The following is a 144,179-nucleotide window of genomic DNA, read 5'->3' as shown; positions in this document are numbered from 1 at the left end:
CTTTTTTTGAAATAGAAGCCTTTCTCCGCATCTCCTCTGATAGTAGCAAAGACACCACATTATCCATTTTGAAGGTGACAAATGTGCTTCCGAGAGCCATCACAAGATGGTCCCATGAATCCGGTAAAGAACACAAAAGTGTGTAGCAGCGATCCTCCTCCTCTAACTTGACACCAGCAAATGTCAACTGTGTAGCCAGCAAATTAAATGCATTTAAATGATCTGTTAAGGATCCACCTTCCTCCATTCGCAAAGAATGCAACTTCTTCCTCAGGAAAAACTTCTTCACCAGAGATTTGGCCTGATACATCGCCCCAAGTCTCTCCCACAAACTATATGCAGTTTTCTCATCTAGAACATTCAGAAGGACTGCATCAGTTAAACAGAGTCTTATGAGACCCTTAGCTTTACGATCTTTGATATCCCAATCTGCTTGAGTTATAGTTGTTGGTCTTGTAGCACTTGTAGTCATTTCCCATAGGTCACAATCTTCCAACATGTCTTCCATCTTGAGTTTCCACAACTCAAAATTAGTGCCATTAAATTTCTCCACCTCCATTCTTCCATATGATGAACTTGCCATCTCAATCTACAAATAAGATTTAGGATGCTCTGCAAGACTCCCACTCAACTTGAGATTAGCTCAAAAAACCCTACCCAACAACTAGGATCAAAAGTTGATCAAGCTCTGATACCACTTGTAAGGAAAGTCAGGTGCAGAAACAACTTCCTCCACTAATCTCATAAGGAAAGTATGGTGCAAATCCTTTTAAAATCTTCTACACTTACAGATTCAATATCATGTAAACAACATTATTGTATCCAACCATGCATACAAAAATTAGATAGAGAAAGAACACATAACACAAAGATTTTCCGGTGGGGAAAAACCTTTCGGTAAAACAACCCCACCCCTCCAAAACTTGCACAATGTATTATCTTCAACACAAGATTACAATACACTTGCAATGCAAGTTCAACATCAACAATAGAAGACTCCAACAACACCTCAGTACCTGCAAACTTTCCTCTATCACACTATTGCATTACAACATGCAATACCCATTTTTCAAACATCTTAAGACCCAACAAAATGCCCATAATGGAGTTGGACATTTTTCATGGCTCAACCACCAAGAAACATGCACAATGCCACATGTACATCTAATACCAAGAAAAGGGCATCTATCCCTTGAATAGGCAATGACAGCTTGTCATAGAATCTGCCAAAAATAGCGGTCACAAGAGAAGTGTAAGGGAATCCGTCATACGAACCTATTTTTGGAATATTCTCTTACACACACCAACCACTCATTCTTGGGCGCCCAAATAGGCCTCATGTCATAAGATACTCTTACACTTGTCATAGCTTATTCCTTAAATAGCTCTTACGCATCATAGGAATCCATCATAACCATTTCAGCCATGATCTCCTTCACACACTTCAAGATGCCGACACATGTAAGTGATCAACATGCCAACTAGACATGTACACTCACATTTACATATTATTTGCAAAAATACATTTTACAAAACAAATAATAATAAGAATAGGAATTATACAAGGTTGAGACACCTTATTCCTAACATTGGAAATCATAACATACCTTTTATACATCAAAGAAGTCTTCATCATCTCTATAGAGGTCTTTGAAACTCTCTATGTTGATGCTTTGGAGTTGTTTCTCTTGGACTATCAACATCCTCCTGCTTAGTGCATCTACCACTTTGTTCAACTATCCTTTCTTGTGCTTGATAGTAAATGTGAAAGCTTGTAGATATTCCATCCACTTCAAATGCCTATTATTCATTTTTTCTTGTGTGTTGATATAGCTAAGAGCTTGATTATTTGTCAGCACCACAAATTACATGGATAGGAGATGATGTCTCCAATTCCTAAGTGAGTGCACTAGCGCATATAACTCCAAGTCGTAAGAAACATACTTTTTCTTGGCTTCATTGAGCTTCTCACTAAAGAAAGCTATATGTTTTCCTTCTTGGCTTAGTACTCATCCTACTACAATCCCACTTGCATCACACTCCACTATGAACAATCTATCAAAACTAGATAACAAGAGGATTGGTTGGTTAGCCACTTCTTGTTTTAGTTTCTCAAAAGCTCTCCCTAATTCAAGTGTCCATTTGAACCTATTCTTTAATACACCCTTGATGGTATCTAACATTGGTATACAAATTCCACTAAATTTCCTTATAAACTTTCTATAGAACTAAGATAACCCATGGAAACTCCTTACCTCTATCCTTGTTGTTGGTCTTGGCCCGTTCAAGATAACCTCCACCTTACTTGGGTCCATCTTCAATGAACCTTGTGACACTACAAATACTAGATACACAAGTTCTTTCTTGAGGAATTCACACTTTTCTAGGTTCATAGAAAATTTCTCTTCCTATAATCTTTTGAGCACAATCTCCAAGTGTTTCATATGTTCCTCCTTGGTTTTGCTAAAGATGAGTATGTCATCTAGGTATACTACCACAAACCTACCAGTGTAATCCTTGAGCACTTCATTCATTAGCCTCATGATTGTGCTAGTTTCATTTGTGAGCCCTAATGGCATAACTCTCCACTTATACAACCCTTAAGTGGTCTTGAATGTTGTTTTCTAGTCATCTCCTTCTTGGATCCTAATCTGATGGTAGGAACTCTTTAGTCCCAACTTAATGAAATACCTAGATCCTCCTATACAATCCATCAAATCCTCAATCCTAGGTATAGGAAACCTGTATTTGATTGTAATCATATTTATTGCCCTATAATTAGTACAAATCTTCCACTTACAACCTTTCTTGGATGCCAATACTACTGGTACTACACAAGGGCTAGTACTCTTCTTGATCAAAACTTAGTTGAGCAACTCCTTCACTTGTCTAGCCACTTCTTGATTATGCTCTGGGGTGAGCTTGTAGGATTCCTTTTTTGGTAAAGAAGCCCCTAGGATAAAGTCTATCGGATGACTAATAGCCCTTTTAGGAGGTAATGTTGTAAATTTCCCATCACTAATTATATCCTTGAACTTTCCAAGTAAGTCCTGTACTTCTTTAGGTATAGGTGTCAACATAGTCTTTTTTCCTTCTTTAGGTTGCACCATTATGGCATATTGTTCACCTCCTTGTTGAAGATTATTAACAAACTCCTTGCCACTACTTAATAGGACACTAGGAGTCTTTGACTATGTTTCGTTTTCCTCTATCAATGACTATATTTTGAAGGTCCTTCCATCCTTCTTGAAAGAAATGGTATTCTCCTTTCCATCATAGATGGCTCTTCTATCATATTGTAATGGTTTGCCCAATAGGAGATGACATGCATCCATAGGAAACACATAAAAAAACAACTTGTCTTTGTACCCTCGAATGGATAACTCTACCAATGTCTTCTCATTCACAAGTATAGTTTGCCCCTTATTCAACCATTTCACCTTGTATGGATTAGTATGTGGTATCTTCTCCAACTTAAGCTTCTTTACTACTTCCTCTAAGATTATGTTATTTGTGGAACCCGAATCCACAATAACCTTACATACCTTACCAAGTATTTTACATCTTATCCTGAATAAGGCTCCCCTATGTTTTGGCTCCTCTTTGACTAGTTCCTTGATTAGAACCCTTCTAAACATTAAGTTATCTCCCATCTATGTCTCAATATGCCTAATCTCTAGTGATATAACACTTGATGTATCCTCTTGAACATATGTTAATCTCTTCTCAATGTTTGAACAAGATGCTTTCTTAGGGCACCTATATGTAGGGTGGCCCAACTATCCACAACTATAACACTTCATGCTAGCAAAGTATGAGTTACTTTTGCCTGCACCTCGTCCTTTGTTAGAACCCCCTTGATTTCCTCTACCTCTTCCATGACCTCCCCTAGAAGCAATTTCATTCCCATGCTCTACAGATTTAGGCTCTCCTTGATTTCTTTATTCATTCCCTCTACCTTGGTATCCACCTCTATGACGTCTTTGGTCTCTTCCCTTGGAAGTTTGATCATGTTTCCTTCTACTCTTATGTTCAACTTTGATAGCCAATTGATAGAATTAGTGTATTGTCTTGGGACTGAGAAGAGTCATCTTTCAACCCATTTAGGTATCTAGCCACATTTCAGCCATATTTGATCTCATGCATAGCTTTTGGAATTCTTCAGTATAAAAATCCCTAGAGTAAAGGGGCTAGAAAGGAGGGTTTTGTAAAAACCATTGTAAAGTTGATCATGAGACCAAAAAAAAAAAGAATCATTGCATTTGAGTCATCTCTTAAGATTGTTTTGGGTCATCGGAGTTCCAAAAGTCAAGGGATTGTGAGTTGCTTTGTAAATGGCCTTAAACTAGGCCTAGTTGGCAGACTGAAATAGCCAGTTTTGAGTCTTTATAATAGTTGGTATGTACTAGGTGCATGGTGCATGGTAATCTAGCCTTCTGGTGTTGTCAGTTTTGATTGTTCTAGAAAATTAGTTTCAATTTGGTATTGGAAATAGTTTGGAGTTGGAGGAAAAATGATGGGGAGGATCTTGAATAAGGTTCTAGCCTCAACTACTAGAACTCACTCTAGGCTTTCTCCTAGCCTCTTAGGGTATTTCTCCTATACCCTATTCCAAGGGAATCTTCTCTCTATTCCCTTATTACACTAATCCTCACCAATCAACTCAAAACTCTATTTCACCATGGGGTCTCCCTAGTGCTCTCATTGCACCGTTCTTCACAATTGGCTTCCAAGAGTGCATTCTTGGCTATATTGAATTCCAAGGCTTGTATTAGATCTCATTCAATAGTTTTTAGGATCACTAAGTGGATTGGAGTATTGGGTTTCCAATCGATTTGCAGATTGCATAGTTAAGAGGGCTACTAGGAGTAATAACAAATTAGGCCTCCAAAACTAATTTTTAGCTTATATCTTCTCAAACCATTAAGAAGAACTCAAAAAAATTTATATTTGGGTACCCTTTTGGCTCCCCTTGAAGATTTTTCAAGTTTACAACACCCAAGTCATTCGTACAAGGGATTCCCAAAAATATTCCTATTTGCAAGGGTTTCTTGTTTGTATGAACAAGAATATAGAGGGTTTTTCCTTCCACCACTCAAATGGACTCTAAATGAATAATCTTCTAGAATTAATTTCCTTCACTCACCACTCTTGCCTTCCATGAATTTGTATTGCACCCAACTGATAGGGAGAGAAGGGATGAATCAATCACTTATTCATATTTCCAATCTACCTTTGAGACTTAGAGTGTCCTCCAAGATCACTACATGGATTTATATGATCTTTTCAAGCAAATATCCCCCAATCCTAAACCATTCTCCACTATCTTGAGAAGTTTTCACTTCTTGCTACATGTCAGGCTGCCATTCTCAATGAAGATCATTCAAAACCTTCAATCAAACTAGGTCTTCTTGACCAATCTTACCAACCACTTGTAGTATCATGGAAGGAGTCTCAAAACCTTGCAATGTACTCCTTTACCATGTCAAAATAGGTTGCTGAAGCCTTCTTCTTTACTGATTTCACCAAATTGCTCCAAAATAGAGCTACAAGGAATCAAAGGACAACCTGTTGTCCTATCTTGTTTGTTGGCCAAATGGATTGGTGGAGCACTGTCCTTTCACCCAAAGAATATCCTTTAACTCCTCTTCCAACCTCCTTTAGCAACCTGCAACAAAATCCACAATCTTGCAATGTAAAATGCTTATTTATGCAACTCTTCCCTAATCGGGCTTGCTTTGGCTTGCCTAGGGCAAGAGATTAAAAATGCTTGCCAGAATTTTGAAGGGCCCTGCTTTTTCCTGCATATAGTACATTGAGTGTACTCACTATCCCAAAAATATCATACAATTCCTCCAGTGGGATAGTGAGTTATCTCATTTTCTTTACAAAGTGTTGTAAACTGGACAACAAACTACCTAAAAACAAAAGATTTTTATAACTACCAAACGAAATGCTTTCAAGCCAAACTTCCTAAATAAAAATTGTTCTAAATCATTCCATATAACATTATATCAGGTACAACACACAAAAAAAATGAAGGAAAACCTCAAAACTGAAAAAAACCAGTATTTTTGCTCTCAAAATGCTTGCTACAACACTTGGTTTTTTCAAAATGACAACTTCTTCCTCACTTTAGGGTTTGGGAAGTCATTTATACTTCCTCCTAGGTCTTTTCCTCCCCTCCTAATGTTTTTCATCAGCCTCTTTATGTTTTAAAGAAAAAAACTCCAATTTCTAGCAAAGGACAACATTTTTTTCAAAAATTGCAAAATTGCAATAGAGCAACTTTTGCAATTTTTCTTGCTTACATGCCTTTTTACACTTCAAACTTGTCAAATAGGTCACCCCTTAGCAATTTCATGCTAGAGACCTTTTCCAAAGTTAGTTGCTCATCACTTAAGCTACCCATTACCCCATGGTAAGGTATACCTTGCCTTTTAGGCCATTTTGCACTCTACCTAGGACATTTTGACTTCCTACACCCCAACTACCACACTTAGGTCCAATGACCCTTATTATTATTTACAAGAGCTCTCTTAGAGCACAAGAAAACAAAAAGATAAGGTGAGGGACCTATTTTTCAAGGTGCCCCTACACCACCAACACCCCATTCTATGCTCCTTTCAAACACTTATTTGCCGATTTCATTGCCTAGTCAGGTATGCAAACTCGCCTAGGGCATCTTGGAAAAAAAAAAAAAACCTCTGAAAAACAAGACCAAAATACATATTTACATTTTTTATATATTCTATTACTTGATTCCAAAAGGCCATCATGGTTCCACCATTGGAATTCAAGTTATAGAGGTTTCTTTGCTGATTGCTTTGTACAGACTAGCGAACTGACAACTTTTAAAAAAAAATTCAAACTAGTAAAGAAACTGATAAAAAAAAATTCTAATCTTTACCAAAGCATCTACATTCCATACATTATCAAACCACATGAAAACAACAACCCTATCAATCCATTAAAGGTGTCGATGAAGGGTGAAATCAGAAAACTGTCATCAAAATGCTTAGTTTGCTCTTCATTCCAATGCCAAAATTTGTACAAAAGCATGTGCAAACTCTCAAACTGACTTGGATTGGTCTTAAATACCTCTTACCCATGTTAATCAACAGATCTCATAGGGTTTAAACTGATTCTTGAAGCCCTTATAAAGTTTTAGCACTTTTTGTTAATGTTGTCAAGCAACTTTGCAAACTTGCAAAGTTGCCAAGTGCAACTTTTGCACTATTGTGCATTTAATGGCTCCATGACCTCAAACATGGTTAAATGAACCTATTTCCATTTAATTACAACTTTTGAAATTTTTTCCATCTTTACCATCCTCCTAGGGTCTTGGTCAATGTTTGACCATTCTAGGCTCTAACAAGCAATTTAAGCAATTTTGCCAACATAGAAGCAACTTGGGAACTCAAACACAACAAAAACCTATTTACAAACACAACTCATAAACTTGGGGCTTTATCACATAGCCCTTATTCATGTGGTCTGGCCAAGACCACTACAAGCCAAAAATGATTTAGGAAACTTGGCATATTTCCTAGGTGCTCTTGCACCAACAAAGCTCAAAGCCAATGGGTAGATGTCAATAGTAGGAAGAAGAAGTTCTCAAATACTAGCCCATTTTAAAACATGGTTACTAAGAGAAAGTACAAGCCTAATGTGGAAGGTAAGAATTATTGTTTGGGTAGGAAGAATAATAAAGAAATAAGAGAATTGGCAAGTAAAGTTGATATAGTAAATGGGAGACAGTTCACCATCTAGGAGAGTTGTAACAAAAGTTATAAAGGAATATCATATCATAGAATATTAGAGGATTTAATGCTCCTCATAAGAAGGATATTTTGCGGAATGTTGTTTGGTAGCATAAATAAGACGTGATTTTGGTGCAAGAAACTAAGATGACTAGAGATAAAGGGGAAATGCTTTCTTTCTTCAAAATGGAAATTGTTGGTTTGTAGGTGATATTTTCCTTTATAATATATCATGTATGTTTAGGGAAAGGTGAAGTAACCTTTTTTTGAATTTGGAAGTGGTTGGAGAAGGCACTTTGAGAAAGCCTTAGTTTTAAGGGCATAAGACTGAGGGTTTGGTAGTTAGCCTATTGAATGGCCATGGCTAGGTAGATGGGTGTGAAAATATGTTGTTTTAGATCATGATAGAATATTACCATAGCCTGTATAGGGCCTTGGGTTAGAAATATTGAGAGTTTCTTTGTAAGTGAAGGGTAATTAGGCCTATTTTGTTGAATCCATAGTGTTGGATCAAATAGTTGGTCCAAAGGAACTACAAATGAGATTGCTATATTTTTTCATACTCCAATAGTAGTATTTGTAACTATAATTTACTTGTATGGGGTTTGGGAGAAATTGGTGAAAATAAGGAATTACCTGATTCATAGCGATACTAAGATCAAGCCTAGATAATGTCCAAGTAAGGGGTTTTGAATAAACCTATTAAAGATATGCATTTAGACTATTGGAACAACCTAATTGAGATATTTGAAGACCTTAGAAAGAGTTGGGACAAGCCAATAAATTTGGTAACCCAATTTGAACATTTGGAGGGACCCTTGTGGAGAAGGGTAGGTATTTAGTTTAATGTTTTGAATCTATTCTTGAAACAAGTCATTTTTTGAATGTTTATTACTTCTTGGGGATCTTGTTTGACTCCTCAAATCATTGGTATCAAATCTAGTAGATCTATTGAGGGGTGCAAAATTAGTTACTTGTGTTGTAGATTGTATATTGAGAAGATGCCTCCAAAAAAAATATATAGAAGGAGATACAAGAGCTGATATAAGATACTAAAATAATGGATAGAGAGTTGAGGAAACAAAGAGACTAAGATTCAATAAGGTAAAGAGAACTGAGACAAGTAAGAAAGTAAAATGCAACCATCTTGGAAATCTTGGAAGCTTTGGAAAGGATTCCTATGAGGGATGTGCATGAAGAACAAGAAAGTGATGCTTAAGCACTTGAGAATCCTCATGGAGAGGATGGAGGGTACATAGATCTTGAAGAAAGAAGGATGATAAGGTTGTTGAAGATATTTCAATGTGGTAGAAGAAAGACAATAATTGATTTCCATATCTATCATGGCAAGATAGATAGTGAAGAGGTTTTGCGATTGATAGATTCCCAAGAGAACTATTATAATTATGGAGATATAAGTGAAATAAAATAAGGTAAAGCTATACAAAACATAGCTAAGAGGGAAAACATTGACATGGTGGAGTAGTGTAATGGAAAAGAGGTTTTGTAAGGGTGGAACAAACATGACCAAATGGTGAAGGATGTGCCTCTTCCATCAAATAATACAATCCAAAAATAGAGGATAAGGAATAACTTGAAAGAAAAGGAGATGGGGTTGATGACCTAAATAGAGGAATTTCAAAAGTTGAGCATAAGAGGTGGATTAGAGCATAAAGATGAAAATGTTGCAAGGTATCTTAATGGGCTCATATAAAACTTGCAAAATGGGATTACCTTGATTTTTCCTAAGACGCTTAGAGATAGTTTCCAATTGGCTATAAGTGCATAAGATATGGTCAACAGGAAGAAAGAGAGACAAGAAGGTGGTAGAGGAAATGAAAACAGAGGAAGGGGAAGAAAAACCAATAATATGGGAATAGGACAAGGAAGAAATGACAAGGGTAATGAACCTTTTTTTCTTATCAAAGAGGAGGCTATAGAGTTGGACGAAGATTTTGTTTAGGTAGAGGAACATGGATGTTTACACGAAGGGTAGGGAACACATAAACTAAGTGTCAATTAAATGATCAAGGTGAAAGGAAGATTAAGAAGAGGGTCCAGAAGTTAGAGCACATAGAGGTTCAGATCCTTATGTTTAACTAATTTTAGAGACTAAAGGATAAATGTTGATTTTTATAAGGTGAAAACAAAAAAAGTGAAACCAAAGCTATTAATTTTTAGAGCACAATATAAGAGTCAAGATAAGTTGTGAATGACAAGAATTCATCTAGGTTCCAATGATAGTTTAGTTTCATATGAAATGGTGAACAATTTATATTTGGAATGGTCACCACACAATAGGCCGTATAGAGCATCACATGTAAGTAGTGATGATTTTCTTAAAAGATAGATGACTATGAGGTTACTGTCTTGAATTAAATGACATCTATAGGAATTGATTGGAGTCCATTTCTATATGATTGTGCTCTACTTTAAACAAATGGAAGTTCTGAGCATTGTAAATCTGTTTCAAGTCATTAGAATGTGACTTCCCAGAAGTATGTACTTATAACTATTTTAAACTATGTCAAACTCTTCATGAAAGCTATGACCCAAATGCACCACCATTGTGTTGAATCTTCTAATATACATCTCCATTAAAATATGTTTGTTGTGTAAACCTGTGAGGAATAGGTGGTCCCAGTTCAGTTGTGTGTCAATATTAGGAATGTGACCAATTAATGCTACAAACCTTAGTATTGACATAATTTAACCATATTGCGGGTTGAATTCAATTGGGTTTGGAAATAAGTTATTATTAACATGTGTATGAACTGCCAGAGCAATTCTAAATATAGTAGATAATAGCCTTCCATGTTTGATATTGAGGGATAATGTATGCACATGCTATAAAAAAACTAGAGGATCATATTATATGTAGATTGAAATTTCTATTTGTCATTCAAAGCATAGTAAAAAAATTATTCTAGGAAGTCTATGCTAAAAACTATAGTGTACAAAAAACCATTACTTCATAAATCACTTCAACTCAATCATTACGTTGTACAAACAACCTCATCATATGTCACTTGAACAAACTGATCCTGTTACAATAGTATTAACCTCATGGAACACACATGGGATGAATATACATAATCAACTATTAACCCTTTCCAACATGCCAACTTTATGATAATAATGAGTCAAATTCCAACAAATTGGAATCCTTAGAGAGAACTATATCTGTCATTGCCCCATTATCATCAGATCGAGACTTATTTTCCTTCTTACTTTTTGATGATTGTGATCCTCTGCAATTCAAGGCATAAGATGATTAGCATACAATGGTACTTGAACAAAGAACACTAATAAATATTGAGGATGTGAATTGATAATACCATTTCCTAGATGATTTTGGCATCTAACCATTTATCACTTGTGCGTCAACTTTATTAGCCCTCTACTTTGGTGACCTACAAATGAAGAATTAGCACAGTAAAAAATCTAAGATAAGATTAAAAAAATGGGTCGTATTAAAGAATCTAATATAAATTCAAATAATGTACATCTAGATTCTAAACAAATAAAAACTAAATCTCATCACTTACACATCATAACAATATGGTCCACCTTAGTCATGTGATAGTCTTGGGGAAGAGGTTGTAACATTGTATTTGGATCTAATTGATCACTTTTTATCTCTCTCCCTCTCTCCCTATTCAATCTAATGAGCCAACTGGATCTGCTCAACATTTTAATGTCTCAAGTATTGCCTCATGGTCTAACTTGCAAACTTTCCAAAGAATCTTATTATGTGGTTTTCCACCATATTTTATCAAGTGGACTTTTGATGCGACAACAAGGTTTGAATAATGAAGAATCTTCCTCTTTCTTTGCCAATCCTCAAATAACCACAAGTTAGGATTCTTCATAGGATATCGTCTAAGCCATGTGCCTGTTACAACCACCACACTGACCTGGTACTCTAAACTTTCACCATCTATAACTGAGTGATCCAATTTTTTTTGGCTTCAACACAATGACACAAATAATAATTTGTCCCTTCTTCATTGTCTTTAGGTGCAATAACAAAAAAAACATGGCCTGCAGTGACAAATGTACAAAATGCGGTCATTAATTCAAAAAATAATTAGGTAAAAGTTATAAAGTTACATATTGAAATTACAAAGATATATAAATAAATAAATAAATAAAAATATATATATATATATATATTACCAAGTTGCACTAGATCTGACAAGCGGTCAAAGTCAATAGACGAATCTATCTCTACCATTTCCAGTGCTTGTGGGGGATGATAGGTGTCAATTGGGTCCAATAACCGTATATCCCATTTGTCCACCCATTTAGTTGACTCACAGTCATCCCAATTTTCCTCTGCACATGATGGACAATAGCATACCATTTTTCATGTGTGGATACTCCATGAACCTGCATCAGAGCTTCTAAAAGAGTGTAACTCACTAGATCCTATTAGTGTGCAACAATCCTGATATAGTGCAATGTTAGTATTATCTATCAACCAAAAAAATCTATGAACTGTAGACTCACCTTCCTTACTTGGACCCATTGTAGCATTACACCATTGGACGAAAGATTTTGCATCTATCAATATTGCTCCATCTTTGTACTTAAGTTCTTCACGAGCCAAGGCTCCTCTAATGCATGTGTCTGCACCATCATGCTCTCCCTTACCATGACCAGCCTCTGTGAAATTCCACATATATTGAATTCTACACAACCTATGCATCCTGCTCAACCAATAGAATATCCATGCATTCTTGAATTGAGATGCACAATTGTCTAACCAAATAATGTGTTGATGATATGATATGCCCTTGTTAGCCAAATCTCCATAAAATAGATGAAAACAACCATGTACGAACTCCATAGAATGTGATCGATCATTGCTGATGTAAAAATGGTACTCCCTCAAAATCTTCCTATCATCCTCTGTACTTGTAGGTGAATGCATGAATGTTATGTGAACAAATATGGAAACCTGTTGAGATGTTTAATACTTTGCTTGCACCTCATTTTGTGGTTATAGTGTGTAGTTTTCTACAAAATCTACAACTAAAATAATGGTATCCAATAGAAACGTATCCTTGCACAACTTGAATTGCAAATCCAACCATCAAGCTCTATGGGTATGCCTTGCATACTCATAAATAATCTTTTCACGAAAAATCTTCATGAACTTATACACTGGAATCTTTTCAATGACTAGATCACATCTTTTATCATGTTTCCCATCTTTTAGAGCATATGTCATTGTCTTGAATTTTCCGTAATTTACTATTTCATTTCCAATTGCATGCGTACTATCCATATGTTGACAAGTTGATAAAAGTTTCAAAGAACCACAAAATAAGCACGTACCATCCAAGCAAGATGTCTTGTAAAATTTTTGGTCGTCCCCTATTTCACATAAAATGTTGGATATGAATTCCCTTGAAGATCTTGGTGGCTCTTTTATGTCACACTCTTGCAAAACAAACTGAGAATGCAAAACTATGCATATATGCTTTAAAACATCAAAATAGTTAGAAAATTCAATATGTATCCTACAACAACAAGTTGTGCATGTGTGATTTATCTTCACATAAAAAGGTTTAGCCATCTCAAAAAAATCTTTGAATTATTCGAATTTGAGGATACATACCAATAAATTTTGCAAAAAATTGTGTCTGAGTTGAGTCCAAAAAATGTTTCACATGTGGCTCGTGATTTCGGCTACCAATTCTCCTTCTTACAACATCTCTTTGATTAGGAGAAACGCGTGTATTATTTTTTCAAAAATCTTCGATCAATGATTTCAAGGCTTCAGTAATTTTTTTATCCTTTCATAGTAGTCTACCGCTAAATGTCCATAACTCATTTTTTGTTGGATCTTCTAATCTCTCACGCCTTAGCATGGCTCTCCTTAGGGTACCTCTACCAATTTTTAATATTTTTCTTGTCTTTCTCATGAGTTGAGCTTTCTTCATTTGACTACTTACTATTGTTGATGTGAGTACTCATCTTGTGATATTACTATCTTTGGTGCGTGATTTAGAACCCACTTTGTCATAACCACTCATTAGATTCTTTACAAGATTTCTTTCATTTGAATCATCCATCATCCTTAGCCCAAGAATCTTCATGATAGGCCTAAATTTCAAATTTCTTATCATTTCAACAAATAATTGGCATTGACCTGTAATATTTAATTCTTCAAAAAATAATCTTCACATACTATTAACTTTTTTTTGACAAGTACGCTTGCTAATCTTGTCAGGCATTGATTTCAAAATGTTAGTATCAATATCAATCAAATATTTTGGTCTTCTAAAAAAAATTCTAGAAGGTATTCTAATCTCTTCAATTCTCTCAACATTTTGAACATCAATATAAGGTTGAGTGTATTGCGTACCTTAAACCAAAAATGATGTGCCTTGGCAGTAAGATGTAAAAGATGGAATATCACCTACTTGATGTGTTGATGTTGTGCTTTCAACATGACATGATGGAGTGTGTATATCGTCGGATCTACAAATCAGTGTCTCTTCTACATGAGAGGATGATATGCCTTCAACATTGGAAGATGGTACTCCAACATTCGAAGATGGTGTAGTGGACGATATGACTCCAACATTGGAGGATGGTGTAGCTTCACAATTCAATTGTCTTCTTGAGCGTAACAAACTCATTCATTCTCTTTGTCTTTCTAATTCTTCTTCTTTGTTTCTTTGTACTAGTGGTTCTTGATCCTCTTTGAAAGTCAATTCTTCATTATTGCTTTGTAATTTTCTTTGTTCACGTAGTAATTTCATTTTATCTTGTTTGATTGCCAAATCTCTCTCCTTATCTTCATTTGTTTTAATCTTTGGTTTCTTCCTTGGCATGATGATGATTTCTACATGTCAAATTATTCAAACATTCGAATTACTTAAAATGTGTAAATTAAAAATTATTCAATTACATATAAAAATTATAATTATTTGAATGAATACACAATATATATCAAACGACTTGTCAAATTTTTAACCATTCCGAAATAACATTTCATTCAAACATACAATTTTCAATGAATTCACTATATATTAAATAACATGTCAAATTATAATCAAATTTGTATCTATATATTGACAAACAATATTTAAAATGGATTGCACTATCCTTTTCTATACAAGGAATATTCAAAAAGTCTTCAAATCATGTATCCAATGATTGAATTTGGTGTTTGCTTACTTCCAAAAGTGTTGAAATAGTGTTTACTATGTTGAAACCCGTGATTTCTGTCGGAATAATAGAGTGCATAATAGACCAAAATCAAGAAATGGATGAAATGGGCCCCAAGGTTGGGTTTTTACTATTTTTAGGTGATTTGAGATAGTGCATACACACTATAGCGTGTACACACTATAGTGCGTACGCACTATGTGAAATCACATCACTCCCCATCCTCCCTACTCCCCATCCTCCCTACTCTCTATCCTTCCTACTCTCTCTCCCATCCCCTCCCTCACTCTCTTCCTACTCTCTCTCCCCTCTCCCACCCTTTACTCTCTCTCACTCTCCCTCTCCCACCACCTACTCTCTCTACCTCTCTCACCCTCTATCCTCTCCCATCCCCGACTCTTTAGATCTCTCACACACACTCTTATCCTCCCTATCTCTCTCCCTCTCCCTCTCCTACTGCCTACTTTCTCTCCCCCATCCCCTACTCTCTCTCTTCTCTCCCATCACCTACTTTGTCTCTCTTACACACATTCCCATTCCCCCTATCTCTCTCCCTCTCCCTCTCCCTCTCCTACTGCCTACTATCTCTCTCTCTCTCTCAAGTTCTCTCTCTCTCCCTCTCTAGTCTCTCTCTCTTCCATCTTGTATGAGCTCTCTACCACCACCTATTCACTCTCACACTCTCTCCCATTCCCTACTCTATCTCTCTTACACACACACTCCCATTCCCCCTCTCTCTCTCCCTCTCCCACTCCCTCTCCCACTGCCTACTTTCTCTCCCCCATCCCCTGCAATCTCTTTCTCCTCTCCCATCCTCTACTCTCTCACACTCACACTCTCTTCCATCCCCTACTCTGTCTCTCTCACACACACACTCCCATCCCCCCTCTCTCTCCCTCTCCCACTGCCTACTTTCTCTCCCCCATCCCCTACTCTCTCTCTCTCTCCTCTCCCATCCCCTACTCTCTCACACTCACACTCTCTTCCATCCCCTACTCTATCTCTCTCTCTCACACACTCCCATCCCCCTCCTCTCCCATCCCCTACTTTCTCACACTCACACTCTCTTCCATCCCCTACTCTGTCTCTCTCACACACACACTCCCATCCCCCCTCTCTCTCTCCCTCTCCCATTGCCTACTTTCTCTCCCCCATCCCCTGATCTCTCTCTCTCTCCTCTCCCATCCCCTACTCTCTCACACTCACACTCTCTCCCATCCCCTACTTCGTCTCTCTCACACACACACTCCCATCCCCTCTCTCTCTTTCCCTCTCCCACTGCCTACTTTCTCTCCCCCATAATTGTACTTTCTCTCTGCCACCCCCGACTCTCACACTCTCACACTCTCTCCCATCCCCTACTCTCTCTCTTCATAGATACACACACTCTTATCCCCCTACTCTCTCCCTCTCCCTCTTCCGCTCCCTCTCCTCCTACCTACTATCTCTCTCTCTCTCTCAAGTTCTCTTTCTTCCTTTCTACTCTCTCTCTCTCCCATCCCATACTATGTCTCTCTAACACACACACTCCCATCCCCCTTCTCTCTTTCCCTCTCCCACTACCTACTTTCTCTCCCCCATTGCTGTATTCTCTCTCTACCACCCCCTACTCTCACACTCTCACACTCTCTCCCATCCCCTACTCTCTCTCTTTCATAGATACACACACTCTTATCCTCTCACTCTTCTTCTCTCCCATCCCCTACTCTCTACATCTATCACACACACTCCCATTCCCCCCCCCCCCCTCTCCCTCTCCCTCTCCCTCTCCCACTCCCTCTCCCACCACCTACTTTCTCTCCCCCATCCCCTACTCTCTCTCTCTCTCTCTCTCCTCTCCCATCCTCTACTCTCTCACACTCTCACACTCTCTCCCATCCCCTACTCTGTCTCTCTTACACACACACACACACTCCCATCCCCCCTCTCTCTTTCCCTCTCCCATAACCTACTTTCTCTCCTCCATCGTCGTACTCTCTCTCTGCCACCCCCTACTCTCACACTCACACTCTCTCCCATCCCCTACTCTCTCTCTTCCAGAGATACACACACTCTTATCCCCCCACTCTTCTTCTCTCCCATCCCCTACTCTCTACATTTGTCACACACACTCCCATCCCCCCTATCTCTCTCCCTCTCCCTCTCCCACTCCCTCTCCTACCGCTTACTATCTCTCTCTCTCAAGTTCTCTTTCTTCCTCTCTACTCTCTCTCTCTCTCTCTCTCCCATCCCTTACTATCACTCTCTCTCTCCCATCCCCTACTCTCTCTGACGCTCTCCCATCCTGTAACCTCACTCTCTCTCTCTCTCTCTCTCTCTCTCTCTCTCTCTCTCTCCCATCTTGTACAAGCTCTCTTTGCCACCACCTACTCTCTCTCACACTCTCACACCCTCTCCCATCCCCTACTCTGTCTCTCTTACACGCACACTCCCATCCTCCCTCTCTCTCTCCTCTCCCACTCCCTACTCTCTAGATTTGTCACACACTCCCATCCCCCCTCCCTCTCCCTCTCCCTCTCCCACTCCCTCTTGCACTGCCTACTATCTCTCTCTCAAGTACTCTCTCTCCCTCTCTACTTTCTCTCTCCCATCCCCTACTCTCACTCTCTCTCTTCCATCCCCTACTCTCTCTCACACTGTGTCCTATCCCCTACTCTCTCTCTCTCTTGCCCTCATCCCGTACGAGCTCTCTCTACCACCTCCTAATTTCTCTCAAACTCTCACACTCCCTCCCATCTCTTACTCTATCTCTCTTATAAATAAATACACATTCCCAATCCCCCCCTCTCTCTCTCGCAGTCCCTATCCCACTACCTACTCTCTCCCGTCCCCTACTCTATCTCTCTTGCATGCTTCCATTCCACCTCTCTCTCCCTCCCACTCCCTCTCCCACTGCCTACTATCTCTCACTCTCTCCCTCTCTCTCCCATCCCTCTTTTATTTCCTACTCTCTCTATCTCTCTCTCCCTTCTCTCATTCTCTACTCTCTCTCTCTTTCACACACACACACACCCATCCCCCCTCTCTCCTCTTCCATCGCCTACTTTTTCTCTCACTCACTCTCCCTCTCCCACTGCCTACTCTCTCTCTCTCCCCCCCCCTCTCTACCCTCTCTTACATTTTCACGCTCTCCTTCTCTCTCTCTCTCTCTCTCTCTCTCTCTCTCTCTCTCTCTCTCTCTCTCTCTCTTTCTCTCTTACACACATTTCTATCCCCCCTTTCTCTCCATCTCCCACTCCCTCTCCCATCGCCTACTCCCTCTTCCATCCCCTACTCTCTCTCGAGCTACTTTGTCTTCCCCCTCTCCCATTCCATACTCTCTCTCTTTCACACACATGCACTCTCATCCTCCTCTCTCTCACTCTTCCTCTACCACTCAGTCTCCCATTTCCTACTCTCTCTCTCCCTCATCCCCTACTCTTAATCTCTCTCTCTCTCTCACTTCCTCTCTCTCCCATCTCCTACTTTCAATATCTTTCCCCCATCCTGAACTCTCTCTTTTCCACCCCTATTCTCTCTCACACTTCTTCTCTCTCGCATCTTGTACTCTCTCTGCCACCCCTACTCTCTCTCCCATCTCCTACTTTCAATATCTTTCCCCCATCCTGAACTCTCTCTTTTCCACCCCTATTCTCTCTCACACTTCCTCTCTCTCGCATCTTGTACTCTCTCTGCCACCCCTACTCTCTCTCCCATCCTATACTCTCTTTTCCACCCCTACTCTTTCTCACTTTCTCTCTCCCCTCTCCCATCCCCTACTTTCTCTCTATCTCTCTCTCACACACACATGTCCATTACCTTAGCCCCCCCCCCCCAACTAGTTCTCTTATGCAATTTAGGTCTTAATAGTGCGTGCACACTATAGCATGCACGTGCTACTGAGAAATCATGTTTTAGATAGTGTGTGCGCACTATAGGGTGCACGCGCTATTGAAAGCTTATTGAAACCCAAGCCTAAGGCTTGGTTTTTCCTTGGAGATCCAACCCAAAGGTTTGGAGTTTATGAACAGGTCTGAGATGTGTTTTCCAAAAAACATACCAAAAATGATTATTTTTTCTTGTGTGCTCCCCTTCAAGATTCCTCGTGGTTGGGTATTGATAAGATCAGGTTACATAGAATTATAGGTCTCTGTGTTAGCTATCTAACCAGATAATTTATTTTTAATTTGAACTATTTCAAACCTTTCATCTATAATTTCTTTTGAATGTATGTTCATTTTTTTGTCAAAAACCACCATGTACTAATTGGGCTATAGATTTTAGCTCGTTCATCAAATTTTGCAACAACTTAGTTTTTTAGAAACTAGACTCCATTCTACACACTTTGAAAAAAAAAAAGTTTTTTATTTTAGATTAGTTTTCAATTATTTCTAGGTGGAGCACACAGATATTTCACATTTTTGGGATGTATCTAGTTAAAAAATTCATTAAAAAAAAAGTACACATTATAAAATTACCCAAAAAATTTGGGATAAACTACATAGTGTTAAGTAACTTTTGACCAGAGCAATTAAAGAATTTCAAAAAAAAAGTTAAAATTTTAGGGGGGGCCACACTTTGTACTATGTTATGTTTTTTTCGAATAAACAGTACCACTTTTTGTGGCCCCCTTTTTTGAGGACCTAAAACTAAACCATTTTGAAAAAAAATTAGTAGTTTAGAAACTAGATTCAAAGGACTACGACTTTTGTTTTTTTCATATCTTAAAATTTTGAGCATAACTATCTTCAAATTCTTGTTGAAGTTCAAAATTTGTAGATTTCAGGAAAAAGGTGTCCACTTATACCCCCCTTTTGGCACCACAACTTTGTGCACTTACCCCATGGCAAGGACATCATCAGAAATCATACCCAAAAAGGGCTTTCGCAAAGCTAATGTATTGCATTTCAAGCGAATTGGCATATCCATGACTAAGATTCAAGAAACTTTGCAAACTAAATTAATATTCAAGAATTTGACAAATGATAATGAAAGAGGAATTGAAGAGGCTATTTAATGACAATTGCATCAAATTGTTTGGCATTGCAATCTTTCATATCTTATTTTTTTGTATTCCTATTAATTTTCAAGTGTGCGAAATGTACTCACATTAATGTCGGACAGTCAAAAGTGCTTGCCAAGGTGGTTGTAAATGGAATGTAATAATTGTAATTTTTAGTACCACATTTATGATTTTAATCTTGATGTGATGTTCACTATATTGAGTACATTCTAGTTAATGGTTTCCATGCAAAACTTTCCACGTGTCTCCATTCTAGATAATTTCATGCAACTCTAGGTCTTTTCAAGTGATTGGCCCCGAAATGCATCTTTTGTCATTGATCTCTACTTAATCAACGGTCGATAAAAATATTGTATTAACAATATGAAAGTGATGATAGTTGACTTGGTAATAGTGACACTGACGTAATGATGTTATGACATTAATAATAATAGACCTAAGACAGTATAGAAGTTGAAACTTGAAGTGACTACTCAGTAGTCAATATAGTTACTAGCCAATACATGTGCAAATTCACTTTTAGATTAAACAATTTTTTAGTTTACCACTAAAGATTAGCCAAGACCATTATTATCCCTTTTCCTATAAAACAAGTAATTCACCTCTAACATTATTAATTCATTTTTGGAAAGGGAAAAAATAGCCATTATTTATTTATCTGTTAGCAAGGTAAAACATTAATTCGCCACATTTAAAATGATTTTTGCTAGGGCAAGAAAAAAATTGCCAACATATAATATTTTATTTTCCTATATGGAACAAAAAAATTGCCCTCGACATTAAAATTTTCCTACCCACAAAATGTTGGATTCACCAACATTTTAGGCATTTTTTTCAGGAGGGGTTTCTTAAAGTTATCACTACCAAAAAGAAGGAAATACAAAGAGATACCTGTTTAGAAGGAAAAGAAACAAACATTTACATAGCTCCCTTGAAGAAAATTGTAGAGCTAGGGCACGATAATGAAATCACAGAGCAAGGGCAGGACATGACAACGAGATCACAGAACAAGGGAATAGAGATCATAAGGGCATGAAATGGCAACAAAATCATAGAGCAAGGTCATGACAATGAAATTGCAGAGCAAGGGCACAACAATGAAATTCAAAGATCACAAAGGCACACCAACCAAATCGCAGAGCGAGGGCATGACAACAAAATGTAGAGATACACAATAACGAAATCGTAGTGCAAGGGCATAAAAATGAAATATAGAGATCATAGCAATTAAATACACCAATGACAATGGCATGACAAGTTTTATAGCTCTCCACCCTCGTTTGGAGCTCTCCACTCTCTTTCACCCACAACTCTCCACCACAATCAAAATAAATGGGGAATGATTTATGTCATCTTTTTTTTTGTTATACTCATGTGGCTGTCACAATCATGATGCCAACATTGGTACTGCAATGACATTGGGGACAATTACCAAAAAAAACTCATGAAAATCACCACAAATTACATCGTTGTCACAAATTGTCATCACAATTTGATCCCAAATATTGTAGTGACAAAATTAGGGCTAGAATAAGTCATCCAATAGAAAAATAACAATTGACACCTTTACATTAGTCAATTCATTTTTGGCTTTGAGGGTGTTCCCTCCAAAAACCCCCATGGGGGCATTGCCCCTTGACCCTACCTTGTATTGTGACAGAGAGTGCACTTAAGGTGCTACCCCAGGATCCTGCAAGGGGCACTACCCCTTGATCCCATTTGGGGGTTGTTGTCCCCAAACCCTCATAGTAATAATCTGGGGGAAAACTATGCCAAATAAAGTGAGAGAAATTAACCTCCAAGTCTATTTAGGCACTACATCATAACATGGAGAGCATGTTGGGAGGTTATGATATGGTGGTGTCTTGTTGATTTGTCTCTACCTAGAATGAATGAAGGGTTACTGTGAATGGGATAAGCTTTTAGGTTAATGAATAGGTGATTATAAAGGCTATATGATTTTCTATTGAAGGACACAGATGCAAAAAACTTAGTAGAACTTTGGACTAGGAAAACTTCAGGCATTTTTTTGGGATCCCCCAAGGAGAATCTTGTGAAGAGGCATGGTGGTTAAAACTATGAAGACCTTCCTAATATTTTGCCCCACATCTACCATATCATCACGAAACATTTCACCTTGGAAGGTAAGCTCATTGTCTTCTACTTTTATCACCTTCCTTTCCTAAACCACCTTTGGAATAAGAATTTTATTTCTTTTTTCTTTTTTCCTTTGCACTCCATGGAAAGTAATGTGGAATCCGTTAAAGAGACTAAATCCATAGGAAAGGAGTTTGTTATGTTGCACTAGAGTCTTATTTATATATTGTATAAGATTCACTTGACCCTTTATCCCTTGGTTAATGCGTTATTTAAAGTTGTGTCACATAATGAGGCCTCCCCATCTAGTTTGACATAGCACATTACTCTCCCCTCCAGTTGGTACTAGTAGGAATAGTTGTCGTAAAATCCCTTCAAAAAAGAGGGCATTTCTCCTACTTTTGATCCCAAGGATTTCACAATGAAAGGAATTGAGAGCCCCCCCATGGAAGCCCAACCGTTGAAAAAAGGCAAGGAAGTAATTTTTAACATTGAATCATATGATAGTATTGAAACTCCCAGAGCCCATAGGTTGAACCAAATGGAAAAGGAAAAAGGAAAAAATGCTCTTAAAGCTAGTCAGTCCACCGTATTAGAAGCATATGATGAACATTGTATAGATGAGTCTTCCTAACACTATTAGTTTTGAGAAATAACTCTCCCCCCCTTGCAATCAAGGAAACAACTTCTGGGTACTCCATTACCCCTCCCCTTTCCCTTCTCCATGGTACTAGTGATAATCCTCCCCAAATTGTGGTCCTAAGCCCCACCTCTAACCCACCCCCCACCCTCTGCTCCTATAGTTTTTCGCTGAGGAGGAGATGAATCTTGAATCCATCACTTGCAAATTTTGTGATATGGGGGGCAAAATCAAACACCATCTTTTAAAATTGGAAGAGGTTGTGAAAGACATGAAGATGGAGGATGTGAAACTCAACAACAGAATGCAAGACACTAACAAGTTTTTCATTAAGTGATGCATGCTTGATCTATCACCATTTTTTTGATTCAAGAAAGGATCATGGGTGTGAAGCCAAAATTTGATGAAGATTATAATGATCTCTTCCAATTCCTTAAGGAGGAATGAGCCTCAATCGTCCTCTTTAAGGGGCTGGGATATAATGGTAATATTTAGTTGGTTATGAAAATCTCTCTTTTTCATTATCTTATCTATCTAAGCCCTAGGGGATTTGCTAATTTTACACAAAATATTGTTTTTATTAGACCTATGTGGCTCATATTTTATCTAAATAAAATTGTTTAACTATGCTACTACTATTAGTTTTAATTTTGTTTTAACTTTTCTTCATTATATGTTTTTTATAGAGGTAAAAAGTGGATGCTCTGATATGCTATTAATGCTCTAGTCCCATGTTGTCCCATAGTCTAGTTCACCCTCTTGCTACTTTAAATAAAAACCAATATCAACCATGATGAATTTTTAGCTCCCTATTTTGTAAACAACCTTGTAGCTTCTCCAATTCTTGATACACCATATGTGATAATTGTAACCTTTCCTTCTAATATGCATATAATCAAGTAATCATCAACACATTTTTATTGAATAAATGTAAGGTTACTAAATGTTAAAGTAATGACATAGATTTCCATAATCAATAAGAAACATGATTAAAGATATGGAACACAAAACATGAAAGATTGCATAAATCACATGCCTATAAAAAATGGTATCAAATTTTGACAATCTAGGAAATTTTTTGTTTATTGTTTCTAAGCTTAATTGTTTATCTCAACACCTTACTTTAGTTTCATGAAGATGAAAGAGTTCAAAGAATTATATTCATAATTTATGATCATGACAAAAGAGTGTTTCAAGAAAACTATTTGTCAAAATCATATACAATTTAATTTAGAAATAACAAATGAATATGGTAGGAGATATTTTTCCACAAGTCAAACTGTGATATTATTATTAGGAGATATGGATTCATGTGGAGCACTACTTGTGAAACATGAGTTAATGAATTTGACTCAAAATATTACACAATTGAATTGTGATAGCAATATCACAATTTCACTTATTTTGGAAAAATATCTCCTACTTATCAATTGACTAGCTGAAGGGGATTTCTAATGATTACTTCACAAGGAACACCACTTGCTAAAGGTTTTGCAAATGGGGTTACAAGAATGGTGGGTTAACCATGAAGGAAACTTTGTACATAAGTGCTCTTGAAATGGAGTAGTACTGGGATGGGTTACCTACCAAAAGTCCTTGTGCTCAACCTCTATGAACATCACCTAGTTGCAATGATTGTTAAGTGTTGTAACCATTATCGTGAAATATGGGTTTGTGGAACCACTAGTCATGAAATATAGGTTAGTAGGGTTGACACAAAATACTACAAATTTGAATCTTGATAGAAATATCACAAACAAATAGACATAGGAGTGTTTTGAATATTAACATAAATATTTGAAAGAATTTGATAAAATCAGCTATCCAAAAAGAAATATATTCTTCTTAGATTAGCTACTATCATTGCCATGATGTTCTTTGATTGCTATGCCTTTGTAAAATTCCTGGGCACAAAAGATTTAGAGGTTGAAATATGACATGCACTAAAAGAAAACATCTCTTTACAGTACATTGTAGATGTAATTTCATCTATTTTTTTAAATTTTTACATTTGTTCTGCACATCACATGTTTTGTTATGAAGTTCACACATGTATGCTTGGATACTGATACAAATAAAGTAGATCCTTTTGTATCCCTGGCATGGGGTGGATAACATTGTATCAAAATAATTATTGTTATTATAAGCAAGGAAACATATATGTTAAATGTAAGGCATGTGCATGTGATGCAAGTGTGAACATACACATTTAAATGATTTGATGAGGTGAAGACAACAAAAATCAATAATTATAGAGACTCGACAGTTATATACTTTGTGTTGATTTTAATTTCATCTTTTTGTGAGTGTTGCTTTTTCTATTGGAAGTGAGTCTTATTATATTTCTAGGGCATAACCATCTTGGTAGTGAAAGCTACCAACAATTATTTATTTATTTATTTTTTTCATATTGTAGTGACGGTTTCAGGTAATTAGCCTTATTGTGCAAAATCGCCTTACTTGATTTTTTTAATTTCTTGAGAATTATCTTCTCCACAATTTTTCCTGTTTTCCTTTTCTCCATATGAATTCTAGTGTTGATGTTGTTCATGTTTTTGTTCTTCTATGCTTATCTTTAAATTCGTGATTTGCTATGTTATAACTGACATATCTTAAGTGGTGGTTGTTGTTTGTTAAGTATTAGTTGGAAGATCAAAATTTTTTAAAAGTGAGCAGGAATAACAGATTCAACCCCCTCTGAATTATTCGACATGATCAACAGAAAACACTATTTGAAAGACAAATTACTACAAATAACATATAGATAACATTAATAATGATAAATTATTAGTTAATAAGAGATCATTTATGCATGAGAGGTTGACTATTAAATGCATCTAATAATGATCCTTAGTTAGGCATATTCATAATAACTAATAAATGATTATCCTCCATTTTCATAGATCTTTAGGAAATAGACTAAAAGTCTAAACCACCATCATGGATCAAACTAGTGCTTTGCATGTTATGATGAACAAATTCAAAATTAACACTAACACCCCTTATAAGGATAACTAGGGAGAATTCATAAACTAATGAAATGAGAGAGGAATGAGGGTAAATCTAATGGGAGCAGAACCCCATGTCAAAATGAACCAAAAAATGTAACATAAATAATTTTGTGACAAGAAAGTTGAGGATATCTATCAAATGGTAACTACCATAGTTCTAGATGAAGGAACTCGTCTTAAACCAAAATGAAGATTAGGATCAATTTGTATGAGTGCCCCCAATGGCACTACTTGAGAATACTAAGAAGGTGACAAACAAAAGAAAAACATCTTTAAACTAAAGATGTAGAAGACAATAATCTACATAAGCCCTCTTAAACAATGAATAGATGGAAAATAAAATCAAAACATCTATTAGTCAAGGATGCAAATACACATGAATATGTACTCAACTATACAAGAACAAATTTCTAGTTGAAAATACAAGCGCCAATTGCATATAAAACAGATCAACTGTAAAACCAAGGAAGCATCAACATGAACAATAGAAACAACTCCATAATGTTGAAGAAAAGGGCATGACATGCCTATTGACATGGTGTCACTAAAAATGAAATAAAAGCAAGGTATTTGTGAAGAGAGCATGACCTTGGCATGTATATGATGCAAAATTTGATTCAACCTCTACTGTCATGATTGGTCCATACAAGCTTCTATTTATGGCTTGAAGAAAAATCTTTGGCTTCCATTTGTATGGAATGAGAATGATAGAACCTGAAAATTTGATTCTTTTGACAGATTTGATCTTCAATACTTGAAAAAAAAAAATTCATTTATTTTCCTAGCACTTTCTTTGATATTGTGTAAAATTTTGCAATTATAACTACACAAGAGGTCTAGCTAGGAAATGCCAAAAAAAAAACAAAAAAAAACACATATCTTCAAAAAATAAAATAGAATAGTTTGATGGAAAAATAAGCTCATTCGATTAAAATATGCATAATAATGCACAACTTATACAATGCTAGAAACCACCACTTACAAGAAAAATTATAGTGAATTTAACACACAGCTGACACTGATACCGGTAAAATTATCAGTTCACAAGAGATCCTTTACTCATGAGCAGTTGACTATGAAATACATCTAACAATGATACTTGGTTAGGCATATGCAAAAGAATTAACAAAAATTATCCTCCATTTCCATAGAAACTGAGGAAATAAACATAAAGCATAACCACAAATCATGGATCATAATAAAGCTTTGCATATTATGATGAACAGACTAAAAATTAACAGTAACATTGCCCATCTCTAAAATGCACATTTGGATTGAGGCCATGAATGCCCAATAGTGGTATGTCTAGCAGATGAGTTGTTCCCCTCTTCTTAGGTGATTTGAATTCATTGAACAAGATATTATCGCTTTTAGCAATGATATCATGGAAAACTTACACAACTTACTTCACTGATACAGCCCGAAACCATGGTTTACTACTGTATTTCCTCCATCAACCACAAGGTTATGCCCACTTACAAACTTGGATTCCTCACTGGCCAGATACAAAGCAGCCTCTGCAATATCTTGTGCCCTGAGTGTATGATTCTTCAAATTGGCCATCTTGTTACATAATTCCTCCCAATTGGTTGTTTTCTCTTCCAGACTCATAGAAGAATCTCCGAGTAATTTTAATACAGAATCAGTGGCTAGGCCAGCAGGGGAAACACAATTCACTCTGATACCATATTTTCCCATGTCGGCGGCACCTTGTTTAGTGAGTCCAATGACTGCATGCTTAGAAGCCGTGTATGCATATGGACCCAATCCACCTTGTATTCCCATAATACTGGCTGTAGAAATTATGCACCCAGTTTTGTTTGGAACCATAATACGGCTTGCATGTTTGATTCCATGCATTACTCCTTTTATGTTTACATTCATCACGTGTTGAAACTCTTCCATGTCGCACTCTATCGCCCTTCTACTTTTCCTTTCAGTGGTTGCTGCATTATTATACATAATGTCCAATCTGCCATGTTTTTCCATGGCCAAATCCACAGCTGCACTCACATCTTCTTCTTTGCTCACATCACAATGGGCGTATGTGACATCTGAGGAAAATGTCTGACCAACCCTTTTAATAATGTCAGCCACAATAACTTTGGCACCATGTTTTGTAAAGAGCCCAACTGCAGCTTCTCCTATTCCTGATGCCCCACCTGTGATTATTGCAACCTTTCCTTCTAATCTGCATATAATCAATTAACCATCAACACAACTGAAAAATAACAATGATATGGACTGTGTTAACTAAAATATGGATGAAAAACTACAAAGTTAAATTCTGATAGCAATATCACAATGAAATTTAAGGTATGAAACATGAAAGATGTAGATTCTGAAACAGAGGAAACAAGATAAACATCAGAATATAAAAATAACACAATTTTTACACACTAAAAAATGAGTCTTTTATTCATTTCTTTCAATAGTCTTTTATTCATTTCTTTGAATACATATTGCCTCTGTTATGAGGGCTTACACAATGGCCAGTGGCTAACTAGCTGACTGGATTACTTATATTCAATTTTTTAAATTTCATAAAAGAGGGGAAAAGCATGGTAATGTAGTTTTTAAATTAATTATAAAATTATTAAAAGGTGAATCCCATCGACTGGGTAGATGCTGCCTACACAATGCAGGCTGTTACACTTCTATTCTGCAGCTTGGAATCAATAACCTGACATCTCTATACAGAGATGATGTCTCCTAAAAATAGTTGATTCTAATTGTTTCCACTTTTATGCATTCAACATGCATAGTTTAATGCATCTCCTAATCTCGCAAACAATAATTAAAATTTATAAATTATGCATAGCATAACAAATAAATGCCTAGGACTTAATAAGTATTATCTCTCCAAAGCATTGTATGAAAACTATGCATGGCACTGCATGTGCAACAACATGTGCATGGAAATCAATTTAGTTCATGTAGCAGTGATCTAGCAGATTAACTCGACGGTAGAACCGGGAGTGGAGCAGCAGTCCTTACAAAAGGTTCATAAATCTGAGATATAAAATATAAAAGGTTCATAGATAATTGTGTTCTATTTATTCTCACGAGAAATAGGTTTGTGTGGATCACGTGGCTCAATAAGTTTGACTCAAAATGCCACACAATTGAATTCTTATAGTAGTATCACAATTTAACTTGTTAAAAATATGTCAGACTTATCAATTAATGGACTTCACAGGGACTTTCTCATGAATAAATCATAAGATATGAACTGCCCTAACCAATACAAAACATGAAATCTAAAGTATGCAATATGAAAGGTAAGTAGATAGTTGTGTTTTATTTATTCTTCTAAGAGATGAGTTTGTGTGGATCACTGGTCATGAAACATTGGTCAATAAGTTTGACTCAAAATACTACATAGTTGAATCTTAATAGTAATATTACAATTTAAGTTGTTCAAAAATATCTCCTACTTATCAATTGATGAGCTTAACCAACTTTCTAATGAATAATTCATAAGGTAGAATACTTGTTGAAGGTTTTGCAAATGGAATCACATGCAGAGAGTTTAACCATGGAAGAAATTCCAGAGTTTAGGGTTGGAAACATAGTACTAGGATGAGTGACCTCCTAATAAGTTCCCCAATTGTTCTATTCATTCTAATGAAAGATAAATCCACTGAACTACTACTCATGAAACACGAACCAGAAAAATTAATTCTAAATACAACAAAATTGAATCTTAATAACAATACTAAGAATGAACATAAAATGTTTCCAAAACTGATATAAATCTTTTAAAATATAAGTGGAAATCAGCTATCTAACGAAGAAGGAAAAAAAACCTTCTGCTTAGATTAGTTGCTATCGTTTTTGCCATGGTGATTTGTGGTTGCTATCCCTTACGAAATTGCTGGACACAGAAGATTCAGAGGCTGAAATGTGACGTACAACAAGAGAAAACCTCTGTTAATACTTATAGTAAATTGCGAAGAGTCTTCCGACGTGCTTGAAAATCGACAATCCAAATTTTGTCTTGAATAGTAAGAGATTCCAAGCTTAGTGCGACTTTCCATGTCTTCCATGTGGGCAGTTTGCTTACTTCCAAAAGTGTTGAAATAGTGTTTACTATGTTGAAACCCGTGATTTTTGTCGGAATAACAGAGTGCATAATAGAGCAAAATCAAAAAATGGATGAAATGGGCCCCAAGGTTGGGTTTTTACTATTTTTAGGTGATTTGAGATAGTGCATACGCACTATAGCGTGTACACACTATAGTGCGTACGCACTATGTGAAATCACATCACTCCCCATCCTCCCTACTCCCAATCCTCCCTACTCCCCATCCTCCCCACTCTCTATCCTTCCTACTCTCTCTCCCATCCCCTCGCTCTCTCTCTCTTCCTACTCTCTCTCCCCTCTCCCATCCTTTACTCTCTCTCACTCTCCCTCTCCCACCACCTACTCTCTCTACCTCTCTCACCCTCTCTCCTCTTCCATCCCTGACTCTTTAGATCTCTCACACACACTCTTATCCCCCCTATCTCTCTCCCTCTCCCTCTCCTACTGCCTACTTTCTCTCCCCCATCCCCTACTCTCTCTCTTCTCTCCCATCCCCTACTTTGTCTCTCTTACACACATTCCCATTCCCCCTATCTCTCTCCCTCTCCCTCTCCCTCTCCTACTGCCTACTATCTCTCTCTCTCTCAAGTTATCTCTCTCCCTCTCTACTCTCTCTCTCTTCCATCTTGTATGAGCTCTCTACCACCACCTGCTCACTCTCACACTCTCTCCCATTCCCTACTCTATCTCTCTTACACACACACTCCCATTCCCCCCCTCTCTCTCCCTCTCCCACTCCCTCTCCCACTGCTTACTTTCTCTCCCCCATCCCTTGCTCTCTCTCTCCTCTCCCATCCTCTACTCTCTCACACTCACACTCTCTTCCATCCCCTACTCTATCTCTCTCTCACACACACTCCCATCCCCCCTCTCTCCTCTCCCATCCCCTACTCTCTCACACTCACACTCTCTTCCATCCCCTACTCTATCTCTCTCACACACACACTCCCATCCCCCTCTTCTACCATCCCCTACTTTCTCACACTCACACTCTCTTCCATCCCCTACTCCGTCTCTCTCTCACACACACTCCCATCCCCCCTCTCTCTCTCCCTCTCCCACTGCCTACTTTCTCTCCCCCATCCCCTACTCTCTCTCTCTCTCCTCTCCCATCCCCTACTCTCTCACACTCACACTCTCTCCCATCCCCTACTCTGTCTCTCTCTCACACACACACACTCTCATCCCCCCTCTCTCTTTCCCTCTCCCACTGCCTACTTTCTCTCCCCCATCATTTTACTTTCTCTCTGCCACCCTCGACTCTCACACTCTCACACTCTCTCCCATCCCCTACTCTCTCTCTTCACAGATACACACACTCTTATCCCCCCACTCTCTCCCTCTCCCTCTTCCGTTCCCTCTCCTCCTACCTACTATCTCTCTCTCTCTCTCTCTCTCTCAAGTTCTCTTTCCTCCTTTCTACTCTCTCTCTCCCATCCCCTACTATGTCTCTCTTACACACACACTCCCATCCCCCCTCTCTCTTTCCCTCTCCCACTGCCTACTTTCTCTCCCCCATTGTCGTACTCTCTCTCTACCACCCCCTACTCTCACACTCTCTCCCATCCCATACTCTCTCTCTTTCACAGATGCACACACTCTTATCCTCTCACTCTTCTTCTCTCCCATCCCCTACTCTCTACATCTATCACACACACTCCCATTCCCCCCTCTCTCTCTCTCCCTCTCCCTCTCCCACTCCCTCTCCCACCACCTACTTTCTCTCCGCCATCCCCTACTCTCTCTCTCTCTCCTCTCCCATCCTCTACTCTCTCACACTCTCACACTCTCTCCCATCCCCTACTCTGTCTCTCTTACACACACACACACTCCCATCCCCCCTCTCTCTTTCCCTCTCCCATAGCCTACTTTCTCTCCTTCATCGTCGTACTCTCTCTGCCACCCCCTACTCTCACACTCTCACACTCTCTCCCATCCCCTACTCTCTCTCTTTCAGAGATACACACACTCTTATACCCCCACTCTTCTTCTCTCCCATCCCCTACTCTCTACATTTGTCACACGCACTCCCATCCCCCCTATCTCTCTCCCTCTCCCTCTCCCACTCCCTCTCCTACCGCCTACTATCTCTCTCTCTCAAGTTCTCTTTCTTCCTCTCTACTCTCTCTCTCTCTCTCATCCCTTACTATCACTCTCTCTCTCCCATCCCCTACTCTCTCTGACGCTCTCCCATCCTGTAACCTCTCTCTCTCTCTCTCTCTCTCTCTCTCTCTCTCTCCCCCATCTTGTACAAGCTCTCTTTGCCACCACCTACTCTCTCTCACACTCTCACACCCTCTCCCATCCCCTACTTTGTCTCTCTTACACGCACACTCCCATCCTCCCTCTCTCTCTCCTCTCCCATTCCCTACTCTCTAGATTTGTCACACACTCCCATCCCCCCTCCCTCTCCCTCTCCCACTCCCTCTTGCACTGCCTACTATCTCTCTCTCAAGTACTCTCTCTCTCTACTTTCTCTCTCCCATCCCCTACTCTCACTCTCTCTCTTCCATCCCCTACTCTCTCTCACATTGTGTCCTATCCCCTACTCTCTCTCTCTTGCCCTCATCCCCTACAAGCTCTCTCTACCACCTCCTACTTTCTCTCAAACTCTCACACTCCCTCCCATCTCTTACTCTATCTCTCTTATAAATAAATACACATTCCCATTCCCCCCCTCTCTCTCTCTCTCTCTCGTAGTCCCTGTCCCACTACCTATTCTCTCCCGTCCCCTACTCTATCTCTCTTGCATGCTTCCATTCCACCTCTCTCTCCCTCCCACTCCCTCTCCCACTGCCTACTATCTCTCTCTCTCTCACTCTCTCCCTCTCTCTCCCATCCCTCTTCCATTGCCTACTCTCTCTATCTCTCTCTCTCCCTTCTCTCATTCTCTACTCTCTCTCTCTTTCACACACACACACACACCCATCCCCCCTCTCTCCTCTTCCATCGCCTACTTTTTCTCTCACTCACTCTCCCTCTCCCACTGCCTTCTCTCTCTCTCTCTCTCTCTCTCTCTCTCTCTCTCTCTCTCTCTCTCTCTCTCTCTCTCTCTCTCTCTCTCTCTCTCTCCCCCCCCCCCCCCTCTACCCTCTCTTACATTTTCACACTCTCCTAATCTCTCTCTCTCTCTCTTTCTCTCTTACACACATTTCTATCCCCCCTTTCTCTCCTTCTCCCACTCCCTCTCCCATCGCCTACTCCCTCTTCCATCCCCTACTCTCTCTCGAGCTACTTTGTCTTCTCCCTCTCCCATTCCATACTCTCTCTCTTTCACACACATGCACTCCCATCCTCCTCTCTCTCACTCTTCCTCTCCCACTCAGTCTCCCATCGCCTACTCTCTCTCTCCCTCATCCCCTACTCTTAATCTCTCTCTCACACTTCCTCTCTCTCCCATCTCCTACTTTCAATATCTTTCCCCCATCTTGAACTCTCTCTTTTCCACCCCTATTCTCTCTCACACTTCCTCTCTCTCGCATCTTGTACTCTCTCTACCACCCCTACTCTCTCTCCCATCTCCTACTTTCAATATCTTTCCCCCATCCTGAACTCTCTCTTTTCCACCCCTATTCTCTCTCACACTTCCTCTCTCTGTCACCCCTACTCTCTCTCCCATCCTATACTCTCTTTGCCACCCCTACTCTTTCTCACTTTCTCTCTCCCCTCTCCCATCCCCTACTTTCTCTCTATCTCTCTCTCACACACACATGGCCATTACCTTATCCCCCCCCCCCACCTAGTTCTCTTATGCAATTTAGGTCTTAATAGTGCGTGCACACTATAGCACGCACGTGCTACTAAGAAATCATGTTTTAGATAGTGTGTGCGCACTATAGGGTGCACGCGCTATTGAAAGCTTATTGAAACCCAAGCCTAAGGCTTGGTTTTTCCTTGGAGATCCAACCCAAAGGTTTGGAGTTTATGAACAGGTCTGAGATGTGTTTTCCAACAAACATGCCAAAAATGATTATTTTTTCTTGTGTGCTCCCCTTCAAGATTCCTCATGGTTGGGTATTGATAAGATCAGGTTACATAGAATTATAGGTCTCTGTGTTAGCTATCTAACCAGATAATTTATTTTTAATTTGAACTATTTCAAACCTTTCATCTATAATTTCTTTTGAATGTATGTTCATTTTTTGTCAAAAACACCATGTACTAATTGGGCTATAGATTTTAGCCCGTTCATCAAATTTTGCAACAAATTAGTTTTTTAGAAACTAGACTCCATTCTACACACTTTGAAAAAAAAAAGTTTTGATTTTAGATTAGTTTTCAATTATTTCTAGGGGGAGCACACAGATATTTCATGTTTTTGGGATGTGTCTAGTTAAAAAATTCATTAAAAAAAAGTACACATTATAAAATTACCCAAAAAATTTGGGATAAACTACATAGTGTTAAGTAACTTTTGACCAGAGCAATTAAAGAATTTCAAAAAAAAAGTTAAAATTTTAGGGGGGGCCACACTTTGTACTATGTTATATTTTTTTCGAATAAACAGTACCACTTTTTGTGGCCCCCTTTTTTGAGGACCTAAAACTAAACCATTTTGAAATTTTTTTAGTAGTTTAGAAACTAGATTCAAAGGACTACGACTTTTGTTTTTTTCATATCTTAAAATTTTGAGCATAACTATCATCAAATTCTTGTTGAAGTTCAAAATTTGTAGATTTCAGAAAAAAGGTGTCCACTTATACCACCCTTTTGGCACCACAACTTTGTGCACTTACCCCATGGCAAGGACATCATCAGAAATCATACCCAAAAAAGGCTTTTGCAAAGCTAATGTATTGCATTTCAAGCGAATTGGCATATCCATGACTAAGATTCAAGAAACTTTGCAAACTGAATTAATATTCAAGAATTTGACAAATGATAATGAAAGAGGAATTGAAGAGGCTATTTAATGACAATTGCATCAAATTGTTTGGCATTGCAATCTTTCATATCTTATTTTTTTGAATTCCTATTAATTTTCAAGTGTGCGAAATGTACTCACATTAATGTCGGACAGTCGAAAGTGCTTGCCAAGGTGGTTGTAGATGGAATGTAGTAATTGTAATTGTTAGTACCACATTTATGATTTTAATCTTGATGTGATGTTCACTATATTGAGTACATTTTAGTTAATGGTTTCCATGCAAAACTTTCCACGTGTCTCCATTCCAGATAATTTCATGCAACTCTAGGTCTTTTCAAGTGATTGGCCCCAAAATGCATCTTTTGTCATTGATCTCTACTTAATGAACGGTCGATAAAAATATTGTATTAACAATATGAAAGTGACAATAGTTGACTTGGTAATAGTGACAATGACGTAATGATGTTATGACATTAATAATAATAGACCTAAGACAGTATAGAAGTTGAAACTTGAAGTGACTACTCAGTAGTCAATATAGTTACTAGCCAATACATGTGCAAATTCACTTTTAGATTAAACAATTTTTTAGTTTACCACTAAAGATTAGCCAAGACCATTATTATTCCTTTTCCTACAAAACAAGTAATTCACCTCTAACATTATTAATTCATTTTTGGAAAGGGAAAAAATAGCCATCATTTATTTATCTGTTAGCAAGGTAAAACATTAATTCGCCACATTTAAAATGATTTTTGCTAGGGCAAGAAAAAAATTGCCAACATATAATATTTTATTTTCCTATATGGAACAAAAAAATTGCCCTCGACATTAAAATTTTCCTACCCACAAAATGTTGGATTCACCAACATTTTAGGCATTTTTTTCAGGAGGGGTTTCTTAAAGTTATCACTACCAAAAAGAAGGAAATACAAAGAGATACCTGTTTAGAAGGAAAAGAAACAAACATTTACATAGCTCCCTTGAAGAAAATTTTAGAGCTAGGGCACGATAATGAAATCATAGAGCAAGGGCAGGACATGACAACAAGATCACAGAACAAGGGAATAGAGATCATAAGGGCATGAAATGGCAACAAAATCATAGAGCAAGGTCATGACAATGAAATTGCAAAGCAAGGGCACAACAATGAAATTCAAAGATCACAAAGGCACACCAACCAAATCACAGAGTGAGGGCATGACAACAAAATGTAGAGATACACAATAACGAAATCGTAGTGCAAGGGCACAAAAATGAAATATAGAGATCATAGCAATGAAATGCACCAATGACAATGGCATGACAAGGTTTATAGCTCTCCACCCTCGTTTGGAGCTCTCCACTCTCTTTCACCCACAACTCTCCACCACAATCAAAATAAATGGGGAATGATTTATGTCATGTTTTTTTTTGTTATACTCATGTGGCTGTCACAATCATACACCAACATTGGCACTGCAATGACATTGGGGACAATTACCAAAAAAAAATATGAAAATTACCACAAATTACATCGTTGTCACAAATTGTCATCACAATTTGATCCCAAATATTGTAGTGACAAAATTAGGGCTAGAATAAGTCATCCAATAGAAAAATAACAATTGACACCTTTACATTAGTCAATTCATTTTTGGCTTTGAGGGTGTTCCCTCCAAAAACCCCCATGGAGGCATTGCCCCTTGACCCCACCTTGTATTGTGACAGAGAGTGCACTTAAGGTGCTACCCCAGGATCCTGCAAGGGGCACTACCCCTTGATCCCATTTGGGGGGTGTTGTCCCCAAACCCTCAGAGTAATAATCTGGGGGAAAACTATGCCAAATAAAGTGAGAGAAATTAACCTCCAAGTCTATTTAGGCACTACATCATAACATGGAGAGCATGTTGGGAGGTTATGATATGGTGGTGTCTTGTTGATTTGTCTCTACCTAGAATGAATGAAGGGTTACTGTGAATGGGATAAGCTTTTAGGTTAATGAATAGGTGATTATAAAGGCTATATGGTTTTCTACTGAAGGACACAGATGCAAAAAACTTAGTAAAACTTTGGACTAGGAAAGCTTCAGGCATTTTTTTGGGATCCCCCAAGGAGCATCTTGTGAAGAGGCATGGTGGTTACAACTATGAAGACCTTCCTAATATTTTGCCCCACATCTACCATATCATCACAAAACATTTCACCTTGGAAGGTAAGTTCATTGTCTTCTACTTTTATCACTTTCCTTTCCTAAATCACCTTTGGAATAAGAATTTTATTTCTTTTTTCTTTTTTCCTTTGCACTCCATGGAAAGTAACGTGGAATCCATTAAAGAGGCTAAATCCATAGGAAAGGAGTTTGTTATGTTGCACTAGAGTCTTATTTATATATTGTATAAGATTCACTTGACCCTTTATCCCTTGGTTAATGTGTTATTTAAAGTTGTGTCACATAATGAGGCCTCCCCATCTAGTTTGACATAGCACATTACTCTTCCCTCCAGTTGGTACTAGTAGGAATAGTTGTCGTAAAATCCCTTCAAAAAAGAGGGCATTTCTCCTACTTTTGATCCCAAGGATTTCACAATGAAAGGAATTGAGAGCCCCCCAATGGAAGCCCAACCGTTGAAAAAAGGCAAGGAAGTGATTTTTAACATTAAATCATATGATAGTATTGAAACTCCCAGAGCCCATAGGTTGAACCAAATGGAAAAGGAAAAAGGAAAAAATGCTCTTAAAGCTACTGAGTCCACCGTATTAGAAGCATATGATGAACATTGTATAGATGAGTCTTCCTAACACTATTAGTTTTGAGAAATAACTCTCCCCCCCTTGCGATCAAGGACACAACTTCTGGGTACTCCATTACCCCTCCCCTTTCCCTTCTCCATGGTACCAGTGATAATCCTCCCCAAATTGTGGTCCTAAGCCCCACCTCTAACCCACCCCCCACCCTCTGCTCCTATAGTTTTTCACTGAGGAGGAGATGAAGCTTGAATCCATCACTTGCAAATTTTGTGATATGGGGGACAAAATCAAACACCATCTTTTAAAATTGGAAGAGGCTGTGAAAGACATGAAGATGGAGGATGTGAAACTCAACAACAGAATGCAAGACACTAACGAGTTTTTCATTAAGTGATGCATGCTTGATCTATCACCATTTTTTTGATTCAAGAAAGGATCATGGGTGTGAAGCCAAAATTTGATGAAGATTATAATGATCTCTTCCAATTCCTTAAGGAGGAATGAGCCTCAATTGTCCTCTTTAAGGGGCTGGGATATAATGCTAATGTTTAGTTGGTAATGAAAATCTCTCTTTTTCACTATCTTATCTATCTAAGCCCTAGGGGATTTGCTAATTTTACACAAAATATTGTTTTTATTAGACCTATGTGGCTCATATTTTATCTAAATAAAATTGTTTAACTATGCTACTACTATTAGTTTTAATTTTGTTTTAACTTTTCTTCATTATATGTTTTTTATAGAGGTAAAAAGTGGATGCTCTGATATGTTGTTAATGCTCTGATATGCTGTTAATGTTCTAGTCCCATGTTGTCCCATAGTCCAGTTCACCCTCTTGCTACTTTAAATAAAAACCAATATCAACCATGATGAATTTTTAGCTCCCTATTTTGTAAACAACCTTGTAGCTTCTCCAATTCTTGATACACCATATGTGATAATTGTAACCTTTCCTTCTAATATGCATATAATCAAGTAATCATCAACACATTTTTATTGAATAAATGTAAGGTTACTAAATGTTAAAGTAATGACATAGATTTCCATAATCAATAAGAAACATGATTAAAGATATGGAACACAAAACATGAAAGATTGCATAAATCACACGCCTATAAAAAATGGTATCAAATTTTGACAATCTAGGAAATTTTTTGTTTATTGTTTCTAAGCTTAATTGTTCATCTCAACACCTTACTTTAGTTTCATGAAGATGAAAGAGTTCTAAGAATTATATTCATAATTTATGATCATGACAAAAGAGTGTTTCAAGAAAACTATTTGTCAAAATCATATACAATTTAATTTAGAAATAACAAATGAATATGGTAGGAGATATTTTTCCACAAGTCAAATTGTGATATTATTATTAGGAGATATGGATTCATGTGGAGCACTACTTGTGAAACATGAGTTAATGAATTTGACTCAAAATATTACACAATTGAATTGTGATAGCAATATCACAATTTCACTTATTTTGGAAAAATATCTCCTACTTATCAATTGACAAGCTAAAGGGGATTTCTATTGATTACTTCACAAGGAACACCACTTGCTAAAGGTTTTGCAAATGGGGTTACAAGAATGGTGGGTTAACCATGAAGGAAACTTTGTACATAAGTGCTCTTGAAATGGAGTAGTAATGGGATGGGTTACCTACCAAAATTCCTTGTGCTCAACCTCTATGAACATCACCTAGTTGCAATGATTGTTAAGTGTTGTAACCATTATCGTGAAATATGGGTTTGTGGAACCACTACTCATGAAATATAGGTTAGTAAGGTTGACACAAAATACTACAAATTTGAATCTTGATAGAAATATCACAAACAAATAGACATAGGAGTGTTTTGAATATTAACACAAATATTTTAAAGAATTTGATAAAATCAGCTATCCAAAAAGAAATATATTCTTCTTAGATTAGCTACTATCATTGCCATGATGGTCTTTGATTGCTATGCCTTTGTAAAATTCCTGGGCACAAAAGATTTAGAGGCTGAAATATGACATGCACTAAAAGAAAACATCTCTTTATAGTACATTGTAGATGTAATTTCATCTATTTTTAAAATTTTTTACATTTGTTCTACACATCACATGTTTTGTTATGAAGTTCACACATGTATGCTTGGATACTGATATAAATAAAGTAGATCCTTTTGTATCCATGGCATGGGGTGGATAACATCGTATCAAAATAATTATTGTTATTATAAGAAAAGAAACATATATGTTAAATGTAAGGCATGTGTATGTGATGCAAGTGTGAACATACACATTTAAATGATTTGATGAGGTGAAGACAACAAAAATCAATAATTATAGAGACTCGACAGTTATATACTTTGTGTTGATTTTAATTTCATCTTTTTGTGAGTATTGCTTTTCTATTGGAAGTGAGTCTTATTATATTTCTAGGGCATGACCATCCTGGTAGTGAAAGCTACCAACAATTTTTTTTTTTTTTTTTTCATATTGTAGTGACGGTTTCAGGTAATTAGCCTTATTGTGCAAAATCGCCTTACTTGATTTTTTTAATTTCTTGAGAACTATCTTCTCCACAATTTTTCCTGTTTTCCTTTTCTCCATATGAATTCTAGTGTTGATGTTGTTCATGTTTTTGTTCTTCTATGCTTATCTTTAAATTCGTGATTTACTATGTTATAACTGACATATCTTAAGTGGTTGTTGTTGTTTGTTAAGTATTAGTTGGAAGATCAAAAATTTTTAAAAGTGAGCGGGAATAACAGATTCAACCCCCTCTGAATTATTCGACATGATCAACAGAAAACACTATTTGAAAGACAAATTACTACAAATAACATATAGATAACATTAATAATGATAAATTATTAGTTAATAAGAGATCATTTATGCATGAGAGGTTGACTATTAAATGCATCTAATAATGATCCTTAGTTAGGCATATTCATAATAACTAATAAATGATTATCCTCCATTTTCATAGATCTTTAGGAAATAGACTAAAAGTCTAAACCACCATCATGGATCAAACTAGTGCTTTGCATGTTATGATGAACAAATTCAAAATTAACACTAACACCCCTTATAAGGATAACTAGGGAGAATTCGTAAACTAATGAAATGAGAGAGGAATGAGGGTAAATCTAATGGGAGCATAACCCCATGTCAAAATGAACCAAAAAATGTAACATAAATAATTTTGTGACAAGAAAGTTGAGGATATCTATCAAATGGTAACTACCATAGTTCTATATGAAGGAACTCGTCTTAAACCAAAATGAAGATTAGGATCAATTTGTATGAGTGCCCCCAATGACACTACTTGAGAATACTAAGAAGGTGACAAACAAAAGAAAAACATCTTTAAACTAAAGATGTAGAAGACAATAATCTACATAAGCCCTCTTAAACAATGAATAGATGGAAAATAAAATCAAAACATCTATTAGTCAAGGATGCAAATACGCATGAATATGTACTCAACTATACAAGAACAAATTTCTAGTTGAAAATACAAGCGCCAATTGCATATAAAACAGATCAACTGTAAAACCAAGGAAGCATCAACATGAACAATAGAAACAACTCCATAATGTTGAAGAAAAGGGCATGACATGCCTATTGACATGGTGTCACTAAAAATGAAATAAAAGCAAGGTATTTGTGAAGAGAGCATGACCTTGGCATGTATATGATGCAAAATTTGATTCAACCTCTACTGTCATGATTGGTCCATACAAGCTTCTATTTATGGCTTGAAGAAAAATCTTTGGCTTCCATTTGTGTGGAATGAGAATGATAGAACCTGAAAATTTGATTCTTTTGACAGATTTGATCTTCAATACTTGAAAAAAAAAGATTCATTTATTTTCCTAGCACTTTCTTTGATATTGTGTAAAATTTTGCAACTATAACTACACAAGAGGTCTAGCTAGGAAATGCCAAAAAAAAAAAAACAAAAAAAAACACATATCTTCAAAAAATAAAATAGAATAGTTTGATGGAAAAATAAGCTCATTCGATTAAAATATGCATAATAATGCACAACTTATACAATGCTAGAAACCACCACTTACAAGAAAAATTATAGTGAATTTAACACACAGCTGACACTGATACCGGTAAAATTATCAGTTCACAAGAGATCCTTTACTCATGAGCAGTTGACTATGAAATACATCTAACAATGATCCTTGGTTAGGCATATGCAAAAGAATTAACAAACATTATCCTCCATTTCCATAGAAACTGAGGAAATAAACATAAAGCATAACCACAAATCATGGATAATAATAAAGCTTTGCATATTATGATGAACAGACTAAAAATTAACAGTAACATTGCCCATCTCTAAAATGCACATTTGGATTGAGGCCATGAATGCCCAATAGTGGTATGTCTAGCAGATGAGTTGTTCCCCTCTTCTTAGGTGATTTGAATTCATTGAACAAGATATTATGGCTTTTAGCAATGATATCATGGAAAACTTACACAACTTACTTCACTGATACAGCCCCAAACCATGGTTTACTACTGTATTTCCTCCATCAACCACAAGGTTATGCCCACTTACAAACTTGGATTCCTCACTGGCCAGATACAAAGCAGCCTCTGCAATATCTTGTGCCCTGAGTGTATGATTCTTCAAATTGGCCATCTTGTTACATAATGCCTCCCAATTGGTTGTTTTCTCTTCCAGACTCATAGAAGAATCTCCGAGTAATTTTAATACAAAATCAGTGGCTAGGCCAGCAGGGGAAACACAATTCACTCTGATACCATATTTTCCCATGTCGGCGGCACCTTGTTTAGTGAGTCCAATGACTGCATGCTTAGAAGCCGTGTATGCATATGGACCCAATCCACCTTGTATTCCCATAATACTGGCTGTAGAAATTATGCACCCAGTTTTGTTTGGAACCATAACACGGCTTGCATGTTTGATTCCATGCATTACTCCTTTTATGTTTACATTCATCACGTGTTGAAACTCTTCCATGTCACACTCTATCGCCCTTCTACTTTTCCTTTCAGTGGTTGCTGCATTATTATACATAATGTCCAATCTGCCATGTTTTTCCATGGCCAAATCCACAGCTGCACTCACATCTTCTTCTTTGCTCACATCACAATGGGCGTATGTGACATCTGAGGAAAATGTCTGACCAACCTTTTTAATAATGTCAGCCACAATAACTTTGGCACCATGTTTTGTAAAGAGCCCAACTGCAGCTTCTCCTATTCCTGATGCCCCACCTGTGATTATTGCAACCTTTCCTTCTAATCTGCATATAATCAATTAACCATCAACACAACTGAAAAATAACAATGATATGGACTGTGTTAACTAAAATATGGAGCAATGAGTTTTACTGAAAAACTACAAAGTTAAATTCTGATAGCAATATCACAACGAAATTTAAGGTATGAAACATGAAAGATGTAGATTCTGAAACAGACGAAACAGGATAAACATCAGAATATAAAAATAACACAATTTTTACACACTAAAAAATGAGTCTTTTATTCATTTCTTTCAATAGTCTTTTATTCATTTCTTTGAATACATATTGCCTCTGTTATGAGGGCTTACACAATGGCCAGTGGCTAACTAGCTGACTGGATTACTTATATTCAATTTTTTAAATTTCATAAAAGAGGGGAAAAGCATGGTAATGTTGTTTTTAAATTAATTATAAAATTATTAAAAGGTGAATCCCATCGACTGGGTAGATGCTGCCTACACAATGCAGGTTGTTACACTTCTATTCTGCAGCTTGGAATCAATAACCTGACATCTCTATACAGAGATGATGTCTCCTAAAAATAGTTGATTCTAATTGTTTCCACTTTTATGCATTCAACATGCATAGTTTAATGCATCTCCTAATCTCGCAAACAATAATTAAAATTTATAAATTATGCATAGCATAACAAATAAATGCCTAGGACTTAATAAGTATTATCTCTCCAAAGCATTGTAGGAAAACTATGCATGGCACTGCATGTGCAACAACATGTGCATGGAAATCAATTTAGTTCATGCAGCAGTGATCTAGCAGATTAACTCGACGGTAGAACCGGGAGTGGAGCAGCAGTCCTTACAAAAGGTTCATAAATCTGAGATATAAAATATAAAAGTTTCATAGATAATTGTGTTCTATTTATTCTCACGAGAAATAGGTTTGTGTGGATCACGTGGCTCAATAAGTTTGACTCAAAATGCCACACAATTGAATTCTTATAGTAGTATCACAATTTAACTTGTCAAAAATATGTCAGACTTATCAATTAATGGACTTCACAGGGACTTTCTCATGAATAACTCATAAGATATGAACTGCCCTAACCAATATAAAACATGAAATCTAAAGTATGCAATATGAAAGGTAAGTAGATAGTTGTGTTTTATTTATTCTTCTAAGAGATGAGTTTGTGTGGATCACTGGTCATGAAACATTGGTCGATAAGTTTGACTCAAAATACTACATAGTTGAATCTTAATAGTAATATTACAATTTAAGTTGTTCAAAAATATCTCCTACTCATCAATTGACGAGCTTAACCAACTTTCTAATGAATAATTCATAAGATAGAATACTTGTTGAAGGTTTTGCAAATGGAATCGCATGCAGAGAGTTTAACCATGGAAGAAATACCAGAGTTGAGGGTTGGAAACATAGTACTAGGATGAGTGACCTCCTAATAAGTTTCCCAATTGTTCTATTCATTCTAATGAAAGATAAATCCACTGAACTACTATTCACGAAACACGAACCAGAAAAATTAATTCAAAATACAACAAAATTGAATCTTAATAACAATACTAAGAATGAACATAAAATGTTTCCAAGACTGATATAAATCTTTTAAAATATAAGTGGAAATCAGCTATCTAACGAAGAAGGAAAAAAAACCTTCTGCTTAGATTAGCTGCTATCGTTTTTGCCATGGTGATTTGTGGTTGCTATCCCTTACGAAATTGCTGGACACAGAAGATTCAGAGGCTGAAATGTGACGTACAACAAGAGAAATTGCGAAGAGTCTTCCGACGTGCTTGAAAATCGACAATCCAAATTTTGTCTTGAATAGTAAATCGATGAAGTTCCCAATTTAAAGGAAGAGATTCCAAGCTCAGCTAAAGACAACGCTTAGTGCGACTTTCCAGGTCTTCCATGTGGGCAGTTTATTATTATTGTGATCTGAAATATTTAATTAGATTAAATATTTATAAGGAGGTTTAAGCTTCCTTCCGTTATATAAGGGTGGGGTTCCATGAAGGGACTTCAACTTTTATTTTCAAGAAATAAGAGGTCTCAAGAAGAAAATAAATTGTTAAGGATTATTTAGAATCTCCTTTACAAATATAGGAGCTCCTATATTTTAGGAATTTTAGTACTTTATATTTGAACACAAACAAATTATGGTAGGGCTAGAATCTACCTCACAAGCATAAGAAATTTATTTGTCACTTACTATTCGTCTAAAAATTAAAATTCTTCCAAAACAATCTCATTGAAATAAAATTTTAGAAAGAAAATCAAATATATATATATTTTTAAAATAAATTTATATCAAATTCATTTTTAATTTATTTTTACTTTTGTCTTTGTCTTTGATATAATTGACAATAGAATATTTTAGAATGTAGAATCTTTTGTATTAGGTAGCTCCAATGTTGTTTATAATTTCTTACCATCAAGATTTCAACTTCGATTTTCATACTTAATTTTATTACAAGCTTCCTTGAATTTCAAAGCTTGATTTTTAAAGCAAAGCTACAGACAAATTTTAGGATCCCCTAGTCTCTCTAGGCAGCCCAACTACCAAGAAAGATTCTTCAATCAAGTCAAAACTTGATGTAGTCTTGGTTCACCCACCATAGCCCTTAAAACACCACAAAGGCTCTTAACCTCAAAATTTTGAACTAATCCTTGTAGAGGTGTGAAGGTATTACCAAATAATTCAACTCAACCATCTAGGGGTGTTAGAAGTCTCACTTGGCTCATTGTCTCATCAGATTTCTTCAATTTTTAACAATAGGCCCAAAAGGCTACTAGCCCCAACTAGGTCTCCTACAACGAGAAAATAGGGATTTTCTCCCAATCCTTCCAAAGTAACCCTACAAATTTTCTTAGGATTCTTGGATCATCTACCAAACTCTCAAGGATTTTTTGTGTCTTGGGGTCACCACCTTCCGTACAGTACCCTAACTTAGTTTGAGTGAATTTAAGGGTTTTAGGGGTCTAACTGGTTGTTTTGCAAATTTGGAAGTTTGAGACTATCAATTGAATTGGTATGAACACATCCTCTTCACCATACCTTTGCAATACTCCTATCTTCAATTCCCAAGTGTAATCATGGCTCTAGCTATCCACCTCTGTAAGTTATGTTGATTACACCTTGGCCTTCCCTAGCCAGACTCACCACAGGCTCGCCTAAGGCAAAACTTTGAAAATGGCTTCCCCGCATTTGAGGGCCCAAGATTATTTACATAGATAGTAAATGGAGTCTACTCACTATTCCCAAGAGGTTGTACAGAATGAATAGTGGGAAAGTGAGTTAGAGCCCCATCTTTGCCAACTGCCTGGATAGGACCAACAATAGTGCAAGAAAAAGATATTTACAAAAAGAAAGTAAAGGTGCACAAAATACCTATCTAATACCACACATAATCAAGAAAATGTCTAAGCTACACACATCAGGTATCACGATAACAAATTCAATCTTCTAGCTAACTACTGTCATAAAAAATGCACAAATTTTCTTATAATTACTTCAAAACTCCAATGTTAGAACTTCTATGTCCGTACAATGGGTGTCCAACTCTGTATTCTAGTTAGGGAATTCCTTTTATAGTGTGGTTGGGTGATTTTTTTCCCCTTAGGGCTCTTTTCCATCTAGTTGCAACTTTTTGACAATGTTGCTCAAGCAAGTTTTCAAAGTTGCAAAGTTGCACAATGCAACTTTTACATCTTTTTGACAATTTTTTTGCAACTTAGCCAAATGAACTCCAATGCTTCCCAAGCTTAACCAAAGACCTCAACTAAGGTTAAAAACATCATCGTAACAAATCCTAGATCCTACCAACCTCATGATGATGTCATTAGCATCTGTGTGCAATCAAGGGCTTTTACATCTTGTTGATCCCTAATTGCACTTACAAGTATCCTAGGACTCTTCAATTCATACCCTATTGTATTTCTACCATGGTCCACATGACCTTATGCAAAACATGAGCAAAAATGCCCTATAGGCACACACACACACACAAAAAAAAACTTGGATTGACCAATCAATCCTTGGATGCTCTTGTACTATCCCCCCCTCTGCACACCCTTTAAGGTACATGAGGAGAAATCAAAGACAAATCAATGCCCAAATTCTTGAATTTATCTTCCTCTACCCATATGGCTTCAAATTCTAGTTGTTACTTCCACTGTATTAGATGATCCATATATACCTTATGCCTAGTTGATTTCTTCACCCTGGATTACAAGATCCTCTCTACTTGTAGTTGAATCTTGGGAGGCAAGACTCTAGCACTTACATCCCCCAATATCTCCTGGATATTTCGGTTCACATCTGTCAATGGTCCTTTGTATTTGACTAAGTCATCCACATTGAACACTGTTGAAATACTCAACTTTTCTAGAAGTTCCACCTTGTATGCATTATTAGGATATAAGGGTTCATGTGGAGCACTACTTGTGAAACACAAGTTAATGAATTTGACTCAAATTATTACACAATTGAATCGTGATAGTAATATCACAATTTCACTTATTTTGGAAAAATATATCCTACTTATCAATTAACAAGCTTAAGGGGATTTCTAATGATTACTTCATAAGGAACACCACTTGCTAAAGGTTTTGCAAATGGGGTGACAAGAATGGTGGGTTAACCATGAAGGGAACTTTGTACATAAGTGCTCTTGAAATGGAGTAGTACTGGGATGGGTGACCTACCAAAAGTCCTTGTACTCAACCTCTATAAGCATCACCTAGTTGGAATGATTGTTAAGTGTTGTATCAATTATTGTGAAATATGAGTTTGTGGAATCACTACTCATGAAATATAGGTTAGTACGGTTGACACAAAATATTACAAATTTGAATCTTGATAGAATTGTCATAGACAAATACACATAGGAGTGTTTTGAATACTAACATAAATATTTTAAAGAATTTGATAAAATCAACTATCCAAAAAGAAATATCTTCTTCTTAGATTAGCTACTATCATTGCCATGATCATGTTTGGTTGCTATGCCTTTGTAAAATTCATGGGCACAAAAGATTTAGAGGCTGAAATATGACATGCACTATAAGAAAACATCTCTTTACAGTACACTATAGATGTAATTTCATCTATTTTTGTTAATCAATTTTTACATTTGTTCTGCAGATCACATGTTTTATTATGAAGCTTACATATGTATGCTTGGGTACCAATTTAAATAAAGTAGATCCTTTTGTATCCATGGCATGGGGTGGATAACATCGTATCAAAATAATTCTTGTTATTATAAGCAAGGAAACATATATGTTAACTATGAGGCATGTGTATGTGATGCAAGTGTGAACATACACATTTAAATGATTTGATGAGGTGCAGACAACAAAAATCAATAATTGTAGAGGCTCAACAGTTCTATACTTTGTGTTGATTTTAATTTCATCTTTTTGCTAGTGATCCTTTTTCTACTGGAAGTGAGTCTTATTATATTTCTACGGCATGACCATCCTGGCAGTGAAAGCTACCAACAATTTTTTTTTCACATCATAGTGAGCATTTCAGGCAATTAGCCTTATTGTGCAAAATCGCCTTACCTGATTTTTTTATTTCTTGAGAATTATCTTCTCCGTAGTTTTTCCAATTTTCCTTTTCTCCATATAAATTCTAGTGTTGATGGTGTTCATGTTTCTATTCTTCTATGCTTATCTTTACATTAGTGATTTACTATATTATAAACTACATATCTTAAGTGGTGGTTGTTGTTTGTTAAGTATTAATTGGAAGATCAAAAGTTTTTAAAGGTGAGCGGGAATAACAGATTCAACCCCCTCTTAATTATTTGACATGATCAACAAAAACCACAATTTGAAAGACAAATTACTACAAATAACATATAGATAACATTACTAATGATAAATCATTAGTTAATAAGAGATCATTTATGCATGAGAGGTTGACTATGAAATGTATCTAATAATGATCCTTAGTTAGGCATATGCATAATAACTTATAAATGAGTATCCTCCATTTTCATAGAACTTAAGGAAATAGACTAAATGTCCAAACCACCATCTGTAAATCATGGATCAAACTAGTGCTTTGCATGTTACAATGAACAAATTCAAAATTAACACTAACACCCCTTATAAGGATAACTAGGGAGAATTTGTAAACTAATGAAATGAGAGAGGAATGAGGGAAAATCTAATGGGAGCAAAACCCCATGTCAAAATGAACCAAAAAATGTAACATAAAAATGTTGTGACAAAAAAGTTGTGGATATCTATCAAATGGTAACTACCATAGTTATGAATGAAGGAACTCATCTTAAACCAAAATGAAGATTAGGATCAATTTGCATGAGTGCCCCCAATGACACTACTTGAGAATACTGAGAAGGTGACAAACAAAAGAAAAGCATCTTTAAACTAAAGATGTAGAAGACAATAATCTACATAAGCCCTCTTAAACAATGAATAGATCGAAAATAAAAGCAAAACATCTATCAGTCAAGGATGCAAATATGTATGAATATGTACTCAAGTATTCAAGAACAAATTTCAAGTTGAAAACACAAGCACCAATTGTATATAAAATAGATCAACTGTAGAACCAAGGAAGCATCAACATGAACAATAGAAAAACCTCCATAATGTTGAAAAAAAGGGGCATGACATGTCTATTGACATAGTGTCAATAAAAATGAAATAGAAGCAAGATGTTTGTGAAGAGAGCATGACCTTGGCATGTATATGATGCAAAATTGGATTCAACCTCTATTGTCATGATTGGTCCATACAAGCTTCAACTTATGGATTGAAGAAAAATCTTTGGCTTCCATTTGTATGGAATGAGAATGATAGAACGTAAAAATTTGATTCTTTTGAAAGATTTGATCTTCAATACTTGAAAAAAAAAAATTCATTTATTTTCCTAGCACTTTCTTTGATCCCGTGTAGAATTTTGCAGCTATAACTACACAAGAGGTCTAGCTAGGAAATGCCAAAAAAAAAAAAAACAAGCAAAAAAAACATATCTTCAAAAAAATAAAATAGAATAGTTTGATGGACAAATAAGTTCATTCGATTAAAATATGCATAATAATGCACGACTTATACAATGCTAGAAAGAACAACTTACAAGAAAAATTATAGTGAATAACACACGGTTGACACTGATACCGGTAAAATTATCAGTTCACAAGAGATCCTTTACTCGAGCAGTTAACTAGGAAATACATCTAACAATGATCCTTGGTTAGGCATATGCAAAAGAATTAACAAGCATTATCTTCCATTTCCATAGAAATTGAGGAAATAAACTTTAAGGATATCCACAAATCATGGATCATATTAAAACTTTGCATATATGATGAACAGACTAAAAATTAACACTAACATTGCCCATCTCTAAAATGAGCTAGATAATAAGGTTGTTCTTGAAATTTAAGCTCTATTTGCATAAGGTCTCTCCTCATGGTGAAGTAGAAATTAGAAAGTATAGAGAGATTTATAAGAGCATAGCAAAGAAAACTTGAGTCTAGAGTTTTTCTCATAAACAAACAGACATAACGAAGGAAAATATTTTCAAAAGAAAATGTTTCCATCACATAATCTTTACCCTCATCATGGTATTGCATCATTAAAATGGTAAGGAATGAGGCATGAATCAATATATGAATCAAATATGTGTAAGTTGATCTTTCAAGATGATGACATGAGCTTCTTTTGGTACATCATACAATGAAATGCACATTTGGATTGAGGCCATAAATGCCCAATGGTGGTATGTCTAGCAGATGAGTTGTTCCCCTCTTCTTAGGTGATTTGAATTTTGACATTTCCACATTGAACAAGATATTATGGCTTTTAGCAATGATATCATGGAAAACTTACACAACTTACTTCACTGATACAGACCCAACCCATGGTTTACTACTGTATTCCCTCCATCAACCACAAGGTTATGCCCACTTACAAACTTGGATTCCTCACTGGCCAGATACAAAGCAGCCTCTACAATATCTTGTGCCCTGAGTATATGATCCTTCAAATTGGCCATCTTGTTACATAATGCCTCCCAATTGGTTGTTTTCTCTTCTAGACTCATAGAAGAATCTCCGATCAATTTTAATACAAAATCAGTGGCTAGGCCAGCTGGGGAAACACAATTCACTCTGATACCATATTTTCCCATCTCGGCAGCACCTTGTTTAGTGAGTCCAATGACTTCTATTCTGTAGCTTGGAATCAATAACCTGAGATCACCATATAGAGATGATGCCTCCTAAAAATAGTTGATTCTAATTGTTTACACTTTTATGCATTCAACATGCATTTGTTTAATGCATCTCCTAATCCTGCAAACTATAATTAAAATTCATAAATTATGCGTAGCATAACAAATAAATGCCTGGGACTTAAATAAGTATTATCTCTACAAAGCATTGTACGAAAACTATGCATGGCACTGCATGTGCAACTACATGTGCAAGAAAATCAATTTAGTTTATGCAGCAGTGAATTGGCAGATTAACTCGATGGTAGAACTGGGAGTGGAGTAGCAGTTCCCTATAGAAGGTTCACAAATCTGAGATATAAAATATAAAAGGTCCATAGATAATTGTGTTCTATTTATTCTCAAGAGAAATAGGTCTGTGTGGATCACGTGGTTCAATAATTTTGATTCAAAATGCTACACAGTTGAATCCTAATAGTAGTATCACAATTTAACTTGTCAAAAATATGTCATACTTATCAATTAATGGACTTCGTAGGGACTTTCTCATGAATAACTCATAAGATATGAACTGCCTTAACCAATATAAAACAAGAAATCTAAGGTATGCAATATGAAAGGTAAGTAGATAGTTGTGTTTTATTTATTCTTATGAGAGATGGGTTTGTGTGCATCACTACTCATGAAACATTGGTCAATAAGTTTGACTCAAAATACTACATAGTTGAATCTTAATAGTAATATTACAATTTAACTTGTTCAAAAAAATCTCCTACTTATCAATTGATGAGCTTAACCAACTTTTTGATGAATAGTTCATAAGATAGAATACTTGTTGAAGCTTTTTCAAATGGAATCACATGCAGAGAGTTTAACCATGGAAGAAACTCCAGAGTTAAAGCGTTGGAAACATAATACTAGGACAAGTGACCTCCTAGAAAGTTTTCGTACTTCAGTACTAATTGTTCTATTCATTCTCATTAAAGATAGCTCCACCTGAACTACTACTCATGAAACATGAACCAAAAAAATTAATTCAAAATTTGTGGTTGCTTTCCCTGGTTAATTCAAAACTCGTTTTTGCCATGGTGATTTGTGGTTGCTTTCCCTTACGAAATTGCTGGACGCAGAAGATTCAGAAGAAATGTGACGTACAACAAGAGAAAATGTCTGTTAATACTTATAGTACATTGCAAATAGTCATTCGACGTGCTTTGAAAATCGATATTCCAAATTTTGTCTTGCTTAGTAAATCGATGAAGTTCCCAATTTAAAGGAAGAGATTCCAAACTCAACTAAAGACAACGCTTAGTGCAACTTTCCATGTCTTCCATGTAGGCAGTTTATTATTATTGTGATCTGAAATATTTAATTAGATTAAATAAGGGCAAGATTTTATAAGGTGGTTTAAGCTTCCTTCAGTTATATAAGGGTGGGGTTTTATGATGGGACTTAACTTTTATTTTCAAGAAATAAGAAGTCTCAAGAAGAAAATAAATTGATAAGGATTATATAAAATCTTCTCTATAAATATAGGAGCTCCTACATTTGAGGATTTTATATTTGAGCACAAACAAATTATGGTAGGGCTAGAATCTGCCTCACAAGCATAAGAAATTTATTTGTCACTTACTATTCGTCTAAAAATTAAAATTATTTCAAAACAATCTCACTGAAATAAAATTTTAGAAAGAAAATCAAATTTATATTTTTTTCTTTTAAATAAATTTACATCAAATTCATTTTTAATTTATTTTTACTTTTGTCTTTGTCTTTGATATAATTGACAATAGAATATTTTAAGAATGTAGAATCTTTTGTATTAGGTAGCTCCAATGTTGTTGTTTATAATTTCTTACCATCAAGATTTCAACTTAAATTTTCATACTTAATTACGTCGAAGGCGTTTCCCTATTTGAGATTGATGAGCCAAAATTTGAATCCAATGATCAGAAATCCTTTAGATGGAATGACTGCCATTGTACAAATGTGAAGTGTCGATCGATCTTTACCTTTTCATCATTCTAGTGAATAACGTACAGTGACGGTGGACCTGCCTAAAAAGTCTTGGTGGAAAGCGAAGTGGGAGGATGTAGTGTATAAAAGTCCTGGAAGGGAGAATGGGAAGGGGAAAAGCGATTATTTTTGAGATTGCAGGGAAGGGAAATGAAGGACGAGGTCACATGCATGAGGGAGGTATCTAAGTGGCACTGAATGACAATTTTTTCATTTGCAACAGTGGTATATCGCAGATTGCTCAACTTGCCAAAATTATTGGATAGCGATTGCATTTTACCTCCATACATTGCCATTTGTTCCAGATATTGGAGAAAATCAACGGAGCTAAAACCAGTTCTCTCGCTACTTTACACATCACTTATTGAAAGAATCTCTTCTAATCACGAAATATTTACTTCCTACCACGGTTTCGATTAATATAAATCATGGTACCCAGTTTACAATGTTCTTTTCTTTATTCAGAACTGAATAGTGTTGGCACAGGACTATACCAAGGCAATGACAAACGATAGACACAATTATTGGTCCCTGACTTATAAAGGAAATATAAGAGCCCTTCTAATTAATTTGAACATCAAAAAGATTTTTAAGTCTTAAAATTGGAAAAAGATACAACGATAATCACGAATTAATTAAAATGTCAAAATGTCATTCTTTTGTCATTTATTACTTTATGCTGGCCCTTGTCCGATCTTTTCCTATATATTTAACACAAACCAACACAATTTGTAAAAACAACAATTAAATGGTTTTGACGATAGCAAGTGCAGAATTCAATTAGCCTCTCATGCAGGAGGTCTTGGGTTCAAATCTACCTTCGCTTAACATATAATAATAAATTAATTCCAACAAATAATAATAATTAATCTAGACTTTCACCATTTTAATTCTTTCAAATTGAATTAGAATTAAAGTCACAAAAGAAAATAATTATAGAACATAATGAAAAAGATTAAATATTTAAAAATTATATTTAGATATTTTAAGTATAATACTAATTTTAAATCTTTTTTTGTTTTAATTTAAGTTGTTCAATTTTTTTTTTTTAAAGTATAACTCGTCTCATTTAGGATCTAAAGGCTAAAACAATGGTAGTTATTTGATTTTTCTTACTACTTTTATTTGATTTTTCTTACTACTTTTATGCATTGAAAATCATTATTTAAAAATAACATAATATTTCAAAAAAATGTGGTACGAAAAAATATATAAACTCTAAATGACAATAGATGGGAAAACTTATTGTACAAAATTTACAAATAAAATAGTTTCCAATTAAACATCAAAATAATAGTAGTACTAATAACAATAATAATTTTGAATTAAGCACCATATTTATCAACCTATTTTCCACCTTGACAAAAACACTAACCATTAACTTATTGTATAAAAAGAGGCCCAATGGTTAGACTTATAGTGAGATATAGTATGAGTAACATATTAGAATGTAAGATAATCATAAATATACTTCTCGACTTTTCCAACTACCTTCTTGAATTGTCTCACTACAATTGCTCAAAGTTGCTTGAGTATACTCCAATGTTGCTTTCATTTCTTGTCAATCTATTGATGTTGAGTTTTGTTCTAGTACTATTGTATCATTTGTCTTCAATGGAGTTTTACAGATACATCGATGCATTGTTTGAAATACTAATAACCTCTCTAGATATTTCTAAATTTTCCATGACCTAGAAGTATAACCCACGACAAAAATTTTGAATTTCTAAATTCATAATCACATCACTTTCTATAATGAAATCATTTCAATAAGGTAAGTCCTCCTTTCCAAGAGAACCCTGACAACCACCATGTGAGGAGCTTGTGATTCTTCATCAAAAGCATTTGCAATGAAACCCTCACTTTCCCTGTTGTTGGTTGAAAAGAAATCACCAATGGGTTTTATAGTGACAAGTGTGGCATTGTGCATTACAATGTCAAGGAGAGCCAAATTATGCGCATAATGCAACTTCACATAAGATGTAAGGATTCAAAGGATATTATGCCAATGATTACAACATTTTTCTTCCTATCAATGGCATAAAGAAAAGTGAATGACAAAGTGTAGAACAAATATAGATTGTTTACTTGGACCATTTTGGTGGTAGTCGAGATGCAAATGGTTAAAAGGTGGAGTAAATTTACTAGGCCAAGTCTCAAATTTCATTGAAAAAGAAATATACATAGAGAAGTGTAAGTTTTTCAACTAGTGTTAATTTATATAGTCAGATTTCAAGTAACACTAAAAAGGAATATACTTCAAGAGGTTTGGGAAAGAGAAAGAGACATACCTATAATGATTGTGACCACAATAATTAGACTACTACAACAAAATGAATTTGTGAGCCAGCAACTCCAAGAGATGTAGCGAAGAGGAGATTTAGTGTCAATGGTTTGTGATATACAAACTAGCTAGGCAGAAAGATTTATATTACAAGATGTGACTAGAAAAAAAAAAAATCTTTAGATGCCATCACAATCTATCTATTTTGGGAATAACTTGGCCTCACCTTATTTGATCCCAATTCCACCTACAAATTAGAGTTGCACATATTGTGAAAACAAAAAATACACACGAACCATGAGAATTAATTGAGGTTGAAGTACAACATGAGCCTCCTAAACATGAAGATGTTATCTTCATTAGAGCTCGGGGATGAATTCAACTTCTCACTTCTAGGCATCGGGCATAGATTTGCGCAGGAATTTTTTTTGCACACAGCGATGAAATCTGTTGGGTGCAAAAATAAAATTGTGTAGCTATTATTAGATTCATAGAAAGGAATGGGGTAGTGGCTTGAAGTTGTTGTTTCTTGTGGAACCAAATCACCTAGCTTGAAGGCCACAATGCAATAATGATAAATGTCCAAGATTTTATGTCGAAGAGCTTTGTCTGCCGATGGGTCTATGTAAGGATTTGAGGGCAAAGTAGATTTAGAACAATGGTGTAGGATTCTAGGAATATGGTCCTCACTATTCCACCAGACCAATGATGGTGTAATTGAAGCTAGCATGCAGGGCATTTCGACCTGCACCTCTCTGTCGACGATCATGTTGTTCATACCCCTATTTTTATGTCGTAAGTGTTTCATTATGAAAGAGGGCAAGCTAAAAATTTCAATCAATGGTGTAAAATTGTTTAGAAGCATGGATGACCATTAAAAACATCACAACCATTAAATAATTTTTGTCTATTTGTTGTTTATTTTTTCACTTGAACAAATATTCATAATAGTATATAGAACTTTTGAAATGATGAACCACTGAGATTTGAAGCTTTGCCTCGCCTTTGTACAAGTAGGTTAGCTATTTTTACACACAACAAGAAACACAACAACCCTATTCACACTAATGAGGGACTAAAAAGATTTTTAAAAACTATTCTTTAATCCTCACTTTTCCCATCCCCTGATCTAAGAGTATGCACTTGACATTTTTCCCATATTTTTTCTTTATTTTCAATTTCAATGTTTTGTTTATTGTTTTTTATTAAGTAAAACAAGTTTTAACAGGTACCTGAAATCCAACAGTACACAAAATAAAACCGACTACAAGTCTAGAGCATGAAGCAAATCAACAAGAAACAACAAGCCATAGAAGGCCACTAGAACCTGTCATAAGAAAACACAACCTCTTAAGAAGCCCACTTTCTGTACATATTTGGTACATATTCGGCGTACCTATTGCACACTAAGGTGCAATTTCTAGTTTTATTACAAGCTTCCTTGAATTTCAAAGCTTAATTTTTAAAGCAAAGCTACAAACAAATTTCACGGGGCCACTAGATTTTAAAAACTCTTAGACACAACACCTAGTTTTTTTATAGGATGCCCCTCTATGAGATCCCAACCTAAGTTTATTTGTTATTTAAAAAAGCTACTTGTTTAGTTTATAATTATTTGTATTTTTTTCTCTATTTATTCTTTCAATTTATACCTCATAGAAATCAAAATTTACCTCTACAACCAAGGGTTCATAGAATTATATATAGAGAAGTTGAAAATGGGTCATGAGAAATGATAGAGATAAAGACAATAATATAGAGTAAAATAATTTATTTTCTATATATTTTAAGACAAACATAATTTGGTTGCACAAAACTATTAGTTTTAGTAGCTTGGACAATTCATCTATTTGTTGGCTACTAGCAAATAATTGTTTTCCTAAAAAATTTGTAGAGAATGTGGACAAACAAGATGATGACTATACACTTAAAGTCTACACTAATTCAAATTGGGATGGAAATGTGGATGACACGAAGAGTACAAGAGGTGGAGCTTTTTTCTTAGGAGAAAGACTGATTACATGGTTGAGCAAGAAACATATTTGAATATCACAATCTACTGTTGAAGTTGAGTGTGTTGTTGCAATTAATTTTTCTAATATTGTTTGGATTAAGAAACTATTGAAAGGAATGCAAGAAAAAATTAAGTCTGTTACTATTTATTGTGATAATACTAGTGCAATAAATATGTTAAAGAATCTAGTGATGCATGCAAAAAGAAAACATATATCTATCAAGTATCATTACTTGAGAGAGCAAGTATAAGAGAACTCATTAAGGCTTAAATATGTGAAATCTAAAGAACAAATTGCAGACATATTTATTAAGCCATTGCTTAAGGATGCTTTGGAGTAACTAAGAGGTAAGTTAGGGGTTTTTCCCCTATCCAAGTGATGTGGGAGCATCTTGGGTCTTGGTGCAATCTTGCATTAACAAAAAATGTTTCTTGTTTTTTGTACCAATATGTTGTTCGTGAAGTAGCCATTGTTGCTTCTAGTTTCATGACATGAAAAGTTAACATCTTGTTAAGGACCTAATTATAATCTTCATCCTAAGTGCACAAGCACTGATTATTTGTTTGTCTCAAGTCATGTGCTATTCTTTTTGGTCTCTATTTCTTGTGGTTCTCTCCTTGCGAGGTGTGTTGTTTCTTTTGGCATATTTTTCTAAGTCATGCTGGTGTGTTGTAGAGTTAGGGGTCGACTCCTTAGACATGTGTGGATCCACCTTCGAGTGCATATCACTTTATGTTTATATCTACTTTCATTTTGGTTTACATCTCCAAGGTCAAACCTATAATGTAATTAAATGCCTAACTAGCCAACTTGTGGCTTAGGTGGCTATATAAGAAGCTTGATTAGAGGTAGTTAAGAGAGGGGAGAATGGGAGTAATAGGAAGATTTCAAAGAAGAAGATAGGGATGTGAGTTTGGATTCCCATTTCCTAATTTCTTTATATATGACATTAACCTAGAAGACCTCATAGCTAGGCATGTTACTTGATTTCTGCTAATTATTACAATAGAATGGCAACTAGCTACAGAGCGTTATGTTCAATGTGTTGCTTAATAATTACACTTGAGTAAAAGTCTAGAATCTTTCCTTATTGTATGTTTCTTTTGTATGTAACTATAAGCAGGGGATGTTTTTAGGCTTAAGTTGAGCTATTTCTACTTAAGCTTGCTATTCTCCTTGCATCACCAAGATTCACTAAGAAAAGATGCACGCTATGTCAATTCATGGATGATCATATATATCTTTGTGGAGTTGATGGAAGAGTTCACTATTTAGGAACTATTTCATGAAGATGGGTAAGTGATGGTAATGAAATTGATGTACATAGTACATGCAAGGTACTAGGTATTACTGCAAGGTTTTATAAGTTTCACATTGGAACTTATATTTACCTTTGGCATTCATGTCAAAGGGGGACATAATAAAAAAGATGAAAAAGTTGCCTAGTGGGAGAAATGATTGAAGTGATTGGGAGAGAATCAAAGAAGATGAAAATAAGAGACAATGGCTTGAGAGGATGAGAAGAATGAAGGTTGTTGTCAAAAGGGGATACATTATGTGATAGGGAGGTTGAATGAACCAATCACTGGTCCATGCTCTTAGGCTTCTTGTAAGGCTTTTATGGTGTCTTCCACACACCACTTTCCAAGGTCTATAGGACCTCAATTGTCTAAGGATCCCCTGGTCTCCTTAGCTAGCCCAACTACCAAGAAAGATTCTTCAATCAAGTCAAAATTTGGTGTAGTCTTGATTCACTCACCATAGCCCTTAAAACACCATAAAGGCTCTTAACCTCAAAATTTTGAACTAATCCTTGCAGAAGTGTGGAGGTATTACCAAATAATTCAACTCAACCATCTAGGGGTGTTAGAAGTCTCACTTGGCTCATTGTCTCATCAGATTTCCTCAATTTTTTACAATAGGCCTAAAAGGCTACTAGCCCCAATTAGGTCTCCTATAGTGAGAAAATAGGGATTTTCTCCCAATCCTTCCAAAGTAACCCTAAAATTTTTCTTAGGATTCTTGGATCATCTGCCAACCTCTCAAGGATTTTTTGTGTCTTGGGGTCACCACCTTCTGTACAGTACCCTAACTTAGTTTGAGTGAATTTAAGGATTTTAGGGCTCTAACTGGTTGTTTTGCAAATTTGAAAGTTTGAGACTATCAATTGGATTGGTATGAACACACCCTCTTCACCATACCTTTTCCATACTCCTATCTTCAATCCCCAAGTGTAATCATGTCTCTAGCTATCCACCTCTGTAAGCTATGTTGATTACACCTTGGTCTTTCCTAGCCAAACTCACCATAGGCTCGCCCAAGGAAAAACTTTGAAAATGGCTTCTTTGAATTTGAGGGCCCAAGAGTATTTACATAGATAGTACATGGAGTCTACTCACTATTCCCAAGAGGTTGTATAGAATGAATAGTGGGAAAGTGAGTTAGAGCCCCATCTTTACCTATTGCCTAGATAGGACCAGCAATAGTGCAAGAAAAATATATTTACAGAAAGAAAGTGAAGGTGCACAAAATACCTATCTAATACCACACATAATCAAGAAAGAATCTAAGCTACACACATTAGGTATCACAATAACAAATTCAATCTTCTAGCTAACCACTGTCATAAAAAAATGCACAAATTTTCTTATAATTACTTCAGAACACCAATGTCAAAACTTCTATGTTTGTACAATGAGTTTCGAACCCTGTATCCCAATCATGGAATTCCTTTTATAGTGTGGTTGGGTGGGGTTTTTCCCCTAAGGGATCTTTTCCATCTAGTTGCAACTTTTTGAGAATGTTGCTCAAGCAAGTTTTCAAAGTTGCAAAGTTGCACAATGCAACTTTCACATCTTTTTGACAACTTTTTAAGGTGGACCATAACATCATGTCCCACTTAAAACTATTCATCCCTCCTTGATATATCGACTTTAGTTTTCACATTGTGGGTAGCCTCGGTTATAGTCTTCTTCACCTACTCTTGTATCTCTTTCATTTTTTGTGAGAAATTTTTTGCATGTCCACTTCTATACTCCATGACTCCTAAATCTCTAAGTTCACACACTCCTCTTGGGTGTATCCCATATACTATCTCAAAAGGACTCCTTGTGCTCCTATTCACACTATCATTGTAGGCATATTCAGCTTGTGGGATCATTAGGTCTCATTGTTTTCCATACTTCTTGGTTAGGCATCCAAGAAGGTTACGTAACATCCTATTGACCACCTTAGTTTGACCATCTATTTGAGGATGGTAAGCTCAACCAAAAGACAAATTATTACCCATTCTTCTCCATAGAATCTTCCAAAAATGACTCATAAACATCACATCTTTGTTAGATAGTATTGTTAGGGGTAGTCCATGTATCCTTACAATCTCTTTGAAGAACAAATGAGAAATGTATTTAGCATCATGGGTGGTTTTACAATGAATAAAATGACTTATTTTGCTAAACCTATCTACCACCACATAGACACTATCCATCCCTATCTTACTCTCAGGAAGACCTACCACAAAATCCATGCTAATGCACTATCATGGTCTATTAGGAATAGGTAATGGCTGTTGCAAACCTACATTTATAGCTCCTCCTTTGGCTTTCATACATACCATACATTGTTCCACATACCTTCTAAAATCTCTTGGAAACTTTGGCCAATAATAAAACCTTTGTACAAACTCTATTATTTTATTGATGCCAAAATGACCACTAAGACTGCCATTGTATTTCTCTTGAATGAGGTTCTCTCTCATGGAACCTTGTGGAACACACAATTGATTCCCCTTGAACAAAACTCCACTTTGTAGTGTATATTCTAATAATTGACTATGAAAATGGTTTTGGATGTAAGGAAACTCAGGTGCGGAAACAACTTCCTATACTAATCTCATAAGGAAAGTATGGTGCAAATCCTTTTAAAATCTTCTACACTTACAGATTCAATATCATGTAAACAACATTATTGCAGCCAACTATGCATAAAAAAATTAGATAGAGAAAGAACACATAACACAGATTTGCTGGTGGGGAAAAACCTTTCGGTAAAACAACCCCACCCCTCCAGAACCTGCACAATGTATTATCTTCAACACAAGATTACAATACACTTGCAATGCAAGTTCAACATCAACAATAGAAGACTCCAACAACACCTTAGTACCTGAAACTTTCCTCTATCACACTATTGCATTACAACATGCAATACCCATTTTTCAAACATCTTAAGACCTAACAAAATTCCCATAATGGAGTTGGACGTTTTTCATGGCTCAACCACCAAGAAACATGCACAATTCCACATGTACATCCAATACCAAGAAAAGGGCATCCATCCCTTGAATAGGCAATGACAACTTGTCATAGAATCTGCCAAAAATAGCGATCACAAGAGAAGTGTAAGGGAATCCATCATACCAACTTATTTTTGGCATATTCTCTTACACACACCAACCACTCATTCTTGGGCGCCCAAATAGGCCTCATGTCATAAGATGCTCTTACACTGTCATAGCTTATTCCTTAAATAGCTCTTACGCGTCATAGGAATCCATCATAATCATTTTAGCCATGATCTCCTTCACACACTTCAAGATGCCGACACATGTAAGTGATCAACATGACAACTAGACATGTACACTCACATTTACATATTATTTGCAAAAATACATTTTACAAAACAAATAATAATAAGAATTGGAATTATACAAGGTTGAGACACCTTATTCCTAACATTCTCCCACTTGTCGAACACCTTGTAAGAGCAATCAGGAACATAATAAGAACTAACTACTATAGGCCGAAAGGCCCATGGACTCCGAACACCATCTGAACTTCTTAGTGCCCACTGGTTTTGTTAATGCATCTGCAACATTCTTCAAAGTATCTACCTTCTCCAAATTTACCTTTCCATCTTCCACCATATCTCTCACAAAGTGAAACTGCAAATCAATGTGCTTCGTTCTGGCATGGAAAGTTGGATTCTTCGCAAGGCAAATAGCACTCTGACTATCACACCAAATAGTAATCTATTCTGCATCAACACCAACATCAGAACACAATCTCTTAAGCCAAATGGCTTCCTTACAAGCATGAGTAGCAGCCATGTACTCAGCTTCTATAGTGGACAAAGCAACCACAGGTTGTCGCTTACTCATCCAACTGATGGCACCACCAAACATAGTGAACACATAACCACTAGTGGATCTCCTGCGATCAATATCACTTACCCAATCTGAATCCACAAACCCATGAATACAAACTGAATGTGAAGATCTAGAAGAGTTACCATGATAACATATGGAGTAATCTGATGTACCCCTCAAATATCTAAATACTCGCTTAACTACATTCCAATGTACCCATCTAGGATTAGCCATAAACTGACTTAGGACTCCCACTGCTTGGGCAATGTCTAGTCTAGTACAGACCATAGCATACATAAGACTGCCAACTGCACTAGCATAAGGTACTCTACTCATGTCCTCCACCTCACTAGGAGATTTTGGACAATCATCTACAGATAACTTTGTTCCCACAGAAATAGGAACACATATTGGTCTACAATCTGCCATCCTGAACCTATCCAACACAGATTTCACATACTTACTCTAACTCAACCAAAGTTTTTTTTTAGACCTGTCTCTACTGATTTCCATACCCAAGATTTACCTAGCTGCCCCAATATCTTTCATCTCAAACTGTGCTGACAACTGACATTTAAAATCACAAATCATACCCTTACCCTTCCCAAAAAACAACATATCATCAACATATAATGCAACAATAAGAAGGCGATCATTTTCAACTCTGAAATAAACACAATGATCTGATTTCGATCTTACAAATCCAATTGATAACACAAAGTCATCAAACTTAAGGTACCACATCCTAGGAGATTGCTTCAAACCATATAGAGATTTCTTCAATCTGCAAACAAAGGATTCTTTACCTTTAACAATGTAGTGCTCAGACTATGACATATAAATCTCTTCCTCCAAATCACCATGAAGGAAAGTTGTCTTCACATCCATCTATTCTATCTCTAAATCATATGATGCAGCAAGAGATAACAAAAATCTAATGGATGTCAACTTTGCAACAGGAGAGAATATTTCACCATAATCTATTCCCTCTACTTGTAAATACCCCTTTGCAACCAATCTAGCTTTGTACCTTTCAACACTGCCATCTACACAGAATTTCTTCTTGAACACCCATTTACAGCCAACAGGTTTTCTCCCTTTAGGAAAAGGTACAAGGTCCCATGTTTTGTTTTTCTCTAATAAAGCCATCTCATCATCCATAGCCTCAATCTAGGAACCTGCATCTTCCATGCCCAAAGCCTCTTTCACAGATCTAGGCTCATCAGTGTTAGTAATCAAAGAAAAAGCACAACTAGAATCTAACATAGAATAACCAAACCTTTCTGGTTGCTTTCTTTCTCTCGTGGATCTCCTCAAGGGCTGAGGTTGAGGTTGTTCTTCCTCTTCTTCTGAACTGTCAGAGCTACTAGAGCTCTCCTCATCATTAGACCCAACATGGTCTCTCTATTCAGTCTTCTCAGGGGTAGGAGGCAACTGAACAACATCTTTTTCCTTTTCTTTTTCATCTAGTTGTAGCACAATAGAAGAAGATGTTAGCTCTCTAAAAATAACATTTTTTCTATACAACACCTTACTAGTCATAGGATCCCAAAGCTTGTATCCTTTCACACCAGCACTGTACCCGATGAAAATACATTTAACAACTTTTTTTTCCAACTTAGATCTTTTCTCCTTTGGAACATATGCATAAGCTTCACAACCAAAAACACAAAGATGTCTAATTGAAGGCTTCTTACCAGACCACACCTCCATGGGTGTCTTACCAACAAGGGCTAATGTAGGAGATCTGTTAACCAGATAGCAAGCAATGGCCACAACTTTGGCCCAAAACCTTTGTTCTAAACCAGCTCCACTAAGCATACTCCCAGCCTTGTCCATCAGTGTCCTGTTCATTCTCTCTACAACTCCATTTTGCTCTGGGGTATAGGGAGTTGTCTTATGCCTCTCGATACCTTGTTCTTTACAGAACTGTTCAAACTCTGCTGAGCAAAACTCACCACCATTTTCAGTTCTCACACAATTAATCTTCTTACTAGTCTGATTCTCTACAAGGGCTTTAAATTCCTTGAATCGACTAAAGACTTGTGTCTTACTTTTAAGGAAATAAATCCATGTCCTTCTACTGTAATCATCTATGAAAGATACAAAAAATACAGACTTGGAGATCGAAGGAACTTTTACAAGACCAAATACATCAGAATGAATAAGATCCAAAACATCAGAAGATTTGTGAGAACTAGAGTAAAACTGAACACGATTTTGTTTACCATATACACAGTGTTCACAGAAGTCAAACTTGAGATTGCAATCATTTAACCCCTCAACGAGATTTTTCTTTTTCAGGGTTCTGAGACCCTTCTCACCAATGTGGCCAAGTCTCATATGCCACAACATTGTCTTTTCTGTAGGAAGCTTACCTTCCAAAGTGTTTGCATTGCCATTGGAACCAATAACCACAAAATTCTTCACTGCTCGTTCAGATGGTGAGGATGAAGAACTGTTACATAGAGGAATACATGCATCTAGCTGAAACAAAGTACCTCTCCTAGTACCCTTAGCAAGCACCATCGATCCTCTAATCATCTTACATCCTTCTTTCGAAAAAAAAACTTGCACACCTACATCGTTCAGCATACTTACAGATAATAGGTTTTGTGCCAAGCCTGGAATGTGCATAACTCCATTGATTCCCTTTACTCGTCCATCAGGAAATTTGATAGTGACCCTTCTGCGTCCAACTATCTTCAAGTGAGAATCATCACCCAAGTACACCTTTACACCATCAAACTCTTCATATCTTGAGAACCAATTCCGATGAGAGGTCATGTGAAAAGATGCACCCGAGTCAACCAACCACACATCATCAGATGCATGGGCTTCCAAAGCTACGATGAATGCATCGCCATCTTCTTGAGATTTTTCAGAACCAGAATCTGAGGCTTTCTTCTTCTTCTTAGGCTCTTTACAATCTTTACGGAAGTACCCAGTCTTTTCACAGTTCCAACATTTTGCCTTGGACTTATTGGAAGTCTTTGACTTCCCATGGGATTTGGATCTACCCTTGTTGTCAGACTTATTGTCATTTTTCTTTCCTCTTTCCGTGGATCTCCCACGAACAGCAAGGGCTTCTTTTTTCAAAACAGAAGCCTTTCTCCGCATCTCCTCTGATAGTAGTGAAGACACCACATCATCCATTTTGAAGGTGACTAATGTGCTTCCAACAACCATCACAAGATGGTCCCATGAATTCGATAAAGAACACAAAAGTGTGTAGCAGCGATCCTCCTCCTCTAACTTGACACCAGCAAATGTCAACTGTGCAGCCAGCAAATTAAATGCATTTAAATGGTCCGTTAAGGATCCACCTTCCTCCATTTGCAGAGAATACAACTTCTTCATCAGGAAAAACTTGTTCACCAGAGATTTGGCCTGATACATGGCCCCAAGTCTCTCCCACAAACTATATGAGGTTTTCTCATCTAGAACATTCAGAAGGACTGCATCGATTAAATAGAGTCTTATGAGACCCTTAGCTCTACGATATTTGATATCCCAATCTGCTTGAGTTATAGTTGCTGGTCTTGTAGCACTTGTAGTCACTTCCCATAGGTCACGATCTTCCAACATGTCTTCCATCTTGAGTTTCCACCACTCAAAATTAGTGCCATTAAATTTCTCCAGCTCCATTCTTCCATATGATGAACTTTCCATCTCAATCTGCAAATAAGATTCAGGATGCTCTGTACAAGACTCCCATTCAACTTGAGATTAGCTCAAAAAACCCTACCCAACAACTAGGATCAAAAGTTGATCAAGCTCTGATACCACTTGTAAGGAAACTCAGGTGCAAAAACAACTTCCTACACTAATCTCATAAAGAAAGTATGGTGCAAATCCTTTTAAAATCTTCTACACTTACAGATTCAATATCATGTAAACAACATTATTGCAGCCAACCATGCATTCAAAAATTAGATAGAGAAAGAACACATAACACAAAGATTTTTCGGTGGGGAAAAACCTTTCGGTAAAACAACCCCACCCCTCCATAACTTGCACAATGTATTATCTTCAACACAAGATTACAATACACTTGCAATACAAGTTCAACATCAACAATAGAAGACTCCAACAACACCTTAGTACCTGCAAACTTTCCTCTATCACACTATTGCATTACAACATGCAATACCCATTTTTCAAACATCTTAAGACCCAACAAAATGCCCATAATGGAGTTGGACGTTTTTCATGGCTCAACCACCAAGAAACATGCACAATGCCACATGTATATCCAATACCAAGAAAAGGGCATCCATCCCTTGAATAGGCAATGACAGCATGTCATAGAATCTGCCAAAAATAGCGGTCACAAGAGAAGTGTAAGGGAATCCGTCATACCAACCTATTTTTGGCATATTCTCTTACACACACCAACCACTCATTCTTGGGTGCCCAAATATGCCTCATGTCATAAGATGCTCTTACACCTGTCATATCTTATTCCTTAAATAGCTCTTACGCGTCATAGGAATCCGTCATAACCATTTCAACCATGATCTCCTTCACACACTTCAAGATGCCGACACATGTAAGTGATCAACATGCCAACTGGACATGTACTCTCACATTTACATATTATTTGCAAAAATACATTTTACAAAACAAATAATAATAAGAATTGGAATTATACAAGGTTGAGACACCTTATTCCTAACATTGGAAATCATAACATACCTTTTATGCTTCAAAGAAGTCTTCATCATCTCTATAGAGGTCTTTGAAACTCTCTATGTTGATGCTTTGGAGTTGTTTCTCTTGGACTGTCAACATCCTCCTGCTTAGTGCATCTACCACTTTGTTCAACTATTCTTTCTTGTGCTTGATAGTAAATGTGAAAGCTTGTAGATATTCCATCCACTTCAAGTGCCTATTATTCATTTTTTCTTGTGTGTTGATATAGCTAAGAGCTTGATTATTTTTTAGCACCACAAATTACATGGGTAGGAGATGATGTCTCCAATTCCTAAGTGAGTGCACTAGCGCATATAACTCCAAGTCATAAGAAACATATTTTTTCTTGGCTTCATTGAGCTTCTCACTAAAGAAAGCTATATGTTTTCCTTCTTGGCTTAGTACTCATCCTACTGCAATCCCACTTGTATCACACTCCACTATAAACAATTTATCAAAGCTAGATAACAAGAGGATTGGTTGGTTAGCCACTTCTTGTTTTAGTTTCTCAAAAGCTCTCCCTAATTCAAGTGTCCATTTGAACCTATTCTTTAATACAACCTTGATGGTATCTAACATTGGTGTACAAATTCCACTAAAGTTCCTTATAAACTTTCTATAGAACTAAGATAACCCATAGAAACTCCTTACCTCTATCCTTGTTGTTGGTCTTGGCCAGTTCAAGATAACCTCCACCTTACTTGGGTCCATCTTCAATGAACCTTGTGACACTACAAATACTAGCTACACAAGTTCTTTCTTGAGGAATTCACACTTTTCTAGGTTGATAGAAAATTTCTCTTCCTATAATCTTTTGAGCACAATCTCCAAGTGTTTCATATGTTCCTCCTTGGTTTTGCTAAAGATGAGTATGTCATCTAGGTATACTACCACAAACCTACCAGTGTAATCCTTGAGCACTTCATTCATTAGCCTCATGATTGTGCTAGTTGCATTTGTGAGCCCTAATGGCATAACTCTCCACTTATACAACCCTTAAGTGGTCTTGAATGTTGTTTTCCAGTCATCTCCTTCTTGGATCCTAATCTGATGGTAGGAACTCTTTAGGCCCAACTTAATGAAATACCTAGATCCTCCTATACAATCCATCAAATTCTCAATCCTAGGTATAGGAAACCTGTATTTGATTGTAATCATATTTATTGCCCTATAATTAGTACAAATCTTCCACTTACAACCTTTCTTGGATGCCAATACTAATGGTACTACACAAGGGCTAATACTCTTCTTGATCAAGACTTAGTTGAGCAACTCCTGCACTTGTCTAGCCACTTCTTGATTATGCTCTGGGGTGAGCTTGTAGGCTTTCTTTTTTGGTAAAGAAGCCCCTAGGATAAAGTCTATCGGATGACTAATAGCCCTTTTAGGAGGTAATGTTGTAAATGTCCCATCACTAATTATATCCTTGAACTTTCCAAGTAAGTCATGTACTTCTTTAGGTATAGGTGCCTACATAGTCTTTTTTCCTTCTTTAGGTTGCACCATTATGGCATATCCTTCACCTCCTTGTTGAAGAGTATTAACAAACTCCTTGCCACTACTTAATAGGACACTAGGAGTCTTTGACTATGTTTCCTCTTCCTCTATCAATGACTATATTTTGAAGGTCCTTCCATCCTTCTTGAAAGAAATGGTATTCTCCTTTCCATCATAGATGGCTCTTCTATCATATTGTAATGGTTTTCCCAATAGGAGATGGCATGCATCCATAGGAAACACATAAAAAAACAACTTGTCTTTGTACCCTCGAACGGATAACTCTACCAATGTCTTCTCATTCACAAGTATAGTTTGCCCCTTATTCAACCATGTCACCTTGTATGGATTAGTATGTGGTATCTTCTCCAACTTAAGCTTCTTTACTACTTCCTCTAAGATTATGTTATTTGTGGAACCTGAATCCACAATAACCTTACATACCTTACCAAGTATTTTACATCTTATCTTGAATAAGGCTCCCTATGTTTTGGCTCCTCTTTGACTAGTTCCTTGATTAGAACCCTTCTAAACATTAAGTTATCTCCCATCTATGACTCAATATGCCTAATATCTAGTGATTTAACACTTGATGTATCCTCTTGAACATATGTTAATCTCTTCTCAATGTTTGAACAAGATGCTTTCTTAGGGCACCTATATGTAGGGTGGCCCAACTATCCACAACTATAACACTTCATGCTAGCAAAGTATGAGTTACTTTTACCTGCAGCTCTTGCTTTGTTAGAACCCCCTTGATTTCCTCTACCTCTTCCATGACCTCCCCTAGAAGCAATTTCATTCCCATGCTCTATAGATTTAGGCTCTCCTTGATTTCTTTATTCATTCCCTCTACCTTGGTACCCACCTCTATGACCTCTTTGGTCTCTTCCCTTGGAAGTCTAATCATGTTTCCTTCTACTCTTATGTTCAACTTTGATAGCCAATTGATAGAATTAGTGTATTGTCTTGGGACTGAGAAGAGTCATCTTTCAACCCATTTAGGTATCTAGCCACATTTCAGCCATATTTGATCTCATGCATAGCTTTTGGAATTCTTCAGTATAACAATTCACATCAAGGTCCCTCTATCTGAGATTTGTCTCTTCTAATGCAATTGGATTTCATAGTTCTTTGTCATGTATGCCTCTCTTACTTTGTGAGACATTCCCTTCCAAGTGGAAATTGGTTTCTTACCTTCATTCTCTCTTTCTACCTAGATGAACTTCCATTATGTCAATCAAGAACCCCTTAGCCTTGACTTTTCTGCCCTCACTTTTGGTACCTCTATGATTCCATCACACTCAAAATGGTTTTTCATCCCTTCTATCTAGTCTATGACTAGATATGCCTCCATCTTCCCACTAAATAGTGGAATTCCCTCCAGTGCCTTCCCACTCATGGCTTTCAATGCCTTCAAGAATGGTTCCTCCAACTATTTTTGACTAACAAATTTTCTTCCTCTTGCTCAATTGCCTTATTTTCTAGCTCTACATTTGTCACCATTGTAGTTTCTCCTACTTATTCCTTGGCATTGAATGTATATCCACAAGCCTAATCTTTTGAGGCTCCGATACCTATCTGATAGGGATGTTGGATGAACCAATCGATGGTTCATGCTCTTAGTCTTCTTATAAGACTTTTAGGGTGTCTTCCCCACACCACTTGCCACCTATAGGACCTAAATTTTCTAAGGATCCCAAATTTTCTCAAGCCAATCCAACTACTAAGAAATATTCTCTAATCAAGTCAAAACTTGATGCATTCTTGCTTCACTCACCATAGCCCTTAAAATTCCATAAAGGCTCTTAACCTCAAAATATTGAACTAAGCCATGTAGAGGTGTGGAGGTATTACCAAATACTTCAACTCAACCATGTGTGGGTTTTATAAGTCTCACTTGTTTCATCTTCTCATACGATTTCCTCAATTCTTTACAAATAGACATAAAAGGCGACTAGCCCCAATTAGGTATCCTATAGAAAGAAAATGGGGATTTCATCCCAATCCTACCAAAGTAACCCTAAATTTTTTCTTATGTTTCTTGAATCATGTGCCAAAGTTTCAAGGATTTTTGGGGTCACCAGCTTCCATACAGTACCCTAACTTAATTTGAGTGAATTTAGGGGTTTTAGGGCTCTAACTGGTTGTTCTGTAAATAGGGAAGTGTGAGGATATCAAATGGATTGGTATGAGAACACCCTCTTCACCATACCTTGGAAAGACTCCTATTTTCAATCTCCAAGTGGAATCATGGTTTTATATATCCACCTCTACAAGTTATACTGATTGCACCTTGGTCTCCCCTAGCAGGACTCACCATAGGCTCGCCTAGGGAAAGACTTTAAAAATGGCTTCCATGCATTTAAGGGCCCAAGATTATGTACATAGACAATACATGGAATCTACTCACTATTACCAAGAGGTTGTATAGAATGAATAGTGGGAAAGTGAGTTAGAGCCCCATCTTTGCCAACTACCTAGATATGACCAACAACAATGCAAGAACAAAGATATTTACAAAAAGAAAGTGAAGGTGCAAAAAATAACTATCTAATAGCATACATAATCAAGAAAACATCTAAGCTACATAGATTAGGTATCACAATAACAAATTCGATCTTCTAACTAACCACAATCATAAAAAAATGCACAAATTTTCTTATAATTACTTCAAAACTCCAATGTTTGAGCTTCTATGTCCATACAATGGGTGTACAACCTTATATCCTAGTCAGGGAATTCCTTTTATAGTCTGGTTAGGTGATTTTTTTCCTCTTAGGGCTCCTTTTCATCAAGTTTCAACTTTTTGACAATGTTGCTCAAACAAGTTTTTGAAGTTGCAAAGTTGCACAATGAAACCTTTACATCTTTTTGGTAACTTTTGTTGAACTTACCCAAATGAACTCCAATGCTTCCCAAACTTAACCAAAGACCTCAACTAAGGTAAAAACATCATCCTAATCCATCCTATACCCTACTAACCTAATGATGATGTTACCATAGTCCTTGTGCAATCAAGGGATTTTACATCTTCTTGATCCCTAATTGCACTTACAAGTATCCTAGGACTCTTCAATTCACACCCTATTCATGTATTTTCTACCATGGTCCAAATGACCTTATGTAAATCACAAGAAAAAATGCCCTAACAAAAAATACACAAAACAAAAACTTGGATTGACCAAGCAATCCTTGGCTATTCCTGGACCATCCTCCCCCTCTGCACATGCTTCAAGGTACATGAGGAGAAATCAAAGAAAAATTAATGCCCAAATTCTTGAAGTTAGCTTCATCTACCCATGTGGCTTTAGATTTTGTTTGCTCCTTCCACTGTATCAAATGCTCCATATATAACTGATGCCTAGTTGATTTCTTTACCCTAGATTCCAAGATCCTCTTTGCTTGTAGTTGAACCTTGGGAGGAAAAACTCTAGAACTTACATCCCCCAATATCTCTTGCCTATTTTGGTTTACATCTATCAATGGTCCTTTGTATTTGACTAAGTCGGCTACATTGAACATTGGTGAAATACTTAACTCTGCTAGAAGTTCCACCTTGTATGCATTATGTCCATACTTGGCTAATACCTTGCATGGTCCTACTCTCTTCATCTAAAACTTAGTTAGAATTCTCTTCTACAACCTAGACTTGTTTAGGTGGACCATAACATCATCTCCCTCTTCGATCTGTACATCCCTCCTTGACATATCCACTTTAGTCTTCAACTTGTGGGTAGCCTCTATTATAGTCTTCTTCACCTACTCCTATATCTCTTTCATTTTTTGTGAGAAGCCTTGTGCATGTCAACTTCTATACTCCATCGGTCCTAAATCTCTGAGTTCACACACTCCTCTTGGGTGCATCCCATATACTATCTCAAAAGGACTCCTTCTCATGGTCCTATTCACATTTTCATTGTAGGCATATTCAACTTGTGGGATGATTAAGTCTCATTTTTTTCCATACTCCTTGGTTAGGAGCCCAAGAAGGTTACCTAACACCCTATTGACCACCTTAGTTTGACCATCTATTTGAGGATGGTAAGATAAACCAAAAGAAAAATTAGTACCTAGTCTTCTCCATAGAGTCTTGCAAAAATGACTCATAAACATCACATCTCTATTAGATACTATTGTTAGGTGTAGTCCATGTATCCTTACAATCTCTTTGAAGAACATATGAGGAATGTAACTAGCATCATGGGTGGTTTTTCAAGGGATAAAATGACTCATTTTGCTAAACCTATCTACCACCACATAAACACTATCCATCCCTATCTTATCTTAGGAAGACATACCACAAAATCCATGCTAATGCACTCCCATGGTCTATTGGGAAAAGAAAATTCTTGGTACAAACTTGTATTGCTAGCTCCTCCTTTGGCTTTCATACATACCATACATTGTTCCACATACCTTTTGACATCTCTTGGCAACTTTAGCCAATAATAAAAGCTCTATACCAACTCTATTGTCTTATTTATGCCAACATGGCCACTAAGACTGCCATTGTGTTTCTCTTGATTGAGGTTCTCTCTCATGGAACATTGAGGAACACACAACTTATTCCCCTTGAACAAAAGTCCACTTTGTAGTGTATATTTTGAGAATTGACTGTGAAAATGGTTTTGGAAATCATAACATACCTTATATGCTTCAATGAAGTCTTCATCATCTCTATAGAAGATACCTTATATGGTTCTCTCTCTCTCTCTCTCTCTCTCTCTCTCTCTCTCTCTCCTCCCTTTATCCCTCTCCATTCCCTACTCTCTCTTAATCTCTCACTCTACCTTAATCCCTCTCTTTGCATCCTATCCCATAGTCTTTCCCCATCCCCCCTCTCTCTTGCCTTCTCTCTCCAATCTCTCTCTCACTCACTCTTTCTTCCCCTACTCTCCCCCCTCTCTCTACATTCTATCCCCTACTTCTTCCCATCCTCTTGTAAGGGAAATCATGTGCAGAAATAGCTTCCTACACTAATTCCTTAAGAAGTATTGTGCAAATTTTTATTAAATCCTTACAATTTCAGATTTGATATTATGTAAACAATAATATTGCAGTCAACCATAGATACAGAAAATAGATAGAGAAATAAAACACATAAAAAACAAAGATATTCTTTTGGGGAAAAACATTTTGATAAAACAACCCCAACCTCCAAAACCTGCACAATGTATTATCTTCAACACAAAAGGTTACAACACATGTGCAATGCAAGTTATTTTAGGAGAACAACAACACAGAAGACCAATCTAGTAGCAACATACCATACCAACAATACACTTTCTCACTTTACAATTTGCAACCCTAAAAATGGTTATATCATGTGCTTTCCCTTTTAGGGAAACTTCCAACAAATAACTATATTAGGGTTTTACCATTCTTCAAAAAAATAGGAACCCAAATTTTTTTTCGAGCCGATGCCCCAAACCCCACACATGAGTTGGAGACTTGAGTGTATAGTACTCAATGATCAATTTCCACATGTCTTCATGTCTTCACCCTATTGGAAATACATATATGATAGGATAAGCTACTGAGAGGCAAGGGTTGAATCAGTAACCAATAAAACTTAATCCTTTATCTCACCAATTAATTCTTCATGTGAATTATAATCTAATTGCATGCATGAAAAATTGAAAGCATTAAAACATTCATAACACTTTGACACAAAATATGGTGACCTAGAAACCTTCCAAATAGAAAGTAAAAGTAGGGTGGGGATGATACACACAAGCTTTAGTACTATAGTATAAATTTTTCTTGTTAAGGCTTACAATTATCACTTATGATGATTTTCTTTGTTAGGAGCAATAAGGACTGCTAGGTCCACCTTGCAAAAGGATCTACAAACATACACTAAAGTATGCACTCGGTAAAGAGATTTACAAAAGACTATTAAGTCTACCTTGTGAAAGGATTTAATTGATCCAACTATTAGGATGAAACAGTGGCTGATCTTTGATCTACAACTTGGTTTGCTAATTGAGATTCCTTTAAGTGTAATGATCACTTACAAGCAGTCTAAACTTGGTATGTACTGGTGACTTGGTGAATACTCTCAAAGTCAACATATAAACTAAATCACTTGATTCATACTAAATAGCTCGGTCAATGCTATTACTACAAGCTCAGTATAAACTGAATCACTCGGTTGACACTGAGTGGCTCGGTCAACACTAGATTCACATCACTATAATTGTGGACTCGGTAGGCATTGTACAACTCAGTTTACATTGAGAAACTTAGTAAACCTTAAAACATTTAGTTTACATTGTTGATCACCATTATGGTAGAAACTAGTTGGCACAAACTGAATACTATTCCTTGAACTTAGTGGCAATTGTAGAATTTGATAAAGCCTAAAATGCTTGGTTAACACTATTAACTATACAATAAGCTTGGTAGATACTTACAATTTGAATAAGTGTGTGTCACTAATACCAAACTTGACTGTAATGTCAACACACCCATCATTAAATCTTCCAGAGATAGCTCTTACACATCATAGAAATATGTCATAATCATTTCAACCATGATCTCCTTACGCACAATTCAAGATGCTGACACATACAAGTGGAGTGACACATTGACATGTCAACTAGACATATACACTCACACTTAATTACATTATTTGTAAAAAATACATTTAAAAAACAAATAATAAGAATAGGAATTACCCAAGGTTGAGACACCTTATTCCTAGCATTCTCCCACTTGTCAAACACCTTGTAAGAGCAACAAGAACATAACAAGAACTAACCACTATAGGCCAAAAGGCCCATAGAATCCGAACACCATCTAAACTTCTTTGTGCTAACTAGTTTCATCAATGCATCTGCAACATTCTTTATAGTATCTACCTTCTCCAAATTTACCTTTCCATCTTCCACCATATCTCTCACAAAGTGAAACTCTACATCAATGTGCTTTGTTTTGGCATGGAAATTTTGATTCTTTGCACGAAAAATAGCACTTTGACTGTCGCACCAAATAATAATCTATCCTACATCAACACCAACATCAGGACACAATCTCCTAAGACAAATGGCTTCCTTATAAGCATGAGTAGTAGCCATGCATTCAACTTCTATAGTGGAAAAAGCAACCACAGGCTACAACTTACTCATCCAACTAATGACACCTCCAAACATAGTGAACATATAAGCACTGGTGGATCTCCTACTGTCAATATCACCTACCCAACCTAAATCCATAAACCCACAAATAAAAACTAAATGTGGAGCTCCAAAAGAGTTATCATGATAAAAAATGGAGTAATCTGATGTACCCCTCAAATATTTGAATACTCACTTAATTGCATCCCAATATAACCATCTAGACTTAGCCATAAATTGGCTCAGAACTCCCATTGCTTGGGCAATGTCTAGTCTAGTAAAGACCATAGCATACATAAGACTGCCAACTACACTAGCATAAGGTACTCTACTCATGTCCTTCACCTCACTAGGAGATTTTGGACAATCATCTATAGATAACTTTGTTCCCATAGAAACAAGAACACACAATGGTCTACAATCTACCATGCTAAACTTGTCCAACATAGACTTCACATACTCTGACTCAGCCAAAGTTTTTTGTTAGATCTATCTCTACTGATTTCCATACCCAAGATGTATCTTTCTGCCCCAATATATTTCATCTCAAACTATGCTGACAACTAAGATTTAAAATAAGAAATCATACCCTTACCATTCCCAAATAGCAACATATCATCAACATATAATGCAACACTAAGAAGGCGATCATTTTCAATTTTGAAATAAGCACAATGATCTAATTTCGATCTTACAAATCCAATTGACAACACAAAGGCATCAAACTTAAAGTACCACATCCTAGGAGATTGTTTCAAACCATACAGAGACCTCTTTAATCTACAAACCAAAGATTCTTCACCTTTAACAATGTAGTGCTCAGGCTGTGACATATAAATCTCTTCCTCCAAATCACCATGAAGGAAAGCTATCTTCACATCCATCTATTCTATCTCTAAGTCATATGATGCATCAAGAGATAACATAAATCCAATGGATTCCAACTTTGCAACAAGAGAGACTATTTCACCATAATCTATTCCCTCTACCTGTGAGTACCCCTTCACAACCAATCTAGCTTTGTACCTTTCAACACTGCTATCTGCACAAAAATTCTTCTTGAACACCCATTTTCTACTAACAACTTTCCATCCTTTCAAGAAAGGTACAAGGTCTCAAGTTTTGTTTTCATCCAATGAAGCCATCTCATCATCCATGTCCTCAATCTAGGAAATTGCATCTTCCATATCCAAAGCCTCTTTCACAGATCTAGGCTCATCAGTGTTAGTAATCAAAGAAAAAGCACAATTGGAATCTAACATAGAATAACCAAACCTTCCAGTTGTTTTCTTTCTCTCATGGATCTCCTCAAGAGCTGAGGTTGAGGTTGTTCTTCCTCTTCTTCTGAACTATCAGACCTACTAGAGCTCTCCTCATCATTAGACCCAACTTGGTCTTTTTGTTCAGTCTTCTCAGGGGCAGGAGGCAATTGAACAATATCTTCTTTCTTTTCTTTTTCATCAGGTTGTAGCATAATAGGAGAAGATGTTAGCTCTCTAAATATAACATTTCTTCTATACAACACCTTACCAGCCATAGGGTCGCAAAGCTTGTATCCTTTCACACCAACACTGCATCTGATGAAAATACATTTGACAACTTTATTTTCCAACTTAGATCTTTTCTCCTTTGGAACATGTGCATAAGCTTCACAACCAAAAATATGAAGATGTCTAATTGAAGGCTTCTTACCATACCACACCTCCATGGCTGTCTTACCAACAAGAGTTGATGTAGGAGATTTGTTAACCAAATAGCAAGCATTAGCCACAACTTCAGCCCAAAACCCCTATTCAAAACCAGCTCCACTAAGCATACTCCTAGCCTTCTCCATTAGTGTCCTATTCATTCTTTCTGCAACTCCATTTTGCTATGGGGTATAAGGAGTTATCTTATGCCTCTTGATACCTCATTCTTTACAGAACTATTTGAACTCTGCTAAGAAAAACTCACCACCGTTGTCAGTTCTCACACATTTAATCTTCTTACTAGTCTGATTCTCTACAAGGGATTTAAATTCCTTGAACCAACTAAAGACCTGTGTCTTACTTTTTAGGAAATAAATCCATGTGTCCTTCTACCATAATCATCTATGAAAGATACAAAAACTATAGACTTGGAGATTGAAGGAACTTTTACATGACCAAATACATTAGAATGAATAAGATCTAAACATCAGAAGATTTGTGAGAACTAGAGTAAAATTGAATATGATTTTTTTTACCATAGACACAATTTTTGAAGAAGTCAAACTCAAGATTACAATCATTTAACCCCTCAACAAGGTTCTTATTTTTCAGGTTTCTAAGACCCTTCTCACCAATGTGGCCAAATATCATATGCTACAACATTATCTTTTCTAGAGTAAGCTTTCCTTTCAAAGTGTTTGCACCCTTAGGTACACATGTTGCACTGCCATTGGAACCAATAACCACAGTCTTCTTTACTACTCATTCAGATGGTGGGGATGAAGTGATAGCTTCTCTTTTCTTTGAAATAGAAGAGCTATTTCACTAAGAAATGCATGCATCAAGTTGAAATAGAGTACCTCTCCTAGTACCCTTAGCAAGCACCATATCTCCTCTCATCATCTTGCATCCATCTTTAGAGAAAACAACTTGCAAACCTACATCATTTAGCATAGTTACAGATAATAGGTTTTGTGCAAAACCAAGCATGTGCATTACCTCATTGATCCCCTTTACTTGTCCATCAGGGAATCTGATAGTGACCTATCCTCATCCAACTATCTTTAGGTGAGAATCATCACCCAAGTACACCTTTCCACCATTGAAAACTTCATACTTTGAGAACCAACTTTGATAAGAGGTCATGTGCAAAAAAGAACCTAAGTCTATCAACCACACATAATCAAATGCATGCACTACCAAGGCTACAATGAAAGCATCATCATCTTCTTGAGATTTTTTTGAACCTGAATCTGAGGCCTTTTTCTTCTTCTTTGGCTCTTTGTAGTCTTTATGGAAGTGCCCAGACTTATAACAGTTCCAACATTTTGCCTTGGACTTTCCAAGAGTTTTTGATTTTCCACAGGATTTGGATCTACCCTTTCCAAACTTGTTGTCATTTTGGTTCCCTCTATCATTGGATCTCCCGTGAACAACAAGAGCTTCCTTAGCCAAATTTGAAGAATTTCTCTGTGTCTCCTCAGATAATAGAAAAGACACCACATCATCCATTCTGAAAGTGACTATAGCATTTACAAGAGTCATCATAAGATGGTCCCATGAATCCAGCAAGGAACATAACAAGGTCATACATCAATACTCCTCCTTTATCTTAACACCAGATGATGTCAACTGTGCAATCAATAAATTAAAAACATTTAGATGATCTGTAATAGATCCTCTTTCCTCCATTCTTAGAGAATACAACTTCTTCTTTAGGAATAACTTGTTTACCAGAGAGATTTGGCCTGATACACTGACCCAAGCCGTGTCCACAAATTGTTTGCAGTCTTCTCATCAAGAATGTTTAGGAGATCTGAATCAGCTAGATAGAGTCTAATTAGACCCTTAGCTTTCCAATCCTTGAGATCCCAATCTACTTGAGATACTACTAAGGGTCTCACATCAAGTGAAGTCACCTCCCATAGATCACGATCTTCAAGCAAGTCTTCCATCTTGAGTTTCCACAACTTGAAATTACTGCCATTAAATTTCTCCACCTACATTTCTTTGTATGATGAACTAGCCATCTCAATCCACAAATAATATTTAGAATGCTCTACACAAAACTCCCATGCAACTTGAGATTAGCTCAAAAAACCCTACCCAACAACTAGGATCAAAAGTTCATCAAGCTTTGATACCACTTGTAAGGAAACTTAGGTGCAGAAACAACTTACTACACTAATCACTTAAGGAAAGTATTGTGCAAATTCCTATTAAATAATTGACAATTTTAGATTTGATATTATGTAAACAATAATATTGTAGTCAACCATGGATACAAAAAATAGATAGAGAAAGAAAACACATAAACACAAAGATATGCTGATGGGGAAGAACCTTTTGGTAAAACAACCCCACCCCTCCAAAACCTGCACAATGTATTATCTTCAACATAGAAGGTTGCAACACATTTGTAATGCAAGTTCTTTCAGGAGAACAATGACATAGAATACCAATCCAGTAGAAACATACCATACCAACAATACACTTTCTCACTCTACAATTTGCAACCCTAAAAATGCTTATATCATGCACTTTCCCTTTTAGGGAAACTTCTAAAGAACAACTATATTAGGGTTTTACCATTATCTAGAAAAATAGGAACCCAATTTTTTTTTTGGGCCGATACCTTGAAGGCCGCACGTGAGTTGGAGACTTGAGTGTACAATACTCAATGATCAATTTCCACATGTCTTCACATCTTCACTTGTCATCAAATCTTCCAAAGATAGCTCTTACACATCATAGGAATCCATCATAACCGTTTTAGCTATGATCTCCTTACACACAATCCAAGATGTCTGCACATACATGTGGAGTGATACATCAACATGCCAACTAGACATGTACACTCACACTTAATTACATTATTTGCAAAAAATACATTCACAAAACAAATAATAAGAATAGGAATTATTCAAGTTTGAGACACCTTATTCCTAACACCTCTTCTCTCTCTCTCTCTCTCTCACTCTCTACCCTCTCTTTGTCTCTACCTCTCTCCTTCCCTCTCTACCTATCCATCCTCTCTATTGAAACACAAGGCTTAAAAAATGTGTGTGCACTATTGCATGCACACACTATATAAAACATTGGATACCACCAAGCCTAAGGCTTGGATTTTTCCTTTGGGATCCAACCCAAAGGTTTGGAGGCTCTAAATTGGTTTGAGACATAGATTCTTGATTTTTCTTTTGTGCTCTCCCTCAAGTTTCCTTGTGGTTGAGTATCGATAAAATTAGGTTACATGATATTGTAGATCTTTGTGTTAGCTATATAACCATATAATTTATTTTGAATTCATAATATTTCAAGCCTTTCAACTATAATTTATTTTGAAAGTATGTCTATTTTCTCTCAAAAACCAACATGTACTAACCGGGGTGTAAATTTTAGCCTGTTCATCAAATTTTACAAAAAGTGAGTTTTTTAGAAACTACACTCCATTCTACACACTTTGAAAAAAGAAGTTCTGATTGTAGATTAGTTTTCAATAATTTCTAGGGGGAGCACACATATAGTTCATTTTTTTGGGATGTGTCCACTTATGCCAAGGATAGATCATCTCAAACTACATTACAAGGCATCATCTCCACCATGTCTTCTACTACAACTTCTAACATCTCTGTCTCAAGAATTAGACCGCCAAATCCAACATATCATTGTTCCTTTGGAAGGGATCTTGCCAACCAAACAAGTTTGTCTCTCAAAGGCTCATAAGGAACTTCTTCGTAACTTTCCTAGGCCCAACCATCCACGGCTTCACTGCACTGAGCAAGAATTTCCAAAATTATCATGCACCTATCCAAATTTGAGTCATCCCATTCATCTCCCAAGTAGAACACATCTCCAAATTGGATTAGCCCATCTCGACTCCAATTTTGCAGGATCTTGTCTTCACTATCAATATCAATGTAATCTAGAAATAAGTTATCTTGGTTGAAACTTAGCCCTGTTGTGCCATCCTCGTAACGTCTAAAGGTGATCAGGAAGGATCAAAGGGAACACTTCTTTGAACTGTTCCACAAGGTGACTCTCTCACTACTGTCTCGACTAGATCTTCTTTGCCATCCAAAAGTCTCAAGAAATTCAACTTTAGTTTGGGATCACTCTGCAACTGAATTGGATTAATGATCTCACCCTCTGATATGAGTACCACATCATCCAAGTATGTATCACCATAAAGTCCTGCCAAATTTGGGAATGAACTCTTAGTCTTTGGCCCGATCACATGAGAAATCAACTTGGTTAGTTTGGTAAACCTATCACTCAATGGATTTAATCTTAACTGGTCATCCTAGTCCCATCGGTCAATTAGTTCTAAACAGTTTGCCAAGAGTACCAATGTTTTTGTGCAAGCTTTGATTTGTAATCCTACATCATGTCCAAGAATCATCATGTCTCACAAAGATGTGGTCCCATCTTGCTCCCATCATTTTAAAATGACATATTCCTAAAAGATGTCCGCTGGATCAAAAAGCCAATGTTCAATTATGTAGTCAATGCACAAATAGGTTGAGCCTCCTCTCATATGCTTGAATAAGATCCGACTAACTTGGTAGTTTTACCAAGGTCAGTTTGGTAAACCTATCAATAACTTGGTATCCGACTTCAATAAGATCCATCAACTTCTTCTTCAGCTCAACCATCTTGGGTCATGAAAGGTAGTACGGTGCTTTCGTAGGCTATCTAGCTTTTTCCTCTAGCTCGATCCTATGTTCAAGATATCTTTGTGGTGGAAAAAGTGATGGTAACTTCTTGAGCATGAGATCCACATACTCTAGCAAAATGTCCTAGATGACCAAGGTATCAGAAGTCAATGATGACTCTCCTTCAACCCATCCTCCAAGTAAAGTAGCTGAGTATAACTCATCCTGATTACTTCTATATATTTTCTTTGTACTCAAGGATTTCATATCCCTCACTCTATCCTTGCTCTTCACCGTCAGGATTAGACAAGGTCTCTCTGGATCAAGTACCAAAATGCAGTTCAAGTGTGGCACCATTGTTGTTGACACTATCCTTAGGAACTCTTGCCTAAGGATTAAATCAAACTCATCCATATCAATAGAAATCATATCAATCACACCTTTCCAAGGCCCAACTCAGATGATCTCTTTCTGGATGTCTCCACTAACCTTCTTTGCGGGTGGTGTGACTACTTTGAATTGAGTTGATGTCTTTTCCATTTTAAGGCCCAACCTCTTAGCTAGACTCATCGATATGTAGTTATGAGTTTCCCCTAAGTCTTCCATCTCCATAACCTTTCTTCCCCCAATGAAGGTCTTTAGATAGCATAACTTGTGTTTGTTGGCCTTGGATGCTCTTGAAGAGTTGTGCATCAAATTGATAAGTTGCAAGGTACTCATGCTGGGTATCTTGGCCTCTTCTCCCAAAATATACTTTGAACTCAAGGTATTCAAGGCATTTAGGCCCCTCGCTCCATCCTTTCTCTTTACCGTTGGGATCAGATAAGGTCTCTCTAGATCAAGTACCAAAATGCAGTTAAAGTGTGGCACCACTACTGTTGACATCATCATTAGGAAATCCTATCCAAGCATTAAATCAAACTCATCCATATCAATAGCAACCATATCAATCGCACCTTGCCAAGGCTTAGCTCAAATGATCTCTTTTCAGATGTCTCCACTAACCTTCTTTGTGAGTGTTTTGACTACTTTGAATTGAGTTGATGTCTTTTCCATTTTAAGGACCAACCTCTTAGCTAGACTCACCAACATGTAGTTATGAGTTTCCCCTAAGTCTATCATTGCCATAACCTTTCTTCCCCCAAAGAAGGTCTTCAGATAGCATTTAACTTGTGTCTATCAGCCTTGGATGCACTTGGAGAGTTGTGCATTGAATTGAGAAGCTAGATGGTGCTCATGTCGGGCATCTTGGCCTCTTCTCCCAAAATTGTGTTGACCCTGCTCCTATCCAGACATTCCTTCTCCTACTGATCAATCTTTCTACAAATGAAACAACCTAAGTCTCGACTCTTTTTCTTTTCTGGGACTGGCTCTTTCTCCTTAGTGTTGTCTTTCTTATTTTTCTTATGTGTCTTCTTCTTTCCTTTGTGATCACCTTCATGGTTAGAAGAGTTCTCCCCCTTCTTGTTATTCCAACATAACCATTTTCCATTATTCTCATGTGCTCGTCTAAATCTTTTAACATCCCTTTTGTAGTCAAGTAGGTTGTCTTCCACCATGGTCACTTTAGCAAGAGTCTAAACTTTTTGACACCAGATCTCCTCATTCACCCAATGCTGCAAACCCTTGGTGAATAGGTATAAGTGCTCAAAATTGTTAATCTTAGTACACTCCAAATCCAACATTTGAAATGCTTTGACATAGTCTTAGATTGTGTCAGTCTTCTTTAAGTTCTTCATCTTCGTTTGAATGATCCAATCCAAATTTCTTGGTCTAAGTTGGTCATGCAAAGCCTGCTTCAAATCCACTTAGGATTTGATCTCCTTAATAGGCTTGCTAGCACACATATACAACTGATGTGTTCTCCACCATAACTTAGTGTTTCTTGTCAAATGTGTCATCACCTCTTTGACTTGAGATTCACTGCTTAAGTTCAATTCACCTGCTAGAAACTCTTCCACGCCCCAAAAGAAGTTATCTAGGGTGGTGTCATCTTGATCCCCATTGTGCTCATTGATCCTGAAAGACTTATTTGCATGTCCTCCTCCCTATATCAATGAATGGTAGATTAGTTGACTATCTTTCAAAGAACGAACATCCTCCTTCAAGGAATTAATTTGCTCACATAAATATTTTAGACATGTATAGATCCAAAAATAGATGGCTAGTATCATGAACTATAAATTTCGTTTCCTTTACATTTTTTGTATCTACTTATTTGGATCGAATTCACTTGCTCTTGTAGAAGCTATATTGTCTACCCCAAATTCCAATCCTTAATATCCATATTGTCTTAAACATAGTGTTCATGTTCAAGTTTTTCCCACCTAAATCCACAAAGTATGAAAAGTTCAAAATGAAAAATAATGGTATAATTACATGATGCGTGCAAAGACAAATTGTAAAAAGACACGTGTTGATAAAGTCTATTATTACAAACCTCTACATTTTTGAGATAAAGTTCAATCTAGATGAAATTATATTGATTCTCTTTTTCATTGAGTTTAAATAGAAAACAAAAGATGCAGAAATAAATTTTCTTAATGCATAGTGCATGGGATTTCATTTTGAAATGAAAATAGTTTGATGTGTTTTGATTGTGCATGATTTCAACATGCCATTGTATTTCTCCTTTTTAACCCTACACCCCTATGCATAGCATAAGCACATTTCTTTCTCAATTTTAAGTAGCTTGAGTGTTTCTATGCAATTTGTTTAATGCACAACATTCATTTTCATTAAGATACGATATAACTATCAAATCTAACATTTCCACCATGTCTTTACTAAACAAGTGTCTAATTTGTGTAGCATATTTAGAGGTCAGTTAGACATGAGCATGTCAAACATCTATCAATCTAGCTAGATAAGTTAGAATTGGGCTTCAATATCTTCTGAAGAACTAAGAGTCATAATAGTTGTAACTTGAAAATTTCCCATGGTGTACAAATTCCGTGTTTGTGAAAGCATGGGGCATAAACTCTAGGCACCTAAACAAGAGGTAGCCCTTGAACCTAAATGACTGAAGGTAGTCAAATATTATGTTAGTTAAAAGAGAGATTGTCTATGAAGCAAAAATTGTCCTACCAAAGCTAGGGTTTGACAGCTTCCCAAGAACACCAAACACTTTTGGCAATAAAAGTGCCTTCAATATGAACAACATTTGTTATTGTTAGGAGGGTTTGAAAGCCAATCCTCTTCTAGGATGGCTTATTGGTTTGATATTTTGAATCAATAAAATTTCGAGGAAATTTTTTTCAAACTTCATCGCCTAAAATGGCATGAAGGATCCACTTAACAGACATGGCCAAACCTTTCTTTGGAATAGAAAGAAGTTCAAAGAACTCTTTGAAAACCGTGATTATCAATAAAGGAGGCTAATTAGTTTTTTCTTAGGCTAGGGTCCCATGGAAGCTAGCTTCCTTAAAAATAGAGCTGCACCCACTGGAATTTTTTAGGAAATTTGTAAGCTAAGTGGTCTTATGGATTTTGTAACTTGAGTTTCAACTCCCAAATTTAAGGAAAAACTTTCTAAAATTTATTTTATGATAAAAGACTTTTTTAGTTTTAAAGTCTCTATTTTTGACAAATGGCTAGATTTTTTCCTAAGCTGGTGGGGATATTTCTAGCCCCACCCCATTTTCATCCGCTTCCTAAAAAAGAAGGGCTCCTATTATGAAGGAAAAGATTCTAATTTAACCTGTAGCCCCTCAAAAAAATTATTATGGGACCTCCTATACTTGAATAATAGACCTGTAGCCCCCCCCTCATGGGACCCCTACCTTAGGAAATGAAAATAAGCTTTAGAAATCAAAAGAGACATCAAATAAGTAACAACTACTTATTAGGAGAAAGATGTCTCCACAATCTTTTTGACTCTTTTATCTGTCTAGTTTTAGAAATTGTTATTTAAAATTTGAACAAATCCAAAATTGACTCATCGACTACATAGAACCCTACCTTAAATCAAAGATTCTTTTTTAAAAAAATGCCACAATCAAATTTTGAAAAAGACTCTTCAAAGACTTTAAGACTTAACACTTATCTCTTCAAAGACTTTAAGACAACACTTATCTCTTGAGATATTTTTGATATTTTTAAATTTAAGTAAAAGATAAAAGTTCATTTTACTATTCATTATCAAGAAACGGAGAGAAACCCACTTGAACTGATTCTCGCACCAATTTTTGAACTCTTGCATGGAATAATTTAACGAAAAGCCAGCTTGACTCTATTGTATTCAATATTAGAGTGTTTCAAGAGCAACCATTTTGACTGTCACTAGAAAAATATAATTGATTTTGATTTAATTTGGCATCTCTTCCTCTCAAAGGTTCTAAGTTCATCAATTTTCATACCATCTAAAACATTAATTTAAGACATTTGGATTTGAAATATCTTCCTTGAAAGGCCGAAGTTCATCGATTTTCAAAACACGTTGGAGACTAAATCAACATGCATAAAAATGTACCCATCAAAAGTGAAATACGTTGGAGACCAAATTAACATGCATAAAAAAGTAGCGATCAAAGGGAAATTAATTGTCCTACAAAAATATTTGGAAGCCCATCTGCAATGTACTATAAAGAGAAGCTTTCTCTTAATACATGTCACATTTCAGCATTTAAATCTTTTGTGCCCAGCAATTTCACAAGGCATAGCAACCAGAGATCGCCATGGCAACGATAGCAGCTAACCTCAGCAGAAGGTAATTTTTAACTGACAATGTTTTCTCAGATGGCTGATTCTCAATTTTTTTCAAAGGTTTTGAAATATTTATATCAATGTTCAAAGCTTTGCAGATTAGATTGTATAAACTCTAGTGTATTTTTTATGATGGATTATGTAAGGGTAGTTTCAAACCTTGATGATAAAAATTTCAAACATATTTTAATTCAAAAAGATTAAGAGATTTCAACTCTTCATAGTATTTTCTCTAAGTTTATGGTTTAGGAATCTTTCGTGTTATTTTGCTACTACGTGATTAAGCAAGTATTCAAATAGATTTCAACTCTTCGATAGTATTTTCTCTAAGTTTATGGTTTAGGAATCTTTCATGTTATTTTGCTACTACGTAAACAAATGGGCATTTGATCAAAGTAAGATTCTTAAACAAATGGGCATTTCATCAAAGTAAGATTTTTTGTGAAATTTTCGAACATTTGTGAAGACGATGGGCAAAATATGTACAGCAACACTTATCTGACCAAGTTAAGAGGCACCCCTATTAGTTCTAAACCTTAAGAAGATGCAGGAGAAGACTTAAATGTTATGATGGCCTGGATTATCAAGAGGATTGGAAAATGGATCCAGTGGACCACAGCAAGGAAAAGCCGAAGCAAAAGTGCCACAGCTCAAGGCTCTCTAGCGGCTGCAGCAACTCCCTCCTCTCAAGGTGGCACATTAGATGTAACACTGGCTATCACCCAAGGACCGGCCTAGCCATCAGGCGGAGGGGATCAACCTCCCGATAAGAACATTCCCCTGGCTCCAACTTGCCATTATGGCTCCCTCCCAGTAATCGGATCCCCATCAGAAGCAGAGAAGAAGAAGGCAGAAGAAGCAAAAGACAGTGCAGCCACTCCTCCCCCTTCGCCTCATAGTAGTCCAGTCCCATCTGTGAGTCCTACACTTCTCTTGCCAAGTAGCCCTCATGTATAAGTGGTGGATTTGGGAGATGGTGGAAGCAGTGAGAGCAAATCCACTGAATCTGACGAAGCAGCAAAGAAGTCTACAGGAGAAGAGAAGGGCCAAGGTTCTTTGCAGCTTGTTTCACAAACTCTGAAGAATCCTTTTTCTTCGACTGTGAAAGCAATCACCCCAGCCAAAAGAAAGATGTTTAGCATAGACTTGCTTGGGACTGCCTCCAAGGTATTCATGGCTGGAGGACGCCTTAGATAGATAAAGAAAGAGGAAGGATGAAGGAGCCCCAAACAAAGATACTCTGTCTCTTGCTATCCGCTCTGGATCAGCATTGAGCAAGGTCAAGAAGCAGAAGACCTTGTCCATCCTCGGACAAGACCCTAAAACAGGGCATCTGACCATGGAAATTGCGAAGCCTACCAAGGAAGGAAGACTTGAAGATATGTCTACAGATGATTTTGCCTTGTATTCCATCGATCTCGGAGAAGCCAGACATGACACCAAGGTTGGCTTGTGGAAGTCAAAAAATGAAGTGATTGAAGGACAACTAGAAAGCCTCAAGTTGTCAAAGGTCAAATGAAGGCGGAAATACAAGAACTGAATGGCTTCATCAGACAATTGGTCACCCCGTTGGCAAGCATCTCCGGGATGCCTATGACTAGTGATCCCACGGATGCCTATGACTAGTGATCCCACTGCTGTAGATGTTCAAGCACTCATCTCTCGGCTCCAGGAAGATAAGCACTTTGGGAAAATCGGTAGAGAGTGGAGTGGAAAATCAAGATTGAGGGAATTTCCATTATAGAGCAGATTGGTAATGCTATATTGAGGTTGGAAACAGAGAAGGATAATATATCATCAAATAGAGCCACCTTGGCCGCAGAGAAAACCAAGAGTGATGATTGTGTTTCCTTGTATGGATTGTGTTTCCTTGTGAAAGATTAAGCTAGTATTCAAATAGATTTCAACTCTTCCAGAGTATTTCCTCTAAGTTTATGGTTTAGGAATCTTTCATGTTATTTTGCTACTACATAAACAAATGGACATTTGATCAAGTTAAAAAAAACAGAAAATACATCAGATTCTTTTGTGAAATTTTCAACATTTATTCTTTTACTAACAATATTATCTTTTGATGATGAATTATGTAAGGTAGTTCTAGACATTGATGATAAAAATTTCTAAGCATACTTTAATTCAGAAATAACTAGTTAGTATTAGTATAGATTGCAAAAGTCTGATAGTGGTTTCTTAGGTCAATGATTTAGGAACCTTTCATATTTCATATCTTAGTTTACATGTTTTAGATTAGTTAAGACAGTTCTTATTTGATCTGGCTATGTTACTACATAAAATGTACTTCTGAGTCTTTGACTACATTTGGAAAAACAGAAAATCTATTAGATTCTTTCATAAAAAATTTAACATTTGTTCGCTATGATCTATATAAAAAAAATTTGAAAAAAAAATACTATGCTGTCTGATCTAAATATTGTTTTGTTCTGAGCTTAGCAAATATCGTCCATGCCATTTCTTTTTTCTCCAATTACTTACATATATTTAATATAAATACGCTGATGATAACTGATTATATGCAGATTGGAAGGAAAGGTTGCAATAATCACAGGTGGGGCATCAGGAATAGGAGAAGCTGCAGTTGGTCTCTTTACAAAACATGGAGCCAAAGTTATTGTGGCTGACATTGCTAAAAAGGTTGGTCAGACATTTCCCTCAGATGTCACATACGCCCACTGTGATGTGAGTAAAGAAGAAGATGTGAGTGCAGCTGTGGATTTGGCCATGGAAAAACATGGCAGACTGGACATTATCTATAACAATGCAGGAACCGTTGATAAGAAAAATAGTAAGGCCATGGAGTATGACATGGAAGAGTTTGAGCGTGTGATGAATGTGAACATAAAAGGAGTAATGCATGGAATCAAACATGCAAGTCGTGTTATGATCCCAAACAAGAGTGGGTGCATAATTTCTACAGCTAGTATTGCAGGATTAGTGGGCGGATTGGGTCCATATGCATACACTGCTTCTAAGCATGCAGTCATTGGACTCACTAGACAAGGTGCTGCCGAGATGGGGAAATATGGTATCAGAGTGAATTGTGTTTCTCCAGCTACTTTGGCCACTGAAATTGTATTAAAATTCTTTGGAGATCCTTCAATGAGTCTAGAAGAGAAAAAGGTCAATTGGGAGGCATTATGTAACAAGATAGCCAACTTGAAGGATCATACTCTTAGGGCTCAGGATATTGCAGAGGCTGCTCTGTATCTGGCCAGTGAGGAATCCAAGTTTGTAAGTGGCCATAATCTTGTGGTAGATGGAGGGAATACAGTAGTAAACCATAGTTTGGCTCTGTATCAATGATATCATTTCATGCTTGATAAATAACTTGCTTACCTTTTTTGGAAAAAAATTGAAAAATTAAAAGACCCAAGGTCTTTTTATTTTGGGAAAACAATAGGGGTCTATCTATATATTACAGAATAAAAAGCTGTACAAACAAGAGAAGCCTGAGGAGGTTAGGCTCATCTATTTGTTTGATGACCTTGTATTGGAGATTTTTTTAAAGAAATTTATTAAGAGATGAATATTATTGAAATAAATTTAAGGAATTCTCTTATGAAGGGTTTTCAAGGTATTTCATGAATTTAGTCAATCTTCAATTATCATATTAAAATGTAGAGATTGTTAGACAAGTAAATTAATTATGTTCAGCAGAGACAAACCAACTGGTCAAGCAGGCCCACCTCGGGCTCAATCTTATCTTCTTGATGGACTCAACCTTATCTCCAATTGTATGTCATGACTATTGCAGCTAACCTATGACCAGTATTTATTATATAATTGGCTATAAATTGAATGCTAAGAACATGTGCTCATTAGTGCTCCTTTGTGAGTATCTCCTCCAGTCCATGTTTTAACATGGTATCAGAGCTAATGGAAGATTTCTAAAATTGTTATAGATGTAGAAGAAATGTGCTTTTATCTGTTAGAGTAAGAATGTAAGTTGAAGAAAGATCTTAACTGTGAGCCGGTGATCGTAGAAGCAAGCTAACCCAATTGTGGAGATGTGAAAATTTAAAAGTTGGATCATTGTTTCACTGCAGAATGAATCGTTGGCTTCAGATCAAAACCAGAGCCTTTGCCAAGGGTGGATTTTCTTGGAGGAATTAAATCCAAGCCCGATTCTTGTGAAAGAGGAGTGCATGAGTTGTCTCATACCAAGACATCTGTGGTTGTTTGCAGAGCAGAGCTTCGAGGAGAAGATTAGTTTTGGTAAGTTTTCTTTGAAAAAAGAAAAAAAGAAATTTGAAGATACTGCCAAATTCGAATATTGTGATAGGAAGATGTGATCGGGGTTTGAAGAATATCATGGAAAAGATTTCTGTAATTTATCAATTGGAAGAGGAGATGATATTCTCTATATTCAAGATGATTGTTGATTTAACAGAAGGCTTGCGTATAAGAAGTTGTAGATCATGCCTCCATTGTTGAGAATAGATCTTGCTTTAATAGATTAAATAGATTAATCAATTGTGGTTGAAGTAAAAGAGATCATGAAAAGGATTGCAGTTGTGTAGATCTATTTTAGATCTGTCTAAAATCGTCAAAATATAGTTGAAATCACTTGCAAAGATTCTCCACAATACTAAGTACTAAGTAAATGAGCCTATGTAATAGACTTGTATTTTTGAACAAAGAAATTAGTGATTTTTTTGAATGTTGTAGCATTTTATGATGGATTTACGCAACATATGTATGAGGTCCATAGAGTCGATAAAATCTGGAGTCCTTGAGCATAGTAGTGTCTCAATGGGAGGATGTTTGTTGAACCTAAGTCATTATAGGGGATCCATGATCGGTTGTACCGGACATCCCTAAGATTTTTAGATTAACAAATTGATGAATCATGTACGGAGTACAACGACTGGATAGTCTCATGTATCTTAGTAGATGGATTACTTTTTATATGGACTCAATGGTTTATAAGAAGCATAAAGTGAGGAAAGCCTACAATGCTAATCAAGATGTGTGTGCATTATAAGTTGGTTTCCCCATCATGTGAGATTTATGGTAGTTTGAAACCACTGTGAAGTTTTGTGGTCAGAAGTGACCACTAGTATGTTAGCTAAAATCACTCAAGTGCAAAGTTTATGGTAAGATAGAAACTATTTGTGTGAAGAAATTATGGTTATCAAGAAACCAATTGAGAAGTATATTGGTTAGGGGAAGCCTTGAAAACCCAAAGTTATTATGATGAGAGGAAGTAGTATGAAGAACTTCTTTAGTTATTAGAAATGGGTACCTAACAAGGCTACTAGCCAGGACCCATGTTTTCTAAATTATGGGGGAATATCTAAGACATTTGACAATTATCTTATGGGGCAATGTTAGAAAAATAAATAAATTATGTTAGTATTGTCCTCAAAGACCAACCAACTAGTCAAGCGGGTCCACCTCCAGCTCAATCTTATCTCCAACTACATGTCATGAATATTGTAGCTAACCTCATGACCAATATTTATTATGTAATTGGCTATAAATTGAATGCTAAGAGCCTCTATTAATTAGTGCTCCTTTGTGAGTATCTCTTTTGGTCCATGTTTTAACAAACATTGGGATCAAGGAACAATTAAAAGGAATCTAACTTTGACATATTCAAAATCAGGCCCAAATGAGGGGGATAATGGTAATACAAAATGTCATTATCTATAGGGAAAAAGTGATCGAGGATAAGGATATGAAAATTCACTCCTCTATTCAAAAGCTCGTGGACAAAACCAAGATTGACCTTGAAGAGATTGAGCTAAAAGTGGACGTTAATAGTTAGAAAAAGATCAAAGCGAGGAAGAGGCTGAGGGCCCAGGAAAAAGGATAGGGGAAGACTAACAAGAAGAAGCAATCGTTGGTTTGAAAAGCGATGAAGAGGACCCTAAGGTAATAAAGCTCAAGGTGGTTAGGGCCTTAAGGAGTTGGCCTAATGTTGGTTTTCTGTTGTAGTCTTTTTTTTTCTTTTTTTTTTGTCTAGTTTTGGTTACTAGTCTTTTGTTTTGTTGGATCTATCGTCTAGGATGCTGGTTTTGGTCATGAATTATCTATTTTCTAGCATAGTCTTGAATATTGGGCTTTAATGTTTAATCTTTATGTAACTTGATACTTATTAGGTTGAAGGTCCTTGTAAAGCTTGCTTTTACCTTAATCCAAAGAAATGTCATTATCTATGACAAGCACACCACTATGTGTCATTTTCCTCCCAAAATAGGATGAAAAAGTAGGAATTACTTTCCCTTAGTTTAGGATAGAGGTTAAAATCGCCATAAAAACATATATGACATCAAATTTGAAGTACAAAGGCTAAAAATGAGCTTGGATAAGAACTATGAGAGAAAACACCAAGAAAATGGTACAAAAAGTGATGTAAATTATATTGGGTTATAACTTATGATTCTATTATAGGTATGATCCACCTTTCCATCATGTGTTGACCTATCACACAACAAATGTCATTCAATATCTAGTGTAGAGATATAATTCTTGCCAACTTTAATAGATTAGTACAAAACAAAAAAGTACAAAGACTTCCTACTACTAATTTTAGTAATGAAAAATTTGATTGTAAAAAAATCATTCTAACTTATTGCTCAATTTATACAAAGAAAAATAAATGCACTTTACACATCTTGGCTTGCAAAAACCTGCCTCCTTATCAAATATATCCTCTAAATTTTTTCCCTCTAATTTCTAATAAATATTCTTGAATGCAAACTCAATGCCTTCAATGACATGTCATCTATTCATCCTTCATTACCTTTAATTCTCCTCTTTCTCTTTTTGGAGAAGACCTCCCACCTCTCTTTAACGCATTTGGCTTTCCTTTGGACCAATTTCTTCTTCTACTTGGCTTATACCCACTAGACAACTTAAACATCACACACTAAGGCTTGATTCCTAGGCCCAAAGTATTAAATATTCAAAGTTGACTTACTTTTTCAAGCTTGATTTTTTCCTATGTCTGATGTTTAAGGATGACCAACACCCACGCCTACACTCCCTTCTTGCACTGACATCTCTTCCTTGACTATTGACTTGCTACATGGGATTGTTTCTTCTATCCCTATGCAATCCATGAAACCTTCTCTGTCCTTTCCTTTCTCCACTTTGCTCCTATTTTTATTACTTAATTTTCTCTATAGTTGTGTGTGTAGATGCATATTTTAAATATGAGCTCCACTCTCTTGTATTACATTGAAAGTATAGCTATTTCTAGTTATAGAATAAGTGATATATAGTTAAACTGATAGTAAATGATGTTTTCTTGTTCAAAATGTTGGAATGTGTAATTTTCATATTTGTTAATGCATGAGTAGTGTCTTCCAAGGCTGCAGCCTTTAATTTCATTTTATAGAGGTCTTTGATCATTTCCAGAAATATCTAAATTAGTCGACATAGGAAAAATAGACTTTTCTAGAACTATCTAAAAAGAAATGACTTCTAGAACTTCACTTAACCCTATTTCTCAATCCAAGAATTTATAGAATCCTCTACTATTCTTTTACAATTCATTTGAAGGGAAATTACACATTCCAACACAAAAATATTATGTACAAATCTTTAAGCTTGTTAAAAATTAGATTTTTTTTTTTATGAATAGTCCTTTTCTATTAAAAAATATACTAAGATTACAATTCACAAAAAAGGGGTCAGGGGATACAAAATCACCCCGTGAATGAGTTCACATGGCTAAAGTTGGACTAAAAACACAACCACAACTGGAAACAGAAACTATTCATAAAAAGAAAACATACAAAGCAACCTTAGGCTGCCAAAACAATGCCAACCAAGGGTGGTAGATCATCTTTATCATGAAAACCCCAATCATCTCTAGGATTGGGGGGTGGGCTAGGAATAGTCCAGCCACCATCAACAACAATAGTAACCAAACGATCAGTGGCAGCCTCTGCATCTTCAACCTCTGGCCATGGAGGAGAGATCACCAAGTCTAGGCGAGGCCACTTCCCAGAATGCACCCGACAAGTACCAGGAGGGGGAGTCAAGGACCAACCAGAGCCACCATGGAGTGGGGAAGCTGAGCGGCACCTCCATCTGCTATCACCACAACTGGGAGAGTGGTGGTGGGAAGCCTAGGAGAGTAGAGTGTGCGAGTGGCAACCTGAGGAATGGTGCCGAGGACAACGACCATGAGGCATCGAGGTATCTGCCGAGGCATCAGGAGGAACTTTGGCAATAGTACAGCGAGCATTACCCCAATGGTTCAGCAGCTCCTGCAGCTGAGCTACCTCAAGGGCAACTTTGTTAGCTTGCACCTGAATCTGCATAATTACATTATTACAAATGCATGCCTTAGTGTACATAGCAATGTTAACATCCAAAAAACTGTGTGTGAAAAGAACAACATTCCTATCTTTCCATAGAGAAAACAAAATTTCCATTTTGAAGGTATGCCAAATCTGGGCGAACTTCTGAGGAATTATGGGGGAGTCACCCAACAAGATCATGTGCCAAGAAAAGAGTTTAGGCTTGAATGGCATGAAAAATTCATGAATCCAGTGCCAATAATTTTGAGCACAATTACAAAACCAGAAAATATGCAAGAAAGACTCTGGTTGTCTACAAAAGGGGCACCTAGGATCAAGAACCCCAATGTGTTTGAGCCAAGGCCACAAGGGAAGACCTTGGAAGGCCAGGCACCAAGCAAAATGAGCAATCTTGGGTTCAATTATAGCATTCCAAATAGTATCAAAACATTTTCTCCATTGAGAAAGAGAAGATTGCAAATGCCATCTCTGGTTGAGTGTGTCCACCATCGAAAGATGGGGCGAAAGCCATCTGTATCCCAAATTTGGCTTATAATTGGAAAATGGAGTGACTGGATACTACTTCCAATCATGCCACCAAGGTCAAACAGACTGAATCCCCACTTTATGAACTAAGTTCACAGGGATGGAAGAGAGTAGAAGGTCAAAAGTCTGCCAAACTGAATGGATAAGGCGATACTATACTTGCATATCTTCCCAGGTCCTACAACTCATGGTGACCCTTGAGAAGAGGTCCTTAGGAGTTCTGATGCCAAATTTGAAAAAATGTAGAGCACTGGCACCTTGAGTCTTGGCCAGGGGAGTACCCTAAATGGCAAACAAGGGAGCCCACCAAATGTTCTGCTGATTCAAGAAGAGGCCATTGCAGAACTCATCTCCAGCCCAACGAAGCCAAGGCTCAATAGCTTCCCAAGCTTTCCATATGCTCTTGATGACAAATGAGCCCTGTATGGCCACTAGCTCACGCATGATGAGAAGGGTTTGGAAACCAATCCCCTTCCACGCATGCCTGTTAGTAGGAAAGCCAGAAGAAATGCAATGTTGAACCATAACCTTCCAGGCTTCATCTCCAGAAATAGCTCGAATAATCCATTTTGCACAAAGAGAAAGGCCTTGTTTCTAAGTGGAAAGCAAGCCAAAACCACCAGATTCTTTTGGGAGATAACAAAAATCTTAGGCAACTCTGTGAAAGCAATGATGATTAGAACCAGAGGCCCAGAGAAAATCCGTGAGAAATCTTTCTAGCTTCACAACAAAAATCTCAGGCAACTTTGTGAAAGCAATGATGATTAGAACTAGAGGCCCAAAGAAAATCCGTGAGAAATCTTTCTAACTTCAGATATGAAGCTTTGGAGGGAGCCAAACAGGAGGAATAATACACGTGAGTGGCCGCTATAATCTTTGAGCAAATCTAGAATTTCCCAGCAAGGGAGAGCAGTTTTGTGATCCAATAATCAAGCTTCTTGCTAATCTTGGCCAACATAGCATTACAAAGTTCCACAAGTGAAGCTTGGAAAGCAAAAGGAATGCCAAGAAAGCAAAAGATTTCCCCATGTGTGACCCATTTCCACTCAAACTGGTTGAGCCAAGGTGGAGCTGGCAAAAATGACTGGCAGAAGTAGAGCATTTTATGCCATTGAATGGCAGATCTAGAGGCTTGACAAAAGGTGTCCAGGAAACTTAAAGCATTATTGATGTTTTCTTCGTCCTCTAAAAAAGTAAGAAAGGAATCATCAACAAAGTGTCCATTGATTAACTGGGAGGATGATTCAGGAAAGGAAATGCCACGAACCAGTCTTGAAGACACAGAATGAGCTAGCAAATAGCCAAAACCTTCAACAGCAAGGACATAAAGTGCTAGAGCTAAAGGGCAACCTTGCCCGATTGAACAAAAAAGTCCAAAAGCCTCAGATTGCGAATTATTGATGGTAATGCAAGCACTGGCATCTCCAAAGAGCATCTCTATAGACTGAAGGAAATTGGGACCAAAACCCAGAGCCTGGAGCATAGCCAAGATGAAGGGCCATTCAATGCGATCATAGGCTTTAGCAAAATCTATCTTTAAAAAGACAGCCTTCTGATTAGACTTGCGAGCCCATTCCATGCCTTCCTAGACAGCAATAATGTTGTCAAGAATATATCTGGACTTGATGAAGCCAGTTTTCTTTGGCCGCACAATTAAAGGCAACATGTGCCTAATTTTGAGAGAGAGTGCCTTGGCAATAATCTTATAAGACACATTTAGAAGGGTAATGGGTTTCCAATTGCATATGTCCTTTGGATCACCAACTTTAGGTATGAATTTGATATTTCCTTTATTTATAATGGCTCCTAAGCTTTTAGAATGATAGGCTTCAAGATAAACATTGTGTAGACCAAAACCTGTATGCTCCCAGAGGTGTTTGTAAAATTCACATGGAAACCCATCACACCTAAGGGACTTGTCATTAGCCATGGAATAGACTGCCTCTTTAAGGTCTCAAAGGGAAAGAAGTTGCTCATAGAAAGCACATTGCTCAATTGCTAGGTGGATTTGAGTAATAGAGATACACTTTCTGAGAGCTTCCTCCTGAGCAATTGAATTTCCTTGTGAAGCAAACATGTTCTCATAGTGATGAACAAATGCTTGCAGGATGTCGGGGAGACTAGACAAAACAACAGTTCCTTGTTTGATCTTTTTAATCCCAACATTGGTATGACGGGCTCACAGAACCTGAAAAAACTCCTTTGAGGCTTTATCGCCAACCTCTAACCAGTGGAGACATGCTTTAATTTGGGCTCCTTTAGTAGCATATTTATCAACAATTTGTTTGTCATGGCGAAGCTTGGCAAGATGAATTTGTAAATCCACATCAAAGGGATTGAGGATGAGAGCCTCAGAGGTTATTTTGAGGGAAAGGGTGTTGACTTCATATGACTATTTTCTGAACATTGCCAATTGATGCCATAGATGCGTAGGAACCAAGCAATTATGGAATTGGCATCATTCCACCATTGAATCCATCCCCTTTGAGAATGCAGACATGGCTCCAAATTCTAAACATGTAGGATGTGTGAGATGGTGGAAGCATGCATCATCATAGACATGTTGAGGAAGAACTGAGACTTGACCACCTTCGAGACAACTGTTTGCCAAGAAATGACAAAATAAATGGGATAGTGGTCAAATAACATCACATCTGGTAGGGGAATGATAGGTAAATCTCGATCCTCAGAAAAAAAGAAAAAAGATTGTGCAGTGATCATAGCACGATCAAGACATTTTAAAATGTGGTCAGGGCCAACTCGAAAGTTGGACCAAGTGTGCCAAACCCCACTATCCTAGCAACGGTTGGTATTGGGATAAAAAAGGTCCAATATATTGTGCATGTAGTACCAGGCTTCTCTTTCCCTAGCTGTCCAACGAAAAGGTAGAATTTTGTCTTTGTTAGAGGCCACTTCAACCATATTGAAGTCCCCACACATGACCCAAGTAGCTGGAGGAAAATTGTCAGCCAGCCAGGCCCACATCTGGGATCTTTCCACAACAGCATTGGAAGCATAAACATTAATGACCCCAAAAGAATGATTGTTAATGGAAAGCAAGAACCAAATAATTCTATGCGTGGGGTCAGAACCGTGCGAAATAATAGTAGAATAAAGGTGAGGTGATAAGAGAGCAGCTACACCACCTCGGCTAGCTTTGAGTTGAGAGGAAAACATAACGCCATCCTGCCAAATGACGTGGCACGTCGAAGAAAGCATGAAACCAAAAATCTTAACTTCTTGCAGATAGAGAAAATCTAAATTGCCAAGTCTATGATGGGCATCCCGGACATAGTACTTTCTGGGGAGGTCTATGAGACCTCGAACATTCCATGATAGGAAGTTAATGAAAACTCTTCTATATCATCCTCGTCCTCAAGAGAGGAGTTGTTATTTTGCAAGAAGGTAGAAACTTGGTTGAAGTCAAACAAAAATACCTCTGAACTTACAGCCTGTTGTTTCACCTCTGGTACCTCTGCACATCTATGAGGACTATGAGAATGTCGTGTTGCTGGTGGCACTATGGAAGAAGTAGCAAGAGGAGTATGAACCCTAGCCAAGGCAGAAGCCTTAGCGGCCACCTTTATCCCCTACGTACCAGCAGGGTCTGAAACTTGTGAAACCCCCAAAGTAGGTTCTCTGAAAGCTGCTTGCATCCCTACATTGGTTGGAATTGACATTCCTGTGGGGATAGGAGGAACCGCTGTGACTGCCGCATAAGATTGCTTGGGGGACAAGGGATTGAAGGTAACCTTGCCCTTGCGCCCAACAGTAACCCATTCTTCCTTTTTTCCTTCGGCCTGTTTGGCAGGCGCTTCTTTAGGTGTGGACTTGACCCTAGGCGTAGCCAAAGGGCAATCCTTGATCTTGTGTTCCATGGACTAGCACCTATAACAGGTGTTGGGGAGGTTCAAGTAAAGCACCTTCTGGGAGAAGGTTTGAGCCCCAATCTAGATTTCCATAGAATCCTTAAGATCCTTGGAAAGATCAACCTCGATGCAAAAACGTCGCTATGAGTGAGCATTAAAAAAATTCTCAAGCTCCTTGATGACAATTTTTCCAAGGACTTTGGCAATTGACTCAATGAAAGACTAGCATGGCAGGGGTAGACCTGGGAACTCAACCCACACATGAACCCTAAGCTTTTTATCATCTGAGACTATGAAGTCTCGTGACCATTTTTGAAAAGCAAGCAGAGAAGAACACATAGACCAAGGTCTGTTGTTAAAGATCGCATCTGCTTGCAACAGGGTAGCAAAGTGAAAAAAAAAAAAAACCTTTGGTAAGATTTTGCATAGAATCAAGGTGGAGTCCATGAGGAGTCCAACTCTTGTTAACCCATTCTCAGAGCATAGCTTCAAGAGGAGTCCTACCCACAAAATAACCTATCAAGGTATATTGTTCTAACTGGTCACATGCAACATCAAATTCTTGCAAAGGAAGGATAATGTCAGGATTACCTCATGAAAAACCTTCGGGACAAATTTGCAAGGGCGTTTGTTTTGTGGTGGCACCATGGTAGTTTGAAGCAGCAGCCTGAACACTAGAAACAACTGGTTCACTGTTGGCCAAAGCTTTTATATCCTAGCCTAAAAGCTTCCGCAGTAAATGCGATGTGACAAGTGGTGAGTACAGAAAGGAAGCTCAGACGAAGAGCCGTACATAAGAAAATTGGAAGTTCGCATGAAACAAGAAACCCTAGCAGAACACTCAAAATCCTCACAACTCGTAAATACATTTATAACTAAATTAGTTAATTTTGACTATTTAATACTTTTAAATATGATGTTTAAACCAACCACAAATCTTGTTGATATGTTATCCAATAATATCATCAAGCTTTTACTATTTGATCACATTCGTAGATATCAAAGCTAGCACGATTCATGATAAATTGTTATAAGTCTGGAGATGTTGAATGTTGGGAGGACTCTACAATGTTGCCGCCAAATGAAATGAAATAATTGTAAAATGTGCATCAAATAATTATTCATACCTTCCTCAGTATTATTGAAGAATTCTTCCATAGTCTCACACAAAACATAAATCTATATATTTAAAATTCCTCCTGTTAAGCACTAGTTGGACTCAAGAAAATATTTCTTCTCCTATTAATTAGAAAATTCATTGTGGACAAAAGTTTATTTACATATATATTAAGCACATAAGTATAGTGGAGGCCTAGTTGGACTCAAGAAAATATTTCTTCTCCTATTAATTAGAAAATTCATTGTGCACAAAAGTTTATTTACATATATATTAAGCACATAAGTATGGTGGAGGCCTACTAAGATTGTACTTTGAGTTTACGATTGTACTTTGAGTTGACTTGTATGAAGAAAACTACATCAATCTACAAAAGATAGAGTAGAAAGATTTGGGACATATTTAGTTCGAAACCTTATTCATTACCAAACTTTAAGAATTTGTCTGAAAAAGTGAAGATAAATGTGAGGTCTATGTTTAGTTTCATTAGGGCTTTTAGACACGTGAGGTTATGTTCTACAAACAAAAGATGCATTTTCATCTTTTGAAGCCTGTGATAATTTTAACAAAGGCATAGCTATTCCTAAATAAGGATACATGGTTCTATATATATGAGAAGTTTTAGTATCGAAACAATTATAGGCAAAAATAAATTCTTTAATTAATAAAAATAGCATAATTGAAATAAGGGATTGAAGTCATAGTCTTTATCATGGAGATTTGATTTGATGTCACTAAGGTCTTTTATGATTATCTTGTAAAAAGGTTCGTTTAGAAGTGTCATATGAATATTTGTGATTGGGTTCTTTGTGATTGTATTACTTTATCTTGTATTACTTTTGGAGGGAAAGTCTAACATAGGCTGGTGGCACTAGAGGATGGATAAATTTCTATCATCTCAAGTCAGCGTCTTATTTTAAGATGTGTTCTACATAAGAAAAAAATTTTGGTAGTTTTTCTATTAGGTTTTCATTTTGTTTTTATTATTGATAATGATAAATATGAAGAGTGTATACATTGTGAAGGTTATACTTTGCAAATAAAGTTTGGGATGTAGTGTTGAGCTGAATATGGATTGTTTTCCAACAAGCTTTAGAGAATATGATCAAGATGTATACTCCTTCATCGTTATTAGACAATGATGGGGTTTTTTCATGTCTCTTAGTAATAATTGTTGAATAATTCAAGACTATGATTCAAGAGTTTCGGATTGGGGCTTTTTAAAAATAGCTCAAAGGTACAACTTTACAAGCATCAAGATTCTATCCCCATGGAGCCTCACTTGGCTCAATATTTGCTTCTTTGGAAAAATATTTTATCAAAATATATATTCATGATATGTAATCAATATGTTTATTTATGTAAGCCTTACGGGAAGTCCCTACGACAAAGTGGATCTGATGTTTTTTGGGGTCAGTGTATTGGGGAAAAGAGAGGGGAGGCGAGATGCTGGGGGAGGTGGAAGAATGTTGGCATGATAATACATTTAAAGTGTAGGTACTTGCAATTATAGAATAACTGATATAATATAATTGTTGGTAATTGATGTCTATAGCTCATACATGTTATGTACATGTCTTCTTCATGTGTTATCATATAATATTAAGTATTCACTATTCATTCACACCTTCACACTCTTGACTATTCTAACTTTTCTCTTTCTATGTATGATCATTTCTTTTGAATTTGGTTTTACTCTAAGGAAGTGGAATCTAAATTGTATCGTTTTTCCTCTCCCTCATATGCCAATGGCCTCTTCAATTCATCTTCTTTGTGCCATGTACCAATTGCATTTATTTGAAAGATTTTAACTATTAAATTATTTTGTACATATTATGTTATAATAGTATTTCACGAGACAAATTATCTTTGAGTTCATCTATATTTCCACATTTTTTATCATTTATATATAGAGACGAGGGGAGGGAAAAATATCCACTACTTACAAAGAATATGCCCAAACAAGGGACCAATTTGCAAGGCTCTTCATGAGGCTTGACGATGAACCTTTGTGCACATATTTAAAGATTTACTGGATAGGACAAAATGTGCACATCCAGGTCAACAACACCATTCATAATAGTACATTTGCCCTTAAGTTCTATCATGGTTGCACTAAAATGATTGAAATATCACAAAATTAGCTATTGGTTTTGAGTTCAAAGAATAGGTTAGTGATAGAATTATGAAGAATATAATACATGTGTGAATTGATGGATGACCAATCCTATTTCAATTCTCCATGTTTTACATAATTATCAATTAGAACAATTGTAACTCTTTATTATAAGAAAATCTATTTTAAAAACATTTTCTATCACAATTCATAGCCATGATGAAACTTTTGAAAATGAGAAACAAAAGCCATCAAAAACACCAAATGCAGCAGAATCAAAATTAGAAAATAAAACAATAAAAATATTTATAACATTCTTAATTTAATAAAAAAAATACAAGTATATTATAAATATAATATATATAATAATATTATTTAATAAATATGTATATTTATTTTTAATAAATTGTCACAATTTTCATGATAGATCATTGGGGTTAATCTAATATATCAATTTAAAAAACACACAAAATTGAATTAGAAAATACTTGTTATTAAATTTTTCCTCTTCAAGATGATGGATCTGTGAGTGTGATTAAATTTTTTTATCGAAATTCTACAGATAATTGAACTAAAAAACTTATTTGTATTAGATATCCCTGATTTTAAAGGATTCTGAACCTTCAAAAACAGCTTTATAAACAACTAGAAAAGATCAAACAACTTACACACCAGCCAATTTACAACAAGGAACCGAAATAGACCGTTTAAAAAAGTACCAAATTTGTCTTTCTTACTATTTTGCAAAGGGATCAGCACCACCAAAATGAAATTTACTTTTATTGGGCTTCTTCATATATTTTAGTAGAGACCCCATTCATGGTTTACGACTGTGAACCCTCCATCCACCACAAGATTATGGCCGCTCACAAACTTAGCTTCTTCACTGGCCAAATACAAAGCAGCCTCTGCAATATCACGTGTCTTAAGAGTATGGTTCTTCAATTTGGATATGCTGTTACAAAATGCCACCCACTCCACCTCGCTCTCTTCTACATTCTTCGTATTCTTCCCAGAGTATTCCAATGTGAAAGGCGATGCAAAGCCAGATGGAGAAACACAATTCACTCTGATGCCATATTTTCCCATCTCAGCCGCACCTTGCTTGGTAAGACCAATGACTGCATGCTTAGAAGCTGTGTATGAATATGAAGCCGTTCCACCAAATATCCCTGCAATGCTCGCTGTAGAAATTATGCTGCCCTCTTTGTTTGGGATCATAACTCGGCTTGCATGTTTGATTCCATGCATTACTCCTTTTAGGTTTACATTCATCACTCGCTGAAACTCCTCCATGTCACACTCCGCGGCCTTAATTGTTTTCTTATCAATGATTCCTGCATTGTTTAACATTATGTCCAGTTTGCCATGTTTTTTCATGGCCAAGTCCACAGCTGCACTTACATCTTCATCTTTGCTCACATCACAATGGATGTATGTTACATCTGAGGAAAATGTCTGCTCTACCCTTTTAACAATGTCAGCCAAAATGACTTTAGCTCCGTGTTTTGTAAAGAGCCCAACTGCAGCTTCTCCTACTCCTGATGCGCCGCCTGTGATTATTGCAACCTTTCCTTCTAATCTGTTTATATAATCAGTTTATAATCAGCTTTGAAAAATGTAGCTAAAGACACTTCCATTCTCTCTCTTATTAATGTTGTATGCATGTTTAATAATTCAGTAGAGTTTCAATGTCAATTATCATAAATTGCCAAGTATAGCCAAAACGAGGCCAGTAAGTTCAAAGGGATTGTTATATGCTGCTTCCAAGCAAAGCTAAAAATGTAATGAATAATCAGAAAAGTACATATAACTAATTAAAATTTAATGGAGGGGTTTTAGTAATTCAGCATACTAATTCGGTGCTTTGAAATTTCATATCCCTTTTATTTCTTATAGAAATTTCTTACTTATAACTAAGGTTTTAATGTCATATTATTAAATATGATTTCACGTTGGGGTATATCTTTTGTTGAGGTATCTAAATCAATCCAGAAAAAAATGAGACCAATAATGCTGCATTAAGGACACCCATTGTTAATTTAAGAGAGTAATTGAGAACACACAAATAAAGACAAAAAACAGGACTTATCGTGGTTCAAACTTGTAGCTACGTCTACACAGAGAACAGGGCTAATTATTTATTCAGTCATTGCAGCTTACAACTTACATACGTAAGGTTTTGCTCTTATATTTATACAATAGTCTTCAACAGAAGGTGCGGGTCAAACAAGAAATAAGAAGATGAAATGAAGAGTTGGACTTCACATCCAACACCCATACTTGTGCAGATGATGAGATATCACACAATTGTTTGCTTAAAGGGACAAGTTTGGTTCAGTTATAGATACTGATTATTATCTAGTAAAATGAAATTTAAAGTCACAACTATTGATATAATATTGTAAAATAATATTGGATATCAAATCAACGAATATAAATATCAAATTAATAACTACCATGTCAATCATTAGAATGCTTTTAAATACTAGATCTTATCTCCTATATGTTTTAAACTTACAAACTAAAGTTTTATTCAAGAATAAATACTTCAATTTTAATCATTTGATAAGATTTATCAAAGTGGTATAATCATAGCTCAAAACATTAAGCTTTGATGTAGAACAGACCAAAAGTAAAAATGCCTTGCTCTACTTGAAGTTTTCAAGTTGAAATACGCTTCCATTCTAATTGTAATTAAAGGCTGATTCTGAGTATATTATGTCGAATAATTGTAACAATTGTTACCAACATGACCTTTTTATAGGGGCAAAGGCAGCATGAGGTTCCATGTATAAAAGAAACCCCCTGCTCCAAGCAGTATAAAAAAAAAATACATATATATTTATAACTGAATATATACATAAGCACCTGTTGTATGCTACAATTGATGCTATCATATATAAATATATGGGCAATTATAAACAATATGAAACATTGGAGTTAAAAATAACGAGATAATTATCATCACGATCACCATGGCAGAAATCATATAGAAATTTCAATTATTTATAAATATCATATATATATATATATATAGAAATTTCAATTATTTATAAATCTTAGAAATGATATGAAATCAAGAAATCAGTATAAATTAATTATCATAAATGGTCCAAGAATTAAGATTGGAGAAAGTAAATTGATTTGATTATTTAATAATTGTTAAATGTGTATCTGGGTGTGATTGGGTTTCAATTTTTTACCATCAACGTTTGAGATCATACCCAATGATGATTGTGTTCCAGTTTTTACCATCAAGGTTTAGGATCTTACTCAATCACACACACATAAACATTTTGGATATTTCATATATTGTAAAAATATGCTTACTTTATTTAATACTTTTTAATATAAGAATTAAGTTTAAATGTACAGCCTTCTCTTAAAAATAAAATTATAATAAGAGAATTGAAAACAACATTAAAGAAATCACCTTCTACTTAGATTAGTTGCTACTACCGCCATAGACATCCTTGAGGAAACTAAAAATTGGTATGCCTTGCAAAATAGCTCACAAAAAAAAACAGATTTAGAAGTTTCAATGTGATACACAATACACAATAGAGAAACGCTTTTATTTAAAAATAAATGCAAATTGTTTTTTTTTTCATAGGATAATTTTTACTTTGTCAAAGTTGTGTTGTTTTATTCTAATGTATTTGTTTGACCCCCTTCTATTTGGTTTTTTCACCAAACATGAGTTTGCTAAAGTTTTAGACTTTATATTTTAAAATTTATTTAAGAGAAGATTTTTTTTTTTCTCATTGATTAAGAATTAATTTTTTGGGGATAAAATCTATTTTCTTAAATTGAAAAAAATTGAAAAAAAACAAAAATAAGAATCTAATTATGCTCACCTTATAACTAAAATGCAAGAGATAAAAATACAATTAATGTTCTTGTCAGATTTGATTTGATATTTTAATTTAACAAAACAAATCCTTTCTTGTGACATCACATAGAATTAATTACGCTGAAATAATGTACAGCCTCATTAATGCTTTGGATAGATCCAAATTAGTTGGGTTCTTTTAATTACGCTGAAATAATGTACAGCCTCATTAATGCTTTGGATAGATCCAAATTAGCTGGGTTCTTTGCATGGTTGGTTCAGATGTGTAACTTTTGAACAGTTGACATTTTGGGGCAAAAGCACTTGATTACCATTGAAGCTTCTTTGTCCTCACACGTAGATATTTTGCTGATGTCAACCATTAAATCGATGGAGGTTGTAAATAACCACGTCAATTTTGCTGATGGGTTAGATTTTTTACTGATTGAATTATCCAGATCACTAATTGCAAATAGAAGAATGACTAAATTTTTCACAAATAGCTTAAGATGCCCGAGTAAATGAATGTACTTAACACCTAACATTTGACATTTGCAAATAGAAGAATGACTAAATTTTTCACAAATAGCTTAAGATGCCTGAGTAAATGAATGCCTAACATTTGACATTTGGATTAATAGCTTAAGATAATTAAAAGAATTTTCTTTTAACAAACTTTAGAGGATTTATTTATCAGGAGAAAAATTTAGTTTTTCACCTTTAATTTGTTTATAATTTTTAACATGTCCTATAGAAGGAACTAATTGTTCAAGGCATATTTCTACAATATTTTAAAAAAGTATTACTATCTTATTCTTAAAAAATATTATAAAAATTTAATTAATTAATTTATGTTATATGTTGATTTTTTTAGTAATTAAAAATGTTTTAACTGTAAAACAAAGTCTGACTTTTTACTTTAAAGCGTATTTTTATTATAGAATTTTAAACTATACAATTAAATATAAAAATTATCTTTAAAAATGGTTCTATTATAAAACATTAAATATTTGAAATTTCCTTCTTTAATATATATATATTTTCAAATGATTCAATATTTGAAAGTATTTAATTATTTTAAATCATTTTTATTTTACACTTCATAAGAATCTTTTTATTTTTTGTTAGTATTGTCATTTCAAACTCTCCACCTCATACTCCCAACACTTCCAATTTATGAAAAGAGATGCTTGTACAAGTTTAAAATTCAAAATAAAATTTTTAAATTATTTAAAATTTTAAAATCATAATTTTTTTAAAGATTAATAGTTAGATTTTATCTAAAAATAAGGTTAAGACATAATTAAAAGCTTAACTAAAAAAATTCTTGTGATATTACTATCATTATTCAATTGTGTAATTTTTTAGTCAAACTTATTGATCCATGTTTCATGAGTAGTGGTTCCTTCTCTTCCAAAAAGCAGGGACTATTGCTCATCAAGAGCTCTTGTCTAAATTGTTTTTTATTTTATTTAGGTTGGGGTGACTGTGATAAATGTAAATTGAATTGATATATTAAATGTAAACTGAATTTTACTTTAAAATGTGTTTTAAATTATACACATGACAAAAAATAAAATGAAGTTGTGCATTTCAATTAAAAACAACTAAATTTATAGAGAGTAAATCAAGAAAAGAGATGGTGACCTATGTTGTGCGAAATATTCGAAACCCTCAATGTTGGAAAACCCAACCCTATGTTGGGAATATTAATTTCTTGTAATTGTCCACCGTTAGCAGCCCACACTCTAGTTGACTGTAGTAATTGCTCACCTCCCACTCTCAGTCAGTAGCAGATAATGAGTCATCTCAGCCATTCCAACGACAACATAGCCACCCATATTTAATTATATGCAATATTATAATATATTATAACATGTGTAATAAGTTTGGTTTGTATTCTAGAGAGTTCTCAGACCTCTGTAAATAGAGGCTTATGCAATGTATTTTAGCAAGGCAATAAGGCAATGAAATGTATTATATCTACTATAGCAGTGAATGAGGTCTTTAATGTTTTCTTTATTGCAGATCATAAGCTTCTAAAGTTGGAGATTAGTGGCTGCGAAGATCTAGAGAAGAAAAGATGCCAGTTTAATGTTTGGGAGAATGTATGAGCTGATTTTATGGAGTGAAGTATAATGAGTAAAAAATTTGTTAAAAGGGGAAAATAAAAATTATGTTGTTGTTTGTTTAAGCTATATGTCATTGGCTTAGACGTGTTTGGTGAATTTTCTTTGTAAAGAAAAGTTTAAAATTGTTAGATGTAGTTGTAACTGTGTGTATTAATATGGCTTCAAGAAGTAGTATAGCTCAACCACAAATTCCAATATTTTCTGGTAAAGATAATGAATTTTGGGCTATAAAAATGAAAACATTATTTTGTTCTCAAGGGATATGGGATCTTATTGATAAGGGTTTTATTGAACCACAAGATGAGTCTACATTATCACAAGATGAAAAGGATAAATTACAAGATAACAAGAAAAAGGATGCTAAAGCGTTGTTTCTAATTCAACAATCTTTAGATGAATCAATTTTTCCTAAGGTTTCTATAGCTAAAAAGTCTACAATTGCATCGGATATTTTAAAAACAACATATCAAGGGACATCAAAAGTTAAGATTCCTAAATTGCAAACTTTAAGGCATGATTTTGAAAATTTGCATATGAAGGATTCAAACTCAGTTGATCAATTTCCAAATCAAATAATGAATGTGGTTAATCAGATTAGATCATATGGTGATGATTTGATAGATCAAAAAGTTGTTAATTTAAGATACTTCGTAGTTTGCCTAGAAAATCTGATGCCATTGTTGTTGCCATTGAAGAATCTAAGGATTTGACAATACTCTCTATTGATGAGTTAATGGGTTCACTATTATCTCATGAATCAAGAATGAATAGAAATAACAATTCTTCTTTAGAGAATGCTTTTAGATCACAGGTATCTTTTGGCAGAGGAAGAGGAAGATCAAACTACAGAGGAAGAGGAAGAGGTAGAAGCATAGATGGATGTGGAAGTCCAAATCAAGAAGAAAGAACAAATCAATCCATTCAGAGTTTGAATAGAGGATGTGGCAGAAGTTCATTCCAACACCCATCATCAAGGTTTGAAAAATCTCGAATTTAGTGTCATTATTGTAAGAGATTTGGTCATATTGAAAGTGAATGCAGAAATAAATAAGAGGATATTGAAAAAAATGGTACTAATTACTCAAATGTATCTGATAAAAATTCAGGAAGTTTATTCATAACTAGTTCTAGTGATATATGGTTCCTAGATAGCGGATGTAGTGACCATATGACTGGAAATAAAGATTATTTTGCTAGCTTGGATGTTTCTATAAAATCTGAAGTAAAGCTAGGAAATGACAGTAAAGTCTTTGTAATGGGAAAAGGTGTTATAAATGTCTCGATAAAAAACGGAGGAAAAAGATATATTCTTGATGTGTATTTTGTGCCTAGATTAAAACATAATCTCATGAGTGTTGGTCAGCTAGTACAAAAGGGTTACAAAGTTTCTTTTAATAATGATGTTTGCACAATCTTGAATAGAAATCCTAGTGGCAAGTTAATTGCAAGGATCAACATGACACAAAATCAAATGTTTCCCCTCCAAATTCATTGCATTCAAGGAGGAAAAGAAGTTAGTTTCAAGACAGTATTCTCAAATCAGTCATGGCTATGGCATTTGAGGTATGGTCATCTTCATTTTGATGCTTTGAGCTTGTTACAAAAGAAAAATATGGTGAAAGGATTGCCTCAAATAGTGCAACCACCAAGTTCATGTGAAAGTTGTATATTGGCAAAACAACATAAAGAAAGCTTCCCAGTAGGAGGTTCATATAAAGCAAGAGCACCATTGGAATTAGTTCACACTGATATATGTGGACCTATGCAAACTCCATCTTTAGGAGGAAATATATATTTCGTAACATTTATTGATGATTTTAGCATGAAGACTTGGATATACTTTCTCAAACAAAAGAGTGAAGCTTTTGAAAAATTCAAGGATTTTAAAACTTTGGTTGAAAAAAAAGTGGTCCCTACATCAAGGTATTATGATCTGATAGAGGTGGTGAATTCAGTTTTAACGAGTTTCTAGAATTTTGTAGATTTCATGGAATTAAGTAGTTTACCACAAGGTGCACACCACAAAAAAATGATGTTGTAGAGAGGAAGAACATAATCATACTAGAAATAGCAAGGAGCATGTTGAAGGCAAAAAATCTATCCAATGAGTTTTGGGCAGAAGTAGTAGCATGTGTTGTATACATCTTAAATAGGAGTCCTACAAAGAGTGTTAATAACACAATTCCACAAGAAGTATGGAATGGGAAGAAACATAATGTATCACATTTTAGAGTTTTTGGATGTGTTGCTTATTCATTGGTGCCATTTGAATTTAGAAGAAAATTGGATGATAAAAGTGAAAAATGTATCTTTATTGGTTACAATGAAGCATCAAAAGCTTATAGATTGTATAACCCTGTTTCAAAGAAATTGATCATTAGCAGGGATGTTAAATTTGAAGAAGAAGATTCATGGCATCGAAATGATAACAAACAAGTTACAAGAGGAGCACTGATATTACAAAGTGATGATGAATTGAAGGAACAAGAGACTCTATCACAACCAATCCTCCACCAAGGGACTTTGTGCAAGGAGCCTAACCTTCTGCTTAGATTAAAGAAATCACCTTCTGCTTAGATTAGCTGCTACTACCGCCATAGACATCCTTGAGGAAACTAAAAATTGGTATGCCTTGCAAAATAGCTCAGAAAAAAAAACAGATTTAGAAGTTTCAATGTGATACACAATACACAATAGAGAAACGCTTTTATTTAAAAATAAATGCAAAATGCCTCAATACAAGAAAAAAAAATCAAACATCACACGTTCTTTGTACTTTTGGCTATAGTATTCCAAGTCCAAGTTTCGAGAATTTTTAAATGAAGATAAGGCCAAATACATTTAACACGTTTCAACTTTAGAAAGGTAATAATTATATGCACTGGTCTTGAGAGAAAAGGCTTTAGAAAATATTACGGTCATGGGCCCCGAAAACATACCAAATTGAAAGTGATAACGTAAAATATTATTATTAGTAACAATTTGGCTATTTTTGTTACTGGCTAGTAATGTGCTGGTTACCAGCCTTTTGATTGTTTGTTTTTGGTAGCTTTTAATTTCAAAAACAATTTGGCACCATTTATCTGTCATCACTTTAAGCTATAGTGGAGATACTCTATTAAATCATACATACCATAATTGAGACACGATGGTTGCTTTCCTTTTCTTTTTTTATTGTTAAAATTCATTGGAGTAAGTAATTGATTTAAAGATTCTTAAATTCTACGTTTATATTAAAAGTTTGTTTTACTCTTCCCACGTGTCTAATTGTTTGCCACTTTATAAATTTTTTTTTTTCCTTAGGATAATTTTTACTTGGTCAGAGTTGTGTTGTTTTATTCTAATGTATTTGTTTGACCCCCTTCTATTTATTTTTTTCACCAAACATGAGTTTGCTAAAGTTTTAGACTCTATATTTTAAAATTCATTTAAGAGAAGATTTTTTTTTTTCATTGATTAAGAATTAATTTTTTGGGGATAAAATCTATTTTCTTAAATTGAAAAAAATTGAAAAAAACCAAAAATAAGAATCTAATTATGCTCACCTTATAACTAAAATGCAAGAGATAAAAATACAATTAATGTTCTTGTCACATTTGATTTGATATTTTAATTTTTAACAAAACAAATCCTTTCTTGTGACATCACATAAAATTCATTACGCTGAAATAATGTACAACCTCATTAATGCTTTAGATAGATCCAAATTAGTTGGGTTCTTTGAATGTTGGTTCAGATGTGTAACCTTTGAACAGTTGACAATTTTGGGGCAAAAGCACTTGATTACCATTGAAGCTTTTCTGTCCTCACACGTAGATATTTTACTGATGTCAACCATTAAATCGATGGAGGTTGTAAATAACCACGTCAATTTTGCTAATGGGTTAGATTTTTTACTAATTGAATTATCTAGATCACTGATTGCAAATAGAAGAATGACTAAATTTTTGACAAATAGCTTAAGATGCTCCAGTAAATGAATGTACCTAACACCTAACATTTGACATTTGGATTAATAGCTTAAGATAATTAAATGAATTTTCTTTTAACAAACTTTAGAGGATTTATTTATCGGGAGAAAGATATAGTTTTTCACCTTTAATTTGTTTTTCATTTTTAACATGTCCTATAGAAGGAACTAATTGTTCAAGGCATATTTCTACAATATTTTTAAAAAGTATTACTATTTTATTCTTAAAAATATTATAAAAATTTAATTAATTAATTTATGTTATATGTTGATTTTTTTAGTAACTAAAAATGTTTTAATTCTAAAACAAAGTTTGACTTTTTACTTTAAAGCATATTTTTATTATAGAATTTTAAACTATACAATTAAATATAAAAATTATCTTTAAAAATGGTTCTATTATAAAACATTAAATATTTGAAATTTCCTTCTTTAATATATATATTTTTTCAAATGATTCAATATTTGAAAGTATTTAATTATTTTTAATCATTTTTATTTTACACTTTCTAAGAATTTTTTAATTTTTTGGTAGTATTGTCATTTCAAACTCTCCACCTCATACTCCCAACACTTCCAATTTATGAAAAGAGATGCTTGTACAAGTTTAAAATTCAAAATACAATTTTTAAATTATTTAAAATTTTAAAATCATAATTTTTTAAAAGATTAATAGTTAGATTTTATCTAAAAATAAGGTTAAGACATAATTAAAAGCTTAACTAAAAAAATTCTTATGATATTACTATCATTATTCAATTGTGTAATTTTTTAGTCAAACTTATTGATCCATGTTTCATGAGTAGTGGTTCCTTCTCTTCCAAAAAGCAGGGACTATTGCTCATCAAGAGCTCTTGTCTAAATTGTTTTTTATTTTATTTAGGTTGGGGTGACTGTGATAAATGTAAATTGAATTGATATATTAAATGTAAATTGAATTTTACTTTAAAATGTGTTTTAAATTATACACATGACAAAAACTAAAATGAAGTTGTGCATTTCAATTAAAAACAACTAAATTTATAGAAAGTAAATCAAGAAAAGAGATGGTGACCTATGTTGTGCGAAATATTCGAAACCCTCAATGTTCGAAAACCCAACCCTATGTTGGCAGTATTAATTTCTTGTAATTGTCCACCGTTAGCAGCCCACACTCTAGTTGACTGCAATAATTGCTCACCTCCCACTCTCATTCAGTAGCAGACAATGAGTCATCTCAGCCATTCCAACCACAACATAGACACCCATATTTAATTATATGCAATATTATAATATATTATAACATGTGTAATAAGTTTGGTTTGTATTCTAGAGAGTTCTCAGACCTCTGTAAATAGAGGCTTATCCAATGTATTTTAGCAAGGCAATAAGGAAATGAAATGTATTATATCTACTGTAGCAGTGAATGAGGTCTCTAATGTTTTCTTTATTGCAGATCATAAGCTTCTAAAGTTGGAGATTAGTGGCTGCGAAGATCTAGAGAAGAAAAGATGCCAGTTTAATGTTTGGGAGGATGTATGAGCTAATTTTATGGAGTGAAGTATAATGAGTAAAAAATTTGTTAAAAGGGAAAAATAAAAATTATGTTGTTGTTTGTTTAAGCTATATGTCATTGGCTTAGACTTGTTTGGTGAATTTTCTTTGTAAAGCAAAGTTTAAAATTGTCAGATGTAGGTGTAACTGTGTGTATTAATATGGCTTCAAGAAGTAGTATAGCTCAACCACAAATTCCACTATTTTTTGGTAAAGATTATGAATTTTGGGCTATAAAAATGAAAACATTATTTTGTTCTCAAGGCATATGGGATCTTATTGATAAGGGTTTTATTGAACCACAAGATGAGTCTACATTATCACAAGATGAAAAGGATAAATTACAAGATAACAGGAAAAAGGATGCTAAAGCGTTGTTTCTAATTCAACAATCTTTAGATGAATCAATTTTTCCTAAGGTTTCTATAGCTAAAAAGTCTAAAATTGCATGGGATATTTTAAAAACAACATATCAAGGGACATCAAAAGTTAAGATTCCTAAATTGCAAACGTTAAGGCATGATTTTGAAAATTTGCATATGAAGGATTCAAACTCAGTTGATCAATTTCCAAATCAAGTAATGAATGTGGTTAATCGGATTAGATGATATGGTGATGATTTGAGAGATCAAAAATTTTTTGACTCAAGATACTTCGTAGTTTGCCTAGAAAATTTGATGCCATTGTTGTTGCCATAGAAGAATCTAAGGATTTGACAATACTCTCTATTGATGAGTTAATGGGTTCACTATTATCTCATGAATCAAGAATGAATAGAAATAACAATTCTTCTTTAGAGAATGCTTTTAGATCACAGGTATCTTTTGGCAGAGGAAGAGGAAGATCAAACTACAGAGGAAGAGGAAGAGGTAGAAGGATAGATGGATGTGGAAGTCCAAATCAAGAAGAAAGAACAAATCAATCCATTCAGAGTTTGAATAAAGGACGTGGCAGAAGTTCATTCCAACACCCATCATCAAGGTTTGAAAAATCTCGAATTTAGTGTCATTATTGTAAGAGATTTGGTCATATTGAAAGTGAATGTAGAAATAAATAAGAGGATATTGAAAAAAATGGTACTAATTACTCAAATGTATCTGATAAAAATTTAGGAAGTTTATTCATAACTAGTTCTAATGATATATGGTTCCTAGATAGCGGATGTAGTGAGCATATGACTGGAAATAAAGATTTGTTTGCTAGCTTGGATGTTTCTGTAAAATCTGAAGTAAAGCTAGGAAATGACAGTAAAGTCTCTGTAATGGGAAAAGGTGTTATAAATGTCTCGATAAAAAATGGAGGAAAAAGATATATTCTTGATGTGTAGTTTGTGCCTAGATTAAAACATAATCTCATGAGTGTTGGTCAACTATTACAAAAGGGTTACAAAGTTTCTTTTAATAATGATGTTTGCACAATCTTGAATAGAAATCCTAGTGGCAAGTTAATTGCAAGGGTCAACATGACACAAAATCAAATGTTTCCCCTCCAAATTCATTGCATTCAAGGAGGAAAAGAAGTTAGTTTCAAGACAGTATTCTCAAATCAGTCATGGCTATGGCATTTGATGTATGGTCATCTTCATTTTGATGCTTTGAGCTTGTTACAAAAGAAAAATATGGTGAAAGGATTTCCTCAAATAGTGCAACCACCAAGTTCATGTGAAAGTTTTATTCTGGCAAAACAACATAGAGAAAGCTTCCTAGTAGGAGGTTCATATAAAGGAAGAGCACCATTGGAATTAGTTCACACTGATATATGTGGACCTATGCAAACTCCATCTTTAGGAGGAAATATATATTTCGTAACATTTATTGATGATTTGAGTAGGAAGACTTGGATATACTTTCTCAAACAAAAGAGTGAAGCTTTTGAAAAATTCAAGGATTTTAAAACTTTGGTTGAAAAAAAAGTGGTCTCTACATCAAGGTATTATGATCTGATAGAGGTGGTGAATTCAGTTTTAACGAGTTTCTAGAATTTTGTAGATTTCATGGAATTAAGTAGTTTACCACAAGGTACACACCACAAAAAAATGATGTTGTAGAGAGGAAGAACATAATCATACTAGAAATAGCAAGGAGCATGTTGAAGGCAAAAAATCTATCCAATGAGTTTTGGGCAGAAGTAGTAGCATGTGCTGTATACATCTTAAATAGGAGTCCTACAAAGAGTGTTAATAACACAATTCCACAAGAAGCATGGAATGGGAAGAAACATAATGTATCACATTTTAGATTTTTTGGATGTGTTGCTTATTCATTGGTGCCATCTGAATTTAGAAGAAAATTGGATGATAAAAGTGAAAAATGTATCTTTATTGGTTATAGTGAAGAATCAAAAGCTTATAGATTGTATAACCCTGTTTCAAAGAAATTGATCAGTAGCAGGGATGTTAAATTTGAAGAAGAAGATTCATGGCATGGAAATGATAACAAACAAGTTACAAGAGGAGCACTAATATTACAAAGTGATGATGAATTGAAGGAACAAGAGACTCAATCACCACCCAATCCTCCACCAAGGGACTTTGTGCAAGGAGCCTAACCTTTTGCTTAGATTAAAGAAATCACCTTCTTCTTAGATTAGTTGCTATTACCGCCATAGACATCCTTGAGGAAACTAAAAATTGGTATGCCTTGCAAAATAGCTCAAAAAAAAAAATAGATTTAGAAGTTTCAATGTGATACACAATACACAATAGAGAAACACTTTTATTTAAAAATAAATGCAAAATGCCTCAATACAAGAAAAAAAAATCAAACATCACACGTTCTTTGTACTTTTGGCTATAGTATTCCAAGTCCAAGTTTCGAGAATTTTTTAATGAAGATAAGGCCAAATACATTTAACACGTTTCAGCTTTAGAAAGGTAATAATTATATGCACTGGTCTTGAGAGAAAAGGCTTTAGAAAATATTACGGTTGTGGGCCCCGAAAAGATACTGATTTGAAAGTGATAACGTAAAATATTAATATTAGTAACAATTTGGCTGTTTTTGTTACTGGCTGGTAATGTGTTGGTTACCAGCCTTTTGACTGTTTGTTTTTGGTAGCTTTTAATTTAAAAAACAATTTGGCATCATTTATCTGTCATCACTTTAAGCTATAGTGGAGATACTCTATTAAATCATACATACCATAATCAAGACACGATGGTTGCTTTCCTTTTCATTTTTTATTGTTAAAATTCATTGGAGTAAGTAATTGATTTAAAGATTCTTAAATTCTACGTTTATATTAAAAGTTTGTTTTACTCTTCCCACGTGTCTAATTGTTTGCCACTTTATAATTGTTTTTTTTTTCCTTAGGATAATTTTTACTTGGTCAAAGTTGTGTTGTTTTATTCTAATGTATTTGTTTGACCCCCTTCTATTTGTTTTTTTCACCAAACATGAGTATGCTAAAGTTTTAGACTCTATATTTTAAAATTCATTTAAGAGAAGTTTTTTTTTTTTTCATTGATTAAGAATTAATTTTCTCGGGATAAAATCTATTTTCTTAAATTAAAAAAAATTGAAAAAAAACAAAAATAAGAATCTAATTATGCTCACCTTATAACTAAAATGCAAGTGATAAAAATACAATTAATGTTCTTGTCACATTTGATTTGATATTTTAATTTTTAACAAAAAAAATCCTTTCTTGTGACATCACATAGAATTCATTACGCTGAAATAATGTACAACCTCATTAATGCTTTAGATAGATCCAAATTAGTTGGGTTCTTTGAATGTTGGTTCAGATGTGTAACCTTTGAACAGTTGACATTTTGGGGTGAAAGAACTTGATTACCATTGAAGCTTTTCTGTCCTCACACGTAGATATTTTGCTGATGTCAACCATTAAATCGATGGAGGTTGTAAATAACCACGTCAATTTTGCTAATGGGTTAGATTTTTTATTGATTGAATTATCCAGATCACTGATTGCAAATAGAAGAATGACTAAATTTTTGACAAATAGCTTAAGATGCCCCAGTAAATGAATGTACTTAACACCTAACATTTGACATTTGGATTAATAGCTTAAGATAATTAAATGAATTTTCTTTTAACAATCTTTAGAGGATTTATTTATCGGGAGAAAAATTTAGTTTTTCACCTTTAATTTGTTTATAATTTTTAACATGTCCTATAGAAGGAACTAATTGTTCAAGGCATATTTCTACAATATTTTTAAAAAGTATTACTATCTTATTCTTAAAAATATTATAAAAATTTAATTAATTAATTTATGTTATATGTTGATTTTTTTAGTAATTAAAAATGTTTTAATTCTAAAACAAAGTTTGACTTTTTACTTTAAAGCATATTTTTACTATAGAATTTTAAACTATACAATTAAATATAAAAATTATCTTTAAAAATGGTTCTATTATAAAACATTAAATATTTGAAATTTCCTTCTTTAATATATATATTTTTTCAAATGATTCAATATTAAAAGTATTTAATTATTTTTAATCATTTTTATTTTACACTTTCTAAGAATTTTTTAATTTTTTGGTAGTATTGTCATTTCAAACTCTCCACCTCATACTCTCAACACTTCCAATTTATGAAAAGAGATGCTTGTACAAGTTTAAAATTCAAAATACAAGTTTTAAATTATTTAATATTTTAAAATCATAATTTTTTAAAAGATTAATAGTTAGATTTTATCTAAAAATAAGGTTAAGACATAATTAAAAGCTTAACTAAAAAAATTCTTGTGATATTACTATCATTATTCAATTGTGTAATTTTTTAGTCAAACTTATTGATCCATGTTTCATGAGTAGTGGTTCCTTCTCTTCCAAAAAGCAGGGACTATTGCTCATCAAGAGCTCTTGTCTAAATTGCTTTTTATTTTATTTAGGTTGGGGTGACTGTGATAAATGTAAATGGAATTGATATATTAAATGTAAATTGAATTTTAATTTAAAATGTGTTTTAAATTATACACATGACAAAAAATAAAATGAAGTTGTGCATTTCAATTAAAAACAACTAAATTTATAGAAAGTAAATCAAGAAAAGAGATGGTGACCTATGTTGTGCGAAATATTCGAAACCCTCAATGTTTGAAAACCCAACCCTATGTTGGCAGTATTAATTTCTTGTAATTGTCCACAGTTAGCAGCCCACACTCTAGTTGACTGTAGTAATTGCTCACCTCCCACTCTCATTCAGTAGCAGACAATGAGTCATCTCAGCCATTCCAACCACAACATAGGCACCCATATTTAATTATATGCAATATTATAATATATTATAAAATGTGTAATAAGTTTGGTTTGTATTCTAGAGAATTCTCAGACCTTTGTAAATAGAGGCTTATGCAATGTATTTTAGCGAGGCAATAAGGCAATGAAATGTATTATATCTACTGTAGTAGTGAATGAGGTCTCTAATGTTTTCTTTATTGCAGATCATAAGCTTCTAAAGTTGGAGATTAGTGGCTGCGAAGATCTAGAGAAGAAAAGATGCCAGTTTAATGTTTGGGAGAATATATGAGCTGATTTTATGGAGTGAAGTATAATGAGTAAAAAATTTGTTAAAAGGGGAAAATAAAAATTATGTTGTTGTTTGTTTAAGCTATATGTCATTGGCTTAGACTTGTTTGGTGAATTTTCTTTGTAAAGAAAAGTTTAAAATTGTCAGATGTAGTTGTAACTGTGTGTATTAATATGGCTTCAAGAAGTAGTATAGCTCAACCACAAATTCCAATATTTTCTGGTAAAGATAATGAATTTTGGGCTATAAAAATGAAAACATTATTTTGTTCTCAAGGCATATGGGATCTTATTGATAAGGGTTTTATTGAACCACAAGATGAGTCTACATTATCACAAGATGAAAAGGATAAATTACAAGATAACAGGAAAAAGGATTCTAAAGCATTGTTTCTAATTCAACAATCTTTAGATGAATCAATTTTTCCTAAGGTTTCTATAGCTAAAAAGTCTAAAATTGCATGGGATATTTTAAAAACAACATATCAAGGGACATCAAAAGTTAAGATTGCTGAATTGCAAACTTTAAGGCATGATTTTGAAAATTTGCATATGAAGGATTCAAACTCAGTTGATCAATTTCCAAATCAAGTAATGAATGTGGTTAATCGGATTAGATCATATGGTGATGATTTGAGAGATCAAAAAGTTGTTGATTTAAGATACTTCGTAGTTTGCCTAGAAAATTTGATGCCATTGTTGTTGCCATTGAAGAATCTAAGGATTTGACAATACTCTCTATTGATGAGTTAATGGGTTCACTATTATCTCATGAATCAAGAATGAATAGAAATAATAATTCTTCTTTAGAGAATGCTTTTAGATCACAGGTATCTTTTGGCAGAGGAAGAGGAAGAGGAAGAGGTGGAAGCATAGATGGATGTGGAAGTCCAAATCAAGAAGAAAGAACAAATCAATCCATTCAGAGTTTGAATAGAGGACGTGGCAGAAGTTCATTCCAACACCCATCATCAAGGTTTGAAAAATCTCGAATTTAGTGTCATTATTGTAAGAGATTTGGTCATATTGCAAGTGAATGTAGAAATAAATAAGAGGATATTGAAAAGAATGGTACTAATTACTCAAATGTATCTGATAACAATTTAGGAAGTTTATTTATAACTAGTTCTAGTGATATATGGTTCCTAGATAGTGGATGTAGTAACCATATGATTGGAAATAAAGATTTGTTTGCTAGCTTGGATGTTTCTGTAAAATCTGAAGTAAAGCTAGGAAATGACAATAAAGTCTCTGAAATGGGAAAAGGTGTTATAAATGTCTCGATAAAAAACAGAGGAAAAAGATATATTCTTGATGTGTATTTTGTGCCTAGATTAAAACATAATCCCATGAGTGTTGCTCAGCTAGTACAAAAGGGTTACAAAGTTTCTTTTAATAATGATGTTTGCACAATCTTGAATAGAAATCCCGGTGGCAAGTTAATTGCAAGGGTCAACATGACACAAAATCAAATGTTTCCCCTCCAAATTCATTGCATTCAAGGAGGAAAAGAAGTTAGTTTCAAGACAGTATTCTCAAATCAGTCATGGCTATGGCATTTGAGGTATGGTCATCTTCATTTTGATGCTTTGAGCTTGTTACAAAAGAAAAATATGGTGAAAGGATTGCCTCAAATAGTGCAACCACCAAGTTCATGTGAAAGTTGTATATTGGCAAAACAACATAGAGAAAGCATCCTAGTAGGACGTTCATAAAAAGCAAGAGCACCATTGGAATTAGTTAACACCGATATATGTGGACCTATGCAAACTCCATCTTTAGGAGGAAATATATATTTCGTAACATTTATTGATGATTTTAGCAGGAAGACTTGGATATACTTTCTCAAACAAAAGAGTGAAGCTTTTGAAAAATTCAAGGATTTTAAAACTTTGGTTGAAAAAAAAGTGGTCTCTACATCAAGGTATTATGATCTGATAGAGGTGGTGAATTCAATTTTAACGAGTTTCTAGAATTTTGTAGATTTCATGGAATTAAGTAGTTTACCACAAGGTACACACCACAAAAAAATGGTGTTGTAGAGAGGAAGAACATAATCATACTAGAAATAGCAAGGAGTATGTTGAAGGCAAAAAATCTATCCAATGAGTTTTGGGCAGAAGTAGTAGCATGTGCTGTATACATCTTAAATAGGAGTCCTACAAAGAGTGTTAATAACACAATTCCACAAGAAGCATGGAATGAGAAGAAACATAATGTATCACGTTTTAGAGTTTTTGGATGTGTTGCTTATTCATTGGTGCCATCTGAATTTAGAAGAAAATTGGATGATAAAAGTGAAAAATGTATCTTTATTGGTTACAGTGAAGGATCAAAAGCTTATAGATTGTATAACCATGTTTCAAAGAAATTGATCATTAGCAGGGATGTTAAATTTGAAGAAGAAGATTCATGGCATTGAAATGATAACAAACAAGTTACAAGAGGAGCACTAATATTACAAAGTGATGATGAATTGAAGGAACAAGAGACTTAATCACCACCCAATCCTCCACCAAGGGACTTTGTGCAAGGGGCCTAAACTTTTGCTTAGATTAAAGAAATCACCTTCTACTTAGATTAGTTGCTACTACCGCCATAGACATCCTTGAGGAAACTAAAAATTGGTATGCCTTGCAAAATAGCTCAGAAAAAAAAATAGATTTAGAAGTTTCAATGTGATACACAATACACAATAGAGAAACACTTTTATTTAAAAATAAATGCAAAATGCCTCAATACAAGAAAAAAAATCAAACATCACACGTTCTTTGTACTTTTGGCTATAGTATTCCAAGTCCAAGTTTCGAGAATTTTTAAATGAAGATAAGGCCAAATACATTTAACACGTTTCAGCTTTAGAAAGGTAATAATTATATGCACTGGTCTTGAGAGAAAAGGCTTTAGAAAATATTACGGTTGTGGACCTCGAAAAGATACTGATTTGAAAGTGATAACGTAAAATATTATTATTAGTAACAATTTGGTTGTTTTTGTTACTGGCTGGTAATGTGCTGGTTACCAGCCTTTTGATTATTTGTTTTTGGTAGCTTTTAATTTCAAAAAAAATTTGGCATCATTTATCTGTCATCACTTTAAGCTATAGTGGAGATACTCTATTAAATCATACATACCATAATCGAGACATGATGGTTGCTTTCCTTTTCTTTTTTTATTGTTAAAATTCATTGGAGTAAGTAATTGATTTAAAGATTCTTAAATTCTACGTTTATATTAAAAGTTTGTTTTACTCTTCCCACGTGTCTAATTGTTTGCCACTTTATAATTGTTATTTTTTCCTTAGGATAATTTTTACTTGGTCAAAGTTGTGTTGTTTTATTCTAATGTATTTGTTTGACCCCCTTCTATTTGTTTTTTTCACCAAACATGAGTATGCTAAAGTTTTAGACTCTATATTTTAAAATTCATTTAAGAGAAGATTTTTTTTTTTTTTCATTGATTAAGAATTAATTTTTTGGGGATAAAATCTATTTTCTTAAATTGAAAAAAATTGAAAAAAAACAAAAATAAGAATCTAATTATGCTCACCTTATAACTAAAATGCAAGAGATAAAAGTACAATTAATGTTCTTGTCACATTTGATTTGATATTTTAATTTTTAACAAAACAAATCCTTTCTTGTGACATCACATAGAATTCATTACGCTGAAATAATGTACAACCTCATTAATGCTTTAGATAGATCCAAATTAGTTGGGTTCTTTGAATGTTGGTTCAGATGTGTAACCTTTGAACAGTTGACATTTTGGGGTGAAAGAACTTGATTACCATTGAAGCTTTTCTGTCCTCACACGTAGATATTTTGCTGATGTCAACCATTAAATCGATGGAGGTTGTAAATAACCACGTCAATTTTGCTAATGGGTTAGATTTTTTACTGATTGAATTATCCACATCACTGATTGCAAATAGAAGAATGACTAAATTTTTGACAAATAGCTTAAGATGCCCCAGTAAATGAATGTACTTAACATGTAACATTTGACATTTGGATTAATAGCTTAAGATAATTAAATGAATTTTCTTTTAACAATCTTTAGAGGATTTATTTATCGGGAGAAAAATTTAGTTTTTCACCTTTAATTTGTTTTTCATTTTTAACATGTCCTATAGAAGGAACTAATTGTTCAAGGCATATTTCTACAATATTTTTAAAAAGTATTACTATCTTATTCTTAAAAATATTATAAAAATTAAATTAATTAATTTATGTTATATGTTGATTTTTTTAGTAATTAAAAATGTTTTAATTGTAAAACAAAGTTTGACTTTTTACTTTAAAGCATATTTTTATTATAGAATTTTAAACTATACAATTAAATACAAAAATTATCTTTAAAAATGGTTATATTATAAAACATTAAATATTTGAAATTTCCTTCTTTAATATATATATATTTTCAAATGATTCAATATTTGAAAGTATTTAATTATTCTTAATCATTTTTATTTTACACTTTCTAAGAGTTTTTTAATTTTTTGGTAGTGTTGTCATTTCAAACTCTCCACCTCATACTCCCAACACTTCCAATTTATGAAAAGAGATGCTTGTACAAGTTTAAAATTCAAAATACAAGTTTTAAATTATTTAAAATTTTAAAATCATAATTTTTTTAAAGATTAATAGTTAGATTTTATCTAAAAATAAGGTTAAGACATAATTAAAAGCTTAACTAAAAAAATTCTTGTGATATTACTATCATTATTCAATTGTGTAATTTTTTAGTCAAACTTATTGATCCATGTTTCATGAGTAGTGGTTCCTTCTCTTCCAAAAAGCAGGGACTATTGCTCATCAAGAGCTCTTGTCTAAATTGTTTTTTATTTTATTTAGGTTGGGGTGACTGTGATAAATGTAAATTGAATTGATATATTAAATGTAAACTGAATTTTACTTTAAAATGTGTTTTAAATTATACACATGACAAAAAATAAAATGAAGTTGTGCATTTCAATTAAAAACAACTAAATTTATAGAGAGTAAATCAAGAAAAGAGATGGTGACCTATGTTGTGCGAAATATTCGAAACCCTCAATGTTGGAAAACCCAACCCTATGTTGGGAATATTAATTTCTTGTAATTGTCCATCGTTATCAGCCCACACTCTAGTTGACTACAGTAATTGCTCACCTCCCACTCTCATTCGATAGCAGACAATGAGTCATCTCAGCCATTCCAACCACAACATAGCCACCCATATTTAATTATATGCAATATTATAGTATATTATAATGTTTGTAATAAGTTTGGTTTGTATTCTAGAGAGTTCTCAGACCTCTATAAATAGAGGCTTATGCAATGTATTTTAGCAAGGCAATAAGGAAATGAAATGTATTATATCTACTGTAGCAGTGAATGAGGTCTCTAATGTTTTCTTTATTGCAGATCATAAGCTTCTAAAGTTGGAGATTAGTGGCTGCGAAGATCTAGAGAAGAAAAGATGCCAGTTTAATGTTTGGGAGAATGTATGAGCTGATTTTATGGAGTGAAGTATAATGAGTAAAAAATTTGTTAAAAGGGAAAAATAAAAATTATGTTGTTGTTTGTTTAAGCTATATGTCATTGGCTTAGACTTGTTTGGTGAATTTTCTTTGTAAAGCAAAGTTTAAAATTGTCAGATGTAGTTGTAACTGTGTGTATTAATATGGCTTCAAGAAGTAGTATAGCTCAACCACAAATTCCAATATTTTCTAGTAAAGATTATGAATTTTGGGCTATAAAAATGAAAACATTATTTTGTTCTCAAGGCAGATGGAATCTTATTGATAAGGGTTTTATTGAACCACAAGATGAGTCTACATTATCACAAGACGAAAAGGATAAATTACAAGATAATAGGAAAAAGGATTCTAAAGCGTTGTTTCTAATTCAACAATCTTTAGATGAATCAATTTTTCCTAAGGTTTCTATAGCTAAAAAGTCTAAAATTGCATGGGATATTTTAAAAACAACATATCAAGGGACATCAAAAGTTAAGATTGCTAAATTACAAACTTTAAGGCATGATTTTGAAAATTTGCATATGAAGGATTCAAACTCAATTGATCAATTTCCAAATCAAGTAATGAATGTGGTTAATCGGATTAGATCATACGGTGATGATTTGAGAGATCAAAAAGTTGTTGATTTAAGATACTTCGTAGTTTTCCTAGAAAATTTGATGCCATTGTTGTTGCCATTGAAGAATCTGAGGATTTGAAAATTCTCTCTATTGATGAGTTAATGGGTTCACTATTATCTCATGAATCAAGAATGAATAGAAATAACAATTCTTCTTTAGAGAATGCTTTTAGATCATAGGTATCTTTTGGCAGAGGAAGAGGAAGATCAAACTACAGAGGAAGAGGAAGAGGTAGAAGCATAGATGGATGTGGAAGTCCAAATCAAGAAGAAAGAACAAATCAATCCATTTAGAGTTTGAATAGAGGATGTGGCAGAAGTTCATTCCAACGCCCATCATCAAGGTTTGAAAAATCTCAAATTTAGTGTCATTATTGTAAGAGATTTGGTCATATTGCAAGTGAATGTAGAAATAAATAAGAGGATATTGAAAAGAATGGTACTAATTACTCAAATGTATCTGATAAAAATTTAGGAAGTTTATTTATAACTAGTTCTAGTGATATATGGTTCCTAGTTAGTGGATGTAGTAACCATATGACTGGAAATAAAGATTTGTTTGCTAGCTTGGATGTTTCTGTAAAATCTGAAGTAAAGCTAGGAAATGACAGTAAAGTCTCTGTAATGGGAAAAGGTGTTATAAATGTCTCGATAAAAAGTGGAGGAAAAAGATATATTCTTGATGTGTATTTTGTGCGTAGATTAAAACATAATCTCATGAGTGTTGGTCAACTAGTACAAAAGGGTTACAAAGTTTCTTTTAATAATGATGTTTGCACAATCTTGAATAGAAATCCTCATGGAAAGTTAATTGCAAGGGTCAACATGACACAAAATCAAATGTTTCCCCTCCAAATTCATTGCATTCAAGGAGGAAAAGAAGTTAGTTTCAAGACAGTATTCTCAAATCAGTCATGGCTATGGCATTTGAGGTATGGTCATCTTCATTTTGATGCTTTGAGCTTGTTACAAAAGAAAAATATGGTGAAAGGATTGCCTCAAAAAGTGCAACCACCCAGTTCATGTGAAAGTTGTATATTGGCAAAACAACATAGAGAAAGCTTCCCAGTAGGAGGTTCATATAAAGCAAGAGCAACATTGGAATTAGTTCACACTGATATATGTGGACCTATGCAAACTCCATCTTTAGGAGGAAATATATATTTCGTAACATTTATTGATGATTTTAGCAGGAAGACTTGGATATACTTTCTCAAACAAAAGAGTGAAGCTTTTGAAAAATTCAAGGATTTTAAAACTTTGGTTGAAAAAAAAGTGGTCTCTACATCAAGGTATTATGATCTGATAGAGGTGGTGAATTCAATTTTAACGAGTTTCTAGAATTTTGTAGATTTCATGGAATTAAGTAGCTTACCACAAGGTACACACCAAAAAAAAATGATGTTGTAGAGAGGAAAAACATAATCATACTAGAAATAGCAAGGAGTATGTTGAAGGCAAAAAATTTATCCAATGAGTTTTGGATAGTAGTAGTAGCATGTGATGTATACATCTTAAATAGGAGTCCTACAAAGAGTGTTAATAACAAAATTCCACAAGAAGCGTGGAATGGGAAGAAACATAATGTATCACATTTTAGAGTTTTTGGATGTGTTGCTTATTCATTGGTGCCATCTGAATTTAGACGAAAATTGGATGATAAAAGTGAAAAATGTATCTTTATTGGTTATAGTGAAGAATCAAAAGCTTATAGATTGTATAACCCTATTTCAAAGAAATTGATCATTAGCAGGGATGTTAAATTTGAAGAAGAAGATTCATGGCATGGAAATGATAACAAACAAGTTACAAGAGGAGCACTAATATTACAAAGTGATGATGAATTGAAGGAACAAGAGAGTCAATCACCACCAATTCCTCCACCAAGGGACTTTGTGCAAGGAGCCTAACCTTTTGCTTAGATTAAAGAAATCGCCTTCTGCTTAGATTAGCTGCTACTACCGCCATAGACATCCTTGAGGAAACTAAAAATTGGTATGCCTTGCAAAATAGCTCAGGAAAAAAAATAGATTTAGAAGTTTCAATGTGATACACAATACACAATAGAGAAACACTTTTATTTAAAAATAAATGCAAAATGCCTCAATACAAGAAAAAAAAATCAAACATCACACCTTCTTTGTACTTTTGACTATAGTATTCCAAGTCCAAGTTTCGAGAATTTTTAAATGAAGATAAGGCCAAATACACTTAACATGTTTCAGCTTTAGAAAGGTAATAATTATATGCACTGGTCCCGAGAGAAAAGGCTTTAGAAAATATTACGGTTGTGGGCCTCGAAAAGATATCAATTTGAAAGTGATAACGTAAAATATTATTATTAGTAACAATTTGGTTGTTTTTGTTATTGGCTGGTAATGTGCTGGTTACCAGCCTTTTGACTGTTTGTTTTTGGTAGCTTTTAATTTCAAAAACATTTTGGCATCATTTATCTGTCATCACTTTAAGTTATAGTGGAGATACTCTATTAAATCATACATAGCATAATCGAGAGAAGATGGTTGCTTTCATTTTCTTTTTTTATTGTTAAAATTAATTGGAGTAAGTAATTGATTTAAAGATTCTTAAATTCTACGTTTATATTAAAAGTTTGTTTTACTCTTCCCATGTTTCTAATTGTTTGCCACTTTATAATTTTTTTTTTACTTGGTCAAAGTTGTGTTGTTTTATTCTAATGTATTTGTTTGACCCCCTTCTATTTGTTTTTTTCATCAAACATGAATTTGCTAAAGTTTTAGACTCTATATTTTAAAATTCATTTAAGAGAAGATTTTATTTTTTTCTCATTGATTAAGAATTAATTTTCTGGGGATAAAATATATTTTCTTAAATTGAAAAAAAACAAAAATAAGAATCTAATTATGCTCACCTTATAACTAAAATGCAAGTGATAAAAATACAATTAATGTTCTTGTCACATTTGATTTGATATTTTAATTTTTAACAAAACAAATCCTTTCTTGTGACATCACATAGAATTCATTACGCTGAAATAATGTACAACCTCATTAATGCTTTAGATAGATCCAAATCAGTTGGGTTCTTTGAATAGTTGGTTCAGATGTGTAACTTTTGAACAATTGACATTTTGGGGGCAAAAGCACTTGATTACCATTGAAGCTTTTCTGTCCTCACACGTAGATATTTTGCTGATGTCAACCATTAAATCGATGGAGGTTGTAAATAACCACATCAATTTTGCTGATGGGTTAGATTTTTTACTAATTGAATTATCCATATTACTGATTGCAAATAGAAGAATGACTAAATTTTTGACAAATAGCTTAAGATGCCCCAGTAAATGAATGTACTTAACACCTAACATTTGACATTTGGATTAATAGCTTAAGATACTCAATTAAATGAATTTTCTTTTAACAAACTTTAGAGGATTTATTTATCGGGAGAAAAATTTTGTTTTTCACCTTTAATTTGTTTTTCATTTTTAACATGTCGTATAGAAGGAACTAATTGTTCAAGGCATATTTCTGCAATATTTTTAAAAAGTATTACTATCTTATTCTTAAAAATATTATAAAAATTTAATTAATTAATTAATGTTATATGTTGATTTTTTTAGTAATTAAAAATGTTTTAATTGTAAAACAAAGTTTGACTTTTTACTTAAAGCATATTTTTATGATAGAATTTTAAACTATACAATTAAATATAAAAATTATCTTTAAAAATGGTTCTATTATAAAACATTAAATATTTGAAATATATATATATATATACACACACACACACACACACATTTTGAAATGATTCAATATTTGAAAGTATTTAATTATTTTTAATCATTTTTATTTTACACTTTCTAAGAATTTTTTTATTTTTTGGTAGTATTATCATTTCAAACTCTCCACCTCATACTCCAACACTTCCAATTTATGAAAAGAGATGCTTGTGCAAGTTTAAAATTCAAAATACAAGTTTTAAATTATTTAAAATTTTAAAATCATAATTTTTTTAAAGATTAATAGTTAGATCTTATCTAAAAATAAGGTTAAGACATAATTAAAAGCTTAAATAAAAAATTTATTGTGATATTACTATCATTATTCAATTGTGTAATTTTTAGTCAAACTTATTGATCCATGTTTCATGAGTAGTGGTTCCTTCTCTTCCAAAGGTAGGGACTATTGCTCATCAAGAGCTCTTGTCTAAATTGTTTTTTATTTTATTTAGGTTGGGGTGACTGTGATAAATGTAAATTGAATTGATAGATTAAATGTAAATTGAATTTTAATTTAAAATGTGTTTTAAATTATATACATGATAGAAAATAAAATGAAGTTGTGCATTTCAATTAAAAACAACTAAATTTATAGAAAGTAAATCAAGAAAAGAGATGGTGACCTATGTTGTGTGAATGCGAGCGAAATATTCGAAACCCTCAACGTTCGAAAACCCAACCCTATGTTGGCAATATTAATTTCTTGTAATTGTCCACCGTTAGTAGCCCACACTCTAGTTGGCTATAGTAATTGCTCACCTCCCACTCTTAGTTAGTAGCAGACAATGAGTCATCTTAGCCATTCCAACCGCAACATAGCCACCCATATTTATTTATATGCAATATTATAATATATTATAACATGTGTAATAAGTTTGGTTTGTATTCTAGAGAGTTCTTAGACCTCTATAAATAGAGGCTTATGTAATGTATTTCAGCAAGGCAATAAGGCAATGAAATGTATTATATCTACTGTAGCAGTGAATGAAGTCTCTAATGTTTTCTTTATTGCAGATCATAAGCTTCTAAAGTTGGAGATTAGTGGCTGCGAAGATCTAGAGAAGAAAAGATGCCAGTTTAATGTTTGGGAGAAGGTATGAGCTGATTTTATGGAGTGAAGTATAATGAGTAAAAAAATTGTTAAAAGGGGAAAATAAAAATTATGTTGTTGTTTGTTTAAGCTATATGTCATTGGCTTAGACTTGTTTTGTGGATTTTCTTTGTAAAGCAAAGTTTAAAATTTTCAGATGCAGTTGTAACTGTGTGTATTAATATGGCTTTAGGAAGTAGTATAGCTCAACCTCAAATTCCAATATTTTTTGGTAAAGATTATGAATTTTGGGCTATAAAAATGAAAACATTATTTTGTTCTCAAGGCATATGGGATCTTATTGATAAGGGTTTTATTGAATCACAAGATGAGTCTACATTATCACAAGATGAAAAGGATAAATTACAAGATAACAAGAAAATTGATGCTAAAGCATTGTTTCTAATTCAATAATCTTTAGATGAATCAATTTTTCCTAAGGTTTCTATAGCTAAAAAGTCTAAAATTGCATGGGATATTTTAGAAACAACATATCAAGGGACATCAAAAGTTAAGATTGCTAAATTGCAAACTTTAAGGCATGATTTTGAAAATTTGCGTATGAAGGATCCAAACTTAGTTGATCAATTTCTAAATCAAGCAATGAATGTGGTTAATCAGATTAGATCATATGGTGATGATTTGAGAGATCAAAAAGTTGTTGAAAAGATACTTTGTAGTTTGCCTAGAAAATTTGATGCCATTGAAGAATCTAGGGATTTGACAATACTCTCTATTGATGAGTTAATGGGTTCACTATTATCTCATTTATCAAGAATGAATAGAAATAACAATTCTTCTTTAGAGAATGCTTTTAGATCACATGTATTTTTTGGTAGAGGAAGAGGAAGATCAAACTACAGAGGAAGAGGAAGAGGTAGAAGCATAGATGGATGTGGAAGTCCAAATCAAGAAGAAAGAACAAATCAATCCATTTAGAGTTTGAACAGAGGACGTGGCAGAATTTCATTCCAACACCCATCATCAAGGTTTGAAAAATCTCGAATTTAGTGTCATTATTGTAAGACATTTGGTCATATTGCAAGTGAATGTAGAAATAAATAAGAGGATATTGAAAAGAATGGTGCTAATTACACAAATGTATCTGATAACAATTCAGGAAGTTTATTTATAACCTGTAATGTTATCAAGAAAGTTCTAGTGATATATGGTTCCTAGATAGTGGATGTAGTAACCATATGAGTGGAAATAAAGATTTGTTTGCTAGCTTGGATGCTTCTGTAAAATCTGAAGTAAAGCTAGGAAATGACAGTAAAGTCTCTATAATGGGAAAAGGTGATATAAATGTCTGAATAAAAAATGGAGGAAAAAGATATATTCCTGATGTGTATTTTGTGCCTAGATTAAATTGAAATCTCATGAGTTTTGGTCAACTTGTACAAAATGGTTACAAAGTTTCTTTTAATAATGATGTTTGCATAATCTTGAATAGAAATCCTGGTGGCAGGTTAATTGCAAGTGTCAACATGACACAAAATCGAATGTTTCCCCTCCAAACTCATTGCATTCAAGGAGGAAAAGAAGTTAGTTTCAAGACAGTATTCTCAAATCAGTCATGGCTATGGCATTTTAGGTATGGTCATCTTCATTTTGATGCTTTGAGCTTGTTACAAAAGAAAAATATGGTGAAAGAATTGCCTCAAATAGTGCAACCACCAAGTTCATGTGAAAGTTGAATATTGGCAAAACAACATAGAGAAAGCTTCCCGGTAGGGGGTTCATATAAAGCAAGAGCACCATTGGAATTTGTTCACACTGATATATGTGGACCTATGAAAACTCTATCTTTAGGAGGAAGTATATATTTCCTAACATTTATTGATGATTTTAGCAGGAAGACTTGGATATACTTTCTCAAACAAAAGAGTGAAGCTTTTGAAAAATTCAAGGAGTTTAAAACTTTGGTTGAAAAACAAAGTGGTCTCTTCATCAAGGTATTGCGATTTGATAGAGGTGGTGAATTCAGTTTTAACGAGTTTCTAGAATTTTGTAGATTTCATGGAATTAAGTAGTTTACCACAAGGTACACACCACAAAAAAATGATGTTGCAGAGAGGAAGAACATAATCATACTAGAAATGGCAAGGAGTATGTTGAAGGCAAAAAATCTATCCAATGAGTTTTGGGCAGAAGTAGTAGCATGTGTTGTAGACATCTTAAATATGAGTCCTACAAAGAGTGTTAATAACCCAATTCCACAAGAAGCATGGAATGGGAAGAAACATAATGAATCACATTTTAGAGTTTTTGGATGTGTTTCTTATTCATTGGTGCCATATGAATTTAGAAGAAAATTGGATGATAAAGTTAAAAATGTATCTTTATTGGTTACAGTGAAGAATCAAAAGCTTATAGATTGTATAACCCCATTTCAAAGAAATTTATCATTAGCAGGGATGTTAAATTTGAAGAAGAAGATTCATGGCATGGAAATGATAACAAACAAGTCACAAGAGGAGCACCAATATTACAAAGTGATGATGAATTGAAGGAACAAGGGACTCAATCACCACCCAATCGTCCACCAAGGGACTTTGTGCAAGGAGCCTAACCTCTAGGGTCAAATGTAAGTGATAAATTAGATTCTACATTCTCAAGACCAAGTTACAAAGCTAAGAAGACAAGAAGCTTAAAAGAGATATATGATCAAGAAGAAGAGACTGTAGACATTTACTCAGATTTTGCTTTGTTTTCTTGTGATCCATTGTATTTTCATGAAGCAATTAAAGATGATAAATGGATCAAGGCACTAGATGAAGAAATTGATTCTATTGAAGAAATAAAACATGGGAATTAATGGATTTACTTAAAGGAAAAGGTCAAATGGATCTACAAAACTAAATTTGATGCAAAAGGTGAAATTGTTAAGCATAAGGCAAGGTTAGTTGCTAAAGGTTTTTCATAACAATATGGAGTTGATTATAATGAAACATTTGTTCTAGTTGCTAGATTTGACACAATTCGGACTATTTTAGCAATAGCTACAAAGAGTATCAAATGGATGTAAAATCAGCTTTTTTGAATGGTTTTCTTGAGGAAGAGGTATATGTTAAACAACCACCTGGTTATGAGGTTTGTGGGCATGAAAACAAGGTATATAAACTTTAAAAAGCACTTTATGGTTTGAAACAAGCTCCCAAGGCTTGGTATAAGTGGATTGATTCATACATGATAAGTAATCAATTCAATAGAAGTAAAAATGAGCCCACATTATATGTCAAGACTAATAAGGAAGGTCAGATTTTGATTGTATGTTTTTATGTTGATGACTTGATATTTACTAGAAATCTATCAATAGACATGTTCAAGTCAGAAATGATGAAAGAATTTGAAATGAAAAATTTGGGGTCGATGAGATATTTCTTAGGTATTGAAGTTATTCAATGTGAAAAAGGTATCTTCATTTGTCAATCCAAGTATATAAAGGATGTTTTGAAGAGATTTAAAATGATGAATTGCAATCTAGCATCAACTCCAATTGCTAAAGGAACAAAACTTAGCAAGGAAGAGAAGAACTCAAATGCTTATCCAACTATGTTTAAAAGACTTGTTGGAAGTTTAATGTATATGACAGCCACAAGGCTAGATATCATGTATGGTGTTAGTTTGATCTCAAGGTTCATGGAGTCACCAAAAAATTCTCACTGGCAAGTAAGAAAAAGGATATTGAGATATATTGTAGGAACAATAGGATATGGAATCCTATATTCCAAAGATATCAATTTTGGTTTGATTGGTTATATTGACAGTGATTTTGTAGGTGGCATTGATGACAGAAAGAACACTTATAGATATATCTTTCATCTTGGATCAAGATTCATGTCATGGGCATCAAAGAAGCAGCCTATAGTAACAATCTAATTAGCCAAAGCAGAATATGTAACTTCCACTTCCACAACATGTCAAGCAGTATGGATGTGCCAAATTTTGTTCGATCTTCACCATCATTAGGAGTAACCAACACCAATCCTTTGTGATAAAAAATTAACAATAGCATTATCTAAGAATCATGTATTTCATAAGAGGAGCAAACATATTGATACAAGGTATCACTTCATTAGAGAATTAGTCAATAACGGAGAAATTTACCTTGAGTTTTGTAAATATGAAGATCAATTGGTGGATATTTTCACCAAGGCATTACCAACAAGTAACTTTGAATATCTTCAAGAGAAATTGGGTATTACTAATGAAAAATTTGTTAATGAAAAAAATTAAGGGGGAGTGTTGGTGGTATTAATTTCTTGTAACTGTCTACTGTCAGCAGCCCACACTCTAGCTGATTGCAGTAATTACTCACCTCCCACTCTTAGTTGGTTGCAGACAATGAGCCATCTTAGCTATTCTAGCCACAACAAAGTCGCCCATATTTAATTATATGCAATATTATAATATATTGTAACATGTCTAATAAGTTTGGTTTGTATTCTAGAGAGTTCCCAAACCTCTATAAATAGAGGCTTATGTAATGTATTTCAGCAAGGTTGTAAGGCAATGAAATCAATTTTATTTCTATTTATTTGTCTCTCTTTTCCTTCACCCTACCCTACCAAAATCATTTTGAAATCCTCTCCAAAAGGCACAATCTCAAAAATTGAAAGCTCTAGAAAGAAGAAGAAAAATCAAAGGAAGAACATGGCAAGATCTCCAGCACAAATCCAAGGAAAAAAGATGTCATGCAATGACAAATGCCACAAAATCTGACTGAATAATGACAAATAGTTCATAAGAAATACAAAATAATAATATATTGACTCCAAAACCTCAAGAATGGCAATCAATATCAATGAAATTTGGCACATCAACAACTCAAGAAGGAGAACAAGAAATTAGCAAGGATTAGGAACCCTTCCAAGTTACAAGGTAATCACAATTCTCAAACAAACCTAGCATTGGATATAGTTGGTAAGAAAGAAACCTTTTTTCCCAAAACAAAATATGCTAAAGGCCCTCTCAAAAACTTCTCTAAATCTAAATAATGCAATCTAGGAGATAGTTGAACAAAAAAAATAGATTCACATTCTTAGAAACCAGAGAAAATTTCCCATGCAAATAGTATTCCATTAGGGTTCCTAGCCAAGAAGAAATAGAACCACTCAATTAAGGAAATCAAAAACATTCCCTCTATCCAAGGCATAAATCAGACCATCACAAAAGTAGATTTGAAATCCACCTACTTGCGAGACAACCTCAATACTTCCCCCAACCCTTACATTCTGCCACATAGGAAATCTTCTCCAAACCCTAATCGCACTCCATAATTAAACAAAGGTAAACCCATGTGAAAACTCTACCTAGAACAATCATAATTAGTAATGAAATCAACGAAGAAAGATGGCACGAATGCCATACCTATGGTGTGTATGCATTCTAGAGTGGCCTAGCAAATAAGAAAGAAAATTTTGGCAATTGGATTAATTCCCTCAATTGGAAATAGGTAAGTATCTTTCCTTTTTCTCCTAGATTAGTTTATTTACACTACAATGATGAAACCATTAGAGATTATATAATTTCATTCCATAACTATTTTATGAAAGGATATCCTATAAATTTTATAAAGTATAACCCCAATATGCTAGAAGAATATTTTCTTAGATTAAACCTTCCAGTATGGTTAATTTTTAGAGATATCCCCATAGAAATTTTGCACACATATATCTTGAAAAAAATAGGATTGGATCTAGGGAATCCTATTGGGATAGATTTAGATGATCTTAACAACCCTAGGATTCTTATTAAACTTAAACTAGATATCAACCCAAATGGATCTATAAGACTAATCACCAATAGATCAATTTATCCTATTCATTGTGGAATTTTTGAAGGACTTATCAACAACATAGCCGTCATATTGAACATACAATCTTTAGGAAATTTATGCCCAGTACTTACAAACACAAGTAGGACCATAGAGATTAAATGTGTTGAAAACCTAAAAAAATCTATACAACCTAATATGGAGCTTGAAAGATGGCCTACTTTAAACAACAACATAGTAAAAGAAGATTAGGAATCAAAACAAGTAGAACTTCATAAGAATACAAACAGTAACAATAAAGCTAAAAAGAAAAATGAATCAGATCCAGAAGACTCTCAGGAATATAAAAAATCCAATATGGAGGAAGACATAACTTTAAAAGGAATGAAAGAAGAAAAACTAGAGAGCACAATGATAGTTAGGCAACAAAAGGAGTATAATATGAATGCCTCACTAGATAGAGAACCAAAGAGAGTGAAAAAGTTCAAAAATTGTGAAAAATTTGAAATAATCATTGAAGACATCAAGGCTAATCTAAAAAGACATAAAAAAATCACCAATGAGATTCTACTCATACACAATGATATAGTTGACCAACTTATCCTTTGGGAAGTAGTGCATGAGAAAGCTTTGTCTACTAAAATAGAGGATCAACTAGACATCTAGGAAAAGTAGATGGAAAACATGCAATTTGAAGATAAAACCAATCAACAATCATAAGAAATAGCAAAGGACGGAAAAGAAGGCAACATACACTCAGAAGTAGAGGCTACCAAAAATCAACCTTACACCAGTATAGAGGAATAAACTATATTTGAACTAGTAGAAATTGACATTACCAAAAAGATTCAAGATATAGATATTCATTCTCAGACAACAAGACACAAGGAACAGAGACAAAGCAAGATGAGAGCCAAACAGAGAATCTATTTAAGTTTTGGCAAACACCAGAAAATGGAAAGCACCCCTTTGAAGAAAAATTTCAAGAAGAATCGCAAAACCAAACAAGGAAGACTGATGGTAATATTAGCATCCCATTAGAGTTAGAACCAATCATAGACTTATTTAGATCTGTACTCATGTCTAACCAAGAGAAAGGTGGCATAGGGCAAGAAAGTAACACAAATGATTGGGAAGAATTTGGGGTACTAGTAGACACAACACTAGCTGAAGAGGAAAGGGAGGCTCTAGAAGGGGAGGTCCCTCTACATGAAGAAGAGCCAAATGTTGATACAAAAGAACAACTTATAAAAGAATGAAATGAAGACCAAGATATTACAAAAAAAGACCTCCCAAACACAATCAGAGAGAATTCAAACTAGAAAATTAACAATCTCGATACATATACATGAATTCCAAAGGAACCAAAGGTGTTAATTGTGGGAAACAAAAGTTGAAAAGAGGTAGGAGATCTCTGGGAGAATTAATATCAACATTAGAGAAAGCAACCAACCAAAAAAAAGAAGAAGAAATCTTGAAAGTAGGGAAGGGGAAGGTCCTTCCCAAAACATAATGAAGATCACTACATGGAATGCTAGGGGTCTCAATGACCCTAGCAAGAAGCACTTATTAAAGCGTAATATAAACCTTTTTGAATCAAAAGTTATTCTCATCCAAGAAACTAAACTAAGGAATGATAAAGGACTCAAATTAGAAAACTAGTTTAAAAACTAGAAAATGGAAATTATTGAATCTAATGGAGCCTCAGGAGGAATAGGAATCCTAGGAAGGTGGATTTTATAAAATTTGCAAAAGCTAAAAATTTGGTAGGAGGCAAAATTCAAGGTATCAGATGCAACACTCAATTGATCATAATAAATGCCTATGTCCCTACTCCATCCAAAGATAAGAAAGAACAATGGAAAGAGGTAAGTACTTTAATGAAAGCACATACAACAGAGAACATGATTATTGGGGGAGATTTTAATGCAATTACATGAACATTGCGAAAAAATTAGGGGGAATACAATATTTATCACAGATGTCTATTGACTTCAAAGATTGGGTAGAAGATAACAACATGATAGACATACCAACCATGAATGGAGTATACACATGGAAAAATAGAAGGTTTGGTTTTTGCAACATAGCAGAGAAATTATACAGGTTCTTATTTAAAGGAGATTTAGGTAGTATGGATGGCTCTGTAAAGGCTAGAATATTACCTCATGCAGGATTTGATCATTACCCAATTAGATTAGAACTGATAACAACAGAGAAACCATCAATAAATCCCTTCAAATGTGAGAAGATATGGTTCCTAGATAATGAATTTATGGATAATATAAAGATTTGGTGGACAGAAGGTACATATGAAGGATCTAAAATGTTTTGTTTTGCTTCAAAACTAAAATATCTTAAACTAAAAATACTCAAAAATAACAAAGAACACTTTAAAAACATCTTCAAGGAAAAAATAGATAATGAAGATGAGTTAAAAATTCTAAATGAAGAAGTTATCAAGCATGGAATGGACAATGAGAAATATTTAAAAGCAAAGGAACAATTAGGGAAATAAGAAATTATCTTAGAAAGAGAGGAAGTTTTTTGGCAGAAAAAGTCAAGAGAAACATGGTTAGAGGAAGGGGATCACAATAGAAAATTCTCTCACAATAGTACTTTAAACAAAAAGTACATTAACAAAATCACCAAAATTACAAACAACTTTTGTACCTTTATAGAAGATATAAATAAAATAGCAGAAGCCTTTGTGGATTATTACACAAAACTCCTCAACAGTACTGATTCATCTAGCCTAGTTTCCCAAAATGTTCTGATCACGACCATCCCAAAAGTAATTACATCAGCAGACAATAAAATGCTAAATTCACCAATATCATTAGAAGAAGTCAGAATAGGCCTTTTTAAAAATGCACCCAAATAAATCCCCAAGCCCTAATGGATTTTAGGCTTTTTTCTTTCAGAAGTGTTGGGACATGGTAGGGGAAGAACTATGGAAAGCTATTGAAGCAACTAGAAACTTAGGATTGTTGCTTTTTGGAATCAATCATACATTCCTTACTCTCATCCCATAAAAAGAAAATAGTAATGAACTAGGCCACTTCAGCAAAATTGCTCTATGTAATGCCATCTCTAAAATATTAACCAAAATCCTTGCTACTAGGATGACAACTATCCTTCCTCAAATTATATTAGAGGCAAAAATGATCAATTTTGGATGGTATCATTACCATTCAAGAAACTATTCATTCAACACAAGTCAATAAAGAAGAATGCATGTTGGTCAAATTAGACATCTAGAAATCATATGACATGGTAGATTGGTGATTTTTATGTAAAACTATGGAATCCTTCACTTTTTCTTGACAATGGGTTAACCTCATATTCAATTGTATAGCTAAACCAAAAATAATTAATGGTACACCAAAAGGTTTCTTCAATATATTACTCAAGGCATATGCCAAGGAGACCCCGTATCACTCTTTCTCTTTATCATTATAATAGAAACCTTCGATAGAAATATCAAACAAGACAACTACACAACAAGATTAAAGGAATAAAAATATCTAATAACTTACAACCTATCACCTACCAACAATTAGCAAACGATACAATCCACCCTAGTGAGAGCACCTTGCTAGAGGCACATAACTATAAAATACTAATACATAGATATATAGAAGCTTCTAGACAAAATGTAAATGTTGATAAATTGGAGATCTTCTTCATAAATACGAAACCCTCAACTAAAGCATAAATATGAAAAATTATGGGGTACAAAAGAGGAATTTTTCCTTGCAAATATCTAGGAATCCACTTAGAAAAACATGTCAAGAATTCCAAATCCTAGAATCCTCTTCTCGAAAGAATTGATAATCAAGTTAAAAATTGGAAAGAGAAATGGTTAACTACAGGGCAAACTTTAAGAAACCCACCTTCAGGAAAAGATATAAAATATTGGTGAATCTTTCATTATTTTGAAAAACCAAATTATTTTTATCAGCGAATCTTTCAATTTTTTATTTTAAATATTATTTACATTGGCGATTATATTAGAATCATAATTTTTGAGTAGAAAATATTTGCGAATCTCAATAATAATAGGAAGTTCGCTAATCATCATGGAATATTACACATCAAAATTGAACATATTTTATCTCATGGAAATTATGAGGATAATTACATTATATTTTAAATCAATGTTGCAAACTAAATATTGGCGATATATCCCTAAAGTAACTAATAATTATGATAATTATTGGTGAATTAATATTAATTTCTTTGATAATATATAATATTTAGGTGAATCAAATATAATCATGTATCAAATATTGTGGCGAATCTTTGAGTTTAAATTTTTTAATAAAATAAATTATTGACCAATTTTAAATATCTTAGAATTAAATTTAATAGAAATGTGGCAATTTAGGTTTCATTAAATCTTAAATTATTAACCAAATTACTAGCAAAACATTCTAAAATTAGCCAATTTACGAATATTAGGCACTAAAAAATACCTTGGTTAACCAAAGCTGGAAGCTGCACTAAAATCAAAGTGGTCCTATTTGCAATGCCCTCATATCAAATATCTTGCTTACCACTACCCAAGAACATCCACCAAAAATTGGAAACAAAGCTTAAGAATTTCTTCTAGAGTAAAATGAATGACAAAAAGAAACAAGCCTTAATAAAATGGGGAACAAACTGTAAACCTAAAAATTTAGGTGGACTAAGCATTAAGAATCTTAGTTGGAAAAATCAAGCCCTAGTAGTCAAATTAGTCTGGAGAATGTTTCAGGAAAAAGAAAGCAAATGGGAAAAGATCCTATACAATAAATACCTGAATGAATCAGATCTAGTATCACTATTTAGAACTAAAAACCCACCTAAATGATCCAACATATGGAACTTTATGATGAAATGCCATCCCTTAATTAGTAACAATCTCACCTAGGATATAGGTAAAGGTAATCAAATCCTCTTTTGGGAAGATTCATGGGACAAGCATCCACCCCCAGATAGATGTAATCTTCCTAAAACATCAACCCTTACTTAGTTTTGTGGCAACTATCTAAACTGTTATAAAGAAAGAATAATTATCAATGGGGAAGAAATCATCGAACGAAAATCCATAAAGAATGTTGACCTTTCCCACAAGAAAAAGTAGAATACAAAACCTTTCTTAAAATTAGACCGATAGCATTCAAGATCACCCAAGATAACCTCATCTGGGGACCATCAAATAATGGGAAATATAACATCAAAAAAAAAAATAATCTCATACTTAACTCTATAGAATGGGAAGAAACTAACCTACCTCTCAATTTTTCCTGGGATCCAGCCTACCTTCCTAAGGTAGGTCTTTTCTTATGGGAAGCACTCGAAAAAAGGATCCTTACAGTAGATAAATTTTCTAAAATGGGATATGAAGGACCTTCTAAGTGTATCATTTCTAAGAACTCCTAAAAAATGACAGAATACTTACTGTACCAATGTGACTTTACCAATAATATTGGGAATGGCTGACTAATAAATTGAATTGGTACTCTCCCTTCCCAAAACCTTGGTCAATGATCTATTAGGTTGGCCTAAAAAAGAAAAGCATAAGGTCTATAGCACTATTTGGAAAATATCTCCCTCAATTTTATTATGGAAAATTTGGAAGGAAAGAAACAAAAGATTATTCAAAGACTCAACACTAGAGCTCCCTTCTCTCCTAAAAAAATTGAATCTAGTATCATGGAGGTAATGAATTGTCATCTCAGGAATTCACCCAAAGAAGAAGGAGCCTTTACAAGTTGGGATATAGAGATGAAGAAGAATTGGTACAAGCTAATTAATCCACCCTTATATACACTAAAGCCAACAAATTGGTACGAAAGGAATGTAGATTGGAACCCCCACCCAAAAAATGGTATAAACTTAAGTTTGATGGGGCCTCAAGAGGTAATCCAGGAATAGCAAGTTTAGGGTGTAACATAACGAAGGAAGATGGTGATTGTCTTATTAAAAGAGCTAAACCTCTAGGAATTCTTACTAATAACATTGCAAAATTAGAAGCCTTTAAGGAAGGATTGATGCTTTGTCGAGAACTTCATATCAAGAAATTAGTTATTGAAGGAGATTCACAAATTATCCTCAATCCATTAAGGAAAATTGCTACCCCGAATTGGAAAGTTAATTCAAGATTAGAACCTATTTTAAACTTAGTCAATTCAATAGAAGAGGTAAGATTTCAACATATATTCCAAGAAGGCAACTCCAAAGCTGATCATCTTGCAAATCTAGGGGCACATGGGAAAGAAATTAAATTAAGGAATGTGAATCACAAGATCTAATGGAAATTCCCTTATTAAATCTATCTAAAATGAAAATATCACAAACTTTAGGCTTAAGTGCCTAATAGGAACCTTAGGTTATCCCTTTTTAGTTGAGCGGCATCTTTCTTAGGGGCAATCTAATTATAATTCATAATGCCCTTAGTATTAATTGGCAACTAAAAACTATGTTATGAACCCCCTATCAAAATTTTATTTTGGCATCTCAATTAGATATACTCATTACTCTGTCACCCTAACATATGACCTTTTGAAGCACTTTGATGGAAGCCCTCTAGACATTGAAATTTTCTAGACTATCCTAGAAATGTTGAAAGTCAATAAAGCTAGAATGCGGTTATTTTCATACCTAACCTATAATGCATTGCATTCCGCCTTGAAGTTTGTTTATGGTATAATCTTATGTTCTTCTCTTCTCTACTTTGATGTTTTTGGTAAAGCTTTATCATTAGAAAGTGTAGATCTTGCAATATGAAATCTTGGTATTAAAGTTACTATAGTAACAGAGTTCTTACACTCCTTACACTTAAGTCGACAAGGATCTTTATGACTTGACAATTATTGATTAGAGGTATAATCTTCATAGAAAATGGGAAATTGATAAATGAAAAACATAATTGAATAAGATTCATCTAAGCTTAAACACAAGGTACTATAGGGGTCATTAGATAGGACTTCCATACAAGATATTTAGATTATATGTGTATTCCTCTAAGGCACTAAAACTTTGGATTTTGTACTTGCAATTGGAAATTTAGTGTTTAAATTTGAATTTCTCTAAGAGTTGGGAACAAATATGATCATAACAGCATGACCAAATCATATTATAACTTCCTAATGATGGAAGAAACTATTGTAATAGAAGATCCTAAAAACTCCCTTTTTTAATTCCTTGGCAACCTTCTCAAGTAAATTCTAAATTCAGGAAAATTCCACTCACTCATCCTAAAACATTTCTTAGGTCTAACTAGCCAAATTAGTTTACATTAATAATAATAAGAATTCAAATGAGACCATTAACAATTAGTCATTTATAAGATTTTATTAAATTAGTTAACCATTTTTCAACTATCATGATGATCATCAAAAGACACTTAGACACTTAGATGATCTTGAGCATATATCAAATTACAAAGTGTTGCCCAGTTATAAAATTGTTTCAATTTCTGAGCCTTGGTTATTTTTGAAATTTGCCTCATTTTAAGATTTAAATTGGTCTTTTCATGTCTAAGTTTTTGAAAGATCTTGTCCTTCACTATCTTTGGCTTGTTCCCAGCTCTTTCAAGCACTTGAAATTTTCAAAATCTAACTTCTGAGCCACAAGTTATCGCAGGTTAATGGAGAGACCCAAATTACACATTTTCAAGTTTATCATTAACCATTAACCTCTCAAACAGGTTAATGATAAATCTCAAATCGCACATTTTGGAGTAGGTTAATTAAACTCTCCAAAAATGTGTATTTCTTAACCTCTCAAAAAGGTTAATGATAAGCTTCAAATTATGTATTTTGGAGTAGGTTAATTAACCTCTCCAAAAACATGTATT

General features: G+C 34.8%; 2 protein-coding genes and 2 pseudogenes across 2 annotated transcripts; 1 reads left to right on the top strand and 3 right to left on the bottom strand.

Moving 5' to 3' along the window:
- Positions 1 to 27,105: 27,105 nt before the first annotated feature.
- LOC149575647 (short-chain dehydrogenase reductase 2a pseudogene) lies at positions 27,106 to 29,542 on the bottom strand (annotated as a pseudogene).
- A 12,138-nt stretch (positions 29,543 to 41,680) lies between these two features.
- On the bottom strand, positions 41,681 to 43,171 carry LOC149575646 (borneol dehydrogenase, mitochondrial pseudogene; annotated as a pseudogene).
- Positions 43,172 to 50,284: 7,113 nt separating this feature from the next.
- LOC149575644 (borneol dehydrogenase, mitochondrial-like) lies at positions 50,285 to 111,159 on the bottom strand. The gene is made up of 3 exons (XM_089815408.1): positions 111,128 to 111,159; positions 103,695 to 104,176; positions 50,285 to 50,821 (listed from the first exon to the last, which is right to left on the bottom strand). Exons 1-3 carry the CDS (start codon positions 111,157 to 111,159, stop codon positions 50,520 to 50,522), a joined length of 816 nt encoding a protein of 271 aa, XP_089671534.1. The 3' UTR covers positions 50,285 to 50,519.
- Positions 86,582 to 91,181, top strand: LOC149575645 (short-chain dehydrogenase reductase 2a-like). Its single transcript, XM_089815407.1, has 2 exons — positions 86,582 to 86,677; positions 89,211 to 91,181. Exons 1-2 carry the CDS (start codon positions 86,646 to 86,648, stop codon positions 89,992 to 89,994), a joined length of 816 nt encoding a protein of 271 aa, XP_089671533.1. The 5' UTR covers positions 86,582 to 86,645; the 3' UTR covers positions 89,995 to 91,181.
- Positions 111,160 to 144,179: the final 33,020 nt, after the last annotated feature.

This window comes from Cupressus sempervirens, chromosome 2 (genome assembly GCF_028749045.1).
Source record: "Cupressus sempervirens isolate cs-2001-9-10 chromosome 2, ASM2874904v1, whole genome shotgun sequence".
NCBI lineage: Eukaryota > Viridiplantae > Streptophyta > Pinopsida > Cupressales > Cupressaceae > Cupressus > Cupressus sempervirens.
The sequence above is the reverse complement of the archived record's forward strand: the minus strand, read 5'-3'. Positions and strand labels throughout refer to the sequence as shown.

Excerpts from the sequence above, each read along its gene's own strand:
- LOC149575645 (XM_089815407.1), top strand. The coding sequence starts at position 86,646 with ATGGCAACGATAGCAGCTAACCTCAGCAGAAG. Across the intron at positions 86,678-89,210 it reads GCAGCTAACCTCAGCAGAAG|ATTGGAAGGAAAGGTTGCAA; the intron begins GTAATTTTTAAC and ends GATTATATGCAG.
- LOC149575644 (XM_089815408.1), bottom strand. The coding sequence starts at position 111,159 with ATGGCGGTAGTAGCAGCTAATCTAAGCAGAAG. Across the intron at positions 104,177-111,127 it reads GCAGCTAATCTAAGCAGAAG|ATTAGAAGGAAAGGTTGCAA; the intron begins GTGATTTCTTTA and ends TTATATAAACAG. Across the intron at positions 50,822-103,694 it reads CATTGGTCTTACCAAGCAAG|GTGCTGCCGAGATGGGAAAA; the intron begins GTGCGGCTGAGA and ends TCACTAAACAAG.